The 107,238-nt window shown below is 34.4% G+C and overlaps 9 protein-coding genes across 13 annotated transcripts; 6 read left to right on the top strand and 3 right to left on the bottom strand.

Moving 5' to 3' along the window:
• The first annotated feature begins 4,269 nt into the window (after positions 1-4,269).
• LOC130641064 (uncharacterized) lies at positions 4,270-25,523 on the top strand. Of its 2 annotated transcripts, XM_057447708.1 has the most exons (22): positions 4,270-4,419; positions 12,622-12,773; positions 13,104-14,135; positions 14,232-14,398; positions 14,481-14,633; positions 15,135-15,170; positions 15,305-15,380; positions 15,529-15,627; positions 16,065-16,168; positions 16,730-16,887; positions 17,271-17,374; positions 17,565-17,699; positions 17,834-17,925; positions 18,093-18,179; positions 18,372-18,430; positions 18,550-18,664; positions 18,896-19,033; positions 19,468-19,583; positions 19,889-20,083; positions 20,404-22,868; positions 23,772-23,896; positions 24,522-25,523. In XM_057447708.1, the coding sequence occupies exons 2-22, from the start codon at positions 12,698-12,700 to the stop codon at positions 24,699-24,701; spliced, it is 5,712 nt and encodes a 1,903-aa protein (XP_057303691.1). In that variant the 5' UTR covers positions 4,270-4,419; positions 12,622-12,697; the 3' UTR covers positions 24,702-25,523. The 2 variants fall into 2 exon arrangements, with proteins under 2 accessions (XP_057303691.1, XP_057303692.1); XM_057447709.1 differs by lacking the exon at positions 12,622-12,773 and having other exon boundaries at positions 4,282-4,419.
• A 1,110-nt stretch (positions 25,524-26,633) lies between these two features.
• Positions 26,634-45,931, top strand: LOC130641063 (thioredoxin domain-containing protein 6-like). 3 transcript variants are annotated; one of them, XM_057447704.1, is made up of 22 exons: positions 26,634-26,705; positions 30,427-30,484; positions 30,977-31,080; positions 31,177-31,248; positions 31,371-31,487; positions 32,130-32,220; positions 32,607-32,657; positions 34,214-34,296; positions 34,708-34,835; positions 34,949-35,074; positions 35,537-35,875; positions 36,163-36,282; positions 36,352-36,420; positions 36,963-37,124; positions 37,493-37,650; positions 38,049-38,193; positions 39,068-39,175; positions 40,151-40,281; positions 43,382-43,405; positions 43,778-43,810; positions 44,142-44,510; positions 45,442-45,931. In XM_057447704.1, the coding sequence occupies exons 1-22, from the start codon at positions 26,670-26,672 to the stop codon at positions 45,801-45,803; spliced, it is 2,886 nt and encodes a 961-aa protein (XP_057303687.1). In that variant the 5' UTR covers positions 26,634-26,669; the 3' UTR covers positions 45,804-45,931. The 3 variants fall into 3 exon arrangements, with proteins under 3 accessions (XP_057303687.1, XP_057303688.1, XP_057303690.1); XM_057447705.1 differs by lacking the exons at positions 26,634-26,705; positions 32,607-32,657 and adding exons at positions 27,764-27,944; positions 33,613-33,645; XM_057447707.1 differs by lacking the exons at positions 26,634-26,705; positions 32,607-32,657 and adding an exon at positions 27,764-27,944.
• Positions 45,932-49,478: 3,547 nt separating this feature from the next.
• LOC130642199 (tigger transposable element-derived protein 4-like) lies at positions 49,479-51,956 on the bottom strand. The gene is made up of 2 exons (XM_057449285.1): positions 51,412-51,956; positions 49,479-50,679 (listed from the first exon to the last, which is right to left on the bottom strand). The coding sequence occupies exons 1-2, from the start codon at positions 51,891-51,893 to the stop codon at positions 49,479-49,481; spliced, it is 1,683 nt and encodes a 560-aa protein (XP_057305268.1). The 5' UTR covers positions 51,894-51,956.
• A 463-nt stretch (positions 51,957-52,419) lies between these two features.
• On the top strand, positions 52,420-53,873 carry LOC130641062 (uncharacterized). The gene is made up of 2 exons (XM_057447703.1): positions 52,420-52,818; positions 52,927-53,873. Exons 1-2 carry the CDS (start codon positions 52,725-52,727, stop codon positions 53,871-53,873), a joined length of 1,041 nt encoding a protein of 346 aa, XP_057303686.1. The 5' UTR covers positions 52,420-52,724.
• Positions 53,823-56,382, bottom strand: LOC130642198 (uncharacterized). Its single transcript, XM_057449284.1, has 3 exons — positions 56,267-56,382; positions 55,347-56,218; positions 53,823-55,049 (listed from the first exon to the last, which is right to left on the bottom strand). The coding sequence occupies exons 1-3, from the start codon at positions 56,380-56,382 to the stop codon at positions 54,289-54,291; spliced, it is 1,749 nt and encodes a 582-aa protein (XP_057305267.1). The 3' UTR covers positions 53,823-54,288.
• Positions 56,383-60,571: 4,189 nt separating this feature from the next.
• Positions 60,572-72,745, top strand: LOC130641058 (cell division cycle protein 27 homolog). Its single transcript, XM_057447698.1, has 20 exons — positions 60,572-60,841; positions 61,853-61,939; positions 62,091-62,166; positions 62,641-62,788; positions 63,742-63,870; positions 64,615-64,712; positions 64,802-65,162; positions 65,402-65,528; positions 66,042-66,221; positions 66,719-66,793; positions 67,601-67,760; positions 68,420-68,592; positions 69,718-69,772; positions 69,860-69,960; positions 70,036-70,116; positions 70,368-70,495; positions 71,105-71,222; positions 71,387-71,515; positions 71,713-71,787; positions 72,334-72,745. The coding sequence occupies exons 2-20, from the start codon at positions 61,916-61,918 to the stop codon at positions 72,523-72,525; spliced, it is 2,430 nt and encodes an 809-aa protein (XP_057303681.1). The 5' UTR covers positions 60,572-60,841; positions 61,853-61,915; the 3' UTR covers positions 72,526-72,745.
• An 809-nt stretch (positions 72,746-73,554) lies between these two features.
• On the top strand, positions 73,555-106,769 carry LOC130641059 (PHD finger protein 14-like). Of its 2 annotated transcripts, none has more exons than XM_057447699.1 (3): positions 73,555-73,664; positions 102,873-103,104; positions 104,526-106,769. In XM_057447699.1, the coding sequence occupies exons 1-3, from the start codon at positions 73,626-73,628 to the stop codon at positions 106,652-106,654; spliced, it is 2,400 nt and encodes a 799-aa protein (XP_057303682.1). In that variant the 5' UTR covers positions 73,555-73,625; the 3' UTR covers positions 106,655-106,769. The 2 variants fall into 2 exon arrangements, with proteins under 2 accessions (XP_057303682.1, XP_057303683.1); XM_057447700.1 differs by lacking the exon at positions 73,555-73,664 and adding an exon at positions 97,012-97,125.
• On the top strand, positions 77,737-80,944 carry LOC130641060 (glucose-6-phosphate exchanger SLC37A2-like). Its single transcript, XM_057447701.1, has 3 exons — positions 77,737-78,558; positions 78,979-79,449; positions 79,537-80,944. The coding sequence occupies exons 2-3, from the start codon at positions 78,984-78,986 to the stop codon at positions 80,607-80,609; spliced, it is 1,539 nt and encodes a 512-aa protein (XP_057303684.1). The 5' UTR covers positions 77,737-78,558; positions 78,979-78,983; the 3' UTR covers positions 80,610-80,944.
• On the bottom strand, positions 88,645-96,934 carry LOC130641061 (transmembrane protein 143-like). Its single transcript, XM_057447702.1, has 6 exons — positions 96,520-96,934; positions 95,767-96,162; positions 94,022-94,264; positions 93,216-93,438; positions 90,501-92,841; positions 88,645-89,336 (listed from the first exon to the last, which is right to left on the bottom strand). Exons 1-5 carry the CDS (start codon positions 96,847-96,849, stop codon positions 92,534-92,536), a joined length of 1,500 nt encoding a protein of 499 aa, XP_057303685.1. The 5' UTR covers positions 96,850-96,934; the 3' UTR covers positions 88,645-89,336; positions 90,501-92,533.
• Positions 106,770-107,238: the final 469 nt, after the last annotated feature.

The raw sequence follows: 107,238 nt of genomic DNA, 5'->3' as shown, positions 1-107,238 counted from the left end.
CGGATTTGGTGCAGATAACTATGGAGTTTGAAATGAAAGAGAAGATGAAGGTAGACCAATTAAAGAAGTATTTGAGGTTGAGAGGTCCGAAGGTTAGCGGGAGAAAATACGTAAATAATCGAAAGGTCTTTCAAGTACGGCGAAGAAGGACTATAATCCCTTGGATGTGTCATTTAAACCTTTAGAGTTTTGCGATGTAGCTGATGCACTTGAAAAGGTTGTTCCAAACAGCACTCTTTCAACGGCTGTTCCGAAACCAGAAAAAGATTTCATGCGTGGATTGTTACTAGCAAATTACCGAACCCCGAGACCATTGTTAGTTTAAGAGACATAGCTAAAAGTCCTTTACCCAGGTAATTATTAACTTCCTGCTTGTCAATACAAGCAAGACATGGCTCTGTCCTTTCTTGTCTGCAATATTGCTGGTCTCCCTGACTTAACTGATCAGATATGCCAGGTGACAAGGTACGCTTTTGGCCTTTTAGGACGTGGCTGGTACTGCTGTTAAAAAGGAGTTCTCTTCGAGGAACAGGATCTTTAAAATCATACCCAAGCCAATTTTTAATGGTGGATACGGATTACTACAGGTTGGTTCTGCATCCCCAAAATGCTCACTACGAACCCTGTCACTTGGATGTGGATTCTATGAAGATTAAATGTCTTTTTCTTTTTCCGTACCCATTCCAAACAATTATCTAAATAACGATTGGTACCGGGAAAACAAAACAGGCGATATGGTGGTGGTTGACAGGAGGCACAAGTTCCTTTAACTTGAGGCTGGCTATTATGCTCTGTGCAAATACTTTTTCTCCACTTTTCCAATTTCTTTGTGTTATTCCTAAACCCAACAACAGCACAATTAGCAGGACCCATCTCTATAAAAACTACAAAGTCACTCTTCCATAAGCTGAAACATTAAGTTATGTGTAAAATAAAATTCATTTTAAGTTGTGAGAAAATACACCACTGAACTGACATCAACTAGAATATACGCGCATATAAAATTCGTGTGTACACAATTGGGAATCTGGGGATTAAAATATATCTCCGAGATTCTCTGCTATGAAACAGCAGAAAGTATGCGTATTTACTAAAAGTAAATTATGGTATTTTTCTTTTTTCTTTTTATTTTATAAAATCCATTTAAATAATAAATGTTTTTTTTTTACATAAAGAAATATTATATTTTATGACTTGGGTTATGACTTACCGTCATCCAAAGCGTCATGTTGAAAACAACCTTAAAAAAACAAATTTTATATTTATGAAATAACTAAACCTGCTGAAAGATGGAGAGAAATTTTATTTGCAAGATAAGACAGTAAGAACATGTCACAGTAGGTTGATCATAGAAAAATGGCGTTATTTTTTGGCTGCTTGAAAATATTTCGTTTGGCCATTTTAATATTTTTCATTCATTGCACACAGGAAGATAACTGTACATGCTTTTTCAGAAATAAGCTATGTTTGGTTAGCACTGGTGGCAACAATAATGATTCTTTTGCTGAAAACAGAACAGAGGTAACGAACATTCCTGCGAATAGTGAAGATCTCAAACTGCCATCTAAAGGTAACGCAAGTAATACAAACAGCTGTCTTATTGTGCAGGAAGGAGATTCAGAAAAGATTCCGTCTTCAAGATGAAAACACTAACAGGAGAACTACTGGAGTAGGGATGATAGCAGGGATACTTGCGTTCCTGATCATCTTTGGGAGGGGGGAGAGAGTCTTCGAATTAAGAATTAAAAGAAGTTCGATCTCTAGCTTATTCATATTTGGGTAAAAAAATTCTTAGAAGAAAAGTGTCGCTACTTTTCTCTAATTTTCGTCGGGTGACGAAAACATTCTCCACGGAACTTTTTCCAGATATGCTATAATTCATTGCAGCATCCACGCGTTTTTGATAAAAAATACAATGTTTTTTTTTCACTTTAGATTATTCAAATTTAACTTGAAGCTAAGATTATTATTAACTTGAGGCTGAGATTATAGGTACTGTCGACTGCTACCTCGAAAAATATTGAGAAAATTGAATAAGCAAATTTACAGATATACAGAGATCAAGTAATGAATAATAATTTATAGGTATAACTCTATAAATGTTCAAAATTTCTTTTTTAAAGTTAAAAACATCTCTGTTGAACTCCAAAAATATGTTTCTTATAGATGGACGTGTATTAAAACAAGTATTTGGTTGGTCCCAATCCCGAGATCTTTTTAGGAGATTTAAGGTTCAAGAAATTTAACGAATACATTTTGTAATCTAATTTTCTGTGAAAATTGTTTTAGTAAGCAAATATGTAATGCTTCTAATCAAAAAAAAAAGAAAACTCTATTTTCACGATATTAAATGCAGTCCACTTATTACCACTACCACCCGACCCCGTACGAATTTTGTGTGGCCGCGTAACACAGCTATATAATCTAAATAATAAAGGGGCGGGATCATTTGAACCACCCCAATACACCCTGCGATACAAGAGATTCGCAGGAAGCAATGCTCATGTATTTTAAATTTGAGGATATTCTCTCAAATTGTCCGGATAAACCGGTGCAATATTAGAGACAACCTCGATCTCAGAACATGTTGTCTCTTTTTGCATATCGGACGGCGAGACGAACACTTTTTCGTCAGACCTATCAATAAGCGCAGCGCCGATGAGAGACAAAAAGCCCTGGGAACGAGGTTGTATTTGAGAATGATTTTCAAAGTAAAAACACTCTGGTCGACAGAATGAACATATCCTAGATTCTTGAGTTTTCTCACATCTCTATTACGCCAAATACAAAAATAAGAAAAAGAAAAATATAGGGGAAAGAACATCTGCAGTTTCCTGCGTTTTTTTTTTTTCTGCAGGGATCGCAACGCGAGATCTAGGGGACATAAGAAAAGATTTACTTTAAAAACACCTCCACACTCTTTGTTTGTCTTTCTACAACAGCTTCTTTTAGACATTGAAATATACTTTGTTCAAAGAAATTATTATCTAGCAGAAGTGTGGGGATTTAACCCTAACCCTCGGCGCTGCGATCGATATTTTGGCGAATTAAATTTTTAGTTTGGACCTTTTCCACCCTTATCCCCAGTGTTTCTTAATTTTTGATATGACGAAGATTGAAAACGAGGGATTACCTTTCCATGAGCAGGTAATTTGAACTAACATCATACATTTACTTATTGCCGTGTAACCACACTCGTTCCCAATTACTTTTGCCTGTTAGATACAGAGAAGGAAATATATACTGGGAAAGAGGATGCATTATAACTTGATTCTTACTGTTGTTTTTTCATTGTTAAATTTTATTAGAGTTTGGTCTAAATATAGTGATCTTTGTCAGGCACTTAAAATTGTGTTGCTTGGTAGCATAAATTAGGATTAACGTTTTTTAAATATCAAGGTTTGTTTATCGCACGTTACGTTGTCTTGATGGAGGTTTGCGTAAAATCAGCCGTGTTAAAAAAGAATCGAAGAAGGAGAACATCTTGTTAAAATCGTCGTTAATTGTTGTTTTATGTAAAACTGCGAGTCGCAATTTAACGAAAATGTGGCCATACTTATATATGTTACAATTTCTGACGGCTGGATTTAAAAATTCTCCTACCACAAGCAGTTATGAAGACCGTGTGTCAATGAAAAAAATACGCACTCAGAGAACTTGTCAATTTTCACTTGTCATTTGTTCGCAAACGGACTTAGGCTAGCTATAACTTCAAAACTGTTTATCAAATTTTACAAATTTTCACAATAATTTTTTCACAATGTTAAAAAAATGTAAGCATGCAGTAGGCGTAAAAAATAAAGTAAATTCATTGTGTACGGATGCGTGATGACATCAGACCGCCCAAATATAAAAACCTAACAAGTCCAGGGGACGAGGCTACAAGCTTAAAAGTCCAGATTTGTCAACTTCGTACCCAGGGCATCTTGGGTTTTTTAAATATGACTGATCATGAACATTTTTTTGCCCCAACACGAGGGAAATTTGATAAATCGCATCTAACAGTTTTTGCGTGTCTTTAATTAACATTTTCATTCACAGTTATATACATAGCCAAATTTTGTTATATAAGAATTTAACCAAAGAACAAAGTTATGATAAACATATTCAGCACAAAAAGGGGATTAGAATTTCTTGCCACTTTACTTTTTAAATCATTGATAATGTAGCATTCGCGAAATTGAAATTTTCACGAGTTCCCTTTCTTCCGTCCGCATTCCTCTGGCGGTCTGTGTTTACGTCATCATCCGCGGGAAGTGTTTTCAGAAAAACAACAACCCGCGGGTAATGGAATGTATTCAAGATGGAGGTGTGGAAAACAAGATTGTTCATGTGGAGTCCCTAAAGTTTTCGTAATTTTTTTCAAAATTACGACAAGCTACTAGTTAAAACAGTCAGTACTTCATACTTCTACGTTATGTAAGTTTATTTATGACTAAAAATCTTTTAATTTCTATGTGAGTGCGAATTACACCAGCTATTAAAAAGCAATAACAACTCAAAGCACAGAGTAACTGTTTTTTTAGCTAAGTTGTTGTAGTAGTGATGGGTTATATTTATGTGGTTAGCCTCTCTAACTTTGAGAGACAAAAAAGATTTTTTCCATTTGAGCCACAGAATTGTCCAGCTAGCTAGCTAGATAGAGAAAACTGAAATGTATTGATTTGGCGTTTAGGGGCCTTCGACAAACAGTTTTTGTCTCCGTTAAGGGCAAATTGGCTGCTAGACTCGCCCCCCCTGCCCCACCCCTTAACGGCAAGCCCATTTTCCCTGTGTTAGTTTTCGTCTCTGTTAACCGCAAATTTGTCATTATATAGAATTTTGCCCCCCTCCTCCACGCTTTACGGAACAATCTTTGTGGAGACTTACACGAGATACATTTTTTTAAACAACCAATTCTAGATTATGGCGGATTTTTACTGTGGAAACATTTTCTAATTTGTTGAATTTTTTTCATTTTCCCTAAGAAAAACAAAAAAGGTGAGAAAGTGAAATTAGTCCCCATTTTTATATATTTAACGGACGGTCTATTGTTAATTAGTTTTTTAGGTTGATGCTTGCTTAACTCTCTCGCGTCTAAATTATTGCCGAATGATTGCCGCTGCAAACGGCTATGTCGTCGGCAATTTATTTCCAATGGGTTATTGACCTGATTTCGAGGACTGCTGTGTTAGTTTTCAAAGTCATGAATTTTATACATTTCCCCTGAGTACACAAAATTTCCTCTGGTAAGAAATGGACAAAGTTACCAAACAAAAGGAACTTCTATAAACAGGCTCACACATGTCCTTTTGTCAACACAGAACTTGGCAAAAAGGCATTTCTGTTTAATGCTGCAAAAGTGTGGAAGTATCTTCCAGACCAAGTAACCTGTATTAAAAGACTGTTTTTTTTAAGACTACCATCTCATATATACATATATGGCAAATTCTAATGGAGATGATCACTTTTTAATTATTGTTTTTGGTTCTTTTTTTAGCATCTTGACTTTTATATTTTTTGAAATCGCACTCATGGGGAAAGAATCTTTTTACCAGCTTTTTACCTTGGATATTCTGCCTAAAAAATTACCAGCAAGTGCTCACAAATCTATTGTTGTTGACATGTACTCAAAAACTTCATTATTTTTATAAGAGTTGTATAAAAGGCTGTCATTTAACCTTAAAATTTAATTTATAAAATAAAGTTGCTCGATTGTATATATATATATCATGTATAATAAGTTTGAATGCATATAACTTGTCTAAAAAGCAAGACTTTGTGATTAGTACACCAAAATGAAACAACCTTAATAACAGAGTCTTCTAGGTCCTCATTAAATATGTATAAATAATTTTAAATGTACAAACTATCATTATACAACAACATGAGATCACGAATTAAAACTTAAGTTAAACGACAGCAACTTCTTATTTTTATTATTATTTTATATATAATTAAAACAGATCAAAATTTTACAGTTTTATTTAATACCTTTTTGACGCTGTTTGATTCGTGAAGGATTAAAATTAATTATATGGAATTAAAACAAATGTTCATTTATTTTTTTGGTCATCGCTTTTTAATTTAATTAATGAAGTAACAGTCTTGTTTTACAAAAAAAGTGATCTATTGTGGATGCAACTGTGTAACTCTAGGACTCTTTAGAGCAAATGGTCACCTGAACTAGAAAAGGAGTGATTTCTTCTTCCATTATACTATTAAGTTGGGATTATTTTCAACAGCATAACACTAATATTTAAAAGAGCGTTTTTCTATAGAATTATTGCTAACAATTAAAAATGCACTAAAATGCTCTGCAAAAGCAAGAAGTGTTTATTTCTTATTTTGATCTAAATGCTTTGTTTTTGAATTATTTTGAATTTTCTAAAATTGCTATTTATTCTACTCAAACATTTTTCTATTTAAACAATTTTGACAACAAGATATCGCTATGTAATCCTCACAATTTTTATTTCACTGCAGGATAAGGATTTTAATAACAAAACCTTTCAAATCAAGAAAGAACTACCCACTTGTTGGTAATATTTCAGTGGAAATTAACTTTAAACCTGGTTGCTTTTGTATTGGGGACAGGCATATTATATTTGTCTGCTGGAATTGTATTGCATGTATATTATGTGGCATTGACTAAATCTTAAAATTTAGGTATAATTAAATAGCTAAACTTTCTTGGTTGTTTGTATCTTTTGTTTGCTTCCTTTATCCAGGAAATAATCATCTAATGAGAATTATACATAGGTCCATTCCAAAATAAAAGCAAAATACTGCAATATAGCTAGTTAAAAAGGTGTTTTTTCTTAGCTTGCACCACCATTGTATAATTATAATATATGCAGCTATAAATTTGCAAGATAGTGATGAATTTAGCAATAAATATCCTTAGCTAATAATTAGCGATAATTTATCAATATATCTCTAATTGTAATTGTAGAGATATGACACATTAAAGTGGAATTTATCGATATTATAGTTTGATATCAAATTTGTCCCTTATTCATAAATTATTTCCATAGAACGTGTCCCCTTTTTTCAGAAGGAGAATGCAATAGTTTTCAAACATACTGACACTCATGTGTAAGTTGATTTGTACTATTTATATTTTCTTAATCGATTTCCTATGATAATCAATATTATATGTGAAATGCTGATTTTTGCAACTGATTTTAGTAGGCATCAATGGCTTATCCATGTCCAGAAACATATTCAGAAATTTGTTAACCTGTCGCTTCTGTTCCTTAGAGCTTGAAACTAACGATCATGTAGTTATGATAAAAATTAAGGAGATGATGCGCTTTTTTATAAATTTGTTTAACTCCTTCTCCTCCTTCTTTCATGTAGATCTTGATATGTTGATTAAAATAATATATAACATTGTGTGTTTTTAATGAACCGTTCAGAAGATAAAGGATTTTTCATGACATAATTCAATTCAAAGTCAATTCTAAAATAGGTGGTTGACCCTGCTTAAGGAAATTGTCCTAATCATGTGGTCCTTAGTTGCCCATGCGGCAGATGATATCAGTTATTTTCCATCCGTTAACAAGTTATTTAGCCGCAAAGTTAAAAGTGTGATACAATGGCCTCGCTTTTTTTAAGAGTGCTGTTGGCATTAGTCTAACTTTGCCTGTTACAGAACACGTAACTGAAGTAGATTTTAGGCTAGGCGTTAAGAAAATCACAGGAATTTGGTCATCCTAGCAAAGTTGATAAAATATTTCCCATTGTTATTTCTTTAGTTTAAAAATCACCTGGTTTTGTCAACAAAAAAATATGAGTAGTATTATTATATATAGAAACTTGTTTTTAAACCAGTCATTTTTACCAAAAAAATGTAAACATGACATTCATTTGATTGTTGTTCTTGCAAAACTGACACTTGCAGTTTCAGAAAATAAAGGAAATAGTAAAATATTCAAGCAGCGAAAACTAGTTTCAAAGATAAAATATGTATGTTGTGAATATGCAGGAGTTTATGTTAACTTCTATGAGTATTTTGCTTACAACTTTACTCACACCATCTTCAGATATTAGTGATAGTCATTGCCTCACCCAAGTTCATGGTTGACAGGTTAAAAAAGCAACAGACTTAAAACTTTTTTAGCAGGAAATATTGTGACAAAAAAAAAGAAAATTCATTGTCCTTTCTACTCTTCACTTGATGTACATGTTTATACATGTACAATATAACTGCTTGGATATAACTACATGTACACATTAGTTATCACACAAGCTTTCAGTACCGTTATAACTTGTTATAGCATACCGTTATAGCATGTCAAAATAATAGAGTTCATGTCTCTTACACCAATTTTATTTCATTTACATAAGCTTCAAGTAACTTATTGTTTTTTCTTATTTAATTATTAAAACATCAAGGGATTAACAATAGAGAATAATATATAAAATGTAACAAGGCTAAGTTTTAGCTGGTTCACACTCGAACAGTATTTCACTATAAAATGATAAAAACCTGTCTCTGTGAAATAAAAAAGTCAATAGAAAAAGAAAGTCAATATATAATAAAATGACATGCCTAAAAAATCACTATATTTTGTTATAAAGAATAGAGGAATCAAAACTAACATTTTTAATCACAGTAGAAAAGTACCAAAAAAGAGTCAGATGCTATCATTTTTTTTTCATAAGCATTTGCTTCTTTTTATTTAAATAATATCACAATAGCTTTTAGATCGTTAGCAATTTTAACAATAGCTTTCAAGTTGTGACAACAAAAGGCTATTGTTCTTACATGATTATAACAAAAGAAAGCAAATAACTTCATGCACAAAATACGGATGAATGTTCTTTTTGTAGACATATCATTACGCTAAACTCGCGAAATATGTGCGTAAAGTTACAAGCGTTACTGTGAAGGTGTTAAATTAACTTAGGGCATTGCATCATTAATGATGGTAGACATGCACCAATATTTTGTATGAGACTACTGAGTTCATTGCATTGTAATATAACTTTGAGGTTGTATAGATTGGAAAGCCTGGTGACATCAGTTGTTTTGTTCCCACATCTAACAACCTGGGACCAAATTGGGTAATTTTCCAAAGCTTAGTCACTCAACTGAAATAGACTTAATATATCCTAAACTGTTCGTCCAAAATATACCATCCTGTAATATATTTTGATCAGCATTTCAATTTTCCACATAATAGTGGCAAATGATAGATAGATAGATAGATGTGCATATTTTACATGGCTAGCCTCACAAATATCTAGGGATATACCCTGTCTATTATTTCCAGGAGGGGCCATGGCTTAGATGGAGAGTCCTAGAGTATTTAATGATCATTTTGAGCGACGCAGACCCAATTAGGGCCAGCGCTCTACTAGACAACTCCCGGCAACATCCAACGACCCACACAGTGTGCCATCTTCCCAATTTCCCTCACATGGCTTGGGTGAACCCGGGGCTATGGTAACATTCACTCGCCCATGTTGAATCGCCGTCAAGAGGAATCGAACCCCGGTCTCCCGCACAGAGTACGAGAGCTATAACCACTAATCTACGGCGCCACAAATGTGCTAACATTTTCGTTAAAAAATGTTTTTTCTACATTGACAGGTTTTTGCTGATGTCATCGAATTTTATTTCTGTAAATGTTTGCGTATTAAATTTAATGTATTTTTACACAGGCCACTCAACTGGCATAATAATATATACACTAACAATCTTGCTATAAAATGACTCACTTATTCCAGATTACATTTCTTTAATAGCCATAGATTAAATCCTTTTGTTTACATAACCATTACCATGTTAATGAGTTCTTAAGAAGGTTAATAATTAATGACATATAATGTCATTCTTTTAAGCTGTGTCTCATAGGTTTTTTGAAATCTTAAACCTTTTGTTGTAAAATGTAGATAACTGTAGTAATCTTTGCTGAAAAAAAAATATTTCATCTCACCTTACAATCGAAAACTTCATAAGCAAAATTTATGTTTGTGAAGAAGAAATTTTTGACCCATTCGTGAAGAATTATGCTTGCAAGTTTCTAATCTTCAAGTATGATTTTTTTTAAGGATCGATTATTATTATTAGCAATATTAGCCAAAAAAAATGGAAATTTTTGTTTATAAACACAATCACATTTAAGTAGAATTTTTTACAGAAAGTGAAGTCATATACAAAAAAACAAGAGGTTTTCAATTGCATGGGTGCAGAAATATCATTCTAATTTAAGTAGGTAAAAATTTCCATTAACAACAGCCAGCATATTTATTGCTTTTTGTTTCATTTAGCTAAGTTGGTCCAATAATTTAAAAATGCATAAGTAAATTTTGTTAATTTCATAGCTACTTTGTTTTGTGACTACTCAGTTTTGTGACTTGTTTTATGAATACTCACTCTAAATCACAGTCAATTGTTGTATATAATTTATTAGTAATTAGAAACACAGGATATCACAGGAGGCTAATCAGTGTCTACAAGGATGTATGTTTATGTTATTGACCTGATAATGATAATTTTTGTGATTTTTAATTATTTTATTTTTGTGACTTTTGTAGAGATTATTTTCTGATTTAGTAAAGTTGTGAATCTTCCTATTGTACAACTGCTTTGTTCATTGTTTATTTTTAACATGAAAACAAGTATAGCATGTTTTGAATAAGATTAACTACCAAGATTGTTATCTGTTTAGTATAAAAATATTTCCCCAGTGCATACATAACTTTTGTAAACATTAAATATTTTTGTGGAGAGTTGCAAATCTGAAATAACGTTTTGTAGCTGTTTTAAAAGTTTGAATGCTTGTTAATAGATAAAGAGTTAAAAGCTAATTTCTTGTTGTGGATTAAATTTGTTTGTTATGACCACTCGAAGGTTATTTAAATCCAGATGAAGATTTTTACATGCAGCAAAGTATGGGTGCTAAGGAGTGGTGAAGTACAAAATTATATAAAATTCAGTTCTTAATAAAATTAACATTTAAAAGAAAAACTGCTCCCCTGAATTAATGTGTAGTAGTCAATTATATACAAAGTATTTTAGCATCATTTTGATAATGTAAATATGTACTAAACTTCTTTTGAATATGTCTCCCCTGAGCAAGTAAGGTATTTAAAACATGCTCAAAATAATGCACAAGATAATGCAAATAATGTGATAGATGATAATACATTGATAGTACGTCTTGTAAATAGCTTTTTGTTGGTGCATAAAATATATTATTTCATTCATGTCTGGCTGTTTAGTTTTTCTTTATGATTATCATGTATATTGTATATGTAACTGCTAATTTATTTGCACAGTTAATATTTTTCTTTATGTTGGAATCTGTTGTTATGTTTTATGATTTTGTTAATGTGTTTAAACAAGTGCTGTAAATTTGGCTTACCGGTATTTCATTAAGAAGTAGTCTTGGCATTAAAGAAAAGTGTATGGTGCATTCCACATCATAAACATGTCTAGACATGTGGTTTTCAATTCACTAAAGTAGCAAACCTAATTTTGTTTCAGAGTTGTGAGAAAGGCATGTTAGTGTATTTGCATGTGTGAGGATGACAAGACTGATACACATTTTTGTAAAAAAAAAACGATCAAGTGAATTTGTAGTAGATGACCAATAAGATACTACAGAAGGAACAGGAAAAAAAGGGAAAATTGTATGAGTGTTTCTTTTAATAATTGAAAACATGTCAAAAGCTGTAATTTAAGACAGTTTTTATCCTCGCATCAGAAATATGCTATTTAGACTAGTACACCCTATTCTTTTTACTGAATAATTAATTTTGTTAACAAACTTCTTTATTTTAGAAACTAATACTGTGTGGAAGAGACATAACTTTAAACTAGATTCCTTTTTATGTTTTTCTGTGTTTTCTATGTTTTAACTAGGGTTATCAACCCTATAGTGAATTTATACACTATAGATTCAGGCATGGCCATGTGTAACATTTGTATGCACCCATACACATTGTTTTAAAATGTATTTTAGAACTCTGTCTTCAGTTGCAACACAAGATTTTAAACAAAATGACAAATGATTTAATTGTTGCCTTCTTGAAGTTTATAAGTGATAATTTTCGTAGTTTTTTCAAAACACAGAAGTATAATATGGCATATACATCACTCTCTACCACCAGGAAATTTAACCACTGCCACATGGCATTACTTTTAATCATACCCAGCCCTGGAATTACTGTAACAGAATTATAAATAAACAAATGACTGCATAAAAACCAAAGTGGTAGTTTTTCCATTCTTAATTTATTATTCACATTTTTTTAAAAGTTGCAATATGTTGTTTAACAAAGATTATCCATCTCATTTATCATACTTTTGACAATCTGTTTTTGATAACTAAAACGATTCATTTATAATTTAAATGCTAAATTTTATTATGTTCATTTTCTTTTTAAATTGTACTTTAATTCAACCACATTGTTGATGAACTTTTTAATTACCACACTTCTATTGTGGTCAAAGTTTATAGCTGTATTATGAAGGTGACACATTTTTTGCTCTAGTATAGGTTTTTAGCAATAATTGCTGTACAGAGCTAATCTCTTAATAATATTTCATATTTTCAAAAGGAAAATGGTGTTGTGTTTTTTATCTCATATCATAATGCTGGCTTTTAACATTATATTTATCCTTAGAATGAAAATTACTGACAGATAAACTTACTGTGCGCAGACAAAAGCATTACATACTACACGCACATATGTTGAAAACATGTCTCACATCGAAACATCATATTCATCACGAAGCTCAAGAAAAGGGAAACTTGCATACTCTTCATCTTTCAAAGGTTGCTTTTTTATTACCACCATCTGGATTTTGTTACATGTCTCGATTTTTAGTAAACAAACCTTTAATTTGTTTAATACATTTTTAATACATTTCACATGTTTAAACAGAAATGTCATTCTTATCATTGGAGAATTGCACTGTGCAATTTTAAATAATTGTCTTTTTAAATTATCATTCAGCATTACACACTCGTAGCCATTTTATTGCCTTCATGTATTTTTACACTGACAGACATTGACCTTGTGTTGCATGCTTTTCGATGTTTTAGTTATATAATATTGTTTTGTTTTTTCAATATTTGTTTGTATAATTGTTTCTTTTGATATAGGAATCAACAAAAGTCAGCGTGGTCAAACAGATGGACACTTTAACCGGGAAAATGAGCTAAGGCACAGCACAGGCTCGATAAAGGGAAAGAAAATGGATTTTAATGCTGAAAACAAAGTAACCTCTGATGATCACATTGATTCTGTACCATCAGTGCATAGTTTGATTAAAGGCTTCCAATCACGAATAGGTAATGGTAGCACTCGGTCACAAAAAACTACAAATGCCAATAGTGACGCAGGTTCAGATTATAAAACACCAGGTTACGTAGCAGAATCTCCAGCTTTAGAGAGAACTAAACGTACAAGTACAAGAAGGAAGTTATCAATACGACATAAAAAAGCTAATAAAATGACTGCTGATGATGCACGCTATAGTATATTACAGTCGTTAGGCATGTCACCATTTGCTTCGAATATAAACAGAGGTATTGAGAAATCCTTTGCATTTTTTGACACGCAGAGCTTGTTTTTTGATGTTGTTAATGCAGCTACATTAAAACTTCTCTGGGAGGAAGGTAGTAGTTATACTAAAAAACTTACTGGTGCTTCAGCTGCTTCTGTGCGAAGCAATTCAACGAGAAAAAGAGCTAAGTCAGGTGAATTTGATCCCCAAAGTGGTCGATTTCGTTCTCGAGCAGAATCAATGATTGATGAAGGGGATAATAAAGAAAATGACTTAGTTCAAAACTGTCCATATTTTCGAAATGAAATAGCTGATATAGAAGAACAAAATAGTGAATTAAATGAAGCTTCTAGTAAACATAAAAAAGATATAGCAAAATTAATTTCCATGTTTAACAGAAATCGTTCGTTTGAAAACTTACGTAATAACACATATGATGGATCGAAAAAACATTCCCGTTCCCGAAAAGAGTTTGAGTCTACAGAGCAAGATATTTTACTTGAAGACGTTAGTGAAGACTCTTCCTTCTTTGTGTGGGATGAGCCAAATGTTAGTGGGAAAAGGATTTTTGACTTCGAACACATTGATAGAGGAGCATTATATTATAGAGAATATTTTTACGAAAAAGGTACAAGTAATTTTTAATTCCTGTTGAGAGAACTTTGCATTTTTTTCATACAGAACCAACACTATTTATATTTTTTTTCCATGACTTGTTTTCTAGAGCATAATAATTTATTTGGGATTGATGAAAAGTTAGGACCAGTGGGAATATCAGTGATCAGAGAAGTTTTGCCTAAGATGGCTGTTCTAGGACATTCCACACATGATCAGAACGACAAAAATGCTAATAAAAAGTATCAGTATAGGATTATATTTCGTACTTGTGAGGTATTGGCACATCATATATTTGTAAACATTACTACTGCATCATTTAAAGATATGTATCTTAATTTCTGTTACTTTAATTTAGCTTTATGCATTAAGAATATCTGTTTTGGAGAATTCTATTCCATCCACATCGAGGCATGGTTCCAATCGTATGTTGCCGCTAAAAGATGTTTTAGAATATTGCTTTCCGGATATTAATCTTTCTTGTCTAAGACATGGCCTTACAGGACCAAAGGTAGTAATTAGATATGATGCATATTGCCATTTTACAATCTGGAAATGATTTCCGTTTTACGGCAGCAAAATTGTAATTAAAGCAGTGTTTTATCAAATGTCATTTGAGATATTATCACCATTCATGCTTTATCATTATTGTTTGCAAGTGACTTGAAGTTCAGTTTAGTTAAGATAGTCATGTCACTTCCTATCTAAACCAACCATCAGCCAGCATCAGAATGTTGTCCATATTACAATTAACAACAGCATTGTTTTAAAACTATGAAAAAAACTAATTAACAGCCTAAAAGTATTGCTATGTTTTGGACAAATTCTTCTTTGAGATTGGCATTGATATCTAAAGTGTTATTCTAGGAATGTTCACCAACAATATTGGCGTTAACTGTCAGCAATCAAATGTGTGAGATTGGCTTTTAGGTTGGCAGTGCCAAACACCAACAAGAATTGCAAGAGTTGTCTTCCTTTACTATCTCCTTTCAAATTGTTTTTTTTTACTTAGGTGAGCGAACAATTACTGAAGTTAGATGAACAACAGGTTAGCATTTTTATTGTACAATAAAGCTTGAGATATATATCATAGTTTTGTTGAGTATTTTGATGCAATGTTTTATATATTACATCTTAATTGAGTTTAAAATACAAACTAACCTTTCATATAATACGTTTTAGTTGACTTTAAAATACAAAATTGGATTGATATATTGCAAATCAGGACAAAAAACTGAAGAAGAAATGTATAATAATGGTAAGAAGTTGTAGTACTCTTACAAATATTTTTTTCTTTTTACGTGAACTGGTTTGGTGGTGCTTAATCATAGTTGCGACCACTACGGTGGTGTTTATTTGAGTCATGTTGAATAATTGTTTATAACCCTTGCCTGATACTTTTTTAGAAAAAGGTGGCTCCGAGTTCTTAGAATTTTGCAGTGTTATTGCAGATAAAGTGGCATTGAAAGGATTTCAAGGTTATCGAGCACAGTTGGATAACAAAAGTATGTATTTTTTATGTAGTGTCACACATATTAAATGAATAGTGTTAACATTTATTAAATACTTGATATTACAAAGTTCTTAATGATGTAAAACATATAGCACTTTGATGTAATCAGGCTTTTTTAAAAGAGGGACACAAATGCCCACACAAAGAAGAATTTTGTTGTGTTATGCATGAACATGCAAGGTATATCTGATGATAAGTTCCCCAAAGCATTATCCCTATTTCTGCAATAGGAGCTGATTTTTTCTGATGAACATCAGTTTTGAAAAAAAGCAGTAAGAAGTAATTGGACGATCAAGTTTTAACATATAGGACATTTTGCCTCATTAACCAACACTGGATTATTGTGTCTTTTAAATTTAAATTTTCAATTACTATCACAATGTATGGTGTCTTTTCTATTACTTGAAATTTTTAATTAATTTTTTTTAGATGATTCCACTGGTCAACATTCCTTGTACACAACGTTCCATGGAAGAGAAATTATGTTCCATGTCTCGACAGAATTACCCTTTACAAGTCATGATAGACAACAGGTAAACCTTTGTTGCAGAGTCATTAATTAGCTACCTATAGGCAATTAATCATTACATTGAAACTTGATTTTTGTGAAAAATATATCGGATTTTCTGGATTTTTTGCCGGTACTTATATATCTTTGTGTGCAAAAACGGTGAGATATATGCTGTAAACTATTAATATGACTAGAAGAAAATGGAGTGCGAAAACATTGCCTAAATCGTTTCCTAACACAATTTAGATTGTTAATGGTTATTTTGTCAGCAAGAAAATATTGTTGTCAGCAAGAAAAGATATAATGCTGTTTCTTTATTAAGTCTTGCAACACCTTGTCCATAATTAAGTGGAATTAGGATCTTCTGAGAATCAAGGTTTCGGAATAGAAAGTTTTGCCTTATAACTTACCAGAGAAGTTCTCCGAGTGAAAAACAGTGTCCAAATAAAATTTAGTAGTCAATATTTATTTTTACGAAGTAAAACAAAACCCTTCAAAAATTTAAAGAGACTCGATTCCATTTTATAATATAAACAATTTATAATACTCTCTGTAATTAAACCCTATACTTTTTTCCACACAGCTTCTTCGAAAAAGGCATATTGGTAATGACATTGTAACAGTAATCTTTCAAGAGCCTGGTTCTGTACCGTTTACTCCACAGATGATGCGATCACATTTCCAGCATGTGTTTATTATTGTGCGAGTGGAAAATCCACACACGGAATACACGAAATACCAGTATGTTTCTTTTAACAATCTTTTTGAAATCTGAAGGGATTATTTCTACAGAGAAGTTTAGGGAATTCAGGAATTTTTTGTGGTTCAGGGAAAGTGCTTTTTTATCAGCTGGAAGGAGTCAATGCAATGGTATAAGGGGTGAAAATGTCGGTGCATTCTATTTTATTGCACCATTTTATACGTAAATTACTTAAATATTCATTATTAAACACTTGAATGTACTGTATCAAAAAAAATCCTACACTGTTACAATTTTGGCATGTAAGATGTCACGGGAGGTCAAGAAGTTTGTAAGCAAATTATTTGTGGGGATGATGAGATGCTTTTGTTTTATTCACACAGTTAATTTTTGTTTGTTGTACGCTGGTAATGTTTTCGTGCAGGGTTGCAGTAAGTCGTTCAAGAGATGTTCCCTATTTTGGCCCACCCATTCCGCCAGACAAATTCAGTAAAAATGCAGCATTCAGAGAATTCTTGTTGAGCAAATGTAAGTCCGTTGAAATATTACTTTGATTTATTTTTCTTGCTTTTGTCTACAAGTAATATATTTATTCAGCTTAACGCTTTACTTTCTATTCACACTATAAAGACATGTCTGCAATAATTTTATCTTTACCTTTTAGACATCCTTGTTCACCAGTCTATCAAAATGATTTTCGTATATATATTATCTTTAGTGTGCAATGCAGAACACGCTGCGCATAAATCTGACAAGTTCACTCACATGGCACGCAGAACTCGATATGAATACATGAAAGATCTTGCCACCACCCAGATTTCCACACAAAATATTGACCCACCCCAAAAGTTTGGTAGGCCTATGATTAATTCAGTATTTTAATACAACCAGTTTGTAATTAATGCAATCCAAAACTGGAACATGCACTGTACAGTATATTTTTTCCATTATGAGAAAAGTATTGACAGTAAGTTTCTTTTGCCTTAGCGTTCTCATTCAGTACAAAGAAAAAAGAAAAAATTCATCCGCCAGTTCATCCAGAAATTTGGCTGCAAGCTGGAATGGTATGGTCGGTAAAGGTTGGTGGAAGCTTTACTTACTCCGTTTCAAAATACATATTTTTCGTCCGTCGTTGTTGTAGCTATGCCGAAAGTGATTTCTATGTCAAACCAAGGGCTTTCTCCTATCTCAGTTTTTGTGACTAGTCCGGTAATTCTTTTCAAACATCAGTTCTTTTCTCCTTTAGTTTGATTTCGAGCGTGAAGGATCAGGATCATCCGCGTTTCTTTCCATTTCTACGAAAGCAATCGTTTTTATTGAACAAAGCACGCAGGTTAGTAAACCATTTTCTCTTCATTGCTACTGCCACCAATTGTTACAAATTAGCTTTACTAATTTTCAATTATTGTGGCTATAGTTACTTCATTGTAAAACAGAATATTCATATAGTTATTTTCTAAAATATATTTTTGCAATGCAGTTTTTTTATTAAATTTTATGCACTAATTTCATACTTTTTTCTTAGGAAATTATACTATCAATACCATGTAAACATGTTCTTGGCTGGAGACCTACATCGCAAACGTTAGTACAACTTGGTTCTTCAACAAATCATAAATGCTTAATAAAACCGTCGCAAACTCACCTGGCAGGTTGGTGAACGTGTGAAACATTAAATAATTTTCTTGTATTTCATATTATAGGCTGAAGCTGTTTTACGGTGTTGGAAAAATGGCGTTTTTTACGCTTGTGGAAGACGACTTGAATGAACTACCATATATTGTGAATCGTTTGAAAGCCGTAACACCCGGCTGTGAGGTAATGGTGATAATTGGCTACATTTTTTTGGGCTTCTTTGTGTATAAGGTTTTTAATATTTGATTTTGTTGAACCTTTATTTTTTGACTTTTATACGTAACTATAAAAAAGCCAACGTTTTAACTCGCGACCTGCACTTTGCGAGATTGGCTTACGTCGAAAGAATGCGCCTCCTAATAGGCACATTAATTGGTTTCGTCTATACAACTACTAATACAAACTGTTTTTTAGACACAAGACTTAACCCTTCGTCGAAATAATGATGGGCAATTAGGCTTTCACGTGTTTTACGAAGGTCTTGTAGCAGAAGTAGAACCGTATGGTCTTGCTTGGCAATCGGGTTTGAGAAAAGGAAGCAGACTTCTTGAGGTAGGGTGCTTGTCAGTTTCTAAGTGTTAACACGTTATAATATATGTAATACATTGCTACAGAACAATTTTCATAATTCCATTGAAGAAACTTGTGTTTATGTTTTATTGTTTTATCAAAGTTGCGCATGCACGAAAATGCTTTGTTAATAAAGAACAAATGGATATTTACTATTCTGTTGCAAGAATTCTCTTACTTTTGTATCTGAAACCTCACAAATTATGTAGCCAAAATATAACTTAATGCGAGCGTGCAAATTTTGGAATGCAAAGAATATTTCACTTTTTTTTGCCTCTAAAAATTGTTTTGTAGAAAAATCGAGAGAGAACTGTTTGTGACCATACTGATTTTTAGTTCATCGCACTGAACTAAAGAATAGATGCATATAGGAAAACTCTTGAAACTTCTGATATTTTTGACAAATTTGTCTTTAGATAAGTGGACACGTGATTGGGACAATGTCTCACGAGCGCATGATTTTGATGTTGAAACGTCCTGGCGCGGTTCGCATTGTTGTTCTGCCACCAGCACCTGATGGACAACCAAGAAAGTGAGTCAATGCTATATGTGTAGTGTTTGCATGTGTAATGGTAATGTAAAGTTTGTGTGATGTATGCGTGATGCGATATTTGCATGTGTGATGTGTGATGCAATGTTTACATGTGCCAAATTATACGTCGTTGATCTCTCAACAAACACATCTTATAGTACCTTACCCTTTGATAATAAACCGTCAAAACAACGGAACACGAGAAAAAATAATGTGTACACTATTGATTTTTTATTATTTTATAATAAGATGTTTTTCTTATTTTACGTTTATATTCATGCATCTGTTTTTTTGTTTTCTTTTAGTTATAAAGCCGTACGTAACTTGCGTCGTTATTCCAGTATGACGTCAGTTTACAGTATGTCGGCGGCTACTCTTGCAGGAATCGGCGACAGTAGCTCTAATTTGAGTTCATCTAAAGAGTATCTGACTGGCAGTACAGAGTCATACAATAATGAAATTGTTATTACTGGAAAAGTCCGTTCCATTTCTGTTGAAGGGTGAGCATGTTTAAGGTTTAGAAAGAGTTCAGTTGTTGTTTCTCCGCCTTCGTGTAAAATCAAAAGTTTATAACTGTTTCTCCATCATTTTCAAAAATCCCAGTTTTATCATGATTTGTAAAAGTGGTCTTGATTTCGTTTTATTTTTAAAAATTTTGTCAACGGAGATATTGTTTGGTTACAGAATCGAATTTAGGCCAGTTCCATAAGGTACCATATAATAAAGTCGATGGTCTTAATATGTCAAGATCTTCTAATTTGGCTGTGCCTTGTATGTACTATACTATATATGTACTATAATACTATGTATTATTTTTTAGCGCTATTGGGAGAAAAGAAAGTCGGAACTCCACAACATCTGGTGCCTCAGATACATCGTCTTATGATATGCCTGCCCAGTTTCGAGATACGTATTTTCATTCACCAAGAAGCATGCATAACACTTCCATAGATCGCTCACATCAAGAACGGTTGATAACTTCGCGCTCTGCGTCTGACTTGCCATCAGTCAATGCAAGCAAATCGAATGAAAACTCTCCGCAAATAACACAGCATAAAATGAAGCTTACTAGTCCCTCTATAAGTGTCGATCATGAACTGGGAGAAATTGAACGTCAGCTGACCGACACTCGGAAAAGCATTGACGCCAAATTTTATCGGTCGTTGGCTAATAGTCCCAATCCTTTCTTTCGCGACGGTAAATCGTCGGAAAAGAAAACTATGGAAACTCATGCCGAATCTCGTCAAGAAGATGATGACGTATTTTCGCACAAAGCAAAACTGGAAAAAGGTAATGTGGCGAGTGTGTTTACGCGTCGAGCAAGCGACATGCATTATCCTATCGTCAACGAGAAGGTACATATGGTATTAGGAAAGGAAAATTCTCAACCGGATGAAGGGAAAGGCACGTCTTATGATGTGCAAAAACGTCAACAGAATATTGACTTAATAGTCAATGCACGCACAAAGAAAAATAATCGCAACAGTCTAGAAGCTGCTTTTGAAAATCCGAGGGAGTTGCCTGCGGAAAACGATGCCCCTGGTTATGCTATTGTTGACACTGTGCAAGAAAAGGTTAAAACTCCAGCTCCTGTCAAACCTCCTAGACGCTTTTTGACACGAAATGAACATGTTTCATCCGAAAGCGATCCGAGATTACAGAAGATAAAAGTTCAACAATGTGATTCCAACGAAAGTCATCGACGAACTGACTCTATGGAATTGCAGGAAAGTTTCTCTGATTGCAGTCTGCGTAGTAAAAGCCAGGAGGCTCTAAACAGCGAGAAGGAGAATGGGCCTAACAGAAAAGGTAGTTTAGTCCGAACGAAGGTTCGAAATGCTCATGATATAATGCACGAACGAGTAAAACAAAATAACTCGCCAACATCACTCAGGCGTGAAGTATTAAAGCAATCCAACTCGATAGAGAATGTAACTTCGTCGCCTACGCATTCGTCTAGAAAACCCCATCATGCATCTAATTTAGAAAATGGACGTAGAAGTGCCAGTCCGCAATTTTCTCCAAAAGGAAACAAACGTGACAATGCTTTGATTAAAGCAGTAGATGCTGCTGCTAATTCTAAAATACAGACTGCAGAAGGACATTCAAATGCAGTCCCTGTACCAATACGTAAACTTGAAGATAGAAGGGGAAACCACAGCACTGTGTTAGGAAGATCTCCGGATGATAAACTGGATGACTCACTGACCGAGACCTTTGCGAAGCTTGATGCTGCTTTCGGTTTTAAACCAGGTACGACTACTCCACCACGTGAAGAAAGACGAAGAAAGCGACGTAGCAATAGAAGACGGTCAAGAAATTTTGAACCACCTAGTTCGGATTCTTCCTCAGATAATAATGAAGTCAAACGAAGGGGAAGTAGAAATTCCAGAAAGCTTGTTGGTGAGGATATTTCACCTCGCTTACCTAAGAGCGAAGATATTTCACCTCGCTTACCCAAAAGTGAAGCAGAAGAGAGCTTAGAAGCTGCCATATCTGAGTTTCAGATGGAATTATCCACAATGCCTGAAAAAAACGGTGTAAGGGGTGCAGTTGTCGCTGAAAGTGGTTTTAAATCTAAACCTATCCTGAACAACCATCAGGGAAGCGAGGAATCGAGTTTACCTTTTAGAAAAATAAGTTCACATGCGCACCAGACGGCTCGAACTGAAAGTAATCCACCTAAAGTACCTGTCCGTACATGTCGTCCGCAAATATTGATAGATCATCAGAGGATAAAACAACAGAAAAGTGTAGAAAATCATACCGCAAGCCCGAAGCAATCGAGAATAACAAGCGAGTCTTCATACGACCCATCAAATTCTGCGCAACGAGCCAGAATGAGATCAGAAGCGAAAGTTAGCCTTACTGCAATTCGACCGTGGTCACCCCCTCCGAGTACAGTTAAAACAAGTTCTAACATCAAAGAAACGGTAAAGGTAGGCCATCCAGAGAGGCCTTTAAAAAAGTCAGGCTCGCAACAAAGTGAAAACACAGAAACACATGCGCCTTTCAAAAAAACAATTGAAAGAAATCATGCAAGCAAAAGTGAACGGCCAAAACCTGATGATCTTTGTCTCGGTGAAAATCGAAAATTAAATCATGGTGAACATGAAGTTGAAGTTGAAATTCAGGAGGTTGTAACCGAAGTTGTAGAGGACCAACTCTCTCCCTTACCTTGTGTACCAATCAGTCCAACAAGAGGAGGGATTCATTCGTTACCAGGACGCAGTAATAAAAGAAGACGGGCCACTCTTAGCGAACAAGTTAATCAATCATGTAGCAGTAAGTGTTAGTTTGTTTGTTTGTTTTGTGTGAAATGTGGTTAAAGTTATTCCTTTTAATTACATCTCAAAAATATGTACCCACAGACCCCCAGCATGTATACTTGTAATATCTTGAATCTTAAAAAATAAAAGTGAAGTAAGAAGTCGATACGTAGTGACAGATGTTTAGAAGGTTAGGTGTATAGATCATAACAACAAAATCGGATTTAAATGGTTTTTCCATACGAAAGAACGAGAGAAATGAGAATTGTTTTTACCAGGATGGACACTCTCCTCCCTTTGGTGTATTCTCTCAACACATTGTCTGTTTCGGTTGGAAATTAAACATGTTTTTAGAAATAGCAGTGTTATGTTGGATGTCAATTTTTTTAAAAACACGAGGCCGGTACTAGTATATATAAAGTTGAATATTACGAAGGCTTTGCTTTCTACAGATTTAAAGAAAATCGAAAATTCTATGCACACAAAATCACACATCATATTTTAATGATATGCAAAAGTTATTCAGTGTATATTATTAGTGATATTATTAATTGATTTGTTTTTTGTATATGTTTGTAAAACGTTATTTCGCTTGCAAATCAGTTGTTTAAATCATTTTACCTTCATGCTCATTTTGTTATCCCGTTCGTTTCTTCAATTGTTTGAATAGCTTTTGCGTTTTGTGTTTAATTAATCAGAAAAGAATTGATATTTCTCTGTGAAAAGGAACGTCCATGTGTCCTGTGGCAATATGAAGCAGCGTAGAACTCCAGGTATAAATAGAGAATATTTAAACTTCTATTCCGTCATTGGCGTTGTTTTATCGCCTTTCACGTGATAACGTCGTTGTGATATGCGTTGTCGTTAGTGTTGGAGTTGTTGACGTGTATATATCTCTTTCTTTTTTTGTCATTTATAGCCACATGTATCCCACTTGTTGTCAGAGGTCTGGATCTAGCGGCTAACAAAGGTTCAACAACTTCTCCCTGGAGCAAAGAAGATCTTCACGTGATGCTTACTGTCATGGAAAACGAGTTAGAACAGGTATGTTTGTTTGTTGTTGTTGTTGTTTTGTTGTTTGTGTTGTTCTCACCGCTATATTGTCGTTGTTCTTGTCGTTATGGTTGTCGTTGTTTGTTTGGTAAAAATAATTGTTTAAGTCTAGGCTTCAGGTTTTAAGATTATCGGACGTGCCCAAACGCTTTCACATACCTCTACATGGTATAAATAGGGTTATGTGGTATTGATCGTGAAATTTAGTTGTCAAAGCTTTTTGCATCTATATGTATGCATTGAAGATGGTTTTAACTGAAAATCTGATGCTATTTTATAACTTGTTTTTTATATGAGTTGTCAAAATTTCCCTGCTTCATTCACAAAATAATTTTTGTAAAATTTTCTGCAATTTATTTGTGAAAAATAACTCATTTTGCTGACATTAAGAAAGCGCTGTCAAACATAACTCGAATAACATGATGAAATCTGACCACACACCCCCAACATTTGCATTTGTTTGATATAACTCCGAAGGGACCTATAAAAAGTGTTTCAATTTAGAACATATTTCGAATCACATGGGTGCAACTGAGCCGAGTGTTCGTTGAGCCTGGGTTGTAATTATTAATCGAAGCCTTTTTTTTACTAATTTTCATGGTATTGTGCTTTCTAGGAAAGAGAAGAGAAAGAGCGATTATCTCAAGAGTTAACTCGTTCAATGGAAGAAAAAGAACGATTGCTTGAACAATCAAAACAGGCTGCTTCTCAGTTGCGAAAATTCACCTCCCTTTTCCTCGATTCGTCGCCACAGGAAAAACAGAAAGTGAAGCAAAAGCAGAACGACCCACGATAGTGTTAATGACAGAAGTTGAAACCTCGATATCTGATCTATCGATAAACACCGCAGCTGTTGTGTATTCGACTTATGACCACTAGTTGGTTTTGAGCTATCTTCGTTACGAACGATGTGCACGCGAAATAAATCTTTGTTTACACAACGAGAAAGCGTTTGTTGGAGCTGGTTTATTTTTAGACAATATATTGAAATGCAAAATCCGTTTAGTTAGGCCAATACAAATATTGTGACAAAAATTAATTTTTACATGTAGCTGTAAAAGCCATGATTTTTTTCTTGTTTTTTTTAAACTTATTATTTACATAGTTATTGCAAATACACTCTGTTTAGTCATTCTAATTTGTCGAATTTGCTTTCACGCGCGAGTGAACATTCTTAATTTGCTTTTTGGCGCGAAAAATAGGTAAAGTAAGATACAAAGATCATGTTTTTAAGTTATGGATTTTTTAAAAGCTTTCAAAACTATCTCTGATTAATTTGTATATATATTTGTGAAATTTAATTAAAAGATATATGTATGTACTACAGTAGAAAATTATTTACAATTTCTTCGTCACATATTTTGTATGTGGTTTTATCTGCGTTCACTTCTCAAAGTGTTTTTCTCTTTTTTCATTTTCTTGTATTTCTGAAGGTTGTAATTTTTCTGGTACTTCAGCATGATTTCGAGGGGAACTTAACTTTACCATCTGCTAGATATAATCATGCAATGTTGTACCCTCAATTTTTTATCCATCTCTGTTTAATTTTAATTATTTTTTACCTGTCGTAAGCATTAATTTTGTAAAATGAAAGAAAAACTATTATTATACAGTTAAACGCAGACTTTTGTGCCTAAGATGGGTTCGAACCTTACCCTTAACACGAAACTGAAAGCATAAGTTCTAAATGAACAAAGAATATTTATCGAGTAACGCCAGCCAAAATGATTTAGAATTTATCTGAGAAAATTTTGCTGAACAATAGTTAAGAAAATAACTATGCCCGAACATCAGATACGAGGCAAGTTCCTGCAAACAACTCGTGTCTACCTTTGTGCGTACGTGAACTGGTTTTATAGCAGTTTTTGTGTTGATTCTGCTGAATGTCTACAAATTGGCTTCGAAAGGTTATTTAGTCAATATTTTCACAAGAAAGTGTTGTGTAGGTCATGTTTGATAAAGTTGCTTAGAACGGGGAAGTATTTTAACCGAAGAACTCCGCTTTCAAGATTTTACAGAATTAAAGTGTTTATTTTATAACATATTCTCAATGCCAGTGATTATTTAAAAAAAAATTTGTTTTCAATTTTGAAAAAGGGGAGAAAATGGAGACCTAGCAACTTCCTAAAAAATTAGTGGATATGTTTTCATGCGAAATTTTTTTAAAAACACTCTCGATAACTTCGAATTGTGGTAATCCATCAAGGTATGGAGAGTTCTTGTTCATATCTGTCTAATGTAAAAAAAGTCATTTTCTAAAAAAAGCCAGTCAAGTGCATCATAAACTTTTTGACAGGTGGCAGTAGGATCGAAATTTTTACAATCAGTTTTCAATTCCCATCAAATAATGTGCATTAAATATATACATATCGTTGAGGCTTGTACATCTCTTGGGAATTACAAAAACCCTTAGTTCTGAGACGTCCAAAAAGCCTAGCAGAAATGGGTTAAAACTTTTGACAAAAATTACGTGGCTCCCTTTTTCACTTTTGGAGGAAGTTCCAACTAAACAAACCACTTAATAAATGGATAAAGCAGGAGATGTGTTGTTATTATATTGTAAAATGTTTTGTAGCCAGATTCAGACTCGCCAGGTAAACTCGCTGCCTTTTTGAACAACTTTCAAGTAGAGCAGGTTCTATGTTTTCGAGTTCCTGTGTAGTTTTCGAATTCGAAGATTCATTCGAATGCGGTAAAATTGGAAATCGAAATGCCACCGTGGAGTGTTTGAGTGGCTGACTGGTTATGCAGTTTTAAAATCAAAATGGCAGGGCGAGGAAAACAGCAAGTTATTCTTCAGGTAAAAAAGATTTTTTCAACAACACTAAGTTTCGTTGAGCTTCGTTGCACCTTTTGCGGCTGAAAGTAATTGTCAACAACGTAATATTCTTTTTAATGATTTTTTTTTGCAAGAACAACTTTTATCAGAACAAAAGCCTAAAGTTAATGTCAACAATTTTTTTTCATCAAATTGTTTATTGTTTAAGTTTCAGGTCCAACGGACAACAATTGCATAAATTACACAGGGGGGGGGGGGGGGGGGTCGGATCAGCCCCCCTCCATGCATTGAGGAGCCCCTAAAAGGCCCAGCAGGAATAGGGCTAAAACAAAATAAAATAAGAACAATTTCAGAAAGGTTCCGAATAAGTGTATGTTGCGAAGAAGCTGTACCAGTCATGCCAGTCATTCTGAAGCCGATGTTTGTCTAAGATTAAGAATATTACTAAGGCTGAAATGAAAAAACACGCTATTCTTATAAAGAAAAACGCTCTTTTACAAATAGATAAGAACACTCAGCATGAGGAAACCTACAACTGTTTTTAAATTTTGAACTGTAAAAAAGCATTTCAGTAACCCTCGTTCCCAGGGATTCTTTCCTTTTCTATAGAAGACAGCGAAAAATATTTTTTGCCGTCTGTCAAGAAGGCAAAAAACCCGCAAGAATTTTTTGGTACTTTTCGGTATTGACAGAATCTTAAAACGTTTTTAACATGTTCTTGTTTTGGATCTCTCAATCTGTTCTTATAAAAAACGTGTGCAATGTCGGCAACCCAAACGTTTTATGTGAAAAACATTGATTTAAGATGAAAAGGACCAACGAAAATTTTGGTCGACAAAGTTTTGGATTGATAAGAAACTAAAAAGTCCTGAAGTTGGAGTAAGACAACATTATTTTTTGTTCTATAAATTCTTCTAAACCTGAGATAAAAATTGTCTGAAAATACTTCGTCTGTTGTCAGAATTTCTTCGCATCTAATGTAAATTTACTGAGCATGTTCTTGATTTTGTTGACGTTCATGGTCAAACTAGACGCCAGACCAAAGCTGCAAGAAAAACATTGTTGCTATCGCATCATAAGTGTGTTTAAAAATGGTAGAGGAGCAGCAGGAAAAGTTGCTGTGATTGCTCGCTCTAAAAGTGTGCTGCTCATGAGATTTATTGGTAATAACTTATTCATGTTACATATATTTATTTGAAGTTAAAATAAGACTACATGGCTTTTTTGAAAAAAGCGCCAGAAGCATTTAAAGAACTGCAGGTGATTTTACAATCTTTATTTTAATTTTTGGCAGAGCACAGGCTAGCTATAGTAAACTATTGAATGAGGAAATGGTTACAGTCGTCAGATTAGTTGAAGTCATGGTTCCTTTCTTTACTAGAAATAAGGGAAGAAGCAGTAATTGGCCTGCAGGGTTTTTGTTGTTTAGGCATTTCTTCTTCTATTTTGCCTGCTACAATCAAGGGATCCTGTAAAGGGATCCTGTGGGATAGATATAGATAGATGTGCATATTTTACATGGCTAGCCTCACCAATATAGAGGAATATACCCTGTATATTATTTCCAGGAGGGGCCATGGCTTTGATGAGGAGTATTTAATGCTGGAGTATTTAATGCTGTCTTTGAGTTACACAAACTCAATTGGGGTCAGCGCTCTGCCAGTCAACTCCCTGCCACATCCAACTACCCACGCAGTGCGCCATCTACCCAATTTCCCTCACATGGCTTATGTTAACCTGGGGCTACAGTAATATTCAATTGCCCATATTGAATTGCCAACAATGGGAATTGAACCCCGGTCTCTCGCACAAAGTACGAGAGTGATAACCACTAAAATACAGTATACTGGTGTGAACCAAATTTAGTTAAATGTGTTCAAGTTTTCTTACTCAGAATGCATAGCCAGTATATTGGATATATACAATAAGAATCTAATGTAAGTTACACAAAACAATGTTTTCAATGAATTATTTGTATCTGTAGTTAGCTAGCTAAAAAATGTGTTGCTTCAAGTGTGTGTCAACCAAAGTTGACTCCAGTCCTGATCAATTTGACTGTAAAACATCCAATTTGGTATTTTTAATCAAAGAGGACATTCATTAAAAAGAACTAAAAAAAACTTTCAAGCTGTATGTACAACACATGTCAATCATGTTGAAAAAGTCACTGACCTGATTAATAAAATGACCCTGTGATATGTTTTGGGGCACGCTTATGCTAAATCTTTTTGCCTGTTCCTCATTGCTGATGTTTTATATATAAACAAGAAAATATGAGGAAAATCAGCAGAGATTTTGACACTTTTCAGTTTTAGCAGATTACACCAGGGTTTTACTTTTTGATATGACCGCCGGTATTCTTAGAAAATCGGCATTTACTTAAGGAAGGCTATAAAAATGTATTTTTAAAACACATGGAAAATAGCTAATTATTTTGAATAAGAAACCAACGTAATAACAACGTAACTTCTCTTTTTGAAAACATGCATGATTAATTAACCTACAATGTTGATGCTTTAAGCCGTCAATTTTTTTGTAGTTGTTAAAATCAAAATTTTAGATCATATAATTGAATTTTGTAAAACAAGTGTCTGATGACAGTGCTTCTACCGTGGCTGACTGCAACACTTTGTTTACATGCCTCTGCGCTTTTTGTAGCGTATTCTACCACGTTTTTTTACAGGTAAAATTGCTGGCAAAAAATTTGCCATGTATATTTCCTCTGCCTAAAGGTCCGAAAAAGGATGAATGTGTAATTGTGCTGTCTGCAGAAAGATCCTAATTTACCATTGGAAGTAAACAAACTTATACTACCAAGACAGAAATTTCTTAAATCAGATGGAAATATTTTGCTATGTGTGCGTTTATATAATACATATCACTCATTCTGAGGCTCTTTCCAGAAACCTCACTTTTGGAGTTGTTCCCAGAAACCTCACTTTTGGAGTTGACAGTGTCCTAAAGACCCCTAACTTTTTTGTCTTCGTGTAAGGACCTGCCATAAAATTGGAGAGAAAAAAGTTTGCATGTTTATTGGAGTAAAGTCATCATCAAAACTATTTATTTTCATTTTCCTGCAATTAAATTAAATTTTCTAAAAATTTAATTTTTGCCGTCCTGCCAAAACGAAATTCCAACAATTTTCTTCCAGCCCAAATTTATTTCCTTTATATAGCTTTATATAGAAAATGAGTAAATGCGAAATTAAGAACTTTAACTTACATAGCTTATTTATAAATTGTATAGTATAAAAATTCCCAGCCAAATCTAACTAAACCTTTATCTTTGTTTTGTATAAAAATATTCCAGAGTTTACTATTTGCACGGTTCAAAATCAATGTAACTGAACCAGATTTTTTTTCCATTCTCATTCCCACTTATACCTAGTTTTTATAAATAAATAGTCAATGGCTAGAAAGAAAAAAGGTCTTGTCTTATTATGGAAAATCAGGAAAGAAAGATGTTTTTAGCATTTTCTAATCATTAATTCCCCTTAAAAACTTTAATAAATGGATGCTTGCTGCTGAGGTCAGAAGTACAGAATGAACTTGCCTAGTATTGCATTGCATTGTACTTTTATAATGTATGAAACAATTAAGCCTTGATTTCAAACTTCCATGTTCAAGAAAACATTTAGAAATTCCAAACCTCAATCTCCACCTTCTAATTGATATTTGTTTAAAAAATAATCGATCTCCATTCACATTTTTACCATTTTAAATATTGGTTAATAATATTTTAGAAAGAAGTAAAAACTGAAGAAGAATGGGAAAGTTTGTTGGAACACAAAGGCTTATTGGGTAAAAAGTATTATATATTTTTTATTGTGCTTCTTACATGCATAATCCTGGAGACCTGTCTGCTAATGTATATTAATTGATTAAGTTTTTATAGGTTTTTCATTTGAAAACGGACTTTTTTCACAGGCTAGAAAGGTGTTCAATCCTTAGTGAAATTATACACCAAAAAGAAAAAAAAAGTAAAGTTCCCTTTTTGGTAACAAATTTAGGGAGAGTTATCTTTGCCTTGTGAATTTATGAACAATTTTTTAGAGAATAATTTTTGCAATTATATCTTGACTCTGTATGTGTATATATCCCTTTAAGTATCCTTTAAAATCAAGTGCAATCTATTCCTCCCTTACACATTAACCTTTTCTTGATTCCTTATAATTTCCTTGTGTTTCACTCTTCTTTATATATCTCTCACATGGTGAAATTCAGTATAAGTAAAGTGATCAATCTCCTTTAGTTGCAATGTTCCATTAAGACATCCTTAGACTTGCATTTTAGTTGTTGATGTCTTTGCTGGTTGGTGTGGCCCATGTAAAGCTATTGTAAACACATTTCGTAAAATAAAAAACGAAACTGGTGATGATTTATTAAGTTTCGCTGTTGTGAGTATCATATTTTGACAATAAAACAAATACATATATATATTAGATTTTTGTAATATTTCTTACTCACAATAATATTAACTTGCTTTCATTCAGGCTAATACAGATAATATTGAATCACTAGTACATTACCGTGGAAAGTCCCAGCCCACTTTCTTATTCTATGGTGTAAGTAATTCTTAAACATTTTTAATCTAACCCTAACCTTTACAAAAAAAAACCTTGTGAATGATAAGAAACCCTTCACTGTTTTTTAGTAAGTTTTCTTTAATTAGCATAACCTTTATTAGGATGGCCAACTTGTCTATGCTGTACGTGATTGTAATGGACCATTGTTAATTAAATCCATTGGTAGACTATTAAAAACTGAACACGAAATACTAGAAGGAAATGCTGAAAGAGAAATAGTATGCTATCTAGTTTTTTATGTTGACGCACTTATATAATTACAATATGTATATTAAAAATAGCATGATGAAAATGTCAACAGAATAAAATTACGTTGTCATGTTGGAATAGTGGATTCCATTATTTTTGTTATTCTGACCAATGTAGGTAATTAGAAAGCCGGCTTTTTTTTTTGGACGCACAGAGGTTATTTCCAACAACACATCCTAATTTTTATAAAAGTGCGGAAAGTTGGTTGGATTCTTTATTATACTTTATTATAAGCTTTTATATTGTTGTCTGAAAAATGTTTTTTGTTTCTGTTTAATGTAATTTAAATTTTTTCTGGAGCAAAAAATGTATTGTTAAGTCTATGGACATTTTTAAAATCATTAGCAAGATTTTGCCCATTGTGTACTTCATGTTACATTCTTATCTCTGTAGCCAAACATGCACTTTCAACATCAATGTAAAGTACTTTGAAAAATAGAGTATCAAGATAGAATCTTTCTAAGGCACATTCATTATAAGATTACATAGACAGCTTCACAAATTCGAACAAGAGAAATGATGAAAAGGTTTTACCTTGAAACTTGGTACAGATATAACCTTTAGTAGATACAGGTGAAAATAAAATATCCTAACCTTGACTGTCTCTTTAGTTTATCGATGAAGAAGTTGTAAGTAAGCCAACTGAAACTGAAAAGGAAGATTCTGAAAAGAATGAGTTGGATGAAGAAGAGGAAGAACTAGGTGATTTATTTAACTTCTGTTTTTTTTTTGTTAAAGAGGAAAAAATGGTCATTTAGTCACGTTTTTTTTTTTTTTTGATTTATTCTTAGTAGTATTTAGTTGAGTGTTGTAAGGAAACATTTTGTAACATTATGTTACTTCGATAAAATGCAAAACTACTAGTTTGTTAGGAAGACATCTTAAAATGATGAGAGAAGTAGAGCCAGCAAATATACAAAATTATGCTCTGTTGCTGTTATTACATTAACTATATTGTCTGCTGTGGATCAAATATGGTAGCTGCAAGCAGTGACTGGTGAATCCCCATGGAATTACTACAGGCTTACTAGTAGATATTAAAATTCTTATTACCCTTGAGGTACATTGAAAAAGTTATTTATTTTTAGCAAGGTTAATGTCAAGACGAATGAGCAGGTTATCGTCTGCAAAATTGCCAGGTTAGTTTTAGCTGAGAAAGTGTCTGATTAATATTATTTAGCTGAGAAAGTGTGTTTATTACTATTTAGTTAAGAAAACATTTTATTTTAGTTTAAAAGCAATAGTGTTAAAAGTACTCATTAGAGAAAAAGGGTCACTCTTTGAAAGTTTGATGAATGTTATAGGTGTATTGCATCCATACAGCAGAAGTTTTTAGAGTTTTCTTTTTTTAAAAAAATATTTTTCAGCCATGTTGTGGATAAGATTAAAAATAAATAACTTAAAGCTGTACTAAATATTTAGTTTTACCAGGTTCACATTGCTTTTTATTTTTCTCTCTAAAAAATATGAGTTCAAATCAATTCTACAAAATGATAGGTAATCGCGCATTAGAATAAGACTACCCTTTTTCTTTATCAAAAGCACAACGATTTACTATAGTTTCAAAAGACGATGCGATGTCAAAACAGAGATGCGTCAATTTTTTTTCTCGTTACTTCTTTTACTGTTCTTTTTGTCATACCTTCTAACCTTTGCTCATTGTCTTCAGATCTTGCTAGTGACATGTTCAAGTTGTCGTTGCAGCTACCTCTTCAATTTACTTTAAGTTGTTTAGGATTAAAATGAGTCTCTCTACTTTCATTTCCGTAGTCCATTCTAATACTGTGTAATTGCAGGTCGTATTATTTCAATTAATTTAATTTTCACGTTTGGTAGTTCTTACGCAATTTCAGAACAGAAGAGAACAGTTTATTATAGTGGAACTTTTGTGTATTAAAAAGTTAACCTCATTAAACCAGCGATGCTAATAAAAGAAGTATTTTGCAAAGCATAATCTTTTGAATCTGAAGCATGATATAAATTATGTTAAACATATCAAGCATAGCCAGTAATATATTTCCATGGCAGTGAGTTTCTGTTTAGGATCTTTTAAGCTTTGGAATGATATAGCTAAACTTGTCAATCTTTTTTCAGCTTCAAGTAAACATTCCAGGACATCAACTGAAGGTAGATTTAAATATATAAAATACACAAATAACAAAAACCTAACCGTCTAATACATTAATAAATACACAATATTGTTTGAAGGGAATGTGAACTTACACTACAAGAACTAACCGTATTTATGATCAGGTGTTTTCACTAATAAAAGGGGTGAGTGGGCGACCTTGTGTTCTATTTTAAACTCCTAGTATTTGCCATATAATTTTTTTTTAAAGTCTGAAAATATTTTTTATCATCTTTAAAGCTTCAACGTTATGACTTTCCTAGCTTATTTGAAGTGTGCAAAGTAATTTATTAGGAGTAAGGTTTAATAATTCGAATGTCAGCTTTCTAGTTCCAAACATTTTCCCAAACTACTAAATGCATGCATAGGAAACGAAAACAAAAAAAAAAATTAACACTTAAAGCATATTAATTTTTACTACTAATAATAATTTAAATTTCACAATCAGATTAATGTACTAATTTTACCTAAACCACTTGACTGTAAATAACATATAAAATATAAAATATAATATAATAAATTTACAAATATAACATTTGAAATGTTTAAATTCTCATGTTTTTATAGTTGATGTTCCGAAAGAAGTGGCAGTTGCAATTATAAAACCTGATGCAGTTAAAGCTGGACTTGTTGATCAAATTATTGAAGAGGTGGACAGCATTTTTTATTTGAGTTCTTTTTGTCGTTCTAATACGAATGTTTTTCCAGCTTATTTTTTATATTTTTAAAAACAATTACTAACTAGTGATAAATAAAATTAACATTTATTTCTAATGCCGAATCTGAAAAATAATTCAAAAATTATTAACCATATGCTGAAGGAATACGATTAGCGAAGAATATTCGTGCACAGGAAAGAACCTTTTTCGAAACATTTGTGAAGGTGATTCTAAAACTTGCTTGACATCAGGCTAAATAACTTTTATATTTTTAGATAGGCATATTTTGTATTATTAATTTCCTAAAATAAATTATACAAATTATTTTCCGTAAAACCCGCACCAGTTCCGAATTGTATTTTCATATTAACATGCAAATGTTTTCTTTGCACATATTAACAGATTAAAAATGCTGGGCTAGAAGTTCTTCGTACAGAGGAACGCGTGTTGACAAGAGAAGAAGCAGCAGAATTTTACAAACAACATGAAGGGACCGATCATTTTGAGCAGCTCGTCGATTTCATGTCAAGGTGTGTACCAAATATACCTATTTGTGAAAAGACATATATTTCAATTTTATAAACACAACCTTTAGAGTGGATATATTATTCTGGCTTCAATTCGGTTTTTTAATCTATTCTAGTGGTCCTTGTATGACAATTGCTGTAACAAAACCTGGTGAAGATATCGGTAAAGATCTCATACCTGAATTCAGAAGTTTAATTGGTCCTGCGGATGTTAATATGGCTAAAGAAGAAGCTCCTGAAAGGTAAAGCAATACCAAACCAACTAACAGTGAAATATTATTTTTCGTTGGTCCTTTTAACTGACATATCTTGGATGAAATTATTGTATAAAAAATAGTAAAAAAAAAGCATTTTAGATGTATTCTATATTTAAATGTATCGCTGAACACGAAGCATTTCTATGCTTGTGCCTCGTCTAAATAAAAAAATAATAATAAAATATTATTATAATATTAAAAAAATAAAATAATTAAAAGTGATTTTCCTTTTACTTGTAAAAAATCGATGTCAATTTTTTCTGATACCTTACGGGAATTATATTTCCCAGTAATAATTCTCGCGGACTAATTTTGGCAAAATTGATTTCCCACGAAAATGAATTCCCTTATATTCCACTATTTAGTGGAAAACGAGTTAAGTATTCTTTTCGAGGAAATATATCATTTAGTGGAGAGATTAAAAGTTGGTTCGTCGTTATATTTTAGTTTACGAGCAAAGTTTGGTACAGATCCACTTCAAAACGCTCTCCATAGCTGTGACTCTGGAGAAAGCGCTGCCAGGGAGTTAGCTTTTTTCTTCCCTGATTTTAACCGTCCAGTTGTTACCGAAAAACGAAAGAAAAAAAGACTTCAACGAACATTGGCTTTGGTTCGACCAAATGCTTTACGTAACAGGAGAGAGTCGATTATTCAAAGTATAGAAGAAGCTGGCTTCTTAATCGCAATGCAAAAAGAAGTTCACCTAACGAGAGAACAGGTGGAAGAATTTTATGCAGAACACAAAGAGCAGGACTACTTTGAAAATCTGGTCTCCAGCATGACCAGGTAATCCTTTAGTAGAAAAGAAAAAAGATTTGAGTTTTTATATTCTAGGGCAACAACCTGTTAGGCTTTTGACTCTGTCGTAATAACTTCCGTTTCATAAAGTAAAGACGAATGAGTGGAAACATCAAGGCAAATAACCACTAATTTAATTAAGAAACATTTGAGCGAAAAAGGTTGAGTTGCTCGCCTTTTAAATGTAATACTACATAGTTCACAATATTAAATTAATTTTGTCTACATTTCCAACTATGTTTTGTTTGTCATCTTTTTTATGTTACTCCTTATAGCGGCCCATCTCTAGCCCTCTGTTTGGCTCGTGAAGATGCTGTTAAAACCTGGAGAGATATGTTAGGGCCTAAAGTTATTCCCAACACAGCACCTGTGGATGAAATAGAAGAAGAAAGAAGGTAGATTATGTTGCTATTAAGTTAAGTTAAATTGGGATGCCGATATTTTAAAACTTTACTATATTTCAGTGAAGAAGAGGAAACTAAGAATGAAAAAGAAGTGAATGAAACAGATCTTCAACACTCCTCCAAAACGACGTATTTATTATTTCCTTTTTTTATATGCTTTTTTATATGTATCACGTGATTACCTTACCTTTGTCAATACACACGTGTAACAGTGGTGAGATTTGAGTTGAAAGAAACTGTTTGTTCTTGAGGAATTGACGAAGAGTTCTTTTTAAATGTGTTGTGTTAGAACCTAAGATTATTTACAGTAAACACCCTTCTGGAGATTATACAGACGAAAAGGGTGATGGTTATATACGTGCTACACTTTTGATTAGGTGGAGATGGTGTAATGGTAGCGCATTTGGCTTCTAATCATAAGGCTTCATGTTCGAGGCCTTTACTCCGGTGCATTTTGAATGTAATGTTATCAGCCCGTTGGTGCCATCTACTGACTGTTAATCAGCTTGTGTAGCAGGCAAGAAAGTTAGAGGCATGCTATATGTATCTCAGGCGGTAATGTAACATAACTACAGTCGGAGGGGAGGAAGAGCCAGTCGTTAGGATGGAATCCCCAAGGACGTTAAATCTTCCCGTGATTTATTTACTAATTCTTTTATAATGTTTTTAAGTGAAGAAGAAGAAAAAAAAGAAGAAGAAGAAGAAGAAGATAAGGAAGTCAAATCAACTGAAGCAGGTGACCAAACTGAAGCAGGTGACCAAACTGAAGCAGGTGACCAAACTGAAGCAGGTGACCACACTAAAACTCTTGCACGAAAACCATCCAAAGTAAGGTATGTTTATATCATCTCAATCTCAATCTGATCAAAAGTATTCTTTGAAAGCTACTTAACGCTCAACTCGCCAAAAACAAGTCGATCTGAGCTTCAAAAGTTAGGGGTTATTTTGAGAGCAGTGAATCGATTATGTTGTACTGTTGTGTGTTTTCACTTTCTAAATATATTTCTAGCTGAGAAAACAAGGGCTCGGTCGCTAGTGGCAATAATATATTAAAATATTCGTTCTCCTTGCTTTATGTGTTTTTGTTGAAAAAATGTTTTTTCAGCAAAGATTTAACCTAAGGTATTTGAGCGTACATGAAGCAGAATTGCATTGGTGATTGTCATCATATTTTAACAAATAATGATGACGATTCTTTTAGTTTACGTGTTAAATTTGCCGATCCTGACGATAACATAAATCCCCTTCATGGAGCGGAGTCAGAAGATCAGGTCGATAGAGAAATGAAGATTTTGTTTCCGATGGAAACTACAGTGGCTGTTATTAAACCTGACGTGTATGAGAAAGAAGAGGAAAGGGGTAAGGTACTACGCAGTAGGGCATGGTCAGTATTTTTTATGCTTGCAAGCTTGCTTCCCATTACAGAACGGATAGGTGTGGTCATTGTAACTTTTTTTTTATTCAAAAAAACACAACCAAGCCTTATATAACATAGCTGGCTATAATGCCCAACATCAATGCAGGCGAGAAACAGGCTTAAACTTGAGAGAAAACAAAAGTTTTTGAAATATTATTCCTGCAAATCTGATAGTTGAATTTCAATTTAAGGGATGTGTTTATTTTATTTTGACATCACGGCTACTTTAGTCTATGTATTTGGCTATGGTCTGTGAATTACAACGTTTGGTGAACTATACTTTTATTTAAGGATGTATTGATTGGTATCGGTATTAATACTTTATTTCTAAAAATTTTAGAGGCGATTATAAGAAAGATCAAGGAGTCTGGCTTTAAAATTTCCGCTCAAAAGGAAGTAAATTTAACTAAAGAATTAGCTTCAGTGTTTTATAAAGAGCATGACGGAAAAGAGTTTTTTAATAAACTTACTGACTACATGAGCAGGTTTGTAATAATGTTCGAGTTTACCTCCCAATTAACAGCAAGTTGATTTCATATGAAAGAGCTTGAAAAGTTGTCTATTAATTTTTTTAATTTTGTTCAGAAATTTTTCTTGGTTTTTGAGATATAGGGCTTTAAAGTTTCGCTAATTATGCAAAGATTATGAAATTATCAAGTAGCTCTTAAACAAATAATCGCTGTTGTCAATCATAATTATTAGTAGTAAATATAAAATTATAATTATAAAGTAAATATACATAAAAAGTAATAAGTATTAAGAAATATGAAATTATAATTATAAAAGCATCTATAATCATATATTCTTTACTAAAACTGTAAAATGTAAAACCTCAGTCATGGCTGCTTGATAATGTCATGCATAATTAGTGGGACTTTGAAATCCAAAAGCTTAGAGCCAATCAAGAAATTTCAAAAAGATGTACAAATTCCTAGACAGCTTTTCAGAATTAAACTTGTTTCAAAGTAAGAGATTAGCCTTAACTTGCGTGGTGATGCGGAGAGCAGAGAGGTTATTGGTTTTGTACTCGAGCGATAAAAGTACCAATATCATTTGCACAAGAGTAGTCGGTGGCCATTGTAAAAATCCACGCGTTTTCCCGTCTTTTTTATATTTTTATACCGCATTGCGTGCGTCTCGCTACTTGCGTTACCATTTTGCGCGACAGACGTATATGGATATTATCTTATAGATTTGATGCAACCTTTTAGCAGTTAGATGCGAAATATTGAAGAAATTTATTTCAAAAAAGGACATTTCGAAATAAATGAATTTTGCAGAGCTTCCGTTTTTTATCGCAGACTCTTCACAACCTTGCTTGAATGGTTCACAGTTAAAAGGTTACTAATATTTCTTTAGTGGACCTACGCAATTTTTGATCTTATCACGAGAAGATGCAGTGCATGGCTTCAGAACATTAATGGGACCTGCCAAACCGGAAGAAGCCAAAGAAGTCGACCCTAATTCGTATGTTGATAATTTGTATTCTCGTACATATACACTCTCTATTTTATTTAAACGTTAAATCATTTCTAAAAATATCAGGTTACGAACAATTGCTAGTGAAACGGGATTTAAAACAGCGCCAAATGTTTTATAAAATTCACTTTTATGTTTTGATAAAGGTTATCACTTATAAAATCGCTTCTACTAAATATTACACGAAGTCATTATTTCGGCATATTTAATTTCCCACCTCTCTACACTTCCGTATCAGAAATAATCATGCACAATTATCTCTGAAGTGTTATCTTCATTTTTGGATGCACCTGACAGGACTTAAATATGCAGACATGTTTTTCTTAAAGTCTTTCCTTTGTTATGCTCAAAAGGGTTGCGCGCAGCATTATTTCAGAAAATTCCCGCAAATCTCAATTGTAACGGAGAAATAAATATGAAACAAACTAAGCTAGCGTGACTACAATTATTTTAAAAGCTGTGGTGTTGACGTTAGTAAGTCCGTTTTTTCTTTCCTTTATTGTCTTCAAAAAGCTTTCTTTTGTTTTTATATGTTTTAAAATGTCAAGATAATATATAATATACACGTTTTTCAGCCACATACAAATCTTGTTAATTGGATTAGCATCTTAACTACTTCTTTTTATTTTTTCCATCAATTTATATTGGAGTGAAGAAATTAGAGATCATTTATTAAAACCCAAGCAAGAATAATTTTGGCTACGACCGTAGATTTTGAGTAAACGTCCTAACAAAAGCCAGCTAGCCAGCCTTATTATTCAGTTTAATTTTCATTTATAAATTTTTTTAAGCTTTAAAATTCAATCGAGGTGAAATGCAATTCATCAAAGACGCAAAATCCGGTGGATATTTCCACCGGTTATTGCCAATCTCTATTTCATAGTCTTGTAATGATGTTATAATTTATTTAGGCTTTCCATGTCTTCTTTTATTTACTTCATCACAAAACTCGTATTTTTTTAGTTTGCGCGCACAGTTTGCGAAAGATGAATTGATGAATGCTATCCATGGAACTTCGAGTAAAACTAAAGCTGTGGAAATAATATCTGAATTTTTCCCCGATGTGCAATTGGATGAAAACGGATTAGTCATAGGTAAATTAATTAGCGTATACTTATTTTGCGAAGTTTCTTTTTTCGATTTTCGTGACTGCATCAAATAACGCGGTCATGGTTATTACTATTCAGCTATTAGGTTGCAAAAGCTCTACTTATAACTTATGGTACGTAAAACCCTGAAAATGCAAAAAATGCAGTTGCGGTCTCACTAAAATTAACAACCCTAGTCAAAGTATGTTGATACAAGATTGCAAATTTCGACGTTCGCTTCCACAAGCTTTTATGTTGTAGTCTCTTCATAATCATAAGATCCGTGGTTCGGTCCACAGCGCGGGCATGTTTAGCAAGTGTCTTTACCACAGCTACGGGTCAACCCATGCCATGTGATGAAAATTGGGTAGGCAATGCCGGTGTATACTTAATGTAGACATTCAGAACACAGGACTCACATTGATAACAGTGTTTCTAACACTAAAGTGGCTATATCCTGTATAAATATTCAAAATAGTGATAATAATAGTAGGCTTTCAGATGCGTGCATTTTTAACTTATCATAGTTTACTTATCGATGTTCAAAGCAGAGTTAAAATTTAGAATCTGATGTTTTTTGGTTATATGCAATGTTATTTGGTCAGATGCAGTGTTATTTGGTTAGATGCAAACGCCTAAAATGTGCTTATTTACTGCTGATGTTGGCATCGTTATTTACGCAGAATTTCAGGGCCGTCCTGGGCCTGGACATGGCTTTCATAATGCGAACCGCTAGAAAGTACGACCATCAAAATTTTGAACGTCATTCATACGTTTTACACGTATACAAAAGTAGCGATTTAGCTGATGCGGAGGAGTGTTGCCTGTTTGACGCTTTTGTGCATTGTTTTTTAACAATTTTGATGGGAACTCCACTGTAAACTTCAAGTTTTACTTTGTACCCGGTTTCTTAAAATAAGAAACTTTATGAAGAGTCATATTTTGTGGTAATGTTATTTTACCTTTCTGTTTAACAATACATTTTGCTGAAGCACAATGACTTTGTTGTATTCCCCTCTGAACGATCTTTTTCGTCTCGTTAATTATTCACTGGTTTTAGCGCGGATAACAACAGACTCATCTCTTTCGTTTTTTTCTTCTTTTTCGTCATCATTTGTCTAACAACATAAAGAACGCTGAACTGAAAAGTGAAATTAGATTTTCACACTCTGGAAAATAACAGATTCCAACAGTTTCGAACCATACAGATTGTCTTTCAAGGATCGGCTGGCAGGAGTTTGTTCGTTTCAAAATTTTAGACGAACTTCTTTATTTCACAAAATTAAATGGGGCAGTGTTTATCATCCAAGGGTAAGTGTCTCTGTTTCTTTATATATACTAACCACTAGCTAACTTTGTGGCGATCGTAATGCTACTGTCTTTAAAAAATGGAGCAAGGATTTACGTTTTTAAGGCCGCTTTCCATAAAGGTCTTTTTTACCGCATTCCTCAGCGCAGACGTTTAAACGCTGTGACGTGCGGCGATAAACGCTGTAGTGAAAAGCGGCCTTAATATTACCAGCTATGTGAGGTGATGTGTATCTGTTCGAGAGAAAAGGTTAATCTGTTGCTCAAGCCGCTATATACCATTTTACAGAGGTCTTGTAACAAAGATGTTAGCTAGCTAATTGTTGAAGGAAAATTGTATTTGTCAAATTTGCTGGAGGAGTTTTTCTACTTCTTTTTATTTTTTCCATCAATTTATATTGGAGTGAAGAAATTAGAGATCATTTATTAAAACCCAAGCAAGATTAATTTTTTTCAGTTCTAAATTTTTGCTTCGGCAAATCACCTAAAAAGAGAATAATGTATTTAGGATTATGTTGCTGTTAAAAATTATTATTAAATAAAAATAAATCCAATTTTTATTTCATATTTTATTTAACAAAAACTTGTTGTTTTTACTGTTTCCTGTGAAATTGAAAATCCTGAGTTTCTTAAAGAACAAGCAAAGAGTGCAATAGGCAGATGGCTACATTTTAAGTTTTTAGTTATATTAAATTAGTTGTTATGTTTTCGGTGTTTACAGAAGAATGTTCAAAACTTCAAAACACACTTGCTCTTATATTTCACGTTATTTTCTAATTTTCACCAACCTTCACCAAGTCGACAACCAACCAACCAGAGTTACGATAAAAAACTTTCAGTAACACATCATTTTCAGATCACAGCCCTTATATTGAATCATCTTAAAAGCTCTGTGGAAGGTTTATACCATCTGAAAATTCAGAAAATATTTTTTCGATTGTAAGGTTTTTACTTAATATCATAAAGTTTTTTTTAACGCAATCTACATTGGCATGTAAAAGATATATGGTAAAAAGATATATCATGGTTTGTCAACTGAATAAAAAATGATTTGTGAATCTTTTTGGTTCAGGCTAATAACTTTAAATTATGCTTTAATAAAAAATTTTTCCCTTGTCTGGCATTTCTTGCAAAATATATGCTTTTTTGAGATGAGACACTGGACTGTGAAGTTCTCTTTCAGCGTTCTTAATTTTTTTATTATTATTCTGAATATTTGTATAGGTAGCCACTTCAGTACTGGTATCAACGTGGGTCCTGTGCTCATAATGTATACATTAAGTATACACTGGCATTGCCTTTCCAATTTCCCTCACATGGCATAGACTGGACCGTAGCTACGATAAAGGCATTTGCTAAACATGCCTGCGCTGTGGGCCGAACCATAGACCTTGTGATTACGAAGCGACCTCCATAATCACAAGGCCACGCGCCACTTTCCATCCTGAAACCTAAAAACACAAAAAGAAAGTCTTGTAATGAAGTTTTATATTCTTGAGTTACATTAAGTTTTGAATATGCTTCTGTTAACTTGAAAGAGGAAATTTTATAAGTAAAAAACGATTGCCAAAATAATGCGATGGTTGGAATGCTTTCAAGTTCTCTGTTCTTGACTTAAGCCTTATATGTCTTCAGTGTCTTAAATAAAGATTTATATATTACAGTTTCTCAAAATGTTAGCTTTTAATTGTTTACATGTGGGAAAAAGGGATATGTAATGTAAAAATCAAAAATATATATTTTAATAATACAATAAAATAAAAATATTAATACCTTGACAATTACTTTTTCTTTTTAGAATCCAAATCGGAAAACCCATCTGGTAGGTTTTTTTAATTTATAATCGATTCTAGCTTTGTTTACGTGTTTATTTTTAGTTTATTTCCATGTGTTTTATAAATTAATAATGTTTTAAGATGATTTCTGGCTGGACTTTATTTTAAAAAGATTCACGTGACTAATGAGCACGTGTTTCGTGTATTTTCATGTTTTTGAGACATGACAACATTTGAAGAACACTATGGCGAAAGTTCTTTTGTTCTGTTCGCCGGATATATTTTTAACAATTATTTTCAACTTCCTTCTATGTTTTACACTGCTTCTTCATATGTCATGCTGATTCAGATTCATGTTGTTAGTAATGTTGTTTACAAGTCTTGAGTGTTGAATTATTTATATAAACTCACTTATTTAGCGGAAGATGGCGCCATATTGGAAACAGCTGAAGGTACGTACGACATTTTTATTTTATTTTTTATCCCTCCCTTATTTTATTATTTAATTTTCGAGGAGGGGTGAATTTAACAACGATACGTGTGATCATCGAATCTTAACCTACATGGAAAAAAGTTTTTGTGAGAACTAAAATTTGCAAATTTTGCATTTTATTCTAAACTCCCCGTAAGAAATTTCCAATAATTTTTAACATCGACCGTCTAAAATTTCGAAAAGATGCAACTAAAAATGTTACTAAAGTTTGATTCAACGTCACACATACTGCAATCTGTCAAACAGGCTACTTCTACAAACACTTATGATATGTTCTACATAATTTACAGGAGATGGAATAGCATCCGAATCTGTACCAGATTCAGGAGTTGAAGCTACGTCTGTAGCAACCAAAGAAGCTGAAGATAGCGCTGCACCTGCAAAAACAGAGGATGTATCTCCAATCGGAAACGGTGTCACTGCTAGCAGTGAAGATCAAGAAGCTGCTCCGGAAGGTGAAGCTACAAAGAATTCAGAAAAAACCGATACTGACGCTACTACTCGCCCTGAAGCTGGTGACTCCGCCAAAGAAGTAGCTTCTCCTGACGAAGTTGAAACTTCGCTACCCACAGGTACCCCTCCACCTAATAAAACAAGTGCAGCACCTGAAGATATAGAGGCTGACGCATCCACTGATGACACAAGCAATAATAAACAAGGTAGTTTGAAAACGAAAAAGAATGTCTCATTTCATATTGCGGATTATAAACCTTAAACTTTTAAATAAATTTTAAAAAAGAACATGTTTTTTTTTAATATTTTAAAAATAACTATATTGCTAGCTGCTATCACCAAGACTAAATATTTATGTAAATCAAATGTAAATAAATGGCCTGTGTCGTAAATGAGTACAACCGGTTATTTTAGGGAACAGGAAATAAATTACACAAAGTCATTGTTTAGTCCGATAATGCCTTTTAAAAACCACACCCTAAAAATAATTAGTTGCCTGTGTTCTATACTTTTCATACGAAAGCTATTTCGGAATTTTATAAGTAGTTGCTTATGCACCAAAATACGTGTATGTCACATCTAGTTCAGTGAATTAATTCTCACACAAATTATTTTGGCTATTTCATGTTATAACGGTGTACGTTTTGAAATTTGGTGATGAAAAAAGAATGTGCATCGTTTTGATGTTTTCTTTGCGTCTGCGCACATCAATATCATCCACCTGTAGCAAACTCTCGCTTTCTCAATCGAATTTCATGTACGCCAGAAAAATTACATTTTGTACCCTTTAATATAACCATCACGTATTTATGTAATACGACTGCATTGCAAGGAGGTGTGTATTTAACAAATTCAACAAATTTAACTTTGCGAATTTCGATTTTTAAGTATTTTCAGTTAACTTTTTTTGCTGATCCTTATAAACTTTTTGTTAACACCTCGTAAGATCTAACCTTCATTTGTACAAAATTTTGGCAACCAGCTGGAAACCAGTAAAGATCGGAGAGCCGACATAATTCCACGTTATTAAGTAGCTGTCTATCCTCTACCGGTGACAGGGCGAAGGAGACCTTTACGTACTAAGGACGAGCTGAACCCTTCTGTTGCTTCATGTCTTCTCTAAACGTTCTGTTGTAGAATCCAAGGAAGAAAAGAGTGAAGAGACCAGTCAGGTAGACTCAACTGCACCAGAAGTAGAAGGTCAAATTGAAAACAGTGAAACACCTGGGGAAGAATCGAGAACTGAGTCTACTAGTGAAGACAAAGATGCCACTACAGCCGACGAGAGTAGTCGGGAATCAACACAAGTTTCGGAAGAAGATAAAACTGGTACCGAGGTGTCAGTAACAGAAGCAAGTGCGACCGAAAATACGGCAGCTGAGACAACTGCTGATGAAACCACCACAAGTGATGAGACAACAACAGACGCAGAGACTAGTCGCGAACCAACTGAAATAAAATCAGAACCGGAAACTACCGAAGGATCTGATACTACGTGAAGTTGTTTTGTATAATTAAATTAAAAATGATTTTTTTTTTTTTTAATTCTGGGGACCGATGTATAAAACGAAAAAATTTGGGGTACTATGCATCAAATAAATGGTATTCATATGGCTTTATATTGCAACGAAGTGTTTCTTTTTTCATGTGTCTGGCTACTACGATAGACAAAAATACCACACTTACCCTTATCCATGTTTTCAATGTTGTGTATAAATATCAATAAATTATAATTTTATAACATGATAATCTGTGAGTACAAAATCAGTGTATTGGTTGCATTTTTTATTTCTTTGTGTTCGCTTTAATACACCTTTCCCGAGACCACGAGTCATACTTTTTTTAAACTCGTAAGATATGAATACCATATTTGAATTCAGCATAGTTTGAGAAGTTATATATCACAGTTAAAGTCTTCTTAATGCTCAAGTTACCATGTCCCGCCTTGTTTTTAAAAAGAGGTTAGACATGCCACAAATCTTTAATTTAGAATAGCAGGTTGTTTACTTGCTGCATTGTTTCGAAATTTTCTTTGTTTATGACATTTTTGATAAGGAATTCAAATCTGTTGTCCGTTTTTAACAAAACTCAACAGAAAAAGTTGCGGCACATCAAAAGAATAAAACTCGGGAAAGGTGTATTCTTTACCCAGTATTTATGAAAACTGATTTTCAACGACACTTGTTGAAAACGGTTATATTAAGTAACATTTGAGCAACAGGGACATCTGTGAATGAAATTATTTAAAATAACTATTCTTTTGGCTGGGAACCAGCGTCCGAGAATCCTATGCCTTGCTAGCAAGATAGGTATTTAACCTGTTAAGTAAACTATAACATAAAAATCACAAGTAATATAGCATGCTAGCAGGGTAATTTGAGACCATAAATCAAAAGTTTCTCTTGGTCCTTATAGCTAGATAGCTAAAGCATCAAAATAAATACATCTAAAATTTGTATATAAGTGAAAAAGGTGATGAAGATACAACTAAAATTTAATATAAATAATTGTTAACCGTCGCGATTCTTCAAGCGGGCAATACAGGTTTTTAGTCATTCTGATTGGCTTAGCTCTCTTGACGACGGGCCGATATATTGCGGTATTGACCGTCGTCAAGAAAAATGGTAGTTTAAAATGTAAACAAGCACGAAAAAAAATATTTAAGAAGCATTGGAAATGATTATATATCTAATTCCTACAATATTTATTTATCGATAAAAACATTTTCATAGGATAAACACAACAACAATGTCAAGTTTAGCAGTTAAAATAACCAGATTCAGCAACATTTCGTCTGGATGCTTCTTTTAACTAGCTCCATTGTCCATAAATAAACAATGATCTGATATCCAGTTTTATCAAAATTACTAAATACAGGGCGACGGAATCATAAAAAATATATCTCTCATTTTCAGATTCATTTCTTTAGCATTTTGGTTACTTAGTCAATATAAAACTCGTTAAAGCCCATGTTATTCTTTTAGCCCATGCTAGCTAGTTGAAAATTTTACTTCGCTGTAACTACATTTTAGTTGAACGTTCAACTTTAATTCATTCTTGTCGTTTGTTCAGAGTAAATTTACATTATCACATGCAAGAAATTTTTAAAAGGACATTCGTATGATCTGTACCTCTGTTCTTTGTTCAGAGTCAGTAAAGCCGTAAAAGAATAAGAAAGAACTTTTTTACCGCTATATTTGTACTTTGTTATATACTTTTGTTTTTCATTGGTGACGATGAATATTTTTGCTTTTAGAATTAGAAGAAAACATTGATTGAATACAAGTGTGTTTTTTGACATATTATTTTCTTCTACTAGCTTTCGGCTGTATACTGCAGTTAGAGAAATTACAATTCTGTTCTCTCTATATATAGACAAGTTTTAGGATCATTAAGAAAAACAAAACTATATAACAATCTTAAATGTGTTCAAAAAAAATTGTCCTTTATTTCGAGTATATAGTTGTGTGCCTCTTTAACAACAATGGAGAAGTCATTAAATTAGCGAGGCGATCACACTCCATTATATGGTCTCCTAAGGCAGTGTCTTATTGCTTACCAACATGTTTTCTTGTCAAATAAATAGATAATGGTAAGTTTTAAAACATACATGCACAAAGGAAAAAATCTTTCAATTCGAAAATTATTCTCTCTCAGAAATTATTTAGTTCTCATAATCTGTGATGTGGGTTTAGCTGAACACGTTGTTTAAATGTCCTTAGTTTTTTTAAAAGGTCAAAACGAACAAATGCGACAGTGTGCTACATACTAGATACCACATGTATCGTGTTCGTTTCATGGCTACTACCACAAATAATTAGGCAGCATGCTACACGTCCACAGGAATGAACATGTCCAACATATTGCGACACGTGGTGGCTTGTTACAATATAAATGTGAACGTCAATTTTGTAGAATTAAGAATAGGTTGTGATCTGTCAATAGAGGTAACGTCTTTCTCCATCTTCTTCACAATCAACCTTGTCCCCAGAAAAAACTTGTTTAGCAGTCAAGTAAGCGCTAAAGGCTTTGACATTAAACCCGGGGGTACGTGGATGCTTAAAATGCATTTTTTTATAAGCAAGTGCAAATTCAAATTCAGACTGTGATATGCTAATGCTAAAGAAACATAATCAGGCTTAGAATACGTTATGCTTCTTGGAGAAAGAAATTAAAAAATTAAACGTTCCCTTGCGAACTAAATAAATGTATAGGATCCTGTTTCTAACTTTAACTTCAGTGCTATCAATAAAGTTTTAAAAGACTCTGATTAAAATACCTAAGAGAAAACACACATCAGAAGGATTCGCCAGGAAGGCTAACAATATGCATAGAATATGCATATTCGACTGTAAAGCAATGATATAAGCGTTATGTTTATAAAAGAAGGAAAACATGTAAGCTAAAAGAAGCGCCACTCCGCTAACTATAGCTTAATACCTACAACACTGTTAAATAATTATTTTTGTTCTTTTAATCTGCATGTTTTTTTAATCCACTTTCAGATTTTCCTTTTCAATTCCTTCGCCTTCAGCCATCTTCTTTCAAAACACGTAAGATTATTTTAAGCTCCATTGTTCATTATTCTCTCGACTTATTCAAAAGGAAAACATCATCTGCATGAATGAATCTAAGGATTTCAATTGGTTGGCGAAAATTTATAACATTTCAAGTAGAATTTTTTTCTACTTATAAAAAAGTTGTTGGAAATTTTAAAATAACTCTTTGTGGTGGAGGTAAAAGAGCGTATAAAAATACCTTAAGCATATCGAAGAGGATTTATGAAGAAAATTGAAGCAAAATGACGACTATTATTAAAAAAAAATGTAGTAAAAAAAGTTAAAATATGGGTTGTGAAATATCATGCAGCCATTTATTTCATATTTGAAAGCGCATGGCGCCTGGCTTCTAAATCCAAGTAGCTGCACAGGCTACAGAAAATCCGAAATGATTTATAGTAGAGTCTCCATAACTCGAACAGCCACGGGGAAAAGGAAATCGTTCGAGTTATGGAGACATTCGAGTTGTAGAGGTTTTCAACTTTTAGCGCAATATCCTCCCTTTACGTGAACCAGCTGGATAAAAACGTTATATTTAATCTTAAGTCTAACTTTAAGGGGGTTATTAGGTTAATGAAAGTCAAAACAATACACTTTTAATGAATTTTTTAATGTTTATTTAGAAAAGAAGTCGGTGATAACTGTTTGCTTACAACTCATATCAAAATCTTTGGCGATATTACGATTCAAGTCCCTCAGGGAAGCTATCATTTCTTCTCCAAAATGTGAAAAAATACTCAAGTCTTCGAGGACGTTGATAGCTGTACGCACTTGCTCGGCCGTCGGTCTTGTGATCTTATCTTCTTCCTCCTTGTCTTCTTCGTCGACCTCTTCTAATTCTTCGTCTTGAGTCCCAGTGATCTCAGCAATGATGTCAGCAGTCTTCAGACGCCCATGGGATGTACTGACTTCAATGTCAAAATCAATGAAATCTTCAGTTGATAAGTCAGGATCAATGTGGTCAGGAAACCTTCGTTTTATGTAAGAGAGTTCAGCATCGAGGGTTGGAATTGGGTCTTCTTCTACTTCGCTGGTTAAACTTTTAAAAGGGTCGTCATCTTTGTTGATCGCTCTTTCTGCATCCTTTTGGGAAATTCCTGATTTTCGAAAGCAATTGGTGAATGTTTTGTTGGAAACATCATCCCATGCTTTCCTTAGCATGTACATAGCTGCAAGAATCGAGAACTTCGGAGTCGATTTTTCCTCGTCCAAGGCTTTTATCAATTTCCGCACTGCTAGCGATCGATATTTTGCTTTCAGGGCGCGGATAATTCCTTGGTCCATAGGTTGGGTTCGGGACGTGGTATTTGGAGGAAGAAAGATCAATTCTACCCATTCCAGGTTTTCAACATGAGGATGTGCGGTACAATTGTCAATAATCAAAGCAATTTTTCGCTTAAAGACAGAGAATTTTCGATCAAGCTCGCGTACCCACTCTTCGAACAGCTCTCCAGACATCCAACTCTTCTTTTGCGAACGGTATCGACAGGGTAGTGTTTTGACACCTTTAAAGCAACGAGGTTTGGCGGACTTGCCGATTACAAACATTGGCAATCGTTCCCCCGAGGCATTACCAGCAGCTAAACCAGTAAGTCTAACTTTGCTGTGTTTTCCTCCAGAACACTTATCACCTTTCATATGCAAAGTTTTATTGGGAAGGCATTGAAAGAAAAGCCCAAATTCGTCGGCGTTAAAAATGTCTTCCAGAGGATAGCGGGAGAGAATGGTTGGTAATGTTGTCTCCGACCATGGCGCTGTCATTTCCTCAGTGACGGACCGTGATTCTCCAGCGATGGTTTTGAAGGATACTCCATACCTGAAAGGAATGGATGAGAAAAACGTTTATCTCTGTAGTTGTGACTAGTGTAGATGGAGCTTTACATTTTGTTTGATTCGAATCATGGAATTCTAAATTTAGAATGCCATGGCCATGATTCGAATAGAAAACATTCGATTGTTACCATGTTTTGATTTGTGAAAGAATTCGAATAGAAAAAGATTCGATTTTTACCAAGTTTCGAAGTTTTGACGAGTGAAAGAAAGCATGGAAGCCATCAAAGTCCAACAAGTCAAAAGATTAACAGACATTATTTGTTGTATAGAACTTCCTATCATTAAACTTATTACGTACGAAATCGACGCTTTTGTCATGGGGTATCATGTTTATAAAAGTAATTGGACACCCTCTGTTGGAGATGAATTTTATGGTTTCATGGAACCAACAAATAAAATGGATAAATATGCAGTTGCAGTCAAGAAAAATGATGGAGAAATCATTGGACATCTACCACTAGGAAAGTCAGGACGCTTTGCAAAAGTCATATTTTACTTTCTGAAGAATGACAGCTTCAATGTTTGCAAAATAACAATTACTGGAAAGTCATTGAATGCTGGTGATGGATTAGGGATGAAAGTCCCATGCAAATTATCCTTCCTCTCTGAAAGAGAGTCTATTGATATTTTGAAAAAACAACTACCAAAGCTATTGTAACATTTTTTTAGATTTTATCTTCACGAAGATAAACAAACAAAATCTTAGTCAACTAACCTGGTTTTCCATTTAGCCATCCACCCCTGAGAAGCTTGAAATGACTCGACACCCAACGCTTCGGCAAACTCAAGAGCTTTCTCTTTCAGCATCGGGCCACTGATTGGGATATTCTCACTCCTCATCATAAGTAACCATTTATGAACAGCTTTGTTCACATCTTCGAATTTTTCTGGCTTTGATCTCTTCGATGTTTGCCCGTTGTTAAACTGCTTGTAAATCTTTTCTTTATTTTTTTTCCAAGTTGACAGGGTGCTTGGAGGAATTTTGAACTCTTTTGCCACATCCTTTGGCGCAGTACCCTTTTCCAACGCTTTAAGAGCTTTGTACTTGATTTTGCACGACTTATTGTCAATTCGACGCTTTGATCCTGCCACAGACGACATTGTTATGAGAGTGTCTTTCTTTTGAAATTCTTTAGATTTTCTCGAAAACGTTCGAAAAAGACGTTCGAAAGGTTTGGATGACGCATCATTAATCATTCGAATTAATAATAAGGCCTGCAAAACACGTATTAACAAGATTTTTAGACCCAATTTATCAGGAAAACTTTTCGAATTTTGATTATGATGTCAGAAAATTCGAGTTATGGAGAGAAAAGTCTCCAAGGGACAAAAAAATTTGTTCGAGTTAAGGGAAGATTCGAGTTATGGAGGTTGGAGTTGTAGAGGTTTTTTTATAAGAGTTTATTAGGAAATTTTCACGGTGCCAACGAATTTGTTCGAGTTAAGGAGAGATTCGAGTTATAGAGGTTCGAGTTATGGAGACTCTACTGTAAAAGTAGACGACACGGCGGGGAAATTTAAAACTGTGTTCTACGATGGCCCACAAGGGTCACAGTGCGAGAATTTTTTATACACTGCGCGAGAATTCTAAAATGTGCGAGAATTTTCCACTACACTGCGCGAGAGCTTATAAACTATGCGAGAATTTTTTTGTACACTGCGCGAGAATATTCAACAATGCGCGAGAATTTCCAAATATTGCGAGAAAATTTATATAGACTGGACGAAAAAATATTTTAAATATCGCAGGCCTACATATCATCGATCTGGTCTTTAAAATTAATTTTCTTTCGCGCTTTTTTTCTCTTTTAATGGAAACAGCATGGACTTTCGAAAGCATAGCTCGAAGCCATAATGCCTATACCAACGCACTTGCCATGCATTTCAGTGAGTGTTAACAGTGATCGTGATTCTTTGATATCGCAATACTTCTCTCAAGACATGACAAATCTTGAAATAATATCTTTTCTTGCAATTCATCACAGTATTTACATAAGTTTGTGAACATTGAAAAGAAGTTTAAGAAAAATGGGCTTGAGACGACGCATTGGTCAGTACGAGTCCAGAGAGGAAGTGATTCAAGCGATTTCAAGTGAATTGACTGGAAGTGGAAAGTCACTAGGTATTATAGCATGAGTATACGAACAGGACTTAAATTTTTTAATGTCTAGTTCCCAAGCATTTTCTACCAGGCGTGAAAACTGTTATTACAGTTGTTTACTTTTTTTAGGCTACAGAAAGCTGTGGAAGGCCATAAAGGCAAACGGAATACCAGCCAGAAGATCATCTGTCATGGAAATTTTAAGAGAGTTGGATCCAGTAGGAGTTGAAAGTCGCGCAAAGAAACGGTTGAGGCGCCGAATCTACAGTGTACCTGGGCCAGATTTTTTATGGCACTTGGACGGGCATGACAAACTGAAGCCCTACGGTTTCAGTATACACGGTTGTATTGACGGGTTTTCCCGCCGATTAATTTGGCTCGAAGTTGGACCCACAAATAAACGACCAGAAGTTGTTGCCAACTATTTCTTAGAAGCTGTAACCCAGTTGAACAGACTACCTACTAGAATAAGAAGCGACGACGGGACCGAGAACAGCATAATCGAGGCCATTCAGATATGCATGAGGGCTGATCACACCGATGAGTATGCTGGTCTCGGCAGTTTCATCGTGGGATCCTCTCCGAACAATCAAAGGATTGAATGTTTTTGGTCGCAGTTGGCCAAGGATAGACCAATGTGGTGGAGAGAGTTTTTTGCAGAGCTTTCTGGGATGGGCTATTTGGATGGTGGCAATGTATTGATTGCTCAATGCGCTCGTTTTTGTTTTATGCACTTGATTCGAAAAGATTTAGATGATATGGCGGTGCGCTGGAATCAACATATCATTGCACCGAGCAGAGGTTCAACCCTACCACGCAGACGTCCAGATACCTTACATTTTATACCAGAGCTATACAATAGCAAATCATACAAGAAATTTGTTGACATTAGTGACATCAGCGAATTCAACGATCCTACATTTGCTATTGCTGTTGCAGACAACGAGCCTGAGTTTATTGAATTTGCATACACAGTCCTTGCAATGAAAGGACACCCAAATGGACGTCCAAGTACAATTCAGCAAGCCTTAGAAATATACTTTCTTTTACTTGATGCTGTAGCAGAATTTATGTAGATAACAATGTAACAAGTTGGTGTTGAAAAATACAGATGTAATCTTGAAATCTTCAATCTTGAAACAAAATGTTTAATACATTTGAAACAGCTGTATTAAAAGTTAAAATAAAAAACAAAATAGAAGAATGGTCCATTATCAATGATAAAAAGCACTGATTCAGCTTCATTAAAAATAAAATACAGAACAAAATAGAGGAAAGAAAATCTGTGTCATTCAGAATTAAAACACAACAAAAACAGAAGACAAAACAAAAGACACCCCCCCCCCCCCCGTGTCAACGGCTATGAAAAACACAATTCAAGCATTGTCGTGGGCAATATTTGCAAAGCTGAATGATGTTTTAAAAAATATGCTAATTCAAAAAACAATAGAATACCACTGATAAAATATACTTATCAAACAACAAGTATTTTTAAACAATGCCAAAGCCCGGCGAATTAATAATATCTTCGGTAATGTTTCTAGAAAATTTTGACCCAGTATATCTTGGTACAACCGGAAAAGTGAGCTGATACTGACATGTCGAAACACTGATTCTTCCCTTTCCAGTTATATGATCAAAAAGAACTTTGATTTTTTCGTTATTAGGTACAACAGTAGAGCCTGTGAGAAACATCATAACATCGCCTAGTGAAAGTTTTTTCTCTGATTTAGCACTCTCATCTGTTTTTTCATTCTCGACATCAGATACGGTGAAAGTTTTAACAGTGATACACTTACCGTGACCCAATTCATCGAGGAAGTTTTTCCAATTGTAAAAAATATCTTCCTCTAGGGCAGCTTTATCACTTTCGTTCGAATATGTTACATCAAAACAGGACTTGATAACCTCAGGATCAACAAGATCTTGGTTGTAAGTGAATAACTTCATGGCTTCCAAAGGATGCTTTCTAAGCAGATCAAGAACACCAAAAGCTTCAAGTCCCTTTAAAAATTGATGAATTTCCTCTAATTGCATAGATATTATGATGTGGTGAGCAACCTTTTGCAATAAATCAGTTTTGTCTGCTAGTTTCGGACATGGTTTGTTGTAACCATAGTCAAATCGTTCATGGAAACGTTGAACTTGAGACTGAAATTCTGCTTCTTTATCACAATTTCTGATATTTTCAAGTTTAATTTTGAGGTCAATGCTGGGTATGTCATCGATGCAACATAAACAGTCTTTATGCCCTGAAATAGATTAAATAATCTCAGGCATAAACAAGAAGTCAATATCAAAATTTGCCAAATAATTCACTGAAACACATGCAAACAAGGCCTTTTATAAAGCTTCCATACATCAACAGTAATGTAAACCAAACGCCACCTTGGAAATCACATGTTAGTTAATCCTTTGGCTCACTGACCCTGAACCTTTGAAACCATATCCCCCCCCCCTCCCCCCAAACAATGTCGAAATGTACATATTTCATGAAGCAGTAAAATGACATGAAGGCAAAAATAGGTTTTCGTTTTTAAAGAACTCACCCACTATAAAGCCACTGAGACCAGCACTGAAGTATGGTGGATTGCAACCATGTAATAAAGATAATGACACAAATTTTCCAAAAAACATATATTGATCTTCTGTTAACTTTTGCAGATCATGGATGAAAAATTCATTATTTTGACGGCCATATGTAAGTTTACCAATTGTGCTTTGATAAAATAGCGATATTAACTCACGAGTAGGACCACCTGTGTCTACACCAGCTTCCTTACCACCCATACTGGTGAATTCTACCTTGAAAGGAGACAATTCAGCATCTGAAAAAAACACCTCCATTTTTTGCATAACATCATTAAATACACATCTTCTTCTGATATTAAAAGTTACTTTACTTTTTTTCATGAACTTCGCTGACAAAACATTCAACTCTTTCTCCAAGTTTAATTTTGGTGAATTACTAGATAAAGCTTTAATACGTTGTTCTCGCAAATTTTCGATAGATCTGTCAGTAATATTTTCATTGGATGGTTCTTCGGATGTTGATCCACCTTCAGAGTCAAATGAATTCTTTTGACTATCTTTCTGCAATGACTGTTCAAACTCCTTATCTTGCTTACATCTGATGCAAAACCTGAAGTAAGTGCCCGAGCATGTGTCACAAATTTTTCTTTTCAAAGCAGGACCAGCAGCAGTAATAGGCTCAGAATCAGAGAGTGACATACAATCATCATTGTAATCATAATCAAAATAATTTTCAAGCTCTGGACCATTATCATTTAAACTAGTTCTCAAAACAAACCATGTTTTTGATGGAAACAAACCCCTTTCTTTAAGATAATCTGGAATACTGTCCCGTAAGTTGACTGTAGTACCGGTAAATCTTCCAGTTTTGCAGTCACTTCTAGTCGGTCTTCATTGAAACAGTTCTTTCCACACACACCAAAATAAACATCCAGACTTTTGGTCAATAAATGCTCGAAAGTTTGATTCTCCTGATTTAAAGCAATGAAACGGCTTCCTCCTCCCTCTGCTTGTTTCACATTTATCCAGTTTCCTCCAACCTCTCTCATCCATCTTACTTGGATTCTAATATCCTTTTTATTTGTTGAAGCATTGCCAGCAGCACGAACACTTTTTTTGGTTAAGTAAAGCTAGCCGTACCTAACAGCCGCACCTTAGCCGTACCTTAGCCGTACTTAAAAAAATTCGTAATTAGCAGCTCTGTGTAAGACCACTTGCTTCTAAGCTTAAAATTAGTAGTTAATGTATATCAAAGTTAAATTGTCTAACTTTTATTTCGTCTTTTAGGTGAATATCTATGCCGATAAAAATGATGCAAAATGGAGCACTCCATCGTCGAGCCCCAGTAACCCCCAGGGAATCCTCAATGATGAAATACCGATAATAATATATCTTACATGTATTATAATTTTTATAAAATGATTTTAATACAAATACAAAAGAGATTTTTAAAATTGAATGTATGAAAAACATTAGTAAAGTAAGATTGAACATTATTACGCTGCGGACAATATTAGAGCTAGCGCTAAAAGTGACTACAGCTGGCTAAATTTAAATACGGTTGCCAAAATAAGGTACGGCTAGATAATATTAAGGTACGGCTGGGTCTTATCATATAAGAAACAATTTCAAATGCTAAAAACGTTCAATAAAAACGAAATTATGTTAGGTACGGCTAGCCAAAATAAGGTACGGCTGGAAAATATTAAGGTACGGCTGGGTCCTATCATATAAGAAACAACTTCAAATGCTACAAATGTTCAATAAAAACGAAATTATGTTAGGTACGGCTAGCCAAAATAAGGTACGGCTGGACCATATTAAGGTACGGCTGGGTCCTATCATATAAGAAACAACTTCAAAAGCTAAAAACGTTCAATAAAAACAAAATTAAGTTAGGTACGGCTAACCAAAATAAGGTACGGCTGGACAATATTAAGGTACGGCTGGGACCTATCATATAAGAAACAACTGTTGTGCAACAGTCAATGATGAAACCTTCGATAAAAGCATCGCCACTATCATCAGAAGTCGACAATATCGAAGTAATATGGAGAGAATGTCATTAGCAGCGTCAAGGAAGGAAGCCCTGGCCAAGTTCTTACCCAGTATTTTTTTGAATTGTTTGGCAATTGGGTTAAGAGTCACACTGACTGACTTTAAACAGAACTGGCCTGTATCTATCTCAGCTACCTCTAAATCACTCTTTACGACCTTTGATTTTATCGACATCTTTCTTTTACAGTTGTTAGCGTTTCGATATATTGCATCAAGATCGGATAGATCTGTTACAGATTTGGTCCTAGAAATGGAAACGTTACAGAATGTAAGCAATCAATCTGACACTGATAGTGATATTTATTAAAATATAATTATATATTATCGTGTTCGTATTTGTTAAAACATTTTGTTTCTTAGGTAATATTTTTTATATTTTTAGCTATACAATTTATTTTACTTTAAATAGATGTGCAGCCGTACTTTAATTTCGAGCAATGGTAGCCGTACCTAACCTAATTTCGTTTTTATGGAACATTAGTAGCATTTGAAGATGTTTTTTATACGATAGGACCCAGCCGTACCTTAATATTTTCCAGCCGTACCTTATTTTAGCTAGCCGTACCTAACTTAATTTCGTTTTTATTGCACATATTTTAGCATTTGAAGATGTTTCTTATACGATAGGACCTAGCCGTGCCTTAATATTTTCCAGCCGTACCTTATTTTAGCTAGCCGTACCTAACCTAATTTCGTTTTTAATGTACATATTTTAGCATTTGAAGATGTTTCTTATACGATAGGACCTAGCCGTACCTTAATATGGTCCAGCCGTACCTTATTTTAGCTAGCCGTACCTAACTTAATTTCGTTTTTATTGCACATATTTTAGCATTTGAAGATGTTTCTTATACGATAGGACCTAGCCGTGCCTTAATATTTTCCAGCCGTACCTTATTTTAGCTAGCCGTACCTAACCTAATTTCGTTTTTAATGTACATATTTTAGCATTTGAAGATGTTTCTTATACGATAGGACCTAGCCGTACCTTAATATGGTCCAGCCGTACCTTATTTTAGCTAGCCGTACCTAACCTAATTTCGTTTTTATGGAACATATTTTAGCATTTGAAGATGTTTTTTATACGATAGAACCTAGCCGTACCTTAATATTTTCCAGCCGTACCTTATTTTAGTTAGCCGTACCTAACCTAATTTCGTTTTTATTGAACAATTTTAGCATTTGAAGATGTTTCTTATACGATAGGACCTAGCCGTACCTTAATATGGTCCAGCCGTACCTTATTTTAGCTAGCCGTACTTAACTTAATTTCGTTTTTATTGTACATATTTTAGCCTTTAAAGTTGTTTTTTATATGATAGGACCCAACCGTAAAATATATGTTGTCTTATAATTTTCATATTTTTCCTCTCTTTTCCTTACCTATCCCCTTTATTTTACTTTACTTGATAAGTCGCATTGAAGTTCACCGCTCGTACTAACCACCTTTTTATTGCCAGCCGTACTTAATTTGTCGATTTGGGAATCACCTTCCCGCGCTCTCCCCCGTTTGGTTTATATTAGAGCAAGATGTTTCGTTAACATTTTTCGTATTTTGCGGGTTCATTGGCGATTGAGAAACAGAAATTCAGTGACACAACAAATTTACCACTACGATTAGCTCAGTTTTTTCCATTAAAATACATTACCTCACCTTAAAAAGAAAAGTGTAGTTACGTACGGCTAAGGTACGGCTTAGGTACGGCTGTTAGGTACGGCTAGCTTTACCTAAGCCTTTTTTTGGTTATCTTTGTCAACAAAGTGTTCAATCTGGTAGTGATGTTTCCATGTCTCTTCTGTTCGTTCTTGATATCACTGGATTCTCCATTACAAGCTTGGTCTTGGTCTTGTTTTGACAAAATACTTCTTTCAATTTCTTCTTTCACCTCTTTCCTGACTTCTTCCTTAACTTGTTCCCTCACTAAACGTCTGAGTACAGAATCCATTTTGAATTTGGAAAACAAACAGAACAACTTTGCTCTCACCCCGAGATACCTAAATAAGTCCTCCATAAATGGTATGGGAGGCGCTGTGGTGGAGTTCAACCTCGGTTCCAGGATACTGCAGATAAACTTCAGACCAAGGTCTGTAAAAATAGCATAAATTTGATTTTCATAAGAATCTTTCTAACACAAATATAAATTCTCGCGCACAGTTTCGAAATTCTCGCGCACAACAGTTAGATTTCTCGCGCAGTGTAGCAGAAAATTCTCGCACATTTTAGAATTCTCGCGCAGTGTATAAAAAATTCTCGCACTGTGACCCTTGTGGGCCATCGTAGTGTTCCACTGGAAAGTGCGGTGATTATTACGCGGTTCAGCATTGTTTTGCAGTGTCAGCATTAATCTTCTGAGGTGGTTCTGACTCTATGTCACTGACATATACCACACTACAGTTTAGGATTTGGTACTTTTCTGCTATTTCTTCACCTTTTGGAGTGAACTAAAAGACTCAAAGGCTTTATTAAAATAAATATCGATCATAATTAGGTTCATTTATTTTGAACAAATATGCGTGTAGAACTCGTGTGTGTTATTCACCCCCTTTTCCTATTTACCTGGTCTTAAATAAAGTTCACGCCGCCTATCACAAAAATGGAGAGGCCTAAAACGCCGGTTGTGTGTTTCTGAGTGTGCTGCTATTCTGGTCTATTCTGGTGCTCTTTCTTCTGTATTGTTTAATGCTTAATTTTCTAACGTGTCCAAACTTCCCCTATTTTCCGAACTTGCCAAAATTATTTCTGAAAGGCAAAACAGCACTTTCAGTTCAGTTGACCTGGCTAGCTGGAAAACTGGAAAAAAGACATTTTGTTAATGATATATTTATTGAGCAAATTATAGATAGATAGATGTGCATATTTTGCATGGCTAGTTTCACTAATATCGAGGGATATACCCTGTCTATTACTTCCAGGAGGAACCATGGCTTAGATGGAGAGTCCTAGAGTATTAATGCTCATTTTGAGCTATACGCAGACCCTATTAGGGCCCACGCCCTACTAGACAACTCCCCCGGCATCATCCAACGACCCACACATGGAGCCATCTCCCCAATTTCCCTCACATGGCTTGGGTTAACCCGGGGCTATGGTAACATTCACTCGCCCATTTTGAATCGCTGTCAAGAGGTATCAAGCCCTGGTCTCCCGCACAGAGTACGAGAGCTATAACCACTAATCTACGGTGCCAAAATAAGATAAAGATAAAACACATGTATTTTCAGTCTTATAACAAATATATACAATAGTTAAAAATAATTATTATACAATTGGCTGGAGGACATTAGAAAAAAGTTACATGGACTATCTAAGCCTAATATCCTTGGGTCCAAGATGTAAAGAATGATTACTTGATTTATTATGGGCACACAAAGAAGCTGCATTCTCTTATGAATATATATCGTAAATAGGAAGGAAGCTTGAGTAGATTTGATGAAAAGTGTAAAAATGGTAAAGGTACACTTTGCAAATGTGTAAATTTTACCACATAAACAGCATGTTTTTCTTTAGACCATAATGACTACCCTGAAAAAAAAACTGAGTATCATAGCCTTTATAGATGAGTATTTAAATTGTCTTTTTTTGTGCCACATTGGGGTAACAAATTGAATAATATTTTTTTAGTTCAAGATGACATTCACATATCAACTCAAAAAACTAAACTAATATGATAAAACCACAAATCACCCAAAACAAGGAAAAACCAATAAAAATCAGCAGAACTCTTAACTTTCAGCTAACTTTTCCTAGTGGTTTGTATGACAAATCGAAATATGCAGCAATGATAATATTCAACAAGAGTAAATTAGTAAAGAATTTCTTTTTTTGAGGTATAAATAAATAACAATTTCAGGGAATTTGATCACAAACTAGTATAGTGATATTTTTCAGTTTTGATGGGTTATCGCTATATGACCTGAAATAAGAGAAATGTCAATAAGTATAAATATACACCTAGGCCGTCCTTAATTAATTGTTGGTTTGCTGTTTTCCGACTCGTAGTTTTGTTCCAGGGTCAGTCGGTTTTCGTCAGACAAAAAAAAATAATTTTACTGTCTACTTTGGACTTCTTGAGAGCCTGTTGTTTTGATTATTCATTTGCTTAGCGATTAGCTATATTTTTATTTAACTGTACTCATACTTAATGGAAAAATAACTTAAGCCGATAATTTAACTGCGTTTGGGTCGGAAATCGTCGAAATACTGGGAAAGAATGTTTTTGTGTTGGGCAAGAAATTACAAAGGTCGGTAGGAAAATGACAAATGAAAAAAATTTTAAGGACAACCCTATTGGAAATTATGACTAGTTATGGCTAAGGTTATTTATCACTAAATTTAATCTCTCACAAACTTATAGCTGCCTAAATTTTAATCAATAAACTGCATAAAATATCAGCAATAGCTGAATGCCTTAGACATATTTGAGAAGTGAAGAACCTGTATTAACATGTCCTTAATTTATTTTAGACATGTTAAATTAAGGCATATGGTGTATGTATACAGTGTTGTAAAAATAAAGCATATGCAAAAATGGTTGCACAAGAGCCGGTTAAGGTACAATTTTTGTTATGATTTTGTATTCTGGTATGAAAAAAAGTGGCCATACCACATGAACAATAGTTTAATGCATTCAATGCAACTTTCATGTGGAGGCTGCTTTCACAAGTTTGTTCTTGGGACTTTGTAATCACTTTCTATGTTATAGGCAGCCATATGGCATGCATTGAATGCCTACTGCTTTACTGATGCGATATTTCTTGCTGAGCGCTTGTATGCTGAAGGTTAGTTGTGATTATACTTTTCTTTTGTGTGATATTTTGTATAAGCAAAACGAAAAATTCTGCATCCTCTTGAATAATAATGATTTTGGAGCGTAGTAAGGTAATAATAAGGAGCCATAATATTGCCTGAAAAAATATTAATATCTGTAGAACTCTCCCTATATGGAACTTGAAGTTTGACATGAATCTGTAAAAACCTGATACTTGCTGCCAGAGAAATAAACTTTTTGTAACAATGGATATGACTGTATGCATTGTTAGCACATGTGCTGCAGTGGAGTTCACTTGTGGTGTATCCAGCTTAATTCTACGCAGTAATTTAACAATAATACCAATATTTCCTCAGTAATGTTAGTGTCCAAATGTTTTTATAAAATGTTCCTTGATTTTTTCGATTTTTAACATTTATGTTTTATTCAGAGCAGTTGTCCCTAAGACTGTTTTCACTGTTAAAGTTTATCCTTATTTCAATAGTTCGTAATGAAGAAGTGCTTCATTTGCTGGCAACATGCTACCACAGAGCAGGACATACGAGTCGTACTTACAATCTGTTGAAGAAGCATTCTCATATAAACATCAACAATAAGTTTTTGTTTGCAACATCTTGCTACATTCTGAATAAGTAAGTTTCCAGTTAAGGTTAAATACTATTTAACTATTTTGGATACTGACAAGGCAAATTTATCTGCTAGGCAAACCGTGGGTCTCGTGCAATGTGAAGCATAAGGAGAATATTAAAAAATTACTTTGAGTGATTGACTGGGCGGCAGAAATTTTGCTGTGTCTTCAAAGTTATTCCTACAAATATACAAAGTTATTCCTACAAATATACAGCTAAGAAAATGGGATTTTTACTTGCTTGTAGCATAAATTGTAAAACAACAAAGTCTTTAATTCAACAAAATAATCCTGCCCAAATTGTATTTAAATAATCAAGGGAAAGTAACGCATATACTGTATGATGCTCTAATTAAACATTAAGTTCAGTTGCAAGGGTTTTGCTATGAAAATACAAATTATAATAATTTTAAAATAAAGCAATTGAAATTTGACTGATTTAATGCATTCTCAATATAAAGGGAATACCTTTATGTTAGATTTTTAGGAAAAATACACTAGTTTTATGGCTTTTTATACGTTTTTGTGTCATCAAACTTGGTATGGATAGTGTCTGTAACAAGTCAATTTAAAGATCATACTTCAAATAATAACTATCAGGAAATGTTTGACAGCTGTTCTTATTGACTTGCTTTGCAAAATTATTATTATGATGATAAATGATTGGTCTACCAACTTATGCAATATAGTGTTTATTTTTAAAGTATATATTTGTGTAGTTAATTGTATTTTTTCTACTTAAATTCTGACTTAACGATTTTACATTGCACCTACAGAAAAAAACCTTAAAATGAAAACCTTTGAAAGGATGGCAGTTTGTGTATGTTTGAAAAATATTAATGTGCGTGTGTGTGTGTAAAAAGGTGTCAACATAAAACTACTATACACATTTAAAGTTTAATATTTCCTTATTGCATACTACGAAAACAAAGCTTGAGTAGATCTTATTCTTTTTAGACTGTCGGAGGCTGAAGTTATTCTAGTGGGAAATAAAAATACAACAACAGTCCATTCTGTTGCAACTATAAAATCTGATTATGGACCAATCGCAGGAGTCACATTACAGTTGCTTGGGAATGTCTACAGGTAACACATTATAACCTTTATTATTATTATTAAAATTATTTACCCAGGATAGTCTGTACAGTTCCTTTTGGTACTGCTATCAATGAGGGTACTGCAAAGGGGTTCTTAGTGCAATTTAAATCTCCCATTTGAGCTGCAAATGTCATGCAAGCACAACAATCGTTTAACTAAACTGCCTAAGAATCAATCCTTTCTTATAATGAGCACTAAGCAGAAAGTATAGATTCACAGTTGTATGGTCTCTGGCATGACCTGGTTGGGGTTTGAACATAAGACTTCCTGCACTGAAAGCGAACGCTCTACCACAAGGCTACCAGTCAGTAAAGTATAACCAATACAAGTGATAGATAAATAGATATTATATATATACTAATACTTCTGAAAATTGTATAATGTATATATGCCTTGTACTGTATTCTACTACTGTTGTTCTATTACTGTTCTATTAATTGTACTGCTCTACTACTGTTCTATAAATTGTATAATGTATAATACTGTACCCAGAAAAATAAATGTATATGGCCTGATGAAGGTAATGTTACCGAAACACGCGGCTTGGTAGGTGGTCGTGATTGGCGGTAGTGAAGGCTTGTCCTGGTGGACTTGAACCACCAACTGGGCTCGATCCTGTAGTGAAAGAAAAGGCAATTTCAAAATCATCTCACTATCAGACGGATAGCTCAGCTACTAAATAGTATGGGCAACTTTTCTAATATGTTATGTTTTCTGCTTTTTTTCTTATAGAAAATCTGGACAAACTTCAAAAGCTGTGGAATGCTATAAACAAAGTTTAAAATGCAATCCTTTTTTGTGGAGTTCATTTGAACATTTGTGTCAAATTGGTAGGAAATGTTACGACTGTCATAACATTGTTATTTGTATTTCTGATTTTATGAGATTCCAAGTTTATTGATATGAGTTTATGTTTTAGGAGAAAAAATTGATCCACTTGACTACTTCAAGACATCAAGTTCATCAAAAATACCACAGCAACAGCAACCATATCCTTATTTTTTCTCTGCTCCTCGGCCAGAACTCTCTTCCCTTGGATCCATCAGCAGTTACGACCGATCATCTTCTGAGAACATGGATCCTGCAAAGCATGCACCACTATTAACGTCGACAGTGATCAGCAAACCACAACAAGACCTATCTTCAACTAATGGGTCTCGAAATTCATTAGATATCGATATGCCACCTCCACCACCAGTTACCAGAACAAATCGTGGTGTTGGTAAGGCCAGACAGAGAATTCTAGGTACACAGGCATCAGATAGTCCACTAACACCGAGGTGAGACAACTTATTCATGTTTTAGTTATGTTGATTGATTTTTCTATGATATACACATACATGTTTCATGCAATTTTAATTCTATGTATTTTCTGTCAAAGGCAAATCACTCATACTGAAAAATATTGAAAATATTGAAATATTTTGACCCCTTTATTGTGTCAATCAAAAAATTAACTAGTCACCCTAAATAAGATATCGGCAGCTTAATTTTATTCTTCCCATTTTTTTAAATTTAGTTTTGGATTACTTCCTGTCGATTCTCCTGTTGCAGATCTAGGTAGCTCCCCCATGTTCATCACGCCACCAGTTTCTAATCTTGCAACAGTACCTATGAAAGCACCTGTGAAAATACCAACTAGGAAGGTAACACTATTTTTTGTATTTTTTGAAATTCTAGTACTAAGAATTTCTCAATAGTGAGTGAAGCAATGAAGATAAGCATTAAAAATACAGATACGATAACCAAATAGTAATGGAGCATTCCAACGTTTTCATTCTGCATTCTCAATGCGTGTTAAACCATCATTTTGTAGATCTACAGTTGTTCGAAATTGCCAAACAGCATCGCCTGATGAATACTCCTCAAATGACAGACTCCAACAGTTTTACTAAAATGCACATGTGTAGGCCTCGTAGACAGCATTAAAAATATGCAAGTTGCAGTTTCTGCGATGTTGGCATTATGGAGCAATTAATGGCCACAATAACCAAAGGTTCAGAAAAACCTTTCATAATATTCTGGCGCCTTGACTATCTAAGAAAATTTTAAATATAGAAATATATTTTAAAACAAAATCCTGCTTTTATTACCAGTTTTATGTTTTGACACTATTTACTTTCTTTTAAAGGAACCTGTTAACTTTGTGTTCATTTTAGACTGGAATTAAAAAATCAGAAAATACGCTTACAAGGCAATCATCTTACAGTCTCTCTGGAATACACAGTACTTCTCCTGCATTAAACCGACAATCACCTGCTAGTGATGTGAAAGATACAAGTTTTACTGGCTTAAGGAGAAGCAGTCGACTTTTTGGCACCAACACTTCCACATTAAGGGTAATTTTACCTTTTTTAATTATTTGATTTATCCACCCGGCATGAATAGTTTGCTCTTCTGATGTCTCTCGAAATGTTGAAATTTGAAAGTAAACACGATATTGCATAAACTAATGTGAACTTGATGAGTTAGGTTTATGTTAGTGCCATTGTTGACGTATTTATCTTTTTGATATCATCTGCTGCTTAATAAGGGTAATTTAAATTAAAAGTTAAAATGAGTTTTACTAATAGTTATTTTCTAAAACTGGCATGACCTGAATTATTTGTCTTCTGCGTGGTAAAAATGTAAACTAACAATTATGTATTATAGTAAACCTTAAAGTTTTATTCTTGTAACCACCTGTATTTCACTCGTCTTTTACACTAGTTCTTTTAACAATCTTAAATTTTTAGACTTAGTACATGTCTATCCTTACATGCTTGGATCCTGAGAATCTTTTCTATACCTTCCAAATTATTCATTTAAGCTACTGCTGTTGTTTTTGTCTTCACAGGATGTAAAGAAAACTCCAAAAGTTCATTTTGCTCTGAATGGAAAATCTCCAACCAGCACAGGCAGAAAAACGAAGGTAAAGCAATTTTCTGAATACTTTAAGTCTTAAATTTAATCTTAAAAAAATTTAGCCAGAAGACCCAGTAAAATTTTTCTTACCACCAGAAAATTTGTATAGTTAAAGTGGAGAAAGTTATGCTTGGTTTTAAAGGGTTTTTCGTTGTTCTTTGCTCGCATGGTCAATAGTGGAAAATCTTTTGTTTTAAGTGAAAATGGTTTTACTCACCTGAATAAATATAATTAATTCTTGTATTATTTAGGAGGGTAGCATTTGACCAGATCAGCTTCGTGCTTATTGGTTGATTGAAATTTAGGGTTTGGTGTGAGGTGGATTTGAATTTTAGGGATTTGGTCTGACAATTGATTGCTTCTAAGCTTTCGTCCGAGAGAAACTGAATTAGATATCCTCGATGGAAGCTTTAGTTAACTAGGCTAAAAAAAGATATATCTCTAATAACACCCATTGACTCTGTTAAAATTGTAGCCAGATTGCTAATTTATCCACAATGAGCAATTATCTGAGGACTAAATCCAAAATGGTAGCCATATCGCTACTTTGTGCTAAGGATGGAAAAAATCACATTGCTTGGGATATGTACCACGGCTGAAAATCCAAGGAGGACCAAAACATGAATTTGAGGAAAACCTCCCCAGGCTAACGACTAGCCTACATTGTAAACGGTAGCTGTGTGTAGCGAGAGGCGAATTTCGAAAAGATTTTCTGCTAGGTGGATGAATTTTTGTGTTTTACACCATATAATAGTATTATGTTATATTTTATTTACATTAATTATATTATTATTTACATATTTTGTTGTTGCAGTCTCGAATCAATAGAAGCAGTATCAGTACACATCCTTTAACGCCTACCACACAGAATATAATCCAAACAACAACGCAACAAAAACAAGAAAGTACTGATGATCTACTAGAAAAAGATGCGAAACCTTCGATATTGCTATCGCCAATACAACAAAGCGCTGGTACTTAGTTTTTGATTTTGTATTTGTATGATTAGATGCCCCAGTAGTCTATTGTTACTATATGTGTACATTGGTAGGGTTAGTTTCACCAACATGGTATACCCTGGTTGGGTTAGTTGCACCAACATGGTATACCCTGTTTGGGTAGGGACAGATGTATATTTACCAGATTAATGACTTTCTCTCACATTTTATTTGTATGTAATGAAAACAACAGTGTAAAAACCATATTGGGCATATACCGTGAATTTTTTTATAAACGCCCAAGCACCAACGTTTCAGCGTTTATAAAAATCGATAAATTTTTACCTGGCTGATTTATTTAGCTATGCAGTAATTTATTTTGAACACACGTTTTGCCTTTCTTTCTTGATGCGAATTCTCGTGCTGACACATATAGCACAAAATGGCACAAAAACAGATCAACATCGCACACATACATCACAACATTGCACGCATACAGCACAACATCGCACACATACAGCACAACATCACACACATATAGTACAATATTGCACACTTAAAAGAAACTTTTTCTCATATTTTCATGAGTTAAGTTAAGAGGTTTCTTCAGGCAAGGGGAATGAGAGTTTCAAACTTTTATTGTCCGTACAAGTTTGGCAATTTAGATTTTATGTGCAACATGTGTTGTTTTGTAGACGGTCTCATGACTTTGTTAAAAGACATTGGTAAAGCATACCATTTGTTGAGCACTTATAATTGTCAGAAAGCCATCGAGGTGTTTGAAAGTCTTCCTCTGCATCAAATGTCTACGTGTTGGGTGTTGGAGAAAATGGCGATTGCGTATTTTGAAACTGGAGATATGGCTTTAGTAAGTAAAAACATGCTAAAAGTGTTTTTTAAATTAATTGTGGTATGTTTTCAAACCCTGACACAGTGAAACCTTATAGTTTCTTCATAGCGGACAGGATCTGATGAAGTTTCAACAAAACTTCAACGTAGCAAAAACTTAATAGTGGGCACGGTCCCAATTTTGTATTCTCTAGAACTAACCTCTATAGTGGAAACGCCCAACAGTGGTTCATAAAAACAATTATTCTTGTAAGAACTTTGTCTATATTTTTGAAGCAAAAAACAAGTTTTACAATGTTTTGCCAGTTTATGAGTTTTCAGGGCCCTTTTACAGGGCTATAACAATGACACCTTTTACAGGGCTATAACAATCAACCTTTTTATCTTGAGTCTACTTTATTTTTCAGAATAAAAGCACATTTCTGGTAAAACTAGTTTCTTGATAAATTGGCTGGATCTTAAAATAGCTAACGCATTTAGGTATATTACTAGTTAGCGATGACGTCACAGTTTTGGATTTTACCTGATTACCTGCGAAGTGTAAAATTTCTTTCTCTTGAATCAATCACATGTATACTTTAGTTATGGAAAGTTTGATGTTTTCATCACAAGATATTAGCGATTTGTTAGATTTTAAAATTTATTTATAGATTTTAAAAAGTAAATTACTAAAAGTGTAATTCACAAACCACTAGTGCAAATTGCTTGAAATTGAATCAGTTTATAGATGTTTGAAGTATGTCAGTTGTATTTAAATTTTCTGATGAATACATATTTTACAGACCAGTATCAAATGTAAATCGTATGATCATGTTAAGGTTTATCTTACCTCCATATATTTTAGTATTCTTTATTGTGGGCACAGGCTCATGTTAATAGCCTTCAGCTATAATTCAAAGGATATTGATGCTTTTAAGGCGTTTTCAATCTGGTCTGTAAAATACACACAAGCTATAAAAAGCCGTTTTCTATTTGATTTATTTTTCCATGTAAATTCTAAATATACCAAAGCTTTGTTTTTAACACGAAAAAAGTGTAATCGCAAGTTAGTCCAGACGGTCGGCAACCACCTCTGTAATACCGACACCTTACATGATCAGTTACCAAATTTTCCTGGTGTATTTATTAATTTATTTTATTTTAGGCAGAAAAAGCGTTTGAGAAAGTGAGAGAGTTAGACGCGTATAACATGAGTGAAGGTAAGTTTGTTGTTTGCTATTATCCGTTGTGTTTTTGTCACAGCTTCGTGCGTAAACATCTTTCTTATCAACCTTTTTTGATCATAGGTCTTGCAATTTACTCCTCTTTACTCTGGCTCGCTCGCAAAGAGAGCCTGCTATCTTCATTAGCGCAAGATCTTGTGGATCATAACAAAGAGTCGCCAGTGGTAAGTTAAAGTTTCTCTGACTCGTTCGTGACACTTCAATATTTAATCTAAAATTGACGAAATTTACTTTTCCAGGCATGGTGTGCGATGGCGAATTGCTTCAGTTTACAGAAGGAACATGATTTAGCGATCAAATTTCTTGAAAGAGCTATTCAAGTACGTGTGTGTATGCTGTGTAAAATGTGTTTTCGTTGTTTTGTTATAATATTTTTCTCATAAAATTTTCCTCATGCTTGATTCAAACGTCAAATATATATTAGTAAACAGCTTTTTGTATGGGTGTATTAATACCCAAAATTTGAGCATAGAATTCCATATTGAGTGGTTCACTGAAAGTTAAAGTTTTAATAAGTAACCACTCTTTGACAAGCTGTCGAGAGTGTGACACGTGTCTCCCTCTCTTCTAGTTGGATCCTGAGTTTACGTACGCCTACTCTCTGCTTGGGCATGAGTATGTGTACACAGAAGAGTTAGATCGCGCTTTGTCTTGTTTCCGAGCTGCTTTACGTTATAACGAAAGACATTACAATGCATGGTAGGGATTAGTATTCGCAGTATCGCCTCCTTTAATTAATACAGTTATCTCTCTCTCTCTAATTCAAATCTCCGTAATGAAAATATCTCTCTTATTCGAACAACGTCAAAGTCACCGTCAAATTTTTTTAAGAAACTCTCATAATTTACTTTTCGTTATTGCATCTCTCTAATTCAATAAACCTCTTCAATTCGAACACATTTTAAGGTCGCTTCCCACAAAATTTTAATTTAAAAGTTTTGATTTTTAAAGGAAACCAATTTAGGATAACCCTAATGAGGTATAGCATTATACAGGAAGACATGATGGAAAGAGCATAGCCCAGAAGTAATGTTCTGACATCCAAATTCGATTTTACGCTTCGATATTCGAATTAAAGAGACTTCCCATAATTCCAATCTGTCTCTAATTCGAACGAAAGTACAGACATAGAAGTGGAGAGAGAGTTGACTGTACTAAATTTTCGGCACTTGCCACGAAATACCGTTTTCTGGCACTTGCCGAAAAGTATCGTTTCCTGGCACTTGCCGCAAAATGTCTTGCAATGGTGTTGGTAACAAATACTTGAGTTTGCTATTATAAAAGTATTATAACCTGCTCGACGTGTAGGTATGGTATCGGGATGATTCATTACAAGCAAGAGAAGTACACTTTAGCAGAATATCATTACCGTCGTGCGTTAAAGATCAATCCCAATCACTCTGTCTTACTCTGTCATCTTGCAGTGGTAAGTGTCCATTGTTTTGAGGGTTCCCCCTATAGACTTAATTGAAAGCTATTTGATTGTAGCTGAGTTATCTTAAATAATTTCTCATCTGATTTCTGTACAACATTGTTGAATTATCACTACATATCTTGTGCAGTGTGCTTATGTTGTTGATCTATTCATAGACGCAACACGACTTGGGAAGAATAGCGGAGGCTTTAGAAACTGTTTCTAAAGCAAGCGAATTGGCTCCGAAGAATGCTCTCTGTAGATATCACAAAGCCAGGTTTTTAGTGTCACTCGATAAAACTAAGGTAAATAGTATGTAATATTTCCCCAAATGTGCCTAATCTTTGGTGTTGTTCCTAATGCTTTAAGATATCCAAAAAATTTTTTGTAAAAATCAGCGTTTGCTAATTGTTACATTTACCTACGGGCGGTTAATGTCCTAAAAAACGCCCATCCCTCCCCATTTTTGCACCGCCCCTAATTTTGTTTCTTTATCTTGCAGGAAGCGCTAGAAGAATTAAACGAGTTAAAAAAGATTGTTCCAAAAGATTCATTAGTATATTTTATGATTGGAAAGGTATTTTTTCTTTTCTTTTCTTTTTAAACTGTAGTTGGGATGTCTTGAAGACTGTTTCTGTCAACAGCGTGTTAATTTTCGCGTGTTTCGTTAGCAAAAAATTATAGTTTTTGGTAAAATTTATATTCACAGATGTAGCTAAGAGGTTTCGGCATTTGGAAAGGTTTTTTGGAATTTATAAAACTACGTCATTCATGATTTGTCATTCATCACGTGGAACATAACACATCAACTTGCTTTGTATATAAAACTATTCAGGGCTAACAGCGAAAGTGGAAATTAGGAAGTCACTAATATTTTGATGATTTTGTCATGGTTCATTTGTGACTCCCCATCCCTAAATTTCAGGAAGATTCTGTGGTGTGTACAGTACTTTATTGAGCGGTCATCTATGGTGTACTAGACGATTCGTAGAATGTCGAGGACACACCTCTCTGTTTCACAAACTGTGGTCAGGAAAATTAAGAAATTCTATTCCATGTTTTGGTCCTCTGTATTAATATTTAAAGTTAATCTGGTTTGTGTTTTATTTGCTTATTTTTTTAGACGTATCAAAAAATGGACGAACCTCACTTGGCACAAATGAACTTTTCTTGGGCAATGAATTTAGATCCGCAAGGAACTAACACCATGATTAAAGAGGCAATGAACCAACAACGTTATGTGAGCGATGATTTCACGAATTCGTTACACACAGCTGAGGATACCATTATGTCAGACGTTGAAGAGAGTAGCTGAAGATTTTTATGACCTCCATCTTTGTTACGAAATGTTACGATTGTGTCGCTTTGTAGTAACGTCGCTACTTTCGACTCGTATTCCTGAATATTCAATATTAGCAGTTCTCGATTTCTTTTTACGTCAACCGTTGTATATACTTATTGTATATAACGATATATTTCTTCTACAAAATTATTAGTTGTAAAAGGACTAGAATCTATTTTATGTTATCACGTCTGCTGTTTATTTTACCGGAAACCGATTTCATAATTACAAAATTTAACCGGTAGTTTTGAATACGGCTTCTTCTCCTACCACTGCGTACCTATGACTTTAAAGTTTTTATTTTTATGGAAACTTTAATGCATGCAAAAAAATATCCTGTACGATAACGTCATTCGTGAGAATTTATTTGATTCTTCACAACTTCTTTAACAATTCTAAAAATCCTTGAAAAAATTCAAAATTGGCGAAAAAAAACACTTCCCGAATGATGAACTGTTTTAATTTTTTTGTGTTTTTATTGAACTTTGTTTGGTTATATCCAGCATGCATGCAAATTCTCATCTCTTTTTTGGCCTAAGGGTGAAAATCCTCATCACATTTTGGTTTTAGAGAGTGTATATACTGTTGTGGTTTTGGTGGCGTTATTGTCACGGTCGATCCTTCTTAATTTTTTGAGTTCATTTTGTATTTTTGTGTTCCACCTCAGCTTAAAAGGGAGGTTGTGTAAATTTATTACATGTTCAAAAATTTTCGTACTTTTTAAGCCGTTTTCAGGAAAATAAATTAAGAAGTTATGCCACATGAAATTTACTCGGGAAGTGTATATTTTTCTTTCCTAAAAAATACTTTTCATTTTGGTTCGTCCTTTATGAAAAGTAATTTCATCCTAGTGTTGGTAACAGTTGATAACTCAACAATCACCTTTTACTTTCAATGTTCTAATTAATTTTATATTTTTTGCATTCATTTTTATTCTAGGTGTAATAAATTATTGGAAACCGAATTTTGTGTGATTGTTTTGCTGAAATTTAAATAAATTACAAAAGACTACCGTAAGTCTGACGGGTTACGTTTATTATGTGATCTACCCCTGTTTCTTGGCCGGGTCAATTATGACATCCTTGTTACCGTTGCCACTTCATGGTGAAATGGTGGGTATGTTTCTTCCTGTAACTGCTAATCATCTTTGTCTTTAGATAGTCTCCTAGCCAACCTCGTGCCCAGGATTTTTTTTCGCTTTCTGAAAATTCAGACGGCGAGAAGAAACTCGCTGTCTGAGATTGTCAGAAAGAGAAAAAGATCCCTGGGCATGAGGTTGGGGGCTAATTTCATGCTATGATGTCGCTATATGAATGATGATCTTTAACCTTACCCTCTCCCAAAATGTACGTAACTTATTACAGCCGCGTCCCCAGGGTCTTGTGGCCCCCGAGCCGTTATTATGCTTCAACAAGGTAAAATACCCTGGAAACGAGGTTGGGCCGAGTTGTAGGGGATACACCTATCCACGCTACACCCCCGTTTGTGTTTCCAGCAACTAAAACTTTACCGACCTTGTTAAGGTATAAAAAAAACTCTCCTGTGAGTCTTTTTTATAAAATTTCGGTCATTTTGTTCGCGAGCAACTTGCGACGTCAAATTTATTTTGATGTTTGCCGCTTTCTCTTATTCAAGATGGCGGTAGGATTTGCTTAGAAGTAGCTTGCTTAAGCTTGTTTATTTAATATTCTCTCATAAAGGTAAATCAGCCAAAAAAAGATCTATTTTCTTAGATACCAATATTTTATGAGTATTTTAAGATTAAAGTTCTTTTAAAGTGGGAGGTAGGCTTTAACGTTTACTTTATTAAGAAACCATTTCTTTGCTTCAAAAGTACACTTTGACGACATGAAAAATATCTGTTTCGCGAATTTTACGCGATCAACATATCGATACTAATTTTTAAGCAAAAATAATCCTGATATACCTTATCGGTAAAAAAAGTAGGCAAAAACTTTAGTCGGCAAAAATATTAGTCACTTGACATAGAGAACATTAAGTCACTTTTTTGCCGACTAAATTTTTGAATAATTGCATAAAACTGGAAAAAATAGCAACAAGGAAGAATAAACGGCAAAAAGGTGGTCGGAAAAAAAGTAAGGTAAAAAAATATGTTGGCAAAACAGTTTGGTAGGTAATAACAAAGTCGGCAAAAATTTTAGTCGGCAATAAATATTACTCACCTAGCCAAAATTTTGTCAATTCTCGCCGATTTTTTTTTTTTTTTTACTGATAAGGTATTCTTTGCATATACTCAAAACATTCAGTGAAAAGTGTTCAACTTATATAAAAACTTGCTTTTGAAGAGTATCTACTCTGTTAATAAGTCCACGCATCTCTTCCGTACTTGCTGGGAGTCTCAAAATGCTTTCTAGCGCTACTTCTATTATTTTTATTTGCAAAAAGGTATAGTACAAGAAGACATTTATATTTATTCACAAAATTAAACTTAGTTATAATAATTTTGTCCCTATTCTCTTTATCCAAGTTTTGTTTAATAAGTTTTCCGGCAAACATCGTCAAGGGGCCTTTTTTGCCATCCGGAACATGAAACTGGATTTTATCCGAATTGTTTTTTCCACATAATTATTATTATTATTATTATTAACATTTATTTGGGTTCAATTTTGTACAAAATTGTTCTTCTCCCTAAAATGAAATATAAAAATGAAAAAAATTATAGATTAAGAATAAAAAGTGTTCAAACAATAAATTTTTTTATATACATTAAATAAAAAAGAAAACCGCGATGAGAAAAACTGAAAAGGCTTGAAAGAAATTGAAACGCTCAAATCGACGAGAAATTAAGAAACGATATATGGAATCAACCTAAATTGTAACTAGACAAAAAGCAGAGAAAACGATAAATGGCCTTGAAAGTAAGGAAAATATAAATAAACTATAAATAAAGAATAAATAATTGTTCAAAAAAAAATATTATCTTTTTATATATATACATTATAAAAACCGCGATGAAAAGCAAAATTAAAAATAAACTTGAAAGGCTCGAAAGAAATTGAAACACTCGAATCGACAAGATAAATAGAGACGATATTGGAATCAACCTAGATAGGAGTAACTAGAAAAAAAACCCAGAGAAAACGATAAATGGCCTTGGAGGTAAGAAAATATAAAATAAACTAATTGAATTATGAAAAAAAAAAAAAAATATTTCATATATATACTTGGCTAGTCGCAAAAGGAGAAAAGGCAAAAGTAAATACAAGCTGAAAATGAGTAAGGGTAGATTGTGAACAGGTCGATAGAATATTGGCACCCAAACTTCGGCGAACAGAATTCAAACAGACAAGACTCTAGCGACTGCCTTATTTAGATAAAATTGTTTTGCTTCTTTAGTAAATTTTTCTAGAGTTTCAATAATTTTTATACTATCCGGGATTTCATCGTAACACCGTGCTTGGTTTTGAAAAGTGCCATTTCCAACATTTTTAACAAGAGGCTCCTTCGTAGAAGATCTCAAATTTCGTGTTGGTACAACAAACTCTACGTTTAGATAGCTTGGATGGTTGTTATCAATTCTCGATTTGTGTACAAGTTTACTTATACTGAATTCAATATGTTCTTTTACGGGAAGCCATTTTAGATTCGTGACTTCTTGCAGATTAGCATAACGGCGGAGAACGTAACCAGCAGCCATGTTTTGGTCTTTTGTAGCCGACATATCAGATAATCAGGTATTTGCGAGAAGACAACATTACCGTAACTTATCCTTGATAAGATCAACGTTTCCGCCAAGGTTTTGCGTACATGGAAAGGTGTGAAACGACTAAACTTTCGTAGAGCACGTAGTGTTGAGTGCGAGGATTTTATAACATTGTTTATATGGCAGGTCCATGATAGATTTTGATCGAATTGAATGCCAAGTAACTTAACATTTTCTTCCTGCTCGATTGACATACCAGCACAACGACAAAGATAGCTTCGGTCAGAATCAAATGCTCTCAGTCGCTTAGAATGGAATATGATTAACTTAAGCTTGTCACTGTTGAACAAAAGATTGTTTTCTTTTGACCAAGCTAGAAGGTTATCTACATCCTTTTCCATATCTTTGATTGATTGAAATAGATCTCTGACTTTGCAGTGTTTATATAATGTTGTATCATCAGCATATTGGATACTGGCGGAGTTGATTTGATTTGATAACTCGATGACGTAGAGGTTAAACAGGACAGGGCCAAGTATGCTACCCTGTGGTACACCGTAAAACATTGATTTTAAAGATGAAATTTTGTCTTCAATTTGAACGTATTGTTTCCTATCTTTCAGATAACTTGATAATATCTTTAAAGCACGAAATGAAAAATTCATATCACGTAGTTTCAGTAGCAGATTTTTGTGATCAATCGTGTCGAAAGCTTTGGAGTAATCGATGAGGATAGAGAGTGTCACTTCACTTTTCGCCATTGCTTTTTTTATGTCGTCACGAAGCTTAAGCATCAATGTGGTAGTCGTATGACCTTTGCGAAAACCGGATTGTGTTTCATTGTAAAGTTGATTACTTTCAATGAATTCACATAACTGAGATAAGATTACTCTCTCGTAGATTTTTGACAATACTGGCAGTACTGAGATTGGACGATAGTCCTTTGTGCTAATTGGTGTGTTGATCTTTGGTATTGGGCAAACACGAGCAATCTTCCATTGCTGGGGAAATATTTCTTTGTTGATGCAATTGTTAATAATATGGACCAGAGGGGATGTTATGAATTCTGATACTGGCTTGATAAATCGTATTGGAATATTGTCATGACCACTGGAGCAGTCATTCTTGAGATTTTTTAGTATTTTATTTATTTCATTGTAAGTAGTATGTTGAATTTTGAACGATTGTTCGTTTTCAGTAGTTTTGATATCATCTGGTAATGTAGACTCGACGTTTGATTTCCCAGTTAGGTTTGCTGCTAGATTGCTAAAATATTCATTCATTTCTGAAGGATCGTGTTTGATTCGTGTTTTTTGATTGCTCAGAATACGATGAATAGTATTCCAGACAGATTTTTGATCCTTTGACGATAACGATTTCTTGAAGAACGAGTTTTTTATTTCCTTCAATGTCTTTCGATAATTAGTGCGTTTTTCTTTATAGTCATTTTTGTAATTTGGATCTTCTTGGGCTTTTTTACGATAAAATTCCAGTTTGTTTCGACTGTCTTGGATGGCAGGGTCTTTCATCCACGGAGCGATCGGGCGTGTTAGCTTTACTCGCTTCAGTGGGGCATGACGTTCAATACAGGATAATATGAGATGATTCAGTGTATCTATTTGTTCATCTGGATCATCGAATGTAAATATCAAACTAAATGGTAATTTTGAAAAATCGTCGATATAGGAATTCATATCATAATGGCGGTTTTCAACGAGGCAACATGTTTTCGAATTTTATTATGGTAAATTACGAATTCTCAACATAGTATAAACAGGATAAGATGAACGTTTTTTAAAGGGGGGAGGGCAAGCTTTTAACCAACATTGTTCTCAATGTTTTTGTGTTTTTTCTTTGTGCTTTTAAAAACTTTGCAAACTTCAGCTACGTCTTTTAAACACAAGATAATAAACACACGTAGCAACCTTTATTATCACCATAGTCGATTGAAAATAATTATTAGCGTGACAAAGTTGTAATTAAAATGTTAATAGACTCAATTTTTTTAAAAAAAAACAGGGGGTGGATAAATAGTAAAATTTACTCTGGAATGTAAGCAACTTTTTTTAAAAAAAAACGCAATTTACATGGTTGAGTTACTTAGATTTAACTCAAGTAGATTTGCTTGGATGGTTTGTAGGAGGTAGCGAATAAAGGCTTAAAAATGGTAGCTGGCCGAAAACACACACACCCTGATGCATGTTGGCTTGAGATATTTTAAAAAGACTTCGACAGCGAGGACAACAACTGCTGTTCGAGCGAATTGTTCAAGCTTTACAAAACAATACCAGAAAGTTTTGTTGAATGTTTAGTGTTTCACTTGGAATTAAAAGTTCAGCAAGGTTAGTATTTTACACCAAGTCGTGTGTTCAATTAAAATTACGAGGAATGTTATTTTTATTATGAAGAAAGATATCGACACTTACTTGAGAATTGATATTTCATGAGCTTTTATGTTGATAAAAATTTAAGAACATAATTTAAGAAAAAAAAGAAGAACCACGGTTTGCAGCTTCTAAATTGATATAGTGCGATTTAAAAGGAAAATTTATTGGTGTTAAGGGAATCTAAAAGCGCTAACACCCATAACGCCACCTTTCGTAAAATTTGCTTATACAGCTAAAACATCTTTAGTTTCACATAATTTTCATTTGTATAAGCATTTCATATAGGATTTTACTGAGCAAAACTAATTTGTTACGCTTTGGGTATTCTCCCAACTACTTTTTGAAGTATAGTGTGACGCATATGGTTATTTTTAGATACTATGGTATTGCGCACAGCTCCAACTGTATCTCTGTACAAACACTTACTCCGAAACTTACCAAAGAGATGGCAACTTGTCGGTTATCAAGCAGCCGTTATCATTCTCACATTTATCGCCTACACATCATACCACCTAGCGAAGCGCTCTTTCAGTATTGTGAAGCCTGAGTTGGAATGCCCCAAAACAAAAAATAATTCTTGTGAACCTTGGGTTCCGTTTGAAGATACTGACAAGAACAAGGACTTGTTCGGATTGTTAGATTCTACATTCTTAGTCTCATACGCACTTGCTATATTTGTGAGTGGCTATCTAGCGGAACACACAAATTTGAGAATCTATCTTAGCATTGGTATGGTTTTAACTGGCGTTTCTACCTGCTTGTCTGGCCTGGCTTACTATTTAAACATACACTCCTTATCGTTCTTCGTCCTTTTTCAAATCATTACTGGTATAACACATTCCACCGGTACGTGATGTAAGATGTCATATTCTGTTCTAAGGTTCATCAAAAAATTAGTAAAACTAGACAAAGCTTCTTCTTCTTATTTTCTAGGTTGGCCTTGTGTAGTCGAAGCAGTTGGCGTTTGGTTTCCAGAGGGCCATCGCGGTTTCATTATGTGCACGTGGAACTGCCACATTTTTCTTGGAAATATTCTCGGTTCTCTGGTAGCCGGTGCATTCGTTAACACCAATTGGGGTCTATCGTTCATTGTTCCTGGTATTATTATTGCATCCGTAGGAGTGATTATTTTTATTTTTTTGATACCACATCCAAGCCATGTTGATTTTTACGAACATAACAAGCAACCCTCCTCCTCATCATCATCTTCCTCTTTATGTATGGATACACTTTCAAATAATGATCCTTTCCAAAGAACTGTCGAAGAAAAAGTTGAACCGAAAGCAATCGGTATATGGGGTGCATTAAAAATACCTGGAGTAGTGGAATATGCATTTTGTTTATTTTTTGCTAAGCTTGTGAGTTACACCTTTCTCTTTTGGTTGCCATACTACATCGTAAACACACCAATCGACGGTATTAAGTATGACTCAAAGAAAGCCGCCCATTGGGCAATTCTTTTTGACATTGGTGGAGCTGTCGGTGGAATCATTGCTGGTCTGATGACTGATATTACCCATAAACCGGGCATTGTGAATGTGATTATGCTGTTATCTGCTGGTCCAAGTTTGTATATGTTTTATTTTTACGGGACGACCAACGCTACGCTTTTTATCGCATGCATGATCATCTCTGGATTCTTTGTAAATGGCCCCTACGCGCTAATAACAACAGCAGTGTCAGCAAGTTTAGGAACACACAAATGTTTAAAAGGTAACGTTAAAGCAATGGCAGTTGTAACAGCCATCATCGATGGGACAGGTTCATTGGGTGCTGCACTGGGACCATTGTTAGCCGGTGTTATAGCATCGTCATCTAACTCTTGGGCTGGCGTCTTTTACATGTTAATAATTTCTGATACCCTCGCAGCTTTACTTCTCTCCAGACAGTTTGTTCACGAGATAAAAGAAGTATATTTAGATTCTATGAACAGACTATCACGTTCAAATAGAGGTCGTGTCAGTAATAACACTGAGAGCGACCCTTTGCTAAATCCTACAGAATAATTTATTTACATAGTATCTAATTATGCACAGAATAAGTTATTTACGTCGTATCTAATTATCCTACAGAATAATTTATTTACTAGTATTTAATTATGTACATTATTAGTACCTAATTATGTAGAAAAAGGAGACAAATTCCGATTTTTTAAAATTTTGTAATTGTAAATGTATGTTATTAGGAATCTCTCATCATTTACCTGCTGACTTCTTTCAACCTCGTTCCCCGCGCCTGTTGTCTCTTTTTATTTTGGGAAGGCGAGACGTGCGATGTTAGAAAAGATACAAGATGCCCTAGGAACGAAGTTGAACTTCTTTGTATCTTTTTTTCAAACACACGCAGGTCAGTTCTAAAGAAAACCGTCTCAATGCCTATTATGTTCCTGTATTTCTGCCAGGTAACATGAGCAAAAAAGTTTTTTATACATCATTGAAGTTTTGTCCCAAAATCATGAATCTTGATCTCAGCTTCCGTAGCCTTTTTAGGCCTGCTACAACAGATTCCGAAGAGAATGTAGAACTACAGCGTAAATGATTTCTACCACGGTGGAGGTGGTGTAGTGGTAGCGCATTTGGCTTGTAATTATAAAGTTTCAGCTTCGAGTCTCCACTCTGTCGCATTATAAATGTGGTGTTGTCAGCCCATTTAAAGCCATCTATTGACCGTTAATTGGCTGGTGTGGCAGGCAAGAAAGTTAGAGCAATGCTATACGTATCTTTCGCGGTTAAGTAACATAGTTACAGTCGAAGGGGAGGAAGAGCCAGTCGTTAGGATGGAATCCCCAAGGACGTTAAAGCGTCCTGTTGCTTACTTACTTACCATTGTGGTTATAAAAAAAGCTTTGGGAATTTTAGTTCCCTCTGGATACTCAATATTCTCATATGACGAATAGAGTGATTACACTAGTCGGGTAGGATAAAGAGCAGTTAGCTACACCCAAACTAAATAATAAGGATAGCTAGCTAGACGGCTTTTGAAGATGCTTTCTCGAAATTTACGTTTATAGCTAAAACTGGTTTAAAATTTATACGCGGTTAAAAGACGTGATAAAATGTTAATCCTAACATGTAAAAATATATAAAATTAAATATTTCACAATACAAACCAGTTGTTAGGGAAGGGCTACTGTTACACACATCCTCTCCCAAACAATCAGCTCTATGCTGCAATTGTTAACAGAATAGACAAATAACATCATTATTTTCGATTTAATAACCCCTGGTCTAAGATTTTTTGGAAAGATCATAGCAGAATTACTAGGACGACCTTCGTAGGTTTTCGCAGAAGTAGCACTACTTTTAAACAAAACTATAGTGTGTTTTGGGAGAGTCCATGATGCCAGCGCTTTTTGGTAAAAACGTAAGTGCTAAGCGCTGGAGCAACTGAAATGGTAAAACCTCTCTCTATACTTTGAACCCTAAGATGTGACCCACAAAACTTTTTCGTAATTTTATTTCTGAATAGATTTATTGACATTATTTCAAAGATGTCCGGAAACATTGTTGACAATTTGGCGTTTCGCCTACGCCTCATTAAAAGATTTTTTATGCAACCTTGGACATAATATTTTCGCACAAGGCCTTTCCGTTCTTTTTCGAAGTGGAAACAGAACCACTTTGCCGAAACGCCGTTGCCAGCAGCCTGCGAAGTCTGGTGTATAGGCCGTAGAACATATTATGAAAACGCGTTGACGGTTACTGCGATGTCAGCATGAAACAAGGTGCAACAGATCGTAAAGAGGGGGCATGTTGATGTCAGCAAAAATTAGCATCGTTTTCTAAGATTTTGAATCTTACCAAGTAACCTAAGGAAATTTAGCAAGTTTGCAGTGCGCATGCCATTTATAGAACAAGTGTTTCTTATCATTTTTTAGTATGAGATTTCTACACAGATGTGTTTCATAAACCCATGCATACACATATACAAACGCGTACTTCGTTAGCATATCTCCGCGCGTGGTGCGACTCCATTCATATGCGGCTTGCACTTCTACCGACCGTGGATCGTATCCTGCCTACTGACCTACCACAGTATATTTTTACATAAAGTGGCAGTTTCATTTTTATCACAAATGTACTTTATTATATATATTTTTTTCTTAAAACGAGATTTTTGAAACTGCTGCACAAAAAACATGTCATTTATCATGTCCGTAGCTGCTTGCAAAATTTTGATAAGGAAGCGGTTGAGAAAAAAGAAATGGTTGTTTTCCTACAACAAACATCATAGAAGTTAATGGATGTCGTTATGTTACATTAATTGAATTTATTTTCGTATGTATGGCCAAGGCCGATCACGTCAAGTGTTTAAAGGTCGTTCACATGTCAATTAGTTCTTGAACCGTACACGTTAAAACTGTTTGTCGACAATTCACTCAAAATGACTGAGCAACAAGAAGCTTCAATGTAACTTCCAAGAACAGAACGAAAATCTAGAACAGAGGCTTACCACTCGATCGAAAAACTTGGAAAAACGTCTTCGGGAGCAGCACAAGGTCAGTAAAACCGAATTTAAATTCAGAGGTAATAAAATACAACAACAATTCAATAGCGATTTAATTCAAAGTCTAGAAATAATAAAACAACTAGTAAAAGATGGTTCGATTGCAAGATCTTCCAAAAAGATTAATAATGTCATAGATGATCTCCACAAGCGAAACAAATGTATCCGTTTCGCAGATAAATCTCCGGCTGGATGGGCTGCTGTCGACGAATACTTATCCGATGATCTTGCCAGCGGTTCAGAGGATGACAAAAAGATGAAGGCTGCGGAAAACCGGGCTCTGAACAAGAAAAAGGCGACCAAGAGAAAGTCAACCTTCAAGCATGTTCCACGTCGGCCCCCATACCGGTCTTCCTCATTCACACACCCTTCGCAGCATCAAAATTTTATCCCCTTCAGCTCACAATCTGCACCTCCGGGGAGGCCTATCTTCGGGCTATCTCCACGAAGTTACCAACAGCCACAACAGCGATGTCTGTGTTTCGGATGCGGAAAACAAGGACATTGGCGAAAGGACTGCCCTGACCTCAAACAACCCTAAAGAAAAGGCAAAAGTTAAGTGTGATACTGTTTCTACTGTATATAATTTTTCTGAATGCAATAGGTCTTATTCGCGCCAAACTAATCCTCCACATACCGTGGAGGGCAATCTCAGGCGGCATCTACCTTACTGGGAGAACATAGGCACTAATAAAACTATTTTAGAACTTATAAAATACGGATACAAAATTCCCTTTTTCACCACCCCTAAAAAGGCTTTTTTCAAAAAAAACTGTTCAGCTCTTGACAATGAAGATTTTGTAAATAAGGAATTACACGAGTTACTTAAAACCGGAAGAATAAAAGAAATGGTTACTGAGCCACACGTGGTTAATCCACTGAGCGTTAGTTCGTCCAAAAATAAAAAGAGACTTATTCTTGACCTGAGACATGTAAACAAACATGTGTATAAACAAAAAACCACATTCGATGATTGGAAGATTTTCGGAGAATTTGTTGAGAAAAATGGTTTCATGTTTAAATTTGACATAAAACAAGGCTATCATCACATAGAAATTGCTCCAGAGCATCAGATTTTCTTGGGTAACAAATGGCCAAAAAAGGTATTTTGTTTTTACAGTCCTACCGTTCGGTCTCTCTTCTGCCCCCTTTATTTTCACAAAAACAATGCGAGTCCTCGTAAAACACTGGCGAGAACATGCTATAAAATTTGCATGTTTTATTGATGACGGCGCTGGCACAAGCAATACCTATGAATCGACTTTGAGGGCGTCGAACTTCGTCCGAGACTCGCTTAAGAAATCTGGGTTTGTCGCAAACAACGAAAAATATCTGTGGAGTCCCAATCAAAACATGACATGGCTCGGCATTAATCTAGATCTGAAGAAAAAACTTTTTTCTATACCTTCCCAGCGATTAATTTCAACTCTTTCGAATTTACAATTCATTCTTGATTCCCTACCGTACACGTCAGCACGACAATTAGCAAAATTTTGCGGAAAAATCATATCCATGAAATTTGTTATAGGCAATTTGGCCCAACTGAAAATTAGACGAGTTTATTATCTTATTGAATCGCGAATATCATGGGACTCCCGAATGAACATGTCACACGCTTAAGAAGCTGTGAAAGAACTGTTCTTTTGGAAGAACAATCTTCTAAAACACACTGAGAGACCAATGACACGGGGAAATACTCCCTGGTTAATCGTTTGTTCTGATGCGAGCGATACAGGGCTGGGTGCATACACGTGGCAAAGAATAGAACGCATATTTCTATTACGAATTTCACACTGGAAAGCCTAATGCACTCCACGTGGAGAGAGCTATACGCTATACAATATTCGCTACAATCATTAAAATCAGTTTTATGCAACAAAGCAGTACTTTGGAAGACAGATAATTACGCGAGCCATTGTATAATAAAAAGAGGCAACTCGAAGGAAAACTTACAGATATTGGCAGAAAATATTTTTGATATTTGTAAGAAACAAAAAATAGATTTAAATGTCGAATGGGTGCCAAGAAACCAAATTTAATACGCTGATAAATTAAGTCGTTATACGGACACGGACAATTGGGAAATCACAAAATGCTTTTTCGAATACCTAAACAGGCTCTGGGGTCCATTCACCGTAGATAGGTTTGCTAATGACGAAAACAAAAAGGTAGGCAGGTTCAACTCAAAATATTATTGTCCGGAAACTGAATGCATAAACGCCTTTAATACCTCGTGGGAAAACGAAAATAATTTACTCGTGCCCCCGATTCAAACTATATCAAAGGTTTTAAAAAACATGCAGACCTGTAAAGCTTCGGGCACACTGGTGGCCCCATCCTGGCCTTCGGCAGCGTTTTGGCCATTTTTAACTGATTCAACAGAGGACTTCCAAAAAATTATTAAAAACTTCAGGATCTTTGACAATCCCAATTTATGCGTTACTCAAGGTGAGTGCAAAAATTCCGCCATAGGTTCAAAGCATTTTAAAAGCAAAATAATAGTTACATGAACCGAATCCACAGGGACAGCGACGGTGTCGTCACTGGACTAAGACATGCAGTCACTGGACACACAAAAACTCAAAATCAATAGGCAATGTTTTTTACATTTTAGAACTCTTTGCAATTTATTATACGCACCATTTGGAAAACGAAACTTTGAGGCATTTAGCAAAAGATCTACCAGAATATATCTTAAATTCCAGGGGGAATAATACGATAAAAACGTACTATTATTCTTATAATTCATGGAATGCATGGTGTCAAAAATATTCTGTATCAAAATTACCAGCTCTACCACAAACAGTTGCGTTGTACATACTTAACCTAACCCAAATGAACAATTCTTATCCTAAAATCGAAATCGCATTCTACGCTATCCAGTATTTTCACAATTTGACAGGCTACAATAACCCATGCGACCACACTTTACCAAAAAATATAATCGAAGCCGCTAAACGCCTACTACAACATCAAACTCGCAAGAAAGACATAATTACGGTTGAACGTTTGCACGCATTTCATAAACAACTTGTTAAAAGCGAAGCTGTTAACCTTTACAAACTTAGAACTTTTAATATCTTTCTCTTGGGATTCTGTGGCTTTCTTAAGTTTTCGGAAATTAGTAATCTGAAAAGATGTGACGTCATTTACAAAAAATATCTTTATGAAACTGTTCATAGCGAAAAGCAAAACAGATATCTACAGAGAGAGAAACTGGGTTTACATCAGCGCTTGCGGAAATAGGATCTGCCCAGTATATAATTTAACTGAGTATATGAAGTATGTATCTGTTGAGCCTGATTCCTATCTGTTTAGAGCGGTCACAGTTACATCAAACAACAAATTCGGAAGTTTTAAAAAGATGAACCGCCCAATCAGCTACACAACAACAAGAGAAAATCCACTCGATGCACTTGCATCAATCGGATTGGATAGGACAAGATTCGGACTCCACAGCCTACGTGCTGGAGGAGCAACAGCAGCGGCAAATGCAGACGTCCCAGAGCGTCTTTTTAAACGACATGGTAGATGGCGTTCGGAGACAGCCAAAGATGGTTATGTGGAGGACGACGCAGAGCATTTACTATATGTTACAATGAATCTAGGCCTTTGAAACACCTAACCCTAACTTTTTCGTACACAACTACTACTACTATTAGAAGTTCTTTGAGTCTTCCCTGTCACAAAAATAAGAAAATAAATAAGGTTATTTTCGGTTGAGCGCAGCGAATTAGAAAACAAGAAGCCCTGCGGCGTAAAGATTTCCGCCATTAGCAATAATCTGAAAAAGTACGGAACTTTAAAGAGGACTGAGAAGTATGGGGGAACAAAATCATTGAATATTCTAAAATTTTAAATTTAAATTTTTGATTATTATTGTAACTGTAAATCATAGCTGACTTAACTTACATAAACTTCATTTCTTTATAAAAACAATTTAAAAAAAAATAATAAACCTGAAAATTGATGAACAATAAAAACAAAATAAGAACAATGGCAAGGCTGAAAATTTATGTATTTTTTCTTTTTCTCTGAAAAACAACTTGGAAAATATCTTTAAAGGTGGCAGGAATTTTTTTTTTTACATAATCAGTTACGAAAGGTTATTTTCATAAGGCTACATATTCTTTTTTCTTTTGCAACACACTTGTCACGATTTTATAGCTATAATACATTATCTTTCACCAAAAATATTCAGTTTCAACAATTCCTCTTTAAATTTAAAATCGTGAATAATTAATTAGTTCTGCTGAATATAGCTTTAGTCCACGTGCTTGCAAAATTGTACAGAAGGAAATGACGTAATTATAATAACATCAAAGATGGCGCATTATAAGACGATCTTCATTATGCTACACTGCACAAGCGTTATCTTTCGATAGCATATAAAATTTAAAATAAAGTATTGTTCATTGGATAATAAAACAAGTTGTTGCACTGTTAGGATTCTTATTGGCTTAAAAGTCATTTTAGCCTCGCTAAACGTCCAGCCTAGCCGCGCTGTCTCTATCTATCTCTCTATCTCCTCAGCCGATTTTAAAGATTCCGCCTTCGCTGGCGGATATCAAAAGATATAGGAAGTCGACCGGCTTTAACAATTCCCGCCACACTCATAAGCTCTTGTGAGGTTTCCGTTTTTCCTAGGTCCGTCTGTTGCAGATACAGAAGTGGGTACGCAGGTTCCTCGTGCTTGCTTTTGTTGCTTTTAATACGGTCGTTCAAACCGCGATTTTAAGGAAAAAAAGTGTGCGCATGTTCCAAAATTTTTTTTTAAAAAAAGCGCCTGCGGCATAACATTATGATGTCATCGATATTGACCTCACTCCCTATTATCTTGTTTTAGTGTCCCAATAAAAGAAAATTTAACATTTTTTTATTTTAAAACTAAAGAAGGATGACCATAGACTACTATCTCGCCTTTGGTTTCTACCCGGGGCAGCCTAAACAGACGGCAAGGTGCACAAAACCCCGGATGGCTAGCTCACAATTTACCAGTACAGGAACATTCTGACGCAAAGTTTTGCCTAAAGCGTTCTATCGTATAAGTTAGTAGCTGCCACTTTTTTTACTACTAAAATTTTGAGCTTTTATAGCCGTAGATTAGTGGTTATAGCTTTCGTACTCTGTGCGGGAGACCGGGGTTCGTTTCCTCTTGACGGCGATTCAACATGGGCGAGTGAATGTTACCATAGCCCCGGGTTAACCCAAGCCATGTGAGGGAAATTGGGGAGATGGCACACTGTGTGAGCCGTTGGATGTTGCCGGGAGTTGTCTAGTAGAGCGTGGGCCCTACTAATTGGGTCTGCGTAGCTCAAAATGAGCATTAAATACTCTAGGACTCTCCATCTAAGCCATGGCCCCTCCTGGAAATAATAGACAGGGTATATCCCTCGATATTTGTGAGGCTAGCCATGTAAAATATGCACATCTATCTTTTCTACACCATACATTTCACTTTCGTTTTCACAAAAAAAAATGGTTGACAACTATTAGAAATGTAAAATGGACGCTAATAAACAAAGAACAACGATATTATACTTCAAAATTAAATTTTAAAAGGAAAATAATAATTCATCTGATCTGTAACCTTAGCTACCTCTAACGTTGGTCTTGATTAGTTTTCTAGAAGCCTGCTAAAACTAAACGTAAATGTGAGAAAGCTAGCTTCACTCAGACTCAGTGGACCCCAATGGAAATAATCCACTCACAATTGGTTTTTGTGATTTTCTGGGCTAGAAACACTTTAAATATTTATCATTATTGTTGTTGTTGTTGTAAGACTAGCAACTGATTGCAAATGAAAAAAAATTGTACAGTTATATATATGTTAAACGAAAAAGATAACAATTTACACATTTTTAGACATTTCAGCCTAGACCAATCCCTAATCGTGAGATTTTTTACCACGAAAGTCAATCTGAATTATATAAAAATACTTTACAAATCAGGCTATTACAAGTATTTTTTATTTCAATTCATAATCTGTATTTAACGAATATATTCTTATTTCAAACGCATCCAACAAAAAGTGTAAATCGAGCAAATCAGCAAGCTCTTCTGTTTCATCATTGTTCCATCTTTTTTTTTAACCGCTTCTGTCAACAAATCTTCACATGCAAATCATGTTTGAATGACGCTTGAAATTGTGAATTGTTGGGTCAAAATTAGTTCAATGAAATCGTGCCAACATGTTTTGTATCATAGAACAATTTGGGACTGGTTCCCTAAAATGTGAAAAAACAGAAAGTACAATAAAAGCTACCAGAATCACCCAGAACCACGAAGACGCATGTGTGTCCAATGTGTGGCAATCGATTTCAATCTTTTATAATTCAATAATTTAACGGACCAGCCATCAACGTTCAATGGACCCAGGGCACAAACCTCGTACAGCCGACTTCCCGAAAAACGAAAAGTTTCTTTTTCAAGTCTCAATTATAAAATGTAATTTTTTGTACGAAAAAGTTTCATAATTCCCAACTTCTTACTAAATATAAGGTCTTCTACCTAACAGGAGTCTTTTCCTTTAAAGTCTATGGAATACACGTTTGATATCGGTTTAAGAGACAAAAAATTTAAAGAACGCCTACTCTGCGAAAACGACATCACATTTGAAAAAGTACTATCCAACTGCAGAGCTAGTGCGGTATCAAAGTTGCAAACTAAGTCTATTCTCACAACAAGCCTGACTCAACTCAATCGTCATCAACTGCTAATTCTGATATCAATCAAATGATCCATCGTCAAAAAAGCAAAGAAGTCATGAAATGCAAATTCTGTGCCCAGCGAACGGCAAAATATGCAATACAATGATTACGTATAAAATAGACACTGGTGCTTGTGTAAACGTTCTATCGATCTCTGTCTTTCAACGTCTCAGCAAAAAAGCAATTAGTGTGACATCCTACTCATATATTTTATATACCACACAAAAACCTGCTTGAAAAGTTTCACTCTGAAATTATTCTTGAATTAATATTGCATAGTCCTATTTTTATCTTTAATATATTATAAAAAAATATTTACACCTGTGAAAAACATGTCAATTTCCTATGTGCTCATGCAAGTTTTTGAAATTTGATATTTTAAGAACTGCCCTAGATTTTTAAATGCTTTTCGTTAAAGTTATGTGCAGGACTTTTCGGGTATGAGAGGCTTTATGTCGTACAGTTTTCCACTATGATGAAAGGCTCGTTGATAGACAAAGTAAAGTTGACATAAATTCTGTGTGCAAACAGTGGTGTTACCTGCACTTTTTACGGTATATGCAGCTTATTAGCACTCACATCACATTATTCTCTGGTTTCTGAAAGCTATGGCATGTCCACTTCTTAAGCTTGCTAAATTTAGTAATGTTTCAGAATTTGGGTATCAAAATATAATCTTACCGAATCAGTCGACGACAATTTCTGCACACCAACAACAGAAGTACGATGGGTGTCTTATATATATATATATATATATATATATATATATATTTATGTATTTATATCGTATTCACAGTATCAAATATATAGCTAGTTAGCAATAAATCAATTCAATCAGCAAACTGCTTTTCACCAACATGAAACTTTCTGGCTACCTAAATAAATTCCCTGGATGGGAGGAAATTACCCTTTGTATATATATTTCTATTAGTTTAAAACGCAATATAGCCTCGTTCTCAGAACTAAATGTGTCAAAACGAGAATTTAGGCTTTAGCCTGGATAAGTTTTAGGCGTCCAGGCTCTGGGCTGTCTCTATCTATCTATCTCTCTATCTTCCCAGGCGATTTTAAAGATTCCGCCCTCGCCGGCGGAAATCAATAACGTTAATTATTTAGTTAACTTTTATAAAAACATTGAATGCAGATATGAGAGATCATACTTACCTTAGCTTACAAAAATATTTATTTGTTTTCATTATTAACAGACATTTCCTGAACTCGTCAAAACGCGTCTTCTTTTATTAACAAAGCCGCATTGTACATATATAAAAACTAAAATTAAATTAAATCCACAACATATAGAAGACATCTTTTTTCTTCTTTTTTATTGTTACTAGCCCTTTGTGGCGCCTATTACACACTTATTACTTTTTACAAGTGACCAGGGTTCTATTTCCCTTGGCGGCGATTCAATATGGGCGATTGAATGTTACCATAGCCCCGGTTAACCCAAACTATGCGAAGTAAATGGGAGAGATGGCACAATGTGAAGGATGTTGGATGTTGCAAGGACTCATAATAAGCGTTAAATACTCCAGGACTCCCTATCTAAGCTCATGGCCCCTTCTGGGAATAATAGATGGGGTATATCCTTGAAGTTTGGTTATGGAGATTGCTTTAAGAGAATGCTTGGGAACGAGGTTGGTTGCAAAGAAATCTAAGTTTAAAAAACGAATCTCAGTTAAATTAGCGTCAGTTAAAAATGAGTTAGGGTTAGCTATCGAACGTTACATTTAAAGAAGGAAGTTTACTGTAGTAGTATTTGTGTGAAGATTATTTCTATTTCTTATTATCGTATTTGTTGTGGGGGCAAGAGAACTACTCTAATACATTAGACATACTTTCTCCCCCCCCCCATTGTTAACCGTCGTTAAATGCATTTACACTTTCAGCGAAAATAACATTATCCACGTGACATTTTTCAATTGCGGTGTAATTTGGGGGCACCAACAATCGTAGTCGGTCGGTAGGCTAGGTCAAATGGCTGACGCAAGATTAAGTAGTTGATTTAAAGTAGGTGGCCAATCCCTTTTGTTCAGAAGATATTTTGTCTAATATGTCTCAGTTTAAAAGTATGCACGTTTCCACTGCTTTTTGAATTTAAACTTAACTATCAGATTTGATAAAGAAAAAGGATAGGGAACCAGTTTGGTTAATTAAATGAGCAATCGAGCGTTTAGAAAGTTAAATTTGTTATCATAAAGCTGGTGGTTCAGTCTGTAGCAAGGCCATTTAGCAAGTCCTGTGACAACAGCCACAAGTCAACTCATACCTTGCGAGATAAAATTGTGTAGATAGTGTCTATGCGTCTCCAGTCTATACATTAGGAAAGACATGACCCACATTGATAACAGTGTTTAACACACCAAAGAGACTATCCTCTATAATTATCCCAAAATTATAGCTAATAATAATAGAATTAGTGGTTTTTCGCCCGGAATAGAATATTCGAAATAAAAAAGTTCAGAGGTTTTCAAAAGGTACAAAGTTTTTTTTAAGAATGGATTGGCACATAAAAGCAGGCTCCGTGGAAATTAGACTGGTGCATCGAGATATTTCTCCATTTGTACTCTCCCCTACTTCAATTACCAACAAATCCAATTTAAAACATATTTTGTACCAAAAACATTGACTGTTCGATTGGTCAAGGCGCAAATTTTTCGCAAATCTTGCAAATTTGTAGGCTCGAAGTTTTGTTGAGTAAAACACACTCCTTAATCCCATTTAAACTCTTCTTCGTAGAGTTTTTCACCATGCTCAACAATATCTGTAAACAAAGCATCGCTCGTAAAAGCGTGTGGATTCTTTTTCACAGTTGGAATCGCAGAGGCCATGTCCTGCATAGATGACATCATATATCTTCTTTCCCCGTATTTGTCATGAGAACTGATTATATTTCGACTTTCAAGTATGCCAGCAACAATGTTGACGCGGAACTTTATGTTGACTTTAAATACTTGGTGAATCCACTGTTGTATTTCGTTAGTTAATTCTTTTTCTGATACCCATGCATCATTCTTACCTATAATATATTTAAGAATATTATAATACCCGTATACGTCTGTCTGTTTGTCACGCAAAATGGTACCGCAAGTAGCGAGACGCACGCAATGCGGAAAAAAAACAGGCAAGCCCGTGTATTTTTCCACGGGTCGCCTACTTGTATATTTAAGGAGATGATTTCGTATAAAAAGACTCATAAGCAACTGTCAGGCTACACTTTAAGCGAATTAATCTTACAGGCGACAATTTTTGGATTTTCGCGCGAATAGATCAGAGAAAGTCATCAATTAATTAGTTCATTTGATTTTTATACATCACTGCTTGGAATGATACATAAAAATAGTAGTGTTGTTTGTTGCTGGTTAAAAATCTTAAACACAACAAAAGATATACCTCTACTGTGCAAGAAGAAACATATCAAAATCGCTGTTTTATAAAGTTCGTCTTCGGATCGATCTGCAAGCAGTGTTAAGAGGGCGTGAATGTTAGCAATAGTTTTAAAATACAACGTCTTTGACCAGTTCATAATGTACTTGTTTATTAAACTTTGGTAGGCACTCCATGTCCGTAAAACGATGATAAAAGCAGTCGTTGATATAGCCAAAGTAGTATGTAGCTGCAAAAAAAAGAATGTAAAATTTTTAATCTCACTGTACAAGATAAATGTCAGTAATGGACCACACACGTTTCCCAAATAGCATGTTTTTTAAATTTTAGAATCATATTCGACATGCGAAAATGCTATTTTGGTCGTATAATGTTAATGTCAAATTCTTCTTAATTTTTGATTTTCAAGTTTCAAACAGAGATCAATTAGTACGAAATTAAAACAAACTGTTTTAACAAGTTGTTTGTTTGCTGCTCGAATCTAGAGATTTCACATTTAATCAGGTGAGGATTTCAATTAACACATTCACTTGGTTCGAAAAAAGTTGGGTAATAGCAACGATACATCAAAGAAAACAAATTCAGGACAGGTGTATTATCCTATTCGTACAGCATGTGACAACCAGAAAACTCCGCGGGTTTTTGGGTAAAAATTCTTTAAAACGTAACATCTGTACGAATAACGCACATAAGAAGGAAAGCCAATTTTAACCACTTTCATTTATTCTATATATACTAAACTATTTCGATTTCATTGTATAAATTTTTCAGCAGATTTTCATTTTCAAATAAACAGACGAGCTGTTACGTACCTTATAATCAGTTATAACTCCAACTCCGTAAAGGAGCACCAACAGTATTCCTGTTATAGTTACCCGCGCTTTGTCAATACTTCTTGTTTTCAGGACACCTTCTGGTAACAGAAATTCAAGGTTGTCACAAGGTATATCTTTAAACGCCTTCAAGTGAAGTTTGGTGTCACTTTTTAAACGAAATGCAACTAAAACGCGTTTATATCTTTCAATTCGGGAAAATTGTGGTAAATCAGGGAAAATCTAAAAAAACAGTTTAAAGATTTTTAAGAAATCTACCGCGTTAATAAGAGAAACAAGGAAACGCGAAAAAAATAAACCACACAATGTTTGCGAGTTTGCCGGAAATATGTTTGCGTTTAACATAAACTTAAGTTCCACCCAAGCAGGTCAGCATAAGATATCTACCGTTTTCTCTGTAGTCTAAAAGTTTAGTTAACAGCACGTACCATTTAGATCTTTGAAAGAAATAATAATAAAAAAGATATCCCGAAGTACTAATTGGGATTTTTAAAGTCCACAATTCCTGTGAATATTAGCTACCTTCATTTTTGCAAATAAACCCCGGGAAGTAATTTTCGCGAGGGGAAATTTTCACATTAGGTATTGAGAAGTGTTGCGTGGGATTGGTTTTAGGATATTTAAAAAGTTATAATTTCCATGACAATAAATAAGGCAAAAAAAAAATGCAAAAGGAAACATTTCACTCAATTTTTGCAAATGAAGGCACAAATTCTTCCTAATTGTAGTGCAGTTTAATTCCTAATAATCAAGAAAAAAGGTTAATAAACCATAAAATAAAGCAATACAGAAAATGTTCACCTTATTGCTTAGTGAGTGACATTTTTTGCTCAACGTCATTTTTCAATCCAATATCTATCAATTGATGCTTAGCATGTGCGATTAAATTTTTTTTTTTTTTTTGAGAAGTGTATTACCTTTATAGAAATTTTGCGCAACTACTATTTTTTATATAGAAAGGTGGTGATATTTCTAGGTATTTGATAAAAAGATGCTACTTTTTATGACTATGAATATACAGGGATTAAAGACGAGGAAAGTGATGATGAAAGAACAAACCAAGATTGGGCAAATCAAATGAGCGTAGCATAGGAAAACAAAACGAGAAGAGAAGCTGAAATTGAGGACTAGGGCAAAAAAATGTTTAAATGAAAAGGTTTCTTTCTTTTATATAACCATGGAAATATATATAGTTTTTATCGTCCTTTTGTTGTTTATTTTCGATCTGAAAATTAGTGTGGTAAAAGTGACTAAATTTAAAAATTTGGTCGAAAAAAAGTGACTGAATTATGTCAGTGACAAAATATTTGCTGTCTTTTTTGCTGATATTATTCTTTGCCAATAAGGTATACCAAACAAACTAGAATTTAAGAAACAATTACGAAATAAACTTTTGCAAAGTGCTGCTTCAGAAAAAATAAAATGGGAACATTTGTAACTACCAATAACAAGTCTGAAATTCGCGAAATTAGCGAGTACTTTTCTTATTAAAATTTTGCCTTACGCTCAAGGATGCTCAAGTTTTCTTTTTTTACAGTATGTTGATTATTTATTGCCAGACTGTCTATGAAATTGAACCTAAATCAAGTTTTTTAAGATGTGAATTTCACCTGGCAACTCATATTTAAAAGACAAAAAGTATATAACTCGTAAATCGTGGATTTAATGTAGAAACTCTTACCTTGCTAAACCTCTAGTAGTAGTAGTACTCTTTACAACCTTACCTTAGGTTTAACATTTTTGAAAGCTTTCTTTTTCATAAAAAAATGGTCATGGTATGTATGGTCCTGTGGATCAAGAAAATTTGAAGTTTTTTCTCGATAACTCCTGGCTTTCTTATATAAACTTCTTTTGTCTAAGGGTGCAACATCTAGGCCTATAACCCAGATTTTTAAAACCTCAAAATCGTCTGTGTTTACATATAAATCAAACTTTTCTCTCTTGGTAATGTTATGCAATGTCCGTTTTATGAATTCTTCTGATAGTTCATAGAATGCAGCTTCAGATGCCAATTTTGATATTTGCTCAAGAACATCGGTTTTTCTATCTTTTAACTGTTTCTCATTAAACCTTTCAAATTGTATTGTATCCCTTTCAGGGCTAATGGGATTATATAAGCTCTAAAAGCAAGTCAAAAACCAATGTGAATCTAAAAGTTCTATGCTAAATTAAAATCCAGAACATACTAAAACTTAATATTGCCTACCAAACAACATACCTATATTGTAATATCTTAAATCAATCTTAAAACAGATAGAATTTCTTCCACCAAGATTTGCATGGTAATGCTATTGCTAAACACTCTACCACAGTAAATGTATATATCTCGTCTTGAACACACTAACAACAAGTTCGTAATTTTGAGGAAATAAAATAAAGCTTTCTTGTTATAGTGAGTTATATTAAACGTGTAAGTAAGTACATATGATAAATAGATTCATATTTAATTTTTAGGATTAGAACAAAAAACAACCTACTTTCAACACCTTTGACCGTTTCTTATTGTGAATTCTTAGAATATTATCTAAGCTATAACAGAACTTTGTAAAATCTTTGATTTCGTCTGGATCAAAAGCCTGTTTATCACCTGATATTGCTTCTATCAGTTGTTTCCTTGTTAATGGTATATAATTCTCCATAGATTTATCGCCAATGAGTGGCCACCAATGTAAGTTTTCCCACACATTTTTGTCAACTCGTTCGTAAGCAAACGTTTTGGACGATAACAACCTACTGGAAAGAATTTTTGTTGACCTCAAAAACAGAGATATTTTCACTAAACATCGAGATCTTATAATATTTACCATTCTTTTAAAATTACTTTATAAGTTGGATAAAATTTAGGCACAAGTTAAACCAACACTTGACTGTAAAGTTAATCGCAATTTTCGACTTAGATTTGTTTTGTTATTTTGAGTTATGAGTAAAATGCTTCACATATTATTTGTCAGAACACCCGTGTACAAAGACGAAAAAGGTTTAATCTACAATCTGCTAAAATTATCTACTTTGCTTCAATTTGGGAAAACATTTTTAGCCATATTGTAGAATCATAGTGACTTCGTGGCTTGCTGTTAACTAGGGTAAGTTTTTAAATCATGCAGATTATAGTTGGCTATTTTTACTAATTTTGAGGTATAGACCCTGTAAATCGTTTCAAGAGGGACTTCAAAGACAGTTTTGGAGTTACCAACGCCACTTAGTCTAAAGGAGAATTAAATCACAATTTCTTGCCTTAAATAATTTACTTGTCAACACTATCTGCCGTTTTAGTTTTTAAAGCCATGAATCACATTGCTCCTGATTAGATGTGCTCAAAATACTCTCAATCATAGTGCCGTGCTTTTCCTGAGTGCGCAGAAATGGAGGTAACTTGTCCGCTTGGTTTGTTTACATTTTTACCTCCATTTCTGCACGCGCATCACAGGCATAGCTACAGTACGTAAATCCAGGCCATTGCTTGAGACGAGTGCAATCGCATGCGCAATCGCCCAAACACTTGTAAAAAGATTTATATATGAGTGCTTTTTTATTACACTCATGAATTTTTTCCTTTTCTAAAATATTATTTTATTAGAGCGATAAAAAAGGCTATTACGCTGATTACGTAACATTTCTTTGTGATTGATTTGTTTAAAAAGTATAGAGAACATTAAAGTTGGCCCCTTACCTTCATGCTGACACTCTTATGCTCGGCTGGTGCATTAAACTGAGACTCGAATGAAAGACGGAAGACCATTTGGAACCATGCCGCAAGTCAGTCCGACCTTCATCGTCACAGAGAATATTGCGAGAAGAGTGCGCACCCATGCAAGTTAAATATAACCAGAACATGGGAGAGGTTAGGTGTCCTGTACCTTAATACAACTTTCGGATGAATGTGTGTACCAAAGAAAAAACATTTTGAATAAAGTTTAAAAAATATTTTTAAAAGGGGAAAGAGAAATAAAAAATGTCTAGAAATATATTTAATGCCAAAAACATATAGCAAATCTGCCAACACATCATCACGTTCAACGTTGTTTCAACCTTGTACTTGCGGTTAATACTTTTTACAAAATTCATTTCTGTACAGCTTAAATAAAATATAACGTTGTGGTAAACAAAAAATAATTAAGTGTGAATCACACTTGCAATTATTCACATTGCACTTGTAAATTTTGCTTATGAGTGCGATTTTTTGCACACCATAGCGCTCGTAATTTTTTTAGCGCTGGCATAGTTTTGTTAAGAAATGGCCTGAATCACTCATAGATGTGTACGAAGTAAACATCAGGACTGTTATTCCATGTATTCTTTTTGACAAAAAACTGTCACAATCACTGATTTAGAGGAAACAGGTTCAGGCTTTCCTTGGTCAACACAGAATTTAGCAAACAATCCTTCCTGTTTGGCAAATTTAGGGGAATTTGCAAATTAAATTGGAGGTTGTCCTTCAAAACCGCCTGTACTTTCCCCAACTCCCACAGATCATTCCAAAAATGCAATATATACACGGATATCAAGTGTCAATTGTGCATGCTCAAGAAACACGGTAGGGGAACGTCTACCACATTCACCCACCCTACGTAAAAATATGTAAAAGACGGAAAAAATAATAAAAAGCACTTGCTAAAAAACATCAAGTAAATTGTTTTTCATTCATTTCTTTGCTTGACGGTGCAAAGCATTCCTTTACCATTTATGTTTACATGTTTTATTTTGCTTCGCCGGCATAAATTATATCATCTAACCATTATTATGGGAGAGGGTTTAAATACGCGGATGATATGAAAATGCGGAAAATTAATAGCAAGTAAAATTATTTTTATTATAAGTACATTAATGAATCGAAATGATAGATAGATGTGCATATTTACATGGCTAACACCCTGTCTATTATTTCCAGGAGGGGCCATGGCTTAGATGGAGAGTCCTAGAGTATTTAATGCTCTTTTTGAGCTATGCAGAACTAATTAGGGCCCGTGCTTTACTAGACAACTCCCCACAACATCCAATGGCCCACACAATGTGCCACCTCCCCAATTTCCCTCACATTGCTCAGGTTAACCTGGGGCTAAGGTAACATTCACTCGCCCATGTTGAATCACTGTCAAGAGGAATCGAACTCCGGTATCCTGCAGAGAGTACGAGAGCTATAACCACTATCTACCGTAGGTTATGGTGCTGATAATCTTCTTGAAAAATTTAAGACATGGAACATAAAGACATTTTCGAAAACAAAATAATTTTTTTTCAGCCATTTTTCACCACGTCAAATCAGCTTTTCCCAAATTTTACCTACTGTCAATATTTCGGAGATAAAATGTTGCATAATTTGCAGAAAGAAAATTGCTGAATATGAAACCATGGTTCCGTGTATTCCTACCAGGTCGACGACAGTCGGGATAAGCTGCTTGAAGAGAAAGTAAATAATAATGTTTAAGTTATTTACCAAGTAAATCTTATCACAAACCATCAAAAACAGTTCTTTTAAGAACTTCGCTACCACATAGTTAATTTCAATTTTCATAGTTTTTTTAATCATTTGTGGTAAATCTTTGAGTGTTTTTGTGGTGAATATTTATTTTTAGGGCATTGTTCAGCAGGTTTTTTCGGGCAAATACTTGAATTTTTTTTTTAAACGACAAACTCACACGTACTTTTTACGGCGTATGCGGCTTATCGGCACCCTTTTGAGCTGCACAAATGTGGAATAATCTTTCAGACAATGTGACCGGTAAGGGAAATCTGCTTTCTTTTACGATTTCCATCTCTAATATGTATATATTTTACAAATTTTAATGGAGATCATTTTTGTTTCTAATTCTTCTTCTTTGTCAATTTTCACAGATTATAAATTATGTTACTATAGACCACTTTCCGCATGACATGGTTGTTTTGATTTCATTTTGAGAACAATGGGCATGCACGCACTTTTGTGTAGGTAAAAAAGCTGGACTAGCTCACGGTAAAATGGTTCCTAATGCAGATTAAAGGTTTTGGAGGGGGTAGCATAAAGATGAACTGGAATTAAAATGTAACTATATTCTTCCAATTCTTCATACAAAATTCACTAATTTTGAGCAAATAATATTTCTTTTTTGGATGGATTTCTTTCATTATTGTGGTCTGCTGTTTATATTTTCTGCCTAAAGAAATGCTTGTCCATGTGCAAAAAACCTGCAAACTCTTTGACTTTTGTAAACATTGGCAACTCATCTATATATTTGATTGAGCTGAGGCAGCCTAAGGTTTATCATATTTGTTTCTTTTTTTGTTTTAGTGGCCCCCAGTGGGAACAATCCACAACTGTATGGTTTTGTGATTTCTGGGCTAGCACCTATATAAATATTCATTGCTATTAATATTATTTACCGACTGATAGCCTTGTGGTAGATAGCCTTGTGGTAGAGCGTCTTCCAGTGCGGGAGGTCTTGGGTTCAATCCCCGGCCGAGTCATGCCGGAGACTATAAAAGTGTGAATCTATCCTTTCTGCTTAGTGCTCAGCATGAGAATAGGATTGATATCTTAGGCGGTTGTCTAGTTGAGTGATTGCTGTGCTTCCATGACTTTCGTAGCTCAAATGGGAGCTTTAAATGCGCTAGGACCCCCTTCGCAGGACCCTCGTTGAGAGCAGTACCAATAGGAACTGAAGAGGCTATCCTGGGTAAATAATAGTAATAATAATAATTATTATTCAGTACGAAATTGACCTGTTGTACGAGGTTAGTCATTTTTTCGCGCTTAAAGAAAGATGGGCAATTGTGTACAAAGATGGACATTAGAATTACTATATTTGGTTCAGAAATGAATGCCTAAACATTGTAAAATACATTTACTAAGCATAATGATATTCTAAAGGTAACCCGAGGTATATAAAATGATGTTGGACTTATATTATAGAGCTTAAAAAGTTGGTTTAACAAGTTTTTTTAAATTTTCTAAAAAACTCTTTCCTTTCTCAAGATATTCACATTTGAGTATAAAAAGAGCTTTATCTCGGGTTCTATTTAAATATATTTTTTAAATGTTAATTTTTGACCACCTAATGGTTTAACCTATCTTGTACAGCCTCAAATTATGTGTACGAGGTTGCGCCAATGTCTTGTCTCCTACAAACATCGTACAACTTTAACTGTATACCAAGTTGGGCCTACTTCACTTTCCTACTTAACTTTTTTGTGACCCATACTAACTTCATACAACTTAGGGCCTATTTCTTTCATACCTGAGATTTAAATCTGTATGCTTCAACTGATCCAAGTGCTTCAGGGAGAAATGAAACAGCACAGAGTTTATCCAGATTTGATTCTGACTGCCCCAAATTACAAAAGAAATGATAAGTTGAGCTGTTTGAAGATGATCAGTTCCCTACGAAAATGGTCACTTTCACAGCTGTGTGATAAAAAACCTAACTTTGTACACAGAATGAAATCACACAGAACACGGGTTCGTCCATATACAGCCATTGCCCATTTACGGCTAGGGATATGAATTATGTATAGCTTCTTTTATTGATTACAATGTTAGGTATTTCTTTATTTTAAACACTTAGGAACCTTTTAGCATCAGGAAAAAAACAATATCAATTCAACCACTTTATTCAACGACATGTTGGTTCGAAGCTTGTCATAGATTGTGTGCATTAATAATGTAAATATATACATAAAAAAAAATTATTGGGATACATTGTTGATTGATACTTAACTCTAAGACTCTTTGCTAAACGACAGAGGGGAGGGGTCCCCTCTGTCGTTTAGCAATTAGTAAAAAAACATCATCAAGCTCTGTGCTAATGTTGCATCTCTCTTTAGCTGATAGTAGTTGTTATTAACAATTAAAATTAGCTCTTTACCTATTTGTAGTCGACCAGGGTGCCTTGGGAAACTGTGAACAAGGTTTATGTATTTGATTGTGAAACATTCAACACAATCTTACATCAAAGTTGACTTTTAACTTCTTTGGGCAAAAACAAGGTATCAGATATACATTTTGGATCAGAGATGTTCATGATAAAATGCTGAGACTGTCGGTTTGTACGGGACAATGCAGATGTATTCATTTTCCTTTTGACGTAAATAGCTTTTTTTAAATTAGCAAAGCCATTGCATTGTGCTTATAAGTTTGTGGCGGATTAACTTGTAAACAGGTGAAAATAACTGACATCATTTCCTGCATGTGTACTAATCACTACCTGGGATCAAAAAAGGACCCATTTCCCAAACTAGGTCATTTCCCAAACTGGGTTTTTTTCCAAACTGGGTTTTGGAACGAATGGGTTAATGACGTCCTTTAAAACTCAATATCGCTTTAGTTGTTTGTCAAAAGTAAATGATCATATACATTTTCTTGATCCGCGTTTGAAGCTGTATGGGATAGAGGAACAGTTAAACAGATTTCTCCAAAAAAGGTTATAGTGTATTTTCGGACCTTTTTCTTTGTTCTGCCTGAGTGGATTTTTCATGGGCTTATCGACTAGTATGAAACTAAATAGCTTTATCACACGTTTTATTATTACCCTTTATAATTTACCCTGGTGGAAAATAATTGTGAAAAGATTTTTGTCTATTTTATAATTTTTTTACCCCCGTCCTCCTGATCAGCCATATATGCCAATAAAAAGGTAAAAATCTTTTGTGTGAAAAAATTTGCATAGTTAAAAAAGAAATGAAGAGATGAGGTCTTAAGATTCGTAGTATTAAAAAGGGTGGAGGGTGGCACCAGATTTGTTACGATGCGTCACAAGGGTGTGGGTGGCTGGTAAAAATGGCCATTTTGGGTGTTACGTATAGTTATTAAGTGGCCCCCAACATGCAGGATTTATGTTACTTTTTTATATTTTTTTAGATACATATAATGGATAATTCTAAAAGTGTAGATGCCAGCAATAAAAATGATGAAGAAAAAAATCCATACGACAGCATGGTCCGATCACTGACTAATAGAGGAAAGAATAAGAGAAAGGTTAAACTGATCGAAAATCAGCTGATTCAGTTTGCTTTTGGTGAAAGTGATAGTGAGGACGATGAAGATTTCACGGTGGATAATGATGATATAAACAGTGATGATTCAAATATTGGTAAGACCGAATTATTTAATCCAATTTGAAAGAAATACGTGAAAAATTAGAGGTGAATTTTTGTGATAAAGCTTTTTTATAGTGATTTTCAAGGTTCTTTGTGAACTGTAAGATACAGTTCACAATGAACCTTGATGTTTTGCGACATTTGATTTGATCTTAAAAAAGAATCTGAAGACGTGAAATTAAACTAATCAACCACCCCTAGCAATAATAAAATTATCAAGATTTTTGTGTTATATTATAATACGTTCTACATATTGCATGAACCAGTTGGTTTTGTTCTTAATATTGATATAACATTAGTAGCAAAGGATGGTTTAAGAAATGCATGAATGTAACAACCTACTACCAGTGGTTAACAGCAAATCAAATCGATATGTTAGGGTGAGGGTAACACCCGGAAACACATACTCAGTATGTTCGAAATATCTCCTTTGCTCGTAATAATAAGGCTAAAATATATTAAAATATGTAACCGTTAAAACTCAACATTTTATTTTTTAAAAAATGCAATTTAAAGATTTTTTAAAGCATGGTAAAGAAATACTACACCCAACTAAATGTGATGTTCGTGTGTGGTCTTTTGTCACGAATCTGGAAATACTTTAAAAGATTCCTGCATTGAAAAGGATATTTTTGTATAGTCTACAGGATAAAAAGTTGTTTATCAAGTCTTTTTTTTATTGTATACTCTTAAGTTCCTATTGGTTCTACTATTAAGGATCTGGAATAGAGGTCCTAGTACATTTAAAGTTCCAATTTGGGCGACGAAATTCGTGCCAGCAAATCAATCGCTCAACTAGACAATCTCCTTAAAAGTATCAATCCTATTCTAATGCTGAACGCTAAGCAGAAAAGATAGATTCACACTATTATAGTCTCTAGCATGACTCGGCTGTTGTTTAAATCTAAAGCCTTCCTCATTGGACGCAAACGTTCTACCTGAAGGTTTCCAGTCGTTTTAATCATTGATGATACAAGAATGGAGTAAGGATAAATCAATACTTGAAAAGTCTTGTAAACCTATATATATTTCTTGAGCAGTGTTCAGTTGTGATAATAATGATATTTATGCAACGTTTGAAAGTTTAATTATCTTTAATTATCAGGTAAAATGCAATGTCGACATTTTCTGAAACTTTCTTGTGACATCAAAAGAAAGTTCCTAAATTTCAAACATGTAAATCTTGAATAATTTTAGAAGGAAATAGATTTTCGAAACATTCTAAAAGACCATCATAACCTAAAATTTTATTTTAAAGCATTGTTGTTTATTCGAGCCTACTCTATTTCTTTTAAAATGGAGGTGTAAAAACATTGTCCCCCTCTACAAATAAATAGATTAACAAATGTTGGTGTTTAATCGAGTATGGGCGTTTGTTCAAATGTAGATGTTAAAACGTGTTTTTTTTTCTTAGAAATAGCAAGCGAAGATGAACAAGAGGCTGACAACGAAAATGATGACGGCGATAGTTCTGAAGAGGGAGATAATGCTCGAAGTGATGGCGAAAGCAGTCAAGATGGAGAAAAACCGATAAAGTTGGATATGATTTTATCAGCAATTCGCAATCAACCTCAACAGCGGGATTCACCCGTTTCATTTGATGAGAACAGTCAAGACGGCGTCGACATAACAACATTTAAAAAGCCGCTGTTAATTTGCGGAATATGTTTAGAGTCTGAAGACAGCGAGAAGGACGAAATACTGGAGTGTGATCAATGCGGGATTACTGTACATGAAGGTTGTTATGGTGACATCGACTTGTCGGACGATGGCGACAAAAGTGATTCTGACGCGCCAACAGAGCCTTGGTTTTGTGATCCGTGCAAGGCTGGTAGGGACGAGAAACCGATGTGTGAGCTTTGTCCTAATATTGGGGGTATATATAAACAAACAGATACAGGGAAATGGGTCCATTTAATTTGTGCTCTCTATACGCCGTACGTTGGATTTCGTGACGTGTCAAAATTGAGGACTGTCGTACTCGAAGACGTCAAATGTTCAATGTGGGGAAGTAAAGAATGCATGTTTTGTGTTGACGATAACTTTTCGAGAACTGGCGTTTGCATAAATTGTGATGTGGGGATGTGTAAAACTACATTCCATGTGACGTGTGCTCAAAAAAATGGCTTTCTCTCAGAGATTCCTGACAGAGGGGATGCTGTAGAAGATACTCCCGACATGCTTTACGCTCATTGCAAGTTGCACTCGGAAAAAAACGTATTAAGAAAACGAAAGAACGGCTGGTTAGCGTTCTTCTCTCATTCATCAAATTTTCGTCGTGACGTAGATGACGTCGAAAAAGAACGTATCGATGCGGCGTTAAAATCGGCGAGAGCAGAATATCACGAATTCCGTAGATGCCTTAGTCCTTCGAAACCATTGTCGCAGGAGTTTCCTAGGCTTTTGTCGTCGTGTCCTGAGGCTTGTATGATGCTAGCGAGAAAAGCGGAAATTCTTGGCTTGTTACGTCATCCAGGTTATAATGTGGCAGCGGCTGTAACATCGGGGCGCATTTCAAAACACGAAGCGAATTTATCAGCCGAATTTGTAAATTATTTCTTTAAACGAGAAATGCAGGTGAAAGAAACGCAACTGACGCTTAGAAATGCTGAGCCATCATTGTTAAAACTACAAAAAGAGCAGACTGCATTGACGAAAATGAGCGAAGAATACCAAATACAACTTGAAAAAGTTTTGGAAGAAAAAGAAAAATTAATCGCGGCTTGTAAAACATTACACCAATGTATTAGCAAATTAACTGGTAAGCCGTTCAAACTACCTAATATGTTGAAGCCGAAAGACACCAAACAATCGAAAGCAAAGATCGAAGAATCGTCCAAATTGTTGAACACCATCGTGAACAAGTGTGCAACGTGTAAATCCACTGAAGATCAGCATCTCCTAACAAAATGTGAGACTTGTAAGAATTATTATCATTTAGCATGTGTCGATCCTCCTCTACTGCGGATGCCTAAGAAGTCGGATAAATATGTGTGGCAATGCACAGAGTGCGACTCTTCTGAAGAATCTGAAAGTGAAGTGGAGTTTATTGACGAAAACGACGACGGTGACGGTAAGCGACGTACAAAAAGAACGACGAGAGAGCCGGCAAAATTTACGCCGGAAGACAAAAAAACGAAAGAGCTTTTGCAGAAATCACTAAAGAGAAAAGACACTTCGAAATCTGAGGAGAAACCAAAGAAGAGAAAGCTTCCAGAAAATAAGCAAAAAATTTCCAAAAAAGGGAGAAAGAAAGAAAAATACACAAAGAAAAGAAATGATACACATAAATACGTGAAAAAAGTAAAACCACAAGCCGAAATTTTTGAGAACTGTTGCGTGTGCAATAAGAGTGGCGATAAATCCAATCTAGTGAAATGTGATGAATGTAAGAAGTGCTACCATTTTCAAACTTGCTTGGATCCACCGTATAATAGAACGCCGAAAGGGAAGTTCTGGGGATGGATTTGTGAGGATTGCGATGAAAGCGAAGAAGAAATAGACGATGTCGAAAATGAAGTGAAGGAGAATAATTCGAAATAGTTTTTATGTGAACCTGAGGTGTTTTTTCCAAATATTCTTTGGGACCTATTTTTAAGAGTTCAACAAATGCTTGTATTTAAGTTCGCGCACCAAAGAAAATCAAATTCTGCCCTTACTTAAGTGTGTTGAAGGTCTATGCACTCTTTTTCAATATTTTGACAGAGATTCGATGCTGCTTATTTTTCTGCATAGCTGTTGTTTGTTTACAAGTTCCGTGGTTTAAAGATTTGAATCTCGGGTTGCTTGGTAACCCTCATGTTGCTTAGTAACGCTCGTGTTACCAAGCAACATCAGCAACAAAGCGTTTATAGTATGATATCCCTTTATTTCCGTCAGTAAAATTTTTACTTCAGGCTACCTTAGTTAAATTCCCGTCAGAATTAATTTTTTACGCCATCATCATGTGCTTCTACCAACCTTAACCCCAGGGAATCTTGCAACTTTTCTGGCATCGTGATGGAGGATGCTCTTGGGAAGAGGTTGGTGTTTTTACTGTAGGATGTCAATGAACATTCTTTTGATTTCAGCATTGAAAACGAGAGACCTTTATCTAAGTTTATGGAAACAAGCTTGCATGGTTTTTA

Source organism: Hydractinia symbiolongicarpus, chromosome 4, assembly GCF_029227915.1.
Source record: "Hydractinia symbiolongicarpus strain clone_291-10 chromosome 4, HSymV2.1, whole genome shotgun sequence".
NCBI classification, from domain to species: Eukaryota; Metazoa; Cnidaria; class Hydrozoa; order Anthoathecata; family Hydractiniidae; genus Hydractinia; species Hydractinia symbiolongicarpus.
The sequence above is the reverse complement of the archived record's forward strand: the minus strand, read 5'-3'. Positions and strand labels throughout refer to the sequence as shown.

What these genes read in the sequence shown, in the direction of transcription:
- LOC130641062 (XM_057447703.1), top strand. Translation starts at nt 52,725, where the DNA reads ATGGGCTTGAGACGACGCATTGGTCAGTACGAGTCCAGAGAGGAAGTG. An exon ending in TGGAAGTGGAAAGTCACTAG is followed by an intron (nt 52,819 to 52,926) that starts GTATTATAGCAT and finishes TACTTTTTTTAG; the next exon opens with GCTACAGAAAGCTGTGGAAG.
- LOC130641058 (XM_057447698.1), top strand. Translation starts at nt 61,916, where the DNA reads ATGGTTGCACAAGAGCCGGTTAAG. An exon ending in GATAGTCCACTAACACCGAG is followed by an intron (nt 65,163 to 65,401) that starts GTGAGACAACTT and finishes TTTTAAATTTAG; the next exon opens with TTTTGGATTACTTCCTGTCG. An exon ending in TTCTTGAAAGAGCTATTCAA is followed by an intron (nt 70,117 to 70,367) that starts GTACGTGTGTGT and finishes CCTCTCTTCTAG; the next exon opens with TTGGATCCTGAGTTTACGTA.
- LOC130641064 (XM_057447708.1), top strand. Translation starts at nt 12,698, where the DNA reads ATGTCTCACATCGAAACATCATATTCATCACGAAGCTCAAGAAAAGGG. An exon ending in TTATTGAACAAAGCACGCAG is followed by an intron (nt 18,180 to 18,371) that starts GTTAGTAAACCA and finishes CTTTTTTCTTAG; the next exon opens with GAAATTATACTATCAATACC. An exon ending in CCTGATGGACAACCAAGAAA is followed by an intron (nt 19,584 to 19,888) that starts GTGAGTCAATGC and finishes GTTTTCTTTTAG; the next exon opens with TTATAAAGCCGTACGTAACT.
- LOC130641061 (XM_057447702.1), bottom strand. Translation starts at nt 96,849, where the DNA reads ATGGTAAATATTATAAGATCTCGATGTTTAGTGAAAATATCTCTGTTT. An exon ending in AACGGTCAAAGGTGTTGAAA is followed by an intron (nt 96,163 to 96,519) that starts GTAGGTTGTTTT and finishes ACTTGCTTTTAG; the next exon opens with AGCTTATATAATCCCATTAG. An exon ending in TTTCTTCTTGCACAGTAGAG is followed by an intron (nt 92,842 to 93,215) that starts GTATATCTTTTG and finishes AATATATTATAG; the next exon opens with GTAAGAATGATGCATGGGTA.
- LOC130642198 (XM_057449284.1), bottom strand. Translation starts at nt 56,382, where the DNA reads ATGGATGAGAGAGGTTGGAGGAAACTGGATAAATGTGAAACAAGCAGA. An exon ending in CGAGCATTTATTGACCAAAA is followed by an intron (nt 56,219 to 56,266) that starts GTCTGGATGTTT and finishes GTTTCAATGAAG; the next exon opens with ACCGACTAGAAGTGACTGCA. An exon ending in TCTCAGTGGCTTTATAGTGG is followed by an intron (nt 55,050 to 55,346) that starts GTGAGTTCTTTA and finishes AATCTATTTCAG; the next exon opens with GGCATAAAGACTGTTTATGT.
- LOC130641059 (XM_057447699.1), top strand. Translation starts at nt 73,626, where the DNA reads ATGACATCCTTGTTACCGTTGCCACTTCATGGTGAAATG. An exon ending in TGCCACTTCATGGTGAAATG is followed by an intron (nt 73,665 to 102,872) that starts GTGGGTATGTTT and finishes ATATTTTTTTAG; the next exon opens with ATACATATAATGGATAATTC. An exon ending in CAGTGATGATTCAAATATTG is followed by an intron (nt 103,105 to 104,525) that starts GTAAGACCGAAT and finishes TTTTTTTCTTAG; the next exon opens with AAATAGCAAGCGAAGATGAA.
- LOC130642199 (XM_057449285.1), bottom strand. Translation starts at nt 51,893, where the DNA reads ATGATTAATGATGCGTCATCCAAACCTTTCGAACGTCTTTTTCGAACG. An exon ending in ATGGCTAAATGGAAAACCAG is followed by an intron (nt 50,680 to 51,411) that starts GTTAGTTGACTA and finishes CATTCCTTTCAG; the next exon opens with GTATGGAGTATCCTTCAAAA.
- LOC130641063 (XM_057447704.1), top strand. Translation starts at nt 26,670, where the DNA reads ATGGCAGGGCGAGGAAAACAGCAAGTTATTCTTCAG. An exon ending in CTGGTCTCCAGCATGACCAG is followed by an intron (nt 35,876 to 36,162) that starts GTAATCCTTTAG and finishes TACTCCTTATAG; the next exon opens with CGGCCCATCTCTAGCCCTCT. An exon ending in CACAAGCAATAATAAACAAG is followed by an intron (nt 44,511 to 45,441) that starts GTAGTTTGAAAA and finishes GTTCTGTTGTAG; the next exon opens with AATCCAAGGAAGAAAAGAGT.
- LOC130641060 (XM_057447701.1), top strand. Translation starts at nt 78,984, where the DNA reads ATGGTATTGCGCACAGCTCCAACTGTATCTCTGTACAAACACTTACTC. An exon ending in TGGTATAACACATTCCACCG is followed by an intron (nt 79,450 to 79,536) that starts GTACGTGATGTA and finishes CTTATTTTCTAG; the next exon opens with GTTGGCCTTGTGTAGTCGAA.